We start from the raw sequence: 102500 nt of genomic DNA, 5'->3' as shown, positions 1-102500 counted from the left end.
TTTACTGGTGTTTCAGAGCTCAAAAATTCCTTCTAATGCAAAGTTTGGCATCAAAGCTTGGTTATGCCTTAGCAAAGAAACATAGACTTTCTGCGAAAAAGCTGCACCAACAGTCAGTGAACAGTAACACAACAGAATATGCACATGCGGAGTAAGAGTGGTGTGTAGAAGTGTTTTCAAAGATCAAATGTGAAAGAGCATTTATCATAAAGTCTGTCTGTTAATACTCTCAGGCCATGGGGAGGCTGAGTGTATGTTATGCGTCTCTCAGCCCCTGGAGGTTGAGTGTGTTGAAAACGCACGCGGTTACATATCGCAGAAAAATGTTCCACAGAAACAGAATGTGCTGCTCATACAAAGCGCTCTTCTCTGGGTAATACAGTACGACTTCACATTAATGACATAAGCTCACATGCTGTCCCAGGATACCTATCCAAATCTTTTTTTTTTTTTTCTTTTTGTCGTTGCTTGTTTGACACAAACAAATGTGGAGTGCAGATTGGATGTGGCATGTTGCAATGCAACGTGAGACCATCATTATTAAATCATGAGGTCTAGAAGTATCAACCATTCAAAAACATGAGCAGTTTAATGATTTTTGGGTGACCTCGCTGTAACTAAAGACTAGTTGAGGGCATTGCGAGAGCTCTTGGACTGGTGTACATGCACATGGTGTGTGTGTGTGTGTGTGTGTGTGTGTGTGTGTGTGTGTGTGTGTGTGCAGGCAAGGCATTTTTTCCAGCCTACACGTTTGCCCATGTTCAGCTCGGTTCCCTTTCATCTGTGTGAAGTCATACTCCTGTGTTGTTCGCGCGCCAGGCCATTCTGCAAATGAATGTGTGACTTCGGTCTTTCTCAGGCTGAGTAGCGTCAGGGGCCAAAAAAACAACACCAGGCTCAGCTCGGCCCAACCTGACCCATTCTTTGATCACCTGCGTGGTGAGGACATGGTTGACCCACGTTTGGGGGGGTCAGACACGTGCTGAGTTTCCAAAATGTATTCCATCTTGGACTTCAAACAGGGAGGTGGGTGGGTGATGGGGGATCTGTGCTGCGCATATGATGAATGCACTGTCCAGACACTGTCCAAGCATTCTGGGAATGAAATGGGAATGCTATCAAACTCTGTCCTTCGCCTTAGGGTGATTTAAAAACCACGAGTCAGTGCCCTGAAACAGTGCCAGGGGCCAGAGGGTTGGAGGGGAGTAGAGAGTTAGAAAGTGAAGGGGGCAAATGGAGAGGGGTGAGAACAAATGGAGAGGGGTGTGTGAGAGAGAGAGGGAGCAAATGGAGAGGGGACAGGGAGAAAGGGGAAGCAATAGAGAGGGAGGGAGAGAAAGAAAGAGAGAGGGAGAGAGAGAGAGAGAAAGAGAGAGCTGCTGTGCGCAGACAGAGAGGAGAAGTCTGGGAATGCAATTAAAACACACACACACACACACACACACACACACACATATGCACACTCATTCAGAGTTCATAGTTTGAAGCTTCCATCAGCAGGCTGTCTGTGGTATAAAGCGGTCATCTGCAGAGACAGCTCCAGTTGTTTGACTGAGGCACACACTGGTGAGCGTGCATGACGGAGCTAAGTGCTGCGCGTCTGACAGCGGCCCGCGTGAGCGTGAGCGTGCAGGACGGCACTGAGCGCTGCGCGTCTGTCAGCGGCCTGCAGACAGCTGTGAATGCTGCTGCCCCTGAGACCGGCACAGGTCTTCCTTAAGTATCACACCTTACTTCCCTCTCTTTCTTCCTCTCTCTCTCTCTCTCTCTCTGTCCTTCTCTCTCGCTCCTTGTTCCTCTGTCAGTGTCTGTGTCATGCTCCCCTTTTCCTTATTTCTCCCTCTAACAATTTCTCTGTCCGTCTGTAATAGTCTGCCTGTCCTTCTGTTAAATCAAGGTGTGTTAAACCTCTCTCTCTCTCTCTCTCTCTCTCTCTCTCTCTCAGTTCTTTTCATTTCTTGTTCTCTCCCTTGTTGCTCTTCCTTCTTTCCTTCCTTTCCTTCTCTCTGTCGCTTGCTCCCTCTGTGTCTCTCTCATCTTGCTGTGAATCCTCCACCAGGGTGGCGAGGAATGTACTCAATGCCTGCTGTACTCGGGGGTCTGTCCAAACCTGTTGATATGAGATGTTTGTGTTCCTTCACTCTCTCTCCCTCTCTCTCTCACTCACTCCCTTTCTCTCTCTCTCTCACTCCCTCTCTCTTTTTCTCACTCCCTTTCTCTCTCTGTTTCTTCTGTCTTTACCAAGAGTAAATGTTTTGATTAAAAGCTGGTTTCTATGTTCCCCATCACAATCGCTTTTGTAGTGGTGAGGTTTGTTCTTGTGCTGATAGACAGGCTCCTCCCTGCACTGAGAGAATGTTCATGCAAGTGTGTGTGTGTGTGTGTGTGTGTGTGTGTGTGTGTGTGTGTGTGTGTGTGCTTGTGTGTGCGAGAGCGTGTGAGCGTGCATGTTTGCACATGGGTGTGTATGCACAACAATCTACATGTGTATGTGTATTTTGAGGTGCTTTTTAGATAGATAGATAGATTTCATAGATTGTAGATAGATAGATATGGATTTTAGAACTAGATAATAAATAGATAATAGATTAAACAGATAGATAGATGGTGTTACGTGTGTCTACTCTAAATCACAGTTGAAGAGGATTTCAAGCAATTTGCCACATGTCTGTGACAGTATGGTGGAGTAGTAGACATCACACACAATATGCACTTACAGCAGAAATATATATACAGTACATATAAACATATAAAAAACTAAAAAAACATATATAAAAAAACTCCACTGTACAATAGAGACAGTATATATCAAGATAAACATGATACTAAAATACTAAATATACTATATAAATTAAAGCTAATGTCCACATAGTGTGCTTAAGGATGATCAAGCATGACAGGGCAGGGACTGAGCCTGTAATTCAGTGTGCAGCTGAGGATGATCGCTTCCTGGTTGACCCTGTCAAGGGTGCCATGGTCGTGGACCCCTCAACAGACACAAGCAAGATGCAATATACAGTTAAAAGGGTGGGGATAGTAATATGGACATATAAGAGAATAATGTATAATGTAGACAAGATAATATAACAAAACTATGTCAGTGCAAGAATAGGTTGAGGTAAAAGAGTTACAGCCATTGGTCAAGTATTGAGTAAAATGAATGTACTGTATGTTCACATAAGTGATCATATAAGTGTGTATCTTTAATGTGTATTTTATCTACATGCTGTATCTTAAGTCTTTGTATACAAATACTCTAGACCGGTCCATATTTGTGTGTATAGTTATGCACATGTGTGTGCACATATATGTACAGTGAAAGGTTTTCATATTTGTGCATCTGTATGAACATATGAAACGCAGTGTGAGTTTTTGTGCATATCACAAGGCCATTTCAGCTCTTACATTAGTATATGTGCACATGTGAGCCTACACCTGAGGACATGCACACACACACAGATCCATGTGTGCGTGTGCTCTGGGCTGCATGGGTGTGGTGTGGTGTGTGTGTGTGTGTGTGTGTGTGTGTGTGTGTGTGTGTGTGTGTGTGTGTGCGGTGTGTGCTCTGGGCTGCATGGGTGCGGTGTGTGAGAAAGTGGACTTGGCCTGTCAGCATCTCGCCTCTGTCACCCACCCGCACCACAGGGGACCGGCCGAGCACAGGTGTCTGGGAGAGTGTGTGTGGTTCTGCCCACCTGGAGGCCCAGTCACTACAGGTCTTACATAAGACGTACGTATACCTTCGTAAGGCCTCTATAAGCAATGCTCAAGTACATCACCAACTTCTCAATTGGTATATACTCCTATGAGTAGCATATGCATTAGTGACTGAGTAGCACTCACATTGCAGTTACAATAGGAATCTAATAAACCTACACATGCAGTGCTGCTCATAGTAGTATTCAATATGTTTATAACATATACAGTCTATAAAAAGGGTGTCACTTGCACTCAAGCCTTTTCGGTGCTCACAGTCCAGGACTAAAGGGTCAGAGAAACTGACTGGGCCACTTCAAAGAGACTAAACCCAGGGATCACCGCAGCACTCAGATAACTTTTTAACTTGTTTATTGTGGTGCACAATCGAATGACGATTCAACACACTGTGTCTTCCTCAGAGTCATAATATGTCTTAATATCATATCATATCATAATATCATAATATGCACTTTTCCACTGACATGTATATATATTATATATACATATCAGTGAAAAAATTCATCTAAAAAGTGATTGTGGTGCTGCTCACAGTGATTGCGTAACTGCGTGGAGCAGGTGAGGCAGCACAAAGCCCCTGGCTGGCCCTGGACTGAGGCTCTGGTTTGGGGGAGCGTACATTTACACCCCATTCCGTTAACAACTGGCAGGCTCACACATATGGATGAGACACAGTGTCCATGACGTCAGGGAACAAGGGGCACATGTGATGCTCTGGGAAGGGTTGTGTGGCAGGAGACCTCCGAGTCAGCCAGGAACTTCACCTTTTCACCTTTTAGTGTGCAAACACACACACACACACACACACACACACACACACACACACACACACACACTGAGTACAGACAGACAGACAGACACACACACACACACACACACACACACACACACACACACACACACACACACACACACACACACACACACACAGGTGTTGGTGACATACAATTCAATGCTTTTGTTCTTGAAAACAGAGTAGAACAAGTTTGTGAATGTTAACATTTGCCATATTAACAGTACCAGAAAATACAATCACCTTGATGTTTGACAACAGATCCAATCTAGCAGTGACATCTAGTGGTGAGTGAAAACACAGACTGATTAGTTTTTTTTTTCATTTGCTGCAATTGTGTACTAGTTACATAGATTCAGCTATACAAATCTACATATATTCACTATAGTATAGCTATTCAGATATACTATAGTGTCTGCAGCATTCAGGAAAATGGGGGAAAAGAGATTGTATCCTGAGATGTGCTGAAAAGCTTTTCACCATACATTCTCTGAATGATGCAATCAGAGTTAAATATTTTTTAAGAGACATTTCAGCCTACCTATCTTTGTAGAAGGCCTATATGATTATGTCTGCTCTTAGTCAGAGGTTCAGCTGAAAAATATAGGAAATTTGACCATTTTAATCATGTTTACTGAGAGTTCATTTTAATTATTTTGTAATCTTTTGAGCTCTTTTATTATTCATGTATTGTGCAGTGTTAGCACTGCATGTTTTTTTCATGTATTGTGCAGAGTTAGCACTGCATGGTTTTTATGAACTAACAGAATAAAGCATGTTAATCCTTTAAACAGTTAGGCACATGGTGTTACGTGTGTCTACTCTAAATCACAGTTGAAGAGGATTTCAAGCAATTTGCCACATGTCTGTAAAAAGTATCTTTCACTTGATGGGAAAAGCATGGATAAATAATTTTATCCAACTTTCACCTTATCTGCCTGTGGGTCTGAGAAATCAGCAGGGTTCTCAGGACAAACTTCTCGGGAGGAGGCCTATAAATCAGGTTTAGTATGATCAGATTTACGGCTAAATTCTGTATTAGATTTACACACTCTGGAAAGATGTATATTTAGTCGCATAAATACCTTGTTATACTTGCTGGATTAGAAATGTGGAAGACAACCTGTGTTGAGTTATGGGCCTGTAACCAAACAGGTCTTCAGGTGCCAGGGAGGTGCAAAGACTCCAAGGTGAACCCGGAGAAAAGACATGTTCACCAAAACGTGATCTTGATCATCTTGAATTTCAAACTATTTTTGCTTATCAGGTACTGAGGGGTACATGTATAGGTATTGCTGATTGTTAATGGATAGTTAACAAACAAACTAGCCAACAACACTCATTCACTAATTTAATCTGGAAATGACAAGTACTGTAAATAAAGTTTATTCAAATGAAGAGTAAAAGCATAAAAAATAAATAAATAAAATGCCATTCATAATTATTGGTACCCCTGGTAAAATTGAGTAAAGAAGGTTATTATAAAATCTATAATTAACTAAACTATAATTCTCATGCCATGCCATAATTATTGGCGCTGTTACATTACATTTGGGCTCCTCTTTAGCTCAGCCCAAAGATTGTCGTTGGATTTAGATCAGGGGACTGAGAACGATGGCTTTTGGATCACCTGCTGGATGATCCAATCATGACCCACTTTTAGTTTCTTGACGGAGACAGACAGATTTTGATTTAAAATGTCCAGATATTTCATGGAATTCATGATAACATGCACCGTAACAATGTTACCAGGGCCACTGGAGGAAACACAACCCCACATCACAGACCCTCCACCATACTTAATAATATGAGATTATTTTCAGTAGCTATACAGTAGTCATCCTTCTCAAACCCACCTTGACTGTTACAAAAAAATCTTTCATCTTTTTTTTAATCTAATTTTCATCTACCATAACATGGTTTTCCTCTAATCATAGCCTATAATATGGTGCCAAGGTGGTTTACATGTAATTAAAATACAGAAAATCTAAAGATAGATAGATATAGATAGATAGATACTTTATTGATCCCCAGGGGAAATTCAAGGTCTCATCAGCATACATACAACACAAACACATTCTTTAACAGCAGAAAGAGTAATTAAAGTATATAATATAAAAACACAACTAAGCAGTAAGGACAGTAGTAGATAAAGAATATGCTAAATATACTAAAATACAAATTATACTAACACTTAATACAATATATAAAAATATACTAAAATACAAATTACAAAAATACAAATTATACTAACACTTAATCTAAATCAATTCTAAAAACAGTATCCACATAGTGGTGATTAATAAATCAGAGGCACTTGCAATGACTGAGGCAGGGACTGAGCCTGTGATTCTCTGTGCATAGTAAGGTATGGTAAGGTGCTCTAAGGTGCTCTGTGTGAATGAGTGTCATGGTGGTAGTGCAATGGTGATAGTGGCCATGGTGATAGTGCAAATGAGTAAGTCAACAGTGCAACAATGCAGAAATAAAGTAAAGTCTATATATCTATATATTTAAATGTATAAGTGTGGCCACAGTTCGGCTGTGGCATGGAGGGGGGGGGGTTATGCATATGTGCCAATGTGCTAATATAGCACACAAACAGTGAGGCATAAAGACAGTGGTACAAGTGGCTAGTGGACAGACAGTACCAAACATGGAGGGAGTGAAGAGGCAGACAGACTATGCAGAGAAGTCTATCTCTCCTCTTCCCTTAAGTGAGGCATTGAACAGTTCAATGGCCCTGGGGACAAATTACTTTCTCAGTCTGTCAGTTGTGCAAGGCAGTGAGCGAAGTCTCCAGCTGATCAGGCTCTTCTGCTTAACAATAGTGCTGTGGAGTGGGTGACACTCATTGTCCAAGATGTTGATCAGTTTGTTCAGGGTCCTTTTGTCAGATAGTGAAGTGATGCACTCCAGTTCAGCTCCCACTACAGAGCCAGCTTTCCTTACCAGCCTGTCAATTAAGCCCCACATCCTTCTTCCTTGTGCTTCCTCCCCAGCATACTACTGCATAGAAGGGCGCTGGCAACAACAGACTGGTAGAACATCCTGAGGAGCTTACTGCACACATTGAAGGACCGCAGCCTCCTCAGGAAGTACAGCCTGCTCTGCCCTTTCTTGTAGAGTGCATCAGTGTTGGCTGACCAGTCCAGTTTATTGTCCAGGTGGAGACCCAGATACTTGTAGGTGCTAACCACCTCCACATTGACCCCATCAATGTGGACTGATAGCAGAGTGGGCTTAGACCTGCGGAAATCCACCACCATCTCCTTGGTCTTTAAAGTGTTAAGTTGAAGATGATTGAGTTTGCACCATTGCAAAAAGTCCTCCACCAGGCTCCTGTACTCCTCCTCCTGCCCGTTCCTGATACACCCCACAATTGCAGTATCATCAGAAAACTTCTGCATGTGGCATGACTCGGTGTTGTAGCAGAAGTCAGATGTGTACAGGGTGAACAGGACTGGAGAGAGCACAGTTCCCTGTGGCGCTTCGGTGCTGCAGATCACAGTGTCAGAGAGACAGTTCTTCAGTCTGACGAACTGTGGTCGCTCGGTCAGGTAATCTGTAATCCAGGTTACCAGGTGAGCGTCCACACCCATCTGCAAGAGCTTGTCTCCCAATCTGAGGGGCTGGATGGTGTTAAAAGCACTTGAGAAATCAAAGAACATGATTCTCACAGCACTTTTCCCCTTGTCCAGGTGGGAATGTGTCCTGTGTAGAAGATAAGTGATGGCATCGTCCATTCCACTTTCTCCTGGTAAGCAAACTGTAACGGGTCTAGTGCATGGCGTACCTGTGGTCTGAGCATACCTAAGACCAATCGCTCCATTGTCTTCATCACATGTGATGTAAGGCGACAGGTCTGTAGTCATTAAGCTCACTAGGGTGTGGCTTCTTAGGGACAGGGGTGAGACATGTCTTCCACAGTGTTGGAACTTGTGTTGTCCAAGGCGTAGGCTCAAATTGAAGATGTGCTTCAGTGGCTCCCCCAGTTCAGCAGCACAGGCCTTGAGTAGCCTTGGGCACAGTCTGTCAGGCCCAGCTGCTTTATTGCTGCGCAATTTCTGAAGTTGGACTGTCACTTGATCTTTGTAATGGTGAGGGGTGTAAGGGGGAGGGAGGGGGAGGTGCATCTGGGATCTGTGTGTCTGATGGCTGTTGACTGAGGTCGTTGTCACCTCATTGTTAATGATAAGCCATGTGGGGAGGGTGCAAAATCCAGTGATGGTGGGATACGATAGCCTGTGATGATGGAGGTGAGTGTTGCGCTGGTATTGAGGGGGTGTGAGGGTGGGGGCTGGGGGATGGTGGACAGACCACCACCATTGGAGCTGGAGCAGGTCAGTCAAACCTGTTGTAGAAGTGGTTCAACTGGTTCACCCTGTCCAGGTCCCCCTCCACAGAGCTGCTGTTCTTCTTCAGGCCAGTGATAACCTTCATGCAGTCCCATGTCTCCTTTAAGTTGTTTTCCTGCAGCTTCTGTTCCACCTTCTTTCTGTAATCCTCCTTAGCTTCAATCAGCTTGAATTTGAGTTCCCCTTGAACGCGCCTCAGCTCTGCCATGTCCCCCTCTTTGACAATAGGATTAAGCAATACAAGCAGAAAAACTATAAGCCTAAATCTGAAAAATGCAATTTATCTATTTTAACTTGTTTAACATTTATTTTAATGTAAGGCCTAGCCTACAGTATATGTATGGGAGGTAAAAGCTGACCTCCCATATCCTCATCAAAATGTAGGCTAGAGTCATATTGTTCAGATCTTATTAGGCTTAGGTCATTTTTATTTTATAGGCTATTTTACTGCCATTACTTCTACTGTGTCAAACGTCCAACAACTCTCTCTTATCCACCTTGACAGCACAGACTGGACCTCGCTCTGCTCAACCCATTAGTGACGCAGTGACCAATGCGTCGAGTATAATGAACACATTAGTCCTGTAGGCTCCTTTAACAGTCTCAAGTAATCAAATACCGATCTGGTTCAGTTTTTTTTTTTTTTTCCAGTCAGGCGGGTTAGTATGCGTCAGAGAAAATGATTGAGGAGCTAGGCTGAATATGGCTCTATCAAGGGGGCTAAGATGCTGTCAGAGGATATTCTCCTGGATACCTGTCGTAATCATATCGTCTGTGGTGCTATGGTCTTATTACGCATATGTTTTTGAGCTATGTTTTTGTAAGTATTAGAAATACCCGACTTATTTGTGTGCGTGTTGTTTGAATCGGTCTACTTAGTGCTAGCTGATAGAGAGAGGTGTTGCAGACGGGCAATAAGGAAGTGATTTTTATACTCTTTTATACTCTGGGTTTAAGTAAACATTTTCAAAATGAGCTTCGATTTCGATCGGATAACCAGTCCGAAAGACTACGCTGCCTAGTGGATTCATCCAATTAACCTAGGGATAGGATAGGATAGGGATAGCTTTCATCAACCTCAGTATCCTCAATCAATCTGCAACATTATCAGCCACCCTGGCTTGATCGTATTTTGATTCCTCGTTGAATATTTTATTCAGGCACTCATGTTAATGACATGACCCACTAATGCAAGCCTATAACTCTGTTTGTCATCCACAGTTACTCTTAGCAATACGCTGGAAAAGGGTGAGTAGACTGTTCTTTATTATTCAGCTTGTTACAATGCAATTTGTTAAATTGTAGTTTGTTACACGGGAGCTTGCAACAGTTTTTAATAATTATATAATTAATATCTTCTATTTGAATGATCTGTCTTGTTTCTGTAACATGCCAACCCCATTATTCGGCTAGACATGTTTGTTCAGCTGATATGCTATTAAAGGACTGACCGCCTTTGAAAGTGACACTGTGAGAATGTTGATCTTTTGTTTTTTAACTACCGGTAATTGTTTTTTATTTGCATGCAGCGGCATATATTTTAGTATTCCATGTGTGCTTTGTGATGTTCTGTTGGACGTACTGGAAAGCCATCTTCACCCCACCAGCCACTCCCTCTAAGAAGGTAAGAATCAGTAATCATCAGCTAATATTACTTTTACCTCAAGATCAGAAACCTAAGTACATGCAGACGTTTCTTAGTAAACATAATATTCTAGACTCTCTCTGTTCAGGCATATATTTCAGCCTACTTTCATAAGCATTCAGACAGAGGAAAGGCACCCTGTTTGATTATTTGTAAGGATTACGTATTGCTGCTCTATGTAATGGTGGTGTATTACAAGTCTATGACCATTATATTCATACATTTTTCATATATATATTTTTTTAGTTTCATATGTCCTACACAGACAAAGAGCGGTATGAGATGGAGGAAAGACCAGATGCTCAAAAGCAGATCCTTGCAGACATTGCAAAGAGACTCCCCATATTTACTCGAGCACAATCAGGAGGTAAGCTGTGGTGGTCACCTTACGTCCCAAAATGTTGTGATAATCTATTACACTTCATGGGTCCCACCCATTTGATTAGGCTACTGTTAGTTATTGGTTGTGGTTGTGGATTCTGTTGTTGTTGTTGGTGAAGTTGTTTTGCTAGACACTCTTGTGTCTCCGCTAAGGTGGTGGTGGTGGTGGTTGTGGTGGTATGAAGTTATCTTAAGTGATACTTGCGGTTGTCATGACAACGCAACATCTTTGCGCCTCTCTCACACTCTTTTCAACGTCACTCTGGATTGTGGTTCAAAGTTTGGGCTCCAGTGTTCTACACCACTAAGAGACTAAACATTGTGACCAGTAGAACTAGGGGTATTATTATTATTATTATTATTCAGTATTTCTGTTCAGGTCGATACCTGGTAACTATTTATCATCGCCAAACTCATCTGAGCTCAGCTCTGAGTGACTTGTGACTGCAGTTTTTGGAGCCAATTAGCAAAATGGAGTGACCATGAGATGACAGAGGGAAATGGAGAGGGGAAATCTAGCAGAGGAGTTGGGTGACTGTGTGTACAGTATGCAACCCTAACTCAGACATGTAGATGTTTTGGTTGTACTGTCCAATGGTGACTGGCAGTGTTTTTGTCTAAGTGTCTGACAATGTTGGTGGTCTCAACAGTCCGACAGTTCATGTGATACTAAGCAGGGGAGTAGCAGGTGGAGGTGGATTGTGTGATTGAGTAGGGTTGGTGGACACAGAACAGTCTACAGGACTTCCTTGATTGACTGTTGGGGGGGTTTCATATGTGTGTGTGTGTGTGTGTTTATGTTTGTCTAATGTGGTTAATGTGTGTGATCCCAGCTATCAGGTTCTGTGATAGGTGCCAGGTGCTTAAGCCCGACCGCTGTCATCACTGCTCTGTTTGCGAAACGTAAGTAATCCCCCCACCCCACCCCACCACACACACACACTCAAACACACACCAACTACCCATTCTGCCATTATGACCCCCACACTTCTTCACTCTCCACTCCATTGCCTTGTGAAGGACCGCTGAAAGAGGATAGTAGCATGCTAATTAAGGAGGTGTTGTGCAGAAGGAAGTGGATCTGGCTGAAAGGGTATCCCAGATGGGTTCAGGTTTAACTACCAGTGTGACTGATGTATGGCTCCTTCTTTTTCCAGGTGTGTCCTGAAAATGGATCATCACTGCCCGTGGTACGTGTATAAACGCCTCGTTAGCCTGTGTGTGCAATCAGGCATGCATGCGTTGCAGTCAATGTTCGGCTTTTGTGGTTCAGAAAAATTGCCACAGCTTGACTGACACTTGTCCTATTTTTTCTGCTTTTGAATTAGGGTAAACAACTGTGTTGGCTTCTCCAACTACAAGTACTTCCTGTTGTTCCTGTCCTACTCCATGTTCTATTGTGTATTCATCGCGTCAACCGTGTTCCAGTATTTCCTGAAATTTTGGATGGTAAGAGGCAATGTCATCATATGCCTTCCATGTTCCATCCCACCTCAAAATAATCTCTTTGTTGGGATAAATCTGTCTTATAAAGATTTATTTTATTGACTGACCATATTTGAGAATGAAAAATAAATCATACCATTTTTTTTTTTTTTTAAAGTATATTTTTTGGGCTTTTTATACCTTTAATTAGATAGGATAGTGGAGATTGACAGGAAGTGAGTGGGAGAGAGAGTCGGGGTGGGATGCGGAAAGGACCACGGGGCGGGAATTGAACCCGGGTCGCCGGCGTATGGTGCCCCAGCCAGTCGCGCCACTGCTGGGGCCAGGCATAAAGCATAACATTTTAACAATATGAATAGAGGTTATTATGCATCAGATCTGGTTCAGTTCTAGATAGACTCTGTATTCACTGTTTGAAAACTAGCCATCATGGGTTGTAATTTTATGACATTTAGTGAGTTAGAACTGAAAATCAAAAATGTTAATTGTCTTTCTATGTGTATTTTTATGCATAGGGTGAGCTTCCAAACGGACCTGCGAAGTTCCACGTATTGTTCCTTTTATTTGTGTCTGTCATGTTCTTCGTCAGCCTCTTGTTCCTCTTTGGCTACCACTGCTGGCTCGTGGCTAAGAACCGGTCCACTTTAGGTGAGCTGAAACACAACCAGCTCCTACAGTCTGTATTACTTACAGTGCTACCTGGGCTTCCTTAACAGATTTGATAAATGCATTGTATACTCTCTCTCTCTCTATCTCTCTCTCTCTTGGGGTGAATTGCCCTAATGTGGGATATTTTTTGCTTTTCGGACTTCTATAGTAGTCAACACATTAAATCAACATCCAATTTTAATCACAGGACCTACAGCTTTGGCTTTCCCATAGCCTCACTGACATTCATTAGTTTGGGGAAGAGCCATACCCACTGGGGCTTAGGTGTCCCACACTAGGCAGTGTCCCACATTAGGACAATTTAGCATATGTGTGTTTGGTGAGGAGCATGGAGTATTTTTTTTTGCTATTACACCATGATCTTGATGTTACGTAAGGGATAATGTATAGAACGCCTGTCATTATTGGGAAAATAAGTCCCGACAGGGCGAACCGGACCCCGACGCGCCAGCGGAGGGGTCTTGTTCCGCCCTGAAGGGACTTATTTTCCCAATAATGACCGGCATTCTATACATTATCCCGCTTATTGCCAAAACGAAAAAATAAACTCCACGATATGTAAACTTCAGTTATCCTCCTTCGAGAACATATTCACCATGTCTGCTCATATGAAGCCCTCACAGATCTATCCAACACGAGTTCAAATATGTCCCCTTTTCTTGTTTTTGGTCCGTTTCTTTCTCCAGAGGCTTTCTCTGCGCCCATGTTTCAGGGAGGCCCAGACAAACATGGCTTCAACGTGGGCACGCGTCGCAATCTCCAGCAGGTCTTTGGCGAAGACAAACGGCTCTGGTTCATTCCGGTGTTCACAAGGTCAGTGCAGGTTTCCACATCTTGCTGGGCTGCCTTTTTAGTTCAGTTTTGAAATCTGTCGGATTCGTTGCCAAATTCTGCTGATGGATGGCTTCTAATGGGGAGTTGGCTTGATGTATTGTGTGGTTTGGACTCAGGCTCTTGGCCTAGCATCTTGCGTACCATGCACCTCCTCGGGGAGGTGTGTCTGTGTCTGCATGTCTGTGTGTGTGTGTGTGTGTGTGTGTGTGTGTGTGTGTGTGTGTGTGTGTGTGTGTGTGTGTGTGTGTGTTCAGAGGAACATTATTGTTGGCCGCTAACAAAGACCCTCGGACACAAGACAAATTATTCTGGAGCCGATCGGTTTCCTCAGCCTGTCAGTGCTGGGGACTGAAGTGCTCAGATAACCTGCGGAAACACAAGCCTTTCAGGAGGGGGATGTCCTGCAGCTCCCACGCAGTCCGTCTCCTTTGGGTCTCCCAGCCAAAGGGTTAACAAGAGACCATGCTTCAGTGTCACTTTTGAGGGAAGTTTCTTACCTCAGAAGTGTTAGCCTTAATTCATGACAGATTTAAGCAGATGTTCCAGGCTTTTCAATTGATTTTGCCATAGCATGTATAGTTCATAGTGCATAATACAATATGCTAGATTAGATCCCTCCCATATTTCATGAAGTAAGCACAGATTCATATACATAGCCATAGTCAAAGTGCCATAGTTGTAGGTATATGCAGTATCCATGTATCCAGTGTACTGCAGTGTAGTGACTGATGTCCTAAAAGAACTGCAACTGTAGTTTAACAGTAGGACAAAGTTTAGATTGTGTATCTCTTTATGACAGTCCTAAATGCTGTTAAGGTTATGTAAACGTATGTTTTCTTCTGTGTTTGTCTTTCAGTCAGGGCGACGGTCACTATTTCCCCATGCGGAGCCTGAGCTACTCCGAATCCCACAATCCTTTGCTAGCCAATGAGGAGAAGTGGGACGATGAGGAGGACGACGAGGAGGACGATGAGGAGCAGCTTGAGCGACGGGGTAGAGGAGGAGGAGGAGGAGGAGGATCGGATGAAGAGGGCACAGGTGAGTTGAACACGATAGGCGTCCTGGACAGGAACCAGCTCCAAGCCTCCCCAACCTTCTCCCCCCTCCGTCCCTCTGTCCCCAATCCCTCCCCCTCCGCCCCTTCGTTAGCGGAATGAAAGGGCAGTTCGGTTACATGCGGCGCGATCTGAGAGCAATCAGCAGAGATGGCGGAATTGGCGCGGGGCCGGCGGGAGGTGCGCAGCCGCGGCACCAGACAGATAGGGATCATGTGACGACCGGGCGCTCACTGCCCCGTATTATTCTGCCGCACAATGACCTATCTGTTCGACTGGTCCACGGGGCAGGATTCCCCTGCCATGTTTTAATCACATCTAGGAATAATATGCCTACTTGGTCTGAATGGACTGAATACTCTCCTCCCAGTGGAATTAAAAGGGCCCATTTTGAGGTTGACGCCAACGCTATTAATGAAAGTCATTCTCCTTGAGATGTTTTTACAGACACACTGAAGGCATTCAAATTAATTTCAGATGGAGTATCTGTCTGACTAAATCCTATAAATGGCCTTTGCTCTGTATACCAATGGGCAGTTTGTAGCAGAGCACTTAAAAAAGTTTCAATTTATATAAACGTTGTACTCTAATTGTCTACATTAACATAAAAACAATGCTGTTTAAAACTGGACAAATTTCTCCACTTTGAAAAAAAAAAATCACAGCAAACTGAGGTGTTGTATCGATGCTGGAGCATTTCAGTCAAGCTTCATTTCATTCCAAGTGTCACCTCAGGGGGCAGATAAATTAGATGGAACGACTGTGGCCCAGATTTGGGGCTGCTGCTTGCCACATCCCGCCACCATTTTCTCATCCTTTCCACAGTGCGCTGCTGTGTACAATCCCCAGGGAGCCTTGCTCCATTCACTCGACAGCTCTGTCTCTTAACACTCTCACAAGTCAATAACATTTTCTAGCAAAATTGGCTGATTGAATCTCTCTCCTCCAAGTCTGCTGGATGATCTAATTTCAACACATTTAACACGTGCACTTATTTATTTATATATTGAGTTGTTTGTTATATTCCAGATGGTCCAGATGACCCTTCGGTTACCATAGAGATTGATTCATAGCTGCCTCTGCAATCCTACCTACCGTATTTTGTGAGTATGAAGGGAAAGGCTGCTTGTTCCTGCTAACTCTTCTTACCACTTACTATTTATTCTCTTTATTTCTGCATATGGGCTACAAATATAGAAACAGTACTGTCTACACAAATATACAAATAACATACTGACAGTGACATTAAATGTGAATCAGTGTGCTACATTGAGTTATGTTCTGTTTTGTCTAATGAGTCAATGTAAGGGAATTTTGATAGCACTGTTAATTGTTTCAGCAAACATCATGTTTAATTGAATGTCTCTTATTTTTCTTGACCACCTCAAACACAGCTGGACTCTTCGGGTTGGCCTCCTTCACCTGTGAAGAGTCGTAGGAGGTGGGGGACACAGATGGAAGCCCAAGCAATTTACGCGTGGCTCCCGGTCAAACCGCTGCACCCACCGTGGAGCCAAACATGCAAAAGGACTGTTCCAGTTGTGTTCTGTTTTCCTGACATTGTGGCACTCATTTTAATGTAACTCAAGACTCTCTTATCACCCCGATTTAACATGTTCAACATTACACTTATTTTCTGTTGAGTTGGAGGATGTACAGGCATCGTGGTGGACAATCGGATAATCATTGGTCATCTGTGAGGGGCTTATCTGTGCTTGCCTCACTCCCTTGTACCATTTCCCTCTGTCTGTGGGGTGTGTGTGTCTTTATCCTAACTAGACTTGTTTGAAGGGGAATGCCAATATTGCATAACTGTGTGTCATCTCTGATCAAAAATCCCGAGTCAGTTGAGGTCAGTTGCCTTTGTACACAGGCCTGAAGCACATATCAGCCTGCCAGCCTGCTCTGGTGGGGAGAACCTCTCTCTTTCTTTCTTTCTTTCTTTCTTTCTTTCTTTCTCTCTCTCTGGTTGTGTCATGTTCAGATTGTTTAACAGAGGTTGCCTAAGCATGGTACTGACTGCACAGTGTAAAAGACAAACAAATGTGTTTATATGGTGTGTGTAAGCCTAAGTCTTTCAGGGGGATAAAAAGGAATGCACAAATCAGACATCAGCATCCTGCATCACAATTGGATAAGTGCCGCTTGGTGTGGTAATTGCATTGCTTATTTGATTGGTAAATCATTGCTCTGTATTGCAATACCTTAATGGTCAGATTTTTGGAGTAGCCTCTATAATTTCAGCCACGCACATGCAAACTGGAGAGACTGAAAGTGGTCCCTGTATAACGCGACAGTGTGAATGACGCTTGTCCAGCCTTGGCTCTAACTCTTAAAGGTGCAGTCCGTAATTCAGTTTTGCAAAATCTTCCCTTCCGTGCTCCAGATGCATCACTGGCTGAGGCAGTCTATGGCTTGATCAGAGCCATTGTGTGTGTGTTTTCCATTTTCACAGCCAGGACTGTGCGTCTTAACACAAACACTAAGCAGACAATGGATCATGAGGAGCAATTCACTGAATTTGACCTGAATAGTTGAGACTGCAGACTGCACTTTTGACAGACTTACGGCCTCTACACACAGTTGCGTGCGTTGCAGTGCTGGAGACGCATCCCATTCACTTTACATGGGCTCACGTCATCCGCGTCGAACTGAATTGTGGGTCCGTTGCATCACTAAGCCCTCCCGCCGCCGCGTTGAGAAGTTCAGCTGTAGCTGCACCGACAGACGGCACCGGCCAATCAAGCCAATCGACGGCCGGCACCAACCAATAAAATTACGGTTATACTTCAAGTCATTTGCATAGCTACCGTCGGGAACACCCACTGGCATGCGTTGACAGAACGCAACTGTGTGTAGAAGCCGTTAAAGCCACTATACCTGTCTTTAACTTATGGCACCACCATTACATTTTTCATATGTATATTTTGCTTTTTTTTATTCAAACAACAAACTGTATTTGAATATTTTATTACTGTATCATTACTTATGTGTTTCTTTTTCCCCAGGTTGGGAAAAAAAATAATTTAATTATAATATTCTGTTTTTGACTTGTATTAAGTTAGCAAAGTGAGTGTCTTAATATTATTAATCATGTGAAGTCAGTGCATAACATGCCAAGCTCCAAGCTCCAGCTCCCCCAAACCCTGGGAATGTGTCAGCGTTGTTTTTCTTTGTAACCGAAACTGTAAACAAGTGATGTCGTTTCTCACGGACTAACACAGGTCCCAACTGTGGTTTCTGGTTTCTTACCAAATATGTCCTCTGTGCACTGTGTCCATCTCTAAAGAACCATTCCTCTTCTGTTGTACAGCCACTGCATCTTGAGGTCTACATGCACTTTTTTTTAGGGGGGTGATCGTCAGATAATGATCTGTGATTCAGAGTTTCTGTATTGATTAAGTGCCCTGGAGCGGGATCAGTGGGTAGAGCCTGGATGTTCTAATGGCCCTATCCTAGATGCCCTGAGGGAGCTCAGACCAGAAGCTCCTCCATTCTGCTGCGTTTTTTTGGTGGTACCAGAGCAGGTCCCTCTTTGTATTAAGTCTGTTTAATACATTGTGCTGAAGTATGTAATTAATAATATTTAATATAACGCGTATGTACTGTAGTATGTACTTTATTAACATATTATGTTCCCTAGGCACACCTTATGAAGACAAGTACACTGAATTTATCAGAGAACCAAAGGCCACTGACAACATGATACATTTTTTTTAAGAATGAATAACAATAGTCATTTTAGATAGTCACAAGTCCCAACAACAGTCAACAGTAACAGACTATAACAATAGTCATTTTAGAGACCCTGTTGTTAGCCTAGGCTTTTGTGCTGGAGAGAATGAGAGGAAGGATCGTAACACAGCCATCAGCTTTGAAGCAGCATAAGACAGGAAGAAGGTTCCTCTAGATTCATCCTGGTATGAACGGTACAGCCTTACGAGAGTTATTATGTCTACTGTTTACGGACTCTGACATACTGATTATACAGGGGCAGCTGTAATTGGTGAACTGCAAAATTATTTGAAAGTAAATGAACTTGGAATGAGCTGGGCTCCATTGCTAATATCTGGGATGGGTATGAAGTATGTGACATCAATAACAGGTACATTATGTTACTGGATGAAGGGCAGATTAACTCTAGATTATCCTAGATTATTTTATATGTGCGCTTTGGTATCCTTTTACAAGGTGTATGTGTGAAGGGGACCACTGGTTTTTATCATATGCCACTTTATACTGGAGAAGAGATGTTCATGACAGACATGAAGACATGTAATTGTAAATCCAAGGTAATATCTTTATCAACTTTTATTTTCATTATTTTCACATTTAAACATATCATTTGTGTATTCTGACCCCTTTATATTGACAGTACTGTTTGTATGCTTCTGTATTTCCTGTTGGTTTCAACTATTGTGCCGTACTCACATCACAGATACACAAACACGCAAAATCTGTTTCACGTTGCTGCAGCAAAGCAGGCACTAGTTGGGAAAGATCAGTCCATATCAGTCTCCTCTCTCCTCTGAGCTTCACTGGGGAACTTTTAACAACAAACTGCAATTTATAAAAAATAAACCACCATTTGCAATACTCATCCCCCACTCCCAAAAGAAAATTAAACATGGAGACAACATAAGGAGCATACATCAACATGAATTTCAGACATTTTCTGTCATTTCTTTCTGACAAAAGGAAAAGAAATAAAATCATCTCAAACTTCGACTGTCACCTACAAGCTCTTTTGGCACAGTTGGTGGTCCATCTGCAGGAACCCCATTAAAAATGACTGGTAGCTTTTTTCATGTGTCATTGCGTCTTTCTGGACTGACACTCGTTTCTACATACACAAACCTATGTAGCTATGTCAGTTATGAAACACATCCACACACACACACACACACACACACAACAAGCCACAGAATCCAACAATGCGGTCCTTCTGGATAAACAGGCCATTTAATTTGCCTACCCAAAGTAATGGAGATTTAATCTTGCATTAAAAGTGTCCTTTTGTCTAGAAAGAAAATTAGGCTGGCCACGTGCTTTGCATTATGGTGACTGTTACACACAGATATGGCCAAGTACGTTTGAAATGGACAAAAAAGAAAAGCTAACAATCCCTTCATACAGAATAATAACCAATAAATAAAACAGCAATATCTACTTGATCCACAACCCACTCCAAAACCGTATTTTTCCTACAAATCAGGCTTTGAAGAGACAGTTCCAATTTTTGCTTTTGTATATGGTCAATCAAAAATAGTGTTTTAAGCTTTGTCCTGCTGGGTATTCTTCAAAACAGGATTCAAGTTTTATAGATAACTGCCGAGAGTAAAAACCCATTATCTGGTAAACTCAGAAATCATGACTACACAGCCCAGCACCAGAGTACCCTCCGCTCGAGGCATACTAGTTTAGGATCAAGTTTGAGTTTGGGACTGGGCCAAAACCAGTGGGAAATGTACCCATGAAATGTTTTTGAGATGTATGACATGTATGGAGATGCATGCTCCTCGAAGAGAGACGACCAAAACACACACACACACCCACACACACACGCACAGGTTTCTTGCTTGAGCTTTTGAGGTGGTGGTGGTGGTGGTGGTGGTGGTGGGATTTAGTCTGTACCAAAGTATCTCTGCCCAAAATGGGTGGGTGCAACAGGGTGCACCTCTGTAGTGAGTATGGTGATGTCTGGGAACTCCTGAATGATAGACTTAGCCCCTGTGGAGAACAAAGTCCATGTACTCATTACACTGAGATTATACTTGAAGAAAAATGAAGAAGAGCACAACATATTGGGCGGTGGTAGCGTAGTGGTTAAGGAGCTGGGCTAGCATGTCTGATTAAATCTGTAAAGTTGTGGGTTCAATTCCCAGCTGCCACCGTGCCCTTGAGCAAGGCACTTAACCCCAAGTTGCTCTGGGGACAATGTAGTCCCTTGTAATATAATTGACATACAGTATGGAGGCAATTGACATCACTTAGGAGGAAAAGTGTCTGCTAAATGAATGAATAAATGTAAATATTGAATTTAATAACACTGCATGCGTGGATGAAAAGCTTATAGAACAGCTCACTCCTCTTTATGTTTGAAAAAAGCCAATCACATGTATTTGATACTAACACAGCCACATATAAATAAATGTATGTATTGCACTACCAACAAAGCTGGAAAGCTATTAATTCTACTTTATAATAGTAACATCTTAGTCTAAGGCATTAACCCTACTATTACAAATGTAGTAATTGCATTACAGTTCAAGTCAAATGTCTTCATTAATCACCATATTTATTTGACTTCTAGGGGGAAGTTAGCTAAGGAGCAGCTACTGTTGCTTAAAGCACCGTTCCTCCGACGAGGCATTCACAGCCTGTGATGTGATGTGTGTTAATTAATTTAACATTGTGTAATTAACACAGGCAGAGCTTACCATGAGGAGTGGAGAAGAGGCTGAGGAGGATGATGTGTCTGGGCAGGACACTGTGCTCAATCAAGACCCTCACGGCTTCGATCACTGTATTTCCGGTGCCTACACACCACACACACACACACACACACACACACACACACATAACCGGATTCAGGATCCTGATAACTGAACAACAATAGTACTAGTATAGGTCTGCTTGCAAACAGTACTATACAGATTTGTATACGTGATTTCAGGTAACTAGCTAGAATGAATGCATGAATTAATGAATGAATAAATGAATGGTTCAACGGTGCATCAATGGCATAGCAAAATTATGTGTCATATAGTTTACTTTCTATAACTGCTATAACAGCTGAATATGGGAAAATCACAGTCCATGTCTGACAAGTGAGTACTTAATTACACATTCACATAAATAAACACTCCATGGTACATCCCAGCTGTCTACTACCACCTGACTCATAATCACCGTTTGTCGAAGGAACAAAGTCATCAGGGTTAATCACACAAGCAGCAAGACATGGATGGTAGTGCTACAACCTCATGACCCTGCCTGAGATACTCTAATGGGTTCTCTCCACGCCTGTGTCCCTGTCTGTGTGTGTGTGTGTGTGTGTGTGTGTGTGTGTGTGTGTGTGTGTGTAGCCACGGAGTGCTGGGTTGCAGAGTTGCCAGATCAAGGGAGAGAAAAAAACAACCAGGACTATGAAAACAAGCCCAAAAGAATTGACTCTGGAAGAAAGAAGTGGCTCTTAAAGCATTCCGCTTTGATGAGAGTGGTGTTCCAGCTCTTTTAAGAAGATCTGAATGCTGTGCACATACTTCATACTTAACTTACAGAAAACTGCACACTGTAGACCTACAGTATGTTATTGTCTGCCACTTGGTTAAGCTAAATATTTGAATACACTTAACACAAATATTAAGCTAAATATTTGAATACACTTTTTTCTCCCAACTGTTTATATCTCTCTATTTTGCTCACTCTGTCTCTTAAATTGAACCAGCAGAAAAAAAATATCCGAAATTAATGGATCCTTTTGCGCACGTCTTGATTTATGACGATTAGGAGGGAGGGGGAAAGGGTTCGGTGTCCTAAAAAAAGGTCAAACTGTGCTGTTTTGGTGGTTTATTAGACAGGTGTGGTGGAGACACATAAGACACGGAGCATGCCCAAATAAGCAACGACGCTTTAGAAACAATCCCCCAAAAAAAAAAATAACGCAATTCGCAACTTTCCAATTTTTTTGTAATCAACTTTAGATAAAAATGGACTTGGCAACGCTGCCGGGTTGTTGTTTGGGCTTGATCGCCGGGGAGCAGTTACAATTTTTTTTTTGCATACTGCGGGAGTAAAGCATGGCCATTACAGCACTATTTCGGGAGGCTCTCATTATGCTATTCAGCAGTCTCTGGCTATCCAGTGGGCTCTGTGTAATTTTCCCGCCGTGGCCTATAATTATCCACCGTGCCTCAGCGCCTGGCGAAGGGGGACTAGGTGAAGAGGGGGTTGGGGGGCAAAGGTCAACAGAAGCTGAGGAGAAAAGGTAGGGACGCTCTTAAAAACCTCAGTGAGCCTCGCAGGATGTTGTGAGGTAATTATATATATACTGTATATATATATATATATATATATATATATATATATATATATATATATATATATATATATATATATATATATATATATATGTGTGTGTGTGTGTGTGTGTGTGTGTGTATTAGAAATATTAACAGTGTGTTAGTGCCATGTTCTGTGGCTGGTGAAAAGGGTTGGGGGTTATTGAGTGCCAAAGATTGCTTTTAATCATTCCTGTTCACTGAGATGTGTCTAACTGTCATTCTACATAACAGTGGGCAGCAACTAATAATGACCTTTTAACAATGAAAAGAGAAATGTGGATGACAGTAGATTTTAGTCTTTGCTTTGTTTTCATTTGAATTGTTTTACATGATGATTTATACGTAATGACCAAATAGGCTTTAGACTCTCTTGATGTTACTGTAAGTCTGTACTTGGGTTGAGCAGATAGCAGGCGGTATTTGAAATACATGGTTCAGTTGCAAACGGGAGTGAATTAACTCAGAGTAAACCAAACAGAAGAGCCACATTGCTTTCTTCTCCTAGGAGAATAAAAGGCATGTCTATTAGAAGATTGATCTCTTACTCTGCGTTCATTTACCCATGTTTGTCACCAATCCACATACTTTTGAATATCCATCCATCCCCGCCTCCCATCCCCAGCCCCCGTACTCACTCAGGATAGGGTACATGAGCAGGACTTTGCGTCTGTAGATGTCGGGTGGGAACTTGGCGTAGTATACTTTGGCCTTCTGTGTCTCCTCATCACTCTGGATCAGGATCTTCCCGATGCGGATGGAGCGGCAGCAATCCCTCAGGCCCTGCTCCATGGCCTCCCCTGTACAGGCACCAAACCACATGTTAGCATAGACAGGCAAACACACAAGTCACAAATAAAATGCATTACAAAACATAAACGAATCACATACATATGAACATCAATGTTTATTCATACACCAATGTGATTCCATTGGCTTGTCAACAGAAAATGAATGAATACATCTGACATAATATATACCATGTGCTTCTATGCCCTTTACTGATTTAGACAACCCTATATACCTGTAATCAGAGATATGACCAATGTGGGCTTTCACTACAAATTTCACCTGGAATCTGACCCCACATTTTTCTCAAGGAATATGGTCTGAGTTACTGAGCTTTAAAAATATGTCTCTAGTGGATTTCTATAAATAGAACAGAGAGAAAGATTTAAAACCATCAACATGATGAATAGAAAGCATATTATCAGAGCATTTATGGTGTCTTATCAGTGACATGAAGACATAGCATACATTCCTTATGATACAGAATTTGCTGAGGTATTCATCCCGTTGTCTCAGACAGATGGTAGTAACTTCTGACCTTACGACTTATGTCAAACACACCTTTACATAATCATTTGCTTTCTAGCAGGAGGGCTACAGTGGCTGCATCACACCACCTGGAGGTTGCTGTAAGGAGTGGTCAGCTAGGCTGAGGTTTAAAATTATGTATTTTATGTCTTGACTAAGTTGGAACATCTCATAAGAGTGAGAAAACGTTACTGGAGTCATAATCATTATATGGGTGGGGGTTATTGTACTGGGGAGCCAATGGTGTTCTGTTACCATTGATGTGCATTGTAGCATTTATAACTACCTCAATGGTTACTCTTTACTTGACAGTATCGACATAAGAGTGACATGACACTGTCATGAACGTGTCATAAACAAGTCATAAACGTTTATAACATAACGCTTCTCTCATTACTTTTCATTCAGTTTTTGTGAAGTTAGGGTTAATTATTCTGATTCATTTGATTTAGTCTATTCATATTATTTATATTTATTATATTTATGCTATGTGGCTTTACTTTAAACTGTACATTTCAATGTTAAAGAAATGTCTGTTTATGTCATAAGTGGCTTTTGACACAAAAGTGTCTGCTAAGAACCATACAATTCAACATCCTTGATTACTGATGTCATAATTATGTAACTTACCGCTCCTCATTATGCTAACTCCACAGTTGCCTCTCTCAAATTTCACTCCCTCATACTTGTGCCCTAAATGAGATAGAAACAACAGCAAATGTTGAGAAGACTCAAGCACTCAAGGCAAACATCAAATGGGTAAATATTCTGGGTCAGATATCTGAGACTAGCCATACCCGTTGGTGTGGTTACTGAGCACTCTGTGTAGGGGAGTTGATTGAGTCCTTCTTCGACCACAAGTCGAATCTACACAGCATCATCAGAAGTCGACCATTAATAACCAGGTGAGGATAAACATTAAGCGACAGATAACACCATTCATAATCGCCTGTGTGTACAGTGTGACTTATAACTTACCAAGCGGTCAGCGCAAAACACAAAGTCTCCTCTGCTGGTTGATCTGGGCGGTAAAGAAACAAAGATGAGAAAGCTAATTCATAACCTGATATCAAACATCCATGAAGTCTTCAAGCTGACGCTTTCAGAGTTAATGTCAAACATCCATGAAGTTTTCAGAGCGTGCACTGCACATACACCCAAAGATCTTGTAACAGCTCTATCTACATGCACCAGTTACCATTTTACTCTAGCTAGCATGAGCTAGCTAGCTTGCTAATGCTTAATAACTCACTTGTCTCTTATGATGGTCTGCAGTTCCCGAATTTGGTCATTCAAAGGTAGAAGTTTCAACTGCGGTCCAAGCTGTATCTGCAGGTCTTCATTAACTTCACCACCGTTAAGTTTTGTATCTACCTCGTTGTCTGTATGCGCGCCTAATGAAATGTTATTCGCATTAACGTTAACGCTACCATTGTTAGCAAACCTCACCTGCTTCATGACAGCGTGATCTGAATTACTACTACTACTAATCTGTTGGTTATGACAAGGCATATTTATTTTTGTAATCCCACTGCAAGGAATATTAGCAAACAAACGAGTAATTAGGTCAGCTACCAGACAACAACGAACAACGTGCTCAATCGGCCATTGCCATTACGTACTGTCAAACTTTTCCCCAGAATAACAAACGTCACATCCGCGCTCTCTCTCTCTCTCTCTCTCTCTCTCTCTCTCACACACACACACACACACAAACACACTTTTTTAATGCTTGCAGTGGTAACAACATCACTCAAAACTGTTCTTCATCGGGGCATGATTTGGAGTCGAGTTATGCCACGTAGAAGAACATACAGCATACATTTGAACATTTGATGGATAGCGGCCTAGTAGAAATTTGTGTCGTGTCATACAAATCATCATTGTTATTATTATCATCATTATTGTTATTATTATTATTATTAGTAGTAGTAGTGTAGGTAGTATTTGTATTCGTATTAGCATTATTGTCAATCATAAACCATAAACGAGGGTTTATCGGGGTTTACTCTCTGCCTGGAAATGACGAAAGACTTCCGTGTACAACCCTCGTTCCTTCTGAACAACATGGCGCCACTGTTGGCACCGCTAAAATGTGGGTTCCACTTTCGAAGACGCAAACTAGCCTTGTTACTTCAACAGACGAGCTCATATCATGTTTGGAGTTGCAATGAGAAGAGAAGTGCCACTCACCGTAAACCACAGAACACCCATCAGGTGAATGACTTATTCAGGGCGACGCAAGTCATAGGCTACAAGGGCAGAAGCATTGGTCAGTGAAAGTTAGCACCTAAACCTCAATGATAGCAGCTACAGTTAGCTGTCTAGCTAATGGTATGAGTCAGGTGAATAACTGTTTCCAACAATATGGGAATTAACTGATAAATCTGAGGGCAACAGACAATACTGCTGACAGACTCTTGGTTTATTGTTTCTTGTAGCTAAGACTAGCTATCTGGCTATGGCTAACGTTCAGTAAAATGGTAAGCTGTTGAATAAGTTTGTGGTCAAAAGTTCGAGTAGAAGTCTTGTCTGAGGCGCTGTTAACGTGACCTTTACTATGTGTAACGTTTTCTTGTTGTTTAAATGTATTTCCCTGCACCATGCCCAATAACCAACAGGAGGTTGGTTCACGTGAGGTTATGGCAGAAATTAAGATGCGATTAACATGCGCGCTATTTCATAACTCCGCAGTTGGTTGACGTATCCAACTTCTAATGATTGAAACTCAAAGGAGATATCATGTAACAATTTAGTTTATTTGGCTAGATGCAGTGTAGGCTTTGACATTAGCTTTAAGAAGTTGCCTTTGTTAATTGGGTACGTGTTCCATCACATGATGCTGACTACATGCTTGTCAGCTCCAACAACTTGTGCTAGTTAGATAAGGAACACGGCACCCAGTTAACCCACCCATGGGCCTTCTCATGTTTTTAACACGTGATCATGCACGTCAGGAGCTATCTGTTGGAAATGACCTAAGCATATTTGTTGTAGAGATGGCAGTATTATTGGCAAAGCTTTGTTCTTTGTGATTTAGCATAGTGAATTTTTCCAAATAATCAGAAGACATGTTGGTCGCTGAACATAACTGACAAACCAGACCAATGAATTATTATTGTTGTTAATCATTATAAACAATGAATGAGTTACTTTGCATTACTTTAGGTACTGCTCATTTCAGCCTCATTTACCTTTTTCAGTTTTCTAGTTTTTAGTGTTTATCCAAACAGGAGTTACAAGTAATTGAAGTTTTTGTATTGAGGCCAACAGTTAGAAAAGTGTTAACTTCTCCATTTCACAATGGGAAATGACCATGGTAGAGTATGGAATTTCCCTGTTTACATAGTGGTTGACAACTAAACAGGCAAACCTCCCATGCAGTTCTGTCAGTGGCACAAAATCATAATTATGCATTTGCCCCCTAGGTACATGTGTGATGCTGTTCTGTTACGTCAGATGCATGAGGCTAAGCGATCCTGTTTATGAGTTGTCTAATGGTACTCCTTATCTCTTACTATTGGACTGTAGTTACTGGGTCCACACGTGAGGACGGCCTCATGGAATGTCAACAGACACCAGAATTCGCGACAGTTACTGGAAGCGGTAAAGGTGAGTTAAGGAGAGTCATTTTTCACAGCTAAGCCTAGGCCTAGGTTAACCCTACCTATGCCGAATTTGTATTTACTGTGTTTTCTTATTTGACCAACAATAATAATTCATTCTTTTAATGAATGGTATAAATGATTCTGGGCTTTACTGTATTTAGTTACCGGTATATAGCAAAAATGTTTACCTCGATCACAAACCAAACTCATTGGTTGCTCTGTTGTTCTGATGAATCAGATGCTTATGTTATATTTACATATCAATATTAGTTGCATCTACATAGTACTTTGATAATCTGCGACTTGCTCAGATTTAGTCTAGAGTTTGGTATGACTTCTAACAAAGATCTATAAAACGTATAACACTTTTCTTCTGTTCCAACAGCATCTGCAAATCACAGACAAGCGGACATGCTGGCACGGTCATGCAGGAGGGGGTCTGAATGCAGACCCCAAGAATGTGGTAAGTACATTTTAATAAGTTGCATAGCAACATAGTTCATTTAAGCTGAAATTGAGGCTTGTGTTCGGTTACATGATGTTTTGGGCCTTTGGCAATTGAATATTTGACAAAGAAGAATTCTCACTAGCACATAGAGTTGCAGTCTGTTATTCTAATCCCATACACCTTCTCTCAAATTCCTGATTATGGTCCCCCAGCTATCTGGTGTTTGTACACAGTCGTGGCTCTGTAAACGGGAAACCTATTGTGAAACTAAATCACTGCCCTACAAAGGCAAAAGACCTTAACTCGCCAGAGTGTGAAACTGAGAAAAATGACTTTAAAGTTTTTTTGTTGTCCAGCCAATTGTATGATAGGTAGGACACTGAAAATTTGCCAAGTAATTGTCATAATGAATACATGTATCTACATGAAAAAAAAAATCAGCTCAAACTTGACCTTTGACCCTTATTTGGAAGTTACTGTATTCTGCCTTTGCATTATCTGCAAAACAATAATGGGTCATACAAAGGCATAATACCTTAACTTCTAATTTATTGACCATTTGGACTTTTATCACTCTATAGAAACATTTATATGATAACAATGATAGCCTTAAGATAACATTTAGTGAGTTTTGTCTAGTAAGGCTTAATATTAGGCCTCCATCAACAGAATATTACAAAATACAAAATAATGAGAAGGCTACACTGGAACATTTTAAAACTTTATCGTTGTACTTAATTTAAGTAAAATAACACTTTAAGAGCCAGAAAACCAAAAACAGCCACAACATGATCCAAGCCAATGCCATTGGAAACGTGATGCAATTACAGGAATTTTGCTACTCATGGACACATAATAATTTACTGTCTGTGTCGATGGGCGGCGGAGGAGTCACACATTGATTGGATTTCTTTCTTGACAAATTAAAGGGACATCGACTTAAGGACATGCTGTGTAGTTTTGTTAGGTATGGGAGTCAAATATTTTGCAACCAACACTGTCTAGCTTTAGCTAATAGCTTACTCATAGCGACACTTAAAATTGAATGACAACATCCCAACAACGTTGCACTTTGATAGATTTTAGGCTAGCTAGCCTGCACATAATTATATTCTTAGAATGGGCTTGCTGAAAACTTGTGATGGATTTAAACAATGGATTTGTCTTCTCAGTGGATGTTGTTTTCCATGGTTTTTTTAAAGGTAAGCTGTGATCTAAGTTCTATCTGCTGGGTTAGTTTGTGTGCGACATGTTCTCCTCGCCGGGGAGGGACGGGGAGGTGTATCGTGAGGCGTCCCCAACCCACTCGCTTTGTTTTCTGCCAGTGAGTGGACTTGCAGATTGGCAGGCAGCTAGCCACCCTGTATGGCACAAGAAAACGTGTACTAGGCTACTAGTTAATAGTATCCAGGCTTTGAGACTTATGGTGTCTTACAGTTGCCTGGCACAACATCTATCATGTAGGCTATTTGTGGATCAGGAACAGTTAACTAGCTAACTAGGCTACATCCTAGCTGAATTTCACAAAATCTGAAGTAGTTAATGCTAGATAGTAAAACAACCACTGCAACATTTTCTTTTCACTTTATTGAAGTGTGGCTGAAGTGCTTCAATTAGGCCTACATACAATACATAGGCATAAGACACTCTGCCTTTGTTTTACCCACCACCAGTTAATATGGTTTGCTGCGCTGAAATTACGGTGCACTGTAACTTAATTCCAGCGTTCTATAGAAACAGCGAAAAACAAAGCTAAAGAACCACAACTGATGTTACGGGCTATGCCTTGGCTTACCCTCTGCTTTTTTGAAGTTACGGCAAAAAACAGCATCTTATTTTGATAAGAAAACAACAAAATTGACTCAAGATATTTGTCCACATGATAAAATTGATGCCCATTGTTCCAAAAATGACAAAAACTCATTTTTGATAAAATTGAAGTTACGGCCTTTTGCCTTTGCACGGCAGATCACAGACTGCATCTTTAAACATTCAAGCTCCAGTTTGTTTCTGGTTGAAAATAAAACGTGTTGTCTAGATGTTTAGATGGGTGCCACCATTATGTGGGGGACCAGACGTGGGCCCACAAACATAAAAATGACCAGCAAATCTACTGTACATTTGCTGGCCTACCCTACATTGAATTCAGTGTGGATTTGTTTAGTACCTACAACCTAGTGAAGTCAATATTTGGGGCAGCCGTGGCCTACTGGTTAGCACTTTGGACTTGTAACCGGAGGGCTGAAGTGCCCTTGAGCAAGGCACCTAACCCATCACTGAGCGCCGCTGTTGTAGCAGGCAGCTCACTGCACCGGGATTAGTGTGTGCTTCACCTCACTGTGTGCTGAGTGTGTTTCACTAATTCACGGATTGGGATAAATGCAGAGACCAAATTTCCCTCACGGGATCAAAAGACTATACTTGTACTATACTATATATGTGTGAGTTGCCAAGTCACAGTTACTTAGCACTTTTTTTGTTATCTGACCTGTTTGTTTAAGATTCTACCTGACCACGCCTCAAGCAGAACAAAACCTTTACATAGATAGATAAATAGATACTTTATTGATCCTCAAGGGGAAATTCAAGGGTCTCAGTAGCATACAGACATAACACACAACATGCACTTACAGCAGAAATGGTAAACATAAGTATAAACATATAACTAAACTCCACTGTACAATAAGACAGATAAGAAAACTAACAATACTAAATACACTATATAAGTTAAATTAAGAAAGTCCAATGTGCTTGAGGGTGATCAAGCATAAGACGCTTGTAGTGACAGGGCCAGGACTGGTGAGGTGCTAAAAGGAGTGAGTGTCATGGTGAAGGTGCAAACAGTAATCCAACCATAGTCCTTAGTTATGTGTGCCTGGCAAGGTGCTCAAGAGAGTGAGTGTCATGGTGAAGGTGCAAAAAGTAGTCCAACATTAGTCCAACAGTGCAAGAGTAAGGTCTAGAGACCAGCATAAATAATATAGACAAATAGGAGAGTAAAGTGTAATATAGACAAGGTAAAATAAAAAACTATTTCAGTGCAAAAAAAACAGGTTGAGGTAATAGGGTTATAGCCATTCATTCATTCAGTATTGTATCAGAAGCCTGACCGCAGCCATTGATCATGTGTGCTAATATAGCATGAAAAAAAAAAAAAACAGTGTAGCAGTAAAACAGTAGTGAAAACATTAGGCTGTGTACAATAGTAAAACAGTAGTAAGCAGTAGTGGGCAGTCAGTACTCAAAAAACATGGACATGGAGAGGGTGGAGAGGCAGACAGACTAAGCAGAGAAGTCTATCTCTCCTCTTCCCTTTAGTGAGGCATTGAACAGTTCAATGGCCCTAGGAACAAATGACAGCCTTTCAGTTGTGCATGGCAGTGAGCGAAGTCTCCAGCTGATCAAGCTCTTTTGGTTTTGATAGTGCTGTAGAGCCGATGACATTCATTGTCAAGATGTTGATCAGTTTGTTTAGGGTCCTTTTGTCAGATATTGAAGTGATGCACTCCAGTTCAGCTCCCACTACAGAGCCAGCCTGTCAAGTCGCCCAGCATCCTTCTTCTTTGTGCTTCCTCCCCAGCATACCACTGCATAGAAGAGGGTGCTGGCTAGGGCTGAACGATTTATTGCATTTGCGATAATATCGCGATATGATGAAACACGATTTTCAAACCACAAAGGCTGCGATTTGTAATATGTGACATCACCAAAACGCATTTATACTTGCGCTTGCCGACGCGCCACCGACTCTTCTCATGACCACTGAAGAAGCAAAAAACGTAAAGCATCGTCGCGTCGTCGCGGGAATCTTGACGTCGGGGGCGGGCGATGGATGGCGGTGGCGTGTATGGAGAGCACAGGACAAGGAGAAGCCGTGTCAGTGCCACTACATGTAGACCTATTGGTTAACTAACGAAAGAAGGTCATATCTACATGAAATAGAAACGAATCAGAATCATTAAATGTTTACAAGGCTGGAAGTCATTCAACAAATATAGGTATACTAATGTGATTAAAATAGTTAAATAAAAAATATTTCATTCATCAATCTTATTCAATGACCTAATGCCATCATAACATAGGCCTGGGCTCCAAGAAAGAACAGTTTATGTTTAACTTATCTAATTTTGTGTTGGTCATACTATAGAATAATATATTGCTTGTCTATGTTGAATAAGACAGAAGATAAAGAGCTTAAAAATAATCGCATCGCAATATTGGTGAGAAAAATCGCAATTAGATTTTTTTCCAAAATCGTTCACCCCTAGCGCTGGCCACAACAGACTTACGGAAGCATATTCAGTACAAGCACACATGGAATTCATACAAGACTTGCTGAATCATTTATTGTCATAAGCGCGAACCATTGATAGTGAATGAAACAAAGCGAACATATAGGCCATACAGTAGTGTGACATGCGTAAACCAATGGTGTATACATATTAATAGATGACGCCACAGGTTTTTATTTAATAGAAATAACGTTGCCTATGTTGTATGTAGGCAATTTATATTCACAATACTTACTAAAACATCATTAATATTATTTTAATGGTGGCAAGTGGGTCGGTCGGGTTACGGCAAACAAAAATAGTTTTAAGGATGGCCTTATGTATGCTTTCAGTCTAAAAGCTTCTTAAAGCGGGTCCTTGTTTGTCCACATATACGCCACATACTTAAACCAAATACTACATTTCTTAAGAAGACGACAATAATTGCAGTGTTTGTTTCTCTCTCTACATGTGGTGAGTGGGTGTTGTGTTTGAAAAGGTTTCTTGACTCTTTAATTGCCACCCAGTTGTAGTGGCAATTTGGTTGTGAATGCAATTTTACCCAGTATAAGGAAACATGTTTAACTATCAATAGTGCAGTTAGTTGTAGGTTGCAAAAGCTTCTGTGTGCATCTTGTCAATTACATTCAGTAAAAGTGAGATCACCGGAAGGTTAATTGTGGCAAAATAATGATGATTATGATCAGTGTTTTCTAAAACAGTATTTTCCTGCAAATGAAAATATGCAATTTTGCCAGTATAGTAATAGTGTAGTTCATATTACATATTGCAGGCACGTCAGCCTCACTTGGCACACAACCTTGGCACACACCTTTGGCACATAATCTGTTGAAAGGCTTCCAGAGGGCACATAACCTGCTATGAGAGGAGGAGTGGGCTGGCTGTTCCTGGTCGTTGTGAGGGGTTGGTGTGCCTGGTCGTTGTGAGGGGTTGTTGTGAGGGGTTGGTGTGCCTGGTCGTTGTGAGGGGTTGGTGTGTCTGGTCGTTGTGAGGGGTTGGCTGTTCCTGGTCGTTGTGAGGGGTTGTTGTGAGGGGTTGGTGTGCCTGGTCGTTGTGAGGGGTTGGTGTATCTGGTCGTTGTGAGGGGTTGGCTGTTCCTGGTCGTTGTGAGGGGTTGGTGTTCCTGGTCGTTGTGAGGGGTTGGTGTGCCTGGTCTTTGTGAGGGGTTGGTGTGCCTGGTCTTTGTGAGGGGTTGGTGTGCCTGGTCTTTGTGAGGGGTTGGTGTGCCTGGTCTTTGTGAGGGGTTGGTGTGCCTGGTCGTTGTGAGGGGTTGGGTGTTCCTGGTCGTTGTGAGGGGTTGGTGTGCCTGGTCGTTGTGAGGGGTCGTTGTGAGGGGTTTGTGTGAGGGGTTTTGTAGGCAGGCGGCTGTCAGCAGATGTCAGTGGTGAGTGGCTGAGGAGCAGACGGCGCTGGTGTCAGTCTGCTGACCTCAGGGAACAGGAACACCGTGTTCTCCCCTTCTCTGGAGTGAGGTAGTCAGAGTATGCCTGGCTGGCACACAATCTCTCTCCCTCTCCCTCTCTCTCTCATGTGCAACACATATGCGTTCACTTATTCTGTCAACACTTACAGTCCAAACACACATATAAACACACAACACTGATACATTTGATGTCACTCACACACAGACACACACACACACACACCCTGTCACATGCACACGCCCAGCGTACCCCCGTTCCTGGCCACCTGAGAGACAGGTGTTGTGCATTTTTAGTTTGTAATTTACGATGAACCCTGCTGCCACCGAGCCGCCTCTCGCCGCTGCGCCACCATATTGATGGGATTAGTGCGACGGGAAGCAGGTGGCCAGCCTTGCGCGCCAGGTAAACAGCCTCGGCTGGCACCAGGCTGGGAGTAGCCCAGTCCATGACAGACCAGGAGGCTCGGGGGGGGGGTGCTCTGCTTGCCTTGCCTTGCCATGCCAGGCGGACTCTCAAGGGCCCACCTGGGGAGCGAGGGAGCTGTTGGCACATGATGGCAGCTCTCCTGGCATTTGGGCCGCCATGTGTGCTGATGGACTCTGGGCGCAGTCAGACACCCCTCCCTGATGAGGCTTTCTGACGAAATCACATGAGAGAGAGAGAGAGAGAGGGTTTTTTTTTTTTTTCCCTAAAAAAAGTGAGTTTTAGTTGTTTGTCAAAGTAAGTAAGTTTATCAAATAAATGGCAGAAAGATATTTTAGGACCTCCCCTAAACCAGCTATATCTAGGCCACAATTTAAAAATACAGAGAGCAGTGTTACCAGACCATGCACAGTTTTAGATCTCTTAAGAGATGCATTAATTAACTATAGGGCATATCTATGATGGTGCGTACAAAAACGAAAACGCAGACAGAGCTCAAGTAGTGGCCCCATGAGGGTGTGTGTGAACTCTCGAAGAGTTACAGGGAAGCTACAGCAGGCGTGTATCTGAAGCGCTACGTTCGCGACGTGTAAAATCCATTTCAGAAGAATGGTCTATTTTTTTCGAATATACGTGCTGCCATCACGTCTGGTGTAGCTACTTCCATTGAATATAGTGGAAGCTAATTGTTGCAGCAGACACACGAACGGAACGCTTCAGTTACGTGCCTGTAGATTAGACCTGAAAGGTAAAAAACTTATCACAGACATGAATAAACTAGAGGCAGGTTCAGAAAGTCCTGCATTTGATCCAACCATTTAGTAAATCAGCTCATCCTAATTAGCAGCCAGGTAGATCAGATAATTAGTGATATCACCTGTGTTGAGTGCAAAGGTAGAAAGTATATATGGCAGGACTTTTACTTTCTCAGGACTTTCACTTTCTGAAACCGGAATGTCCAGCTCTGGACTAAACAGAATAGTGTTACAGTATGTCACACTGTTATTTTGCACTGTTCTGACTACAACAAAAAAAAAAAACTGGCATGACCAATAGTCATAAACAGATTTCTCATGTGGTCTCCTGTGGTGACATGGAGGCTCATTGTTTGCTTTCTGTTGTTCTTGTTGCTGATGACAGCTGAAAGAGGTGAACTCCACAAAGATCCTCTCTGCAATGATGTCGTATGTATGGCCAAAGGATCGACCAGACCTTCGAGCCAGAGTGGCTATCTCTCTAGGACTGCTCGCCGTGTCCAAGGTAGGCCTGCTTATCTAACCAGAACTGAACTGAAATAAGGTAATGTTTGCATAATGTGAGATATATTAACTTAATAACACAATACAGTTGTACTGCTGCATTGTACTGCTACATGTGACGTGAGAATACGTTATGTCAAGATAACACAGAGGTCTAATTACTAGAGCACCCAGTTTGTAGAAAAGGCTTGTAATTTCTTTAACAGTTGCAGCTATATTTTTCTTTAGTAGATATATAACATTTATATGCAGTGACCTACCCTAAAGGTAGATTTTTTGTATTTAATTTGACAATATATATACAGTAGTGTTAATTTCGTCAGACGAGACAAGAGGAAATATGTTCGTCAACGACCTTTTTTTTCATGACTAAGACGAGACGATGACGAGACGGCAGTAATGTCCTGAAACACTGACTAAGACTATCTTAAGATGAATTAAAAAAAAAGACGAGACTAAAATGTTTTGCATGAAATAAGAACTAAGATAAAATCTCTCTTCATTTTCGTCTACAAAATGAGAAGACAGAATATCTAGCTGTTACGTTTTCAAAATATTCCGAATGAGTTCATACGCAACAGCTTTCCTGTAGGCTAGTCTACGTGCTGTTGCTGCAACCCTGTGGCTGCAACACGAAACTACATGGAACAAGAACACTGGAGATTTCTGCCAGAGTTACCAACTAACTACCTAAGCTTTATGCCACAATGCTACATACCCAGAAGTTGAAGCTTCTCTCATACAAATTAACATCCACCAGAATGTCCATACGAAAATGTTCATCATGTAATGTCAACTATTTAACTAGTTAGACTGATGATGCAAAGTTTGCTAGCAAGTAAGCTAATATGGAAAGTTAAGCTAGCAAGTTAGCTATGGCTAAGATGGAGAGTCTGTTTGGGGAATGTGTTGTGTTTGGGCGCATATCGCCATCTAGCGAGGCGGAGTAAAACATTAATACTTTGGTCTACGACAGTGTTTCTCAAACTTTTTCAGTTTCAGTTTCCACTTAACTAACCCTAGCTAAAAAAAAAAAAAAAAATTAGACCTACTTCAACAGTAGCCTATAATTAGTCTACACAATAGGCCTACTCACTGAACCACCTTGCTTATTGTCTTTGCACTTTGCTTATTGTGTGGATTCATACTGTATGATTTAAACTGGCATATCTTACATAGACAGTGTTGCAGAACTGTTTTTACATACAAGTTGGTTCAATATTGTAAACAACTCATCTATATTATATTTTACCACGCCTGCTCACGGACCACTTGAGATAGCTTATGGACCACCAGTGATTCCCGGACCACACTTTGAGAAACACTGGTCTCTACTTAATATGACAGTGATCCAGTCAAATCTTTTACTGTCTATGGTCAAATCCCAGCCGAGCTATAACTGTAGCTCGACTTACCTGTGCATGTAAACATACTGACTGACAAAATATCAGAATGAGTAATTATAACAGACGAGTAGCCCTGTGGACACACAAATATTGTTGGAAAATTGAGATGTGTGAAACACTATTTGACTCAAATGGTAATCAGAAATAATTTGTTATAAAAAAAGACTAAAATGTGTTGACTAAAACTGACTAAGACTAAGATACCTTTAGTTTTCTTATGGCTAAAACTAGACTAAAATGACGAGACTTTTAGTTGACTAAAACTTGACTAACAAAAATGATATTTGAATGACTAAATATGACAAAGACTAAAAAGGACATTTCGTCACAAGACTAAGACTAGGACTAAATTAAAAATAGGTGACAAAATTAACACTAATATACAGTATGTGTGTCTAGGAAACCAGATACTCTCTCTGTAGCAGTAAGAACAGCAGAGGGTTTGATACTTTATTAAGTAGACATTTTCACACAGTGATATCTGTTAATGAAATCAGTGCATTCTAAATATTTGCAAGGGCGTTAGGCGTGTTAGATTTATATTTGGTTTATTTATTGTATTTATTTATTTAATTTGGGCTATGGAATGTTTCAGAGCTGGTATCTTACCAATTCTGTGTTCCCATGTTCATTCTTTCATCACTCCTAGACCTGGCCTTACCGCAGATACTCATACTCTCACTCACTCACTCACTCACACACACACACTCTTGCACACATATCATTTGTCCTTAAAAATATTTTTTTCCATGTGCCCTATCGTAGCTAATACATCCCATGTCTCACCCTTTTGCCCATGCCCATTTGCACCTGCATTTAAAATCTGAAATGTAAGAAAAGTGTCTGTCTGTCATCTGTCTGCTGAGGCCCCTTTGAAAATGTACCATGATTCCCCTGCAAGGCTTAGAACCTTTAGGTGGAAGCTCTGGGTCTCATGTTAAAAGGCTTCATAAGAAAAAAGTGTGGAGGACGAATGCACACCCAAATACAGGTGCTGGGCAGGAGTTAAAAATTTAAAAAAAGTTTAAAAACGCTCTGATCTCTTGATAAATGTATTAACGTCGGTCATTAAGAGATCAGAGTGTGGGGCTACTCTGTTTTTAAAAAGCTTTATAAGGGAAGCCTTTGTGCTGTTATGTAGACGAGGCTGCGTTGCACCAATATCCACTTACAGTTTCCAGTCTTGTGGGATGCTTGTGGCATATTTTCTATTTGTAGAAACAGCCACCTTTCTGTGATATTGTGGACGAGTTGGGCATTTGTGAAAAAGCACTGCGGTGTGTCGTCCTCCATTGTTGTTGAGTGGTCGGTTTTGAGGCCGACGGGGACCTCGCTGCTCTTATCTCTGTCTGTGGTCCGGCCGAGGTGGGATCTGCCCGAGGAGATAAAGATTGACAACCCCCCACACACACACCCCCCCCCCCCCACCACCACCACAACCCCCAACCCCCAATAGCTAGCACCGCCAGCGATAACCTTTTGTTTTTTCACCAACTAATCCGCATCAACGTCCGCCATCTCATGCCGTCCACCTGGGGAATGGGAGGTGGGTTAGGAGATTATGAAAGTATGGAAGGATAATGAGACGATTTAAGGTTGCACCCCTTTTCCCCAAACAATAAAACTATTTAACATTGCACCCCTTTTCCCCAAACATTTAACGTTGCACCCCTTTTCCCCAAACAAAAAACTATTTAACATTGCACCTCTTTTCCCCAAACAATAAAACTATTTAACATTGCACCCCTTTTCCCCAAACATTTAACGTTGCACCCCTTTTCCCCAAACAAAAAACTATTTAACATTGCACCCTTTTTCCCCAAACAAAAAAAAAACAAATCCTAAATTAATTTCAGCAAGATTAAGAACAGCTAGGCCGTCTCGAGAAATACTGCCCAAGTGTATTTTTTTTGTCTTTATAGATTCAAATGGTTTCAACAAATTCATAGGCCTGAAGACCAAGTTTTGGTAAACACCACCTTTGGGAAGAAACCAGCCCTAATGTAGTTCTATCAAGGGCATATGAGATGTAATATTGTTCAAAAATTAGCCGACAGTCTTGTTGGACTATATATTTTTCACTCTCCGACTTCCGTCTGAAGGAATTACCTCTGTTTTTTTTTTTTTTTTTGCACTAGTCTAGAAGGCTCTCTTAATTGTTGCGTTAGACCTTCACAGAGCATACCAGTGCCACTTGGAAGCTCAATTGAAAATATGGCGTTGGCAGCTCATTTTCCCCTTGTCAGATTTGCCCTTATTGCAGTAATTGGCTGGTCATGAATCGCACAGAGTCTCTTCGCTTGTTCAGACTGCAGTGGCTTCCGAGGCTGCATCAAAGTTAACTAGAAGTAGGCGAGGGGCTGTAGTCTAGGTAGTCTGTGCATATCTAATGGGAGATGGAAGTCAAGACGTATCATGAAACAAATACATTTCACATGTCAGAGCACTTTCATCATAAGCCTCTCCCCAAAAAAATGTGTTTTGTTTTGTGGTAGAGGAAAGGGTTAAGCCCTGAAATAGAAGGGCATCAAATTGATGGGAACGCTCTGGTCCCCGTGATGTGCTGCGGTCCTTACTGCCTGCGCCGAGCAGCTGTCCCCAAGCTTTTAATTAGCTTTAATAACCATTTCAATTCCATTAGCGGATGCATCAGCCACCTCATTTCCACTGCGGCCCGGTCAGCGCACAAAAACAGCCTGCCCTTTAATGCACCAGCACAGCACTGTCAGTCAGGCAGGCAATTGCACTATCCCCTCCTTCCACACAATAGCCAATACGTGTACACACACACTCACACAAAAACGCACATCATCATTATCTAAATAGACGTCGTCTGTGTGTGATGCTGGCACATAGAGTGCCCTCATTCCTGTCGACCCTTTGACCCCAATGCCAGCACCTACACAAACATGTTTTAAAAAACCTTAAAATGTTAAAGGTCTCATCTCATCGTTTTTTCATTAATTTTGCAGTGGTCTGTAGTATTGATGAATGCCCTGTGAGCCGGTTCTGGTGAAAAAAATGCTGTCCTGCGTCTGTTTCATGCTGTTCTAGTTTCGTGGGGAAGGTGGGCGGGGAGGAACGACTGGATTTCGCCTCTAGTCATGAATATTAATGAATATGACATGCTAACGAATTCACCTCTGATTGGCTAACAGTACTGTGACGTGACTGTGACTAAAACTCGAGTCAAAACTGTTGCACAAAATGTCTTCGGAGATACAACTTCATGTGTTTGATCCTAGAATCCGAGTAGGAAGAAGAACCGCTTCCTGATCGTTTGTCGGTGAACGTTGGTTTAATAGAATGGTAACAATTGCCTGTCAGCTTAAAATTTCTCCTAAAAGAGGTAAACGTTTGTGACAATCGTCATCTTGCTTTCAAGTAATAAACAGTTGGAAACGTTTTAAAATAAAGACCTATTTCTTTACACAGTCAAAAGTCTTTGCAATCTTCCTAGTAGATATTTTACTTCACAACACAGGTAAGCACCCTAAATGCAGTTCAGCCACTGACCTAGCCTGCTAATGCTATTGGAATAGTTATGGTTTGAATGCCATGATACTATCTATCATTGAAAGACCACTTGGTCATAGCCCAATATATAGATAGATAGATAGATAGATAGATAGATAGATAGATAGATAGATAGATAGATAGATAGATAGATAGATAGATAGATAGATAGATATAAATGCAAACGAGAACTATGGCTTTGATAGCCTGACATTGGCAGAGGTTAGCCTACTCAAGTTGTTTTCCGCCACGTATGACAGAAAAAGTAGCCTACTATAGGAATCTTATAGTATTTTGGGACTAAATATTACAGTAATCTTATAGGAATACTATAGTATTTGGACATACTATAGGTACTATAAGACTACTATAAAAAACTATAGCGGTTACAGGATATTATAGAGTTATTAGTAGTACTTCTACAGTATGTCCCAATTATTCCTATAATAATTATTCCTATAGTATTTGGGACAAAATATTATAGTAATCTTATAAGATTCCTATACTACTTTTTCGTAAGGGGATTGCTCATGTGGTTAGAAAAATGGGCAACACCAGTACCCCTGTTGTCTGTATGACCCTGTACCCAGGATTAGAACCAGTCTGCCTTAGCATAATGTACTCCCTTCAAAATGCACTAAACATTCGACTATGACGACTATGGCCCTCTGTGAGACAGAAGATATGAAAGGTAAGATAAACCTTTAGCTTAAAAGGGACACAAACTGATGAAACTCCTAAAACAAATATACAAAACAGGTCAATTTTCAATAAATAACTTTTATATTAACATACAGCAGTGGTACTCAAAGTGTGGTCCGCAAGCTATCTCAAGTGTTCCACAAGTAGATGTGGTAAAATATAATAGATGAGTTGTTTGCAATATTGAACCAACTTGTATGTAAATCCAAACAGTTCTGCAACACTGATGTAACCTATGCCAGTTTTAATCATATGAATCCTCTGACACCATAAGCAAGGTGCAAAGACGACAAGCAAGGTTGGAAGAACAGCTAGGCCGTCAAAAAGTAGAGGTAGCAGGCCCCCATGCCCATGGTGTATCCGAAGTGCTTGTATCAATACTCATACTTTTCATGAAGTATTCTGTTTGGGTACCTAAAGTAAATAAATGTGTATTACTGTCAAGTTACAAAGATACTAATAGTACACAGGACATTCACTATCTCAGACAAAACTGTACTGGCACAATGGAAACAAAAATATTTTAGTGACTGTGGTAAGGTGTATGATGTACTAAGTAGCACACCCACAAGAAGACATTCGGTAATATCAATTCTATCTGTTATGCAATTCATGGGTTTCATCAGGTCCATTTACACAGGTGTATTAATCAAGCACCATGCAGTCTACATTCATAATCGAGGTGCTTGATTTTATACACCTGTGGAAAGTGACCTGAAGAAATCCATGAATTGACTTTCCCAAACATTGACGAGCACATAAGAACCTGTATTAGCCTACTAGAAAAAGACTTCTAGAAACTAACTAGCACAATAATAAAAGTTAGATCACAAACCATTGCTTCTAACGTGATGACCTAATGTAGGCTAGAAAGCTGTGTAGCCTGACATGAGGATGTGCTCTGGAAGACATACAAAACACTAAGTAAACAGCAAGTAATCAAACAAAACATCATTGTAGGCCTACAAAGGTCAATGTAATAATGGCAAGAAGACTTTGGCAAGAAGATTAGACTGAAGTGTAAATACCTGAGCTAGTGATAGCAACTTAGCCTAATAGTGCACGGGTATTGTGTTTTTGATTTTCCCTGTTTATACTCAATACCCGTACTTCGTTGAGCATAAGATATTGTTGCTAATATTATTATTTGTGGTTTAACACAGGTTAGAAGATTATAGGTTCAACAAGCTAAATCTCTGGGTAGTGTGGTCCAGTTTCTTATGAGTGTAGCTACACCAGGCACGTAACTGAAGCATTCCGTTCGCGTTATGTACTGCAACAATTAGCTTCCAATAGGCCTAATCAATGGAAGTAGCTACACCTGGCGTGTTAGTGGCCTGTAGGCTACGTTCGGGAAAATAGACCATTCCTCTAATGGATTTTACCAGAGCCCTTCATATTAGACATTCTCTGATTTTACACGTCGCGAACAGAACACTTCAGTTACGTGCCTTGCCTAGCTTCCTGTAATATAGGCTAGCCCAGAGAATGTCTAATAGGAAGCCTAAGCCTAGCTTGTACCCTTTATATGCTAGCCTAAGCCTAGCTTGTACCTTTTTCATGCATGCTAACGTGAATATGAACATGCTATTTTGTAACAGACGTTAGGTGGAAAAGTTTGTTTGTACTTACAGCCTGTGAGCTGGTGGTCGATCATCATGACGGTACAGAACCAGGTTTTCAGAACATAGATGCAAAACCACTTTCTAACTGTAGGCAGTGAGTGTAGTCGAAATGATTGTAACACAGAACTAATGTTGCACTACTTCGGTGGTGGTGTTCCAACGATAAATCCAAACCATTTCTTCCTCAACTCATGTTTCTAAGGCAAGACATGCAACATTGATGTGTTATTGCCACAAATAACACAGGCACGATTTTTCCCGCCATGTTAGCAACTTGCTGTTAGCTCCTACTAGCTGCAGAGAGACAATCCCCTAGCCGCAAAATCTTCCAGTCTTCCTGTAGGCGGTCACAACAGTGTTGCCAACTATTTCAAATGGAAAGTAGCTAAAACCAGCTCTAAATGTCGCTAGATGATGTCACACACTAATTTGCATATAAATTACGTCACCAGGTTGTGACCTAAAAAAAAAAAAAAAAAAAACGGTGATGGCCCTTTAATACCCCTTTACAGCTGTTTGCTTTTCTCCTATGCCTACTGAAATAGGCAACTTTTAGAGTCTAATTTAAATATATTTAATTTAATATTAGGTATGCACGATATATTATTAGCCGATAAGTGAAAAAATTAAAATATTATTATCAGTCCGATAACAGAATTCTGGCCGATAATTTGCGCCGATATTTTCCTAATTAAGTCCTAATTTAGGCCTACGTAAGGTCCGTCTGGCTACACTGAACTACTTGAGCTTGGTTGGCTATACTTTTTCCTCAATATAATGTCAGCGGTGTGAACAAAATCTGTGGATATGCGTTCATTTGGGAATTTGTGCATCTCAAAATCCTCTTGTGAATGATCCGCTATTTAACCTTAACAGAGCGGAGCTCAGCCCTATCTAAAGCCGTCTTGTGCTGGTGTGTTTGCACTTTACAGCGCTGGTTGGGAAACAAATAAACAAACTTCGTTAGTGGGGCGAAAGTACATAAGTAGGCCTAGTTCTAAGTTGTGTTTTAGTATTATATTTGCATTACTTTAGCTTGGGTTTTGTATTATTACCTAGAAATATGCTAACCATTCGTGCTTCAGTTCCAGACAGGTCATCATAATAAGTTATTAAAACCTTCGGGGCTAACTCCTTTAATTTCTGCTGCAGCAGGTTGTGCGCAACAGAGTAGACGGACATAAGATACAGTCTGAGGAGTTGCAGCTTTATTCAGTTACCCGCAGTTGAAACTAAACCTAAGTTTCTCTCACAAACTCTGATTTGGTTGCTATACTGTAGCTTATTCCAGGCTGAGCCGTTTATGAGCGTTTAGTCCTAAATGAAAACGATTCAAACTCTCTAGCCACTCACTCACAATTCACTGATGTCAGGTTCACTTAAAGGAGCCACACATACTGTAGGGCTAGGCTACTGTTATGTTGTTGACTGCCATACTATTGAGGACTATTATGACTTCTGTCCATCATTTGGTGGTAGGTAAAATTACTGCAATAAAATTATGCTTATTAAATGCTTTCCCCAAATCACTTTTCAATTTTTTTTCAAGAGTAATATTATCGGTTATCGTATTGGTATCAGCCACAACAAACCAATAAATATCGGGTATCGGCCCTAAAATTCCATATCGGTGCATCTCTATTTAATATACTTGAATAGGGTAATTGATACACTTTACACTTCTGTACATCTTGTCATAGTATACACCAGAATGAACATTAAGTGGCTGAAAATCAGTAATTTCCAACCTATTCCCAACTACTGCATTTGCTTTGCACAGCTTGAAGTATAATTATAACTTCACCATATGGCTACACACAATTTAACCTTATAACAATGGCTATATTTTGGATTTATTTAGTTAATGTCACCCGGACAGGCAGACAGATTTTTTTTCCCCTCAGCCAGTCTGTCCTGCATTGACAATGCTTTAGGTTTTTCTAACTTGAATGCTCGATTTTGAACTGATCTGCTTGTAAATGTTGTAGCCTACTTTCCTCTGTTGAACGGTGCTGGAAAGCGTGTCCCTGTTTCCCTGTCATCATGTCATTGCTCTCGTCTCGTTGACTCTGGTTGTAATCTCACCCCAAGTTGCTGCACCTTCCAATAACGTTGTCTGAGCTGTTAGATCTATAGAACATCTACTTCTGTGGATAACATGGGCTGATACTACATAGGCCAGTCATTACTTTTATAATCATGGGACAACGCTTTGGGCGAACTCGATGTAGGCTAATTCACAAACGAAACAGGCATGAGACTCTTATACAGCACAGCCGAACTCACTGCTCACTCAGAAGAATAAAAAGGGACGTTACATGCCATCACATCAGAGTCTCAAAAAGTCTCCAAGAATGCCAGAAAAAGTAGTTAGATTTGTCGCTAATCGCTTTTTACAAAAAAAAAGTCGCTTGGGGTGTCTGAAATCTCGCTAAATATGGCGACAAAGTTGCTAAGTTGGCAACACTGGGTCACAAGCCAAGGTGGGCGAGGCCATGAATAATCAGTTTCCCTTCGGCCTCATTGGGAAGGGCTCTTTCTGATTTGCTTGTTTTTCCGTGTATTTTCTTTCATTGGCTAATGCGGGCAATGGGGGTAGAAGATCATTTTCACGTGCAGCATGCATATGCAACTTGGAGTGAGCTATAGTATTTCGAAAGTAACAAGTATTAAACGGTTTCTCAGTGAATGAGACCTTTAACAACGCTGAACCAGGCTGTTCGTCCTCTTCTGCCACCCTTGTGCCACTGCAGACCTCAGGGACACTGTTCTCTTTTCATTTTGGTTTCATTTACAGATTCAAAGCCAAATCATTGTTTTCTCTGCAGTCTGAAGGCTTTGTGTGAACAGGACTTAAGAGAGGCTTCACATGTTATTTTATTCCAAGCAGAGTGTCACTTGTAGTAGCTAGCATCATATCATTTATATGAGGCTCTACTGGGAGCTTCCCGGCTTTCCATTGTTCTCTTCGTACGAGCGTGTTTCACGTGGATTGACCTTTGAATATCCTCCATAATAGCCTGCACTTCAATGGCATGACAAAGGAGAGGCTTTCACCTCCACACTATTTCTGCCTTACCCCCGTTACCCCCCCACCCTCCGACACGGCAGTGCTCTCTAATGCCCTGTTTCTAATACCCCTGTTCTAATGCCCCTGGCCAAACCCCCTGTTGGCATTCTGACCGTACACCACCTAGGTCCTGCAGACGCTCCTAACTCTCCAGCGTCTCTTATCTTGGTAATCTCGCTGCTGTGTCTGGCCGCGGTCAAAAGCAGCCTCCTCATCTCCGCAGAAAAGGCCAGCCTGTAATCTCACTCTCACTCTCCCCTCCCCTCACGCCAAATCCCTGCAGACAGGAGAGCCCCTCAGCATTAACGGTTTGTGTTTTTCCCCCCTTTTCCGCTCTTCACCTCTACCTGATGATCTCTCTTCTTTCTCTGTTTTTTCTCTCTCCCTCTCTTTCTCTCTCTCGCTCTCGCTCTCTCTTTCCTCCTCTCTTTCTGTCTCACTTCTCTCTCTCTCTCTCCTCACTCCTCCTCACCTCCTCCTCACTCACTCACTCCTCCTCCTCTCTCTCTCTCTCTCTCTCTCTCTCTCTCTCTCTCTCTCTCTCTCTCTCTCTCTCTCTCTCTCTCTCTCTCCCTCTTCCTGTTACTATACACTATGCAGATGACAAATGTCACAGTGCCCTTCATGTTTAAGTATGCTGTGGACGAACTCAACCAGATGTCGGGACACATGTTGAACCTGAACGACGCGCCAAACACAGTGGCTACCATAGCAACAGCTGTCTTGATTGGCTGTAAGTCCCTACACACACACACACTCAAACTCACACACCCTTACCCTCCCTCCGGCAGGTGTTGACTTCATCTTGGAGAAGAATGGCTCATATCATGTAGCGGCTGACCTTTTTTTCTTTTTTAAGCTCGAGTGTGTATTCATGTTGTTCTTCGCTCGCTCCCTCCCATGATGTGATTATTCAGGGCTTACTCTGGGCATCTGCGCTAGGTGTGTGTGCGCTTATTAGCTCAGGGTCACCTGTTCATCTGTTGAATGGTCAATAGCTTTTGGCTGGACAAGCTTTAGGCCGCTCTGGCCGAACCCAGCTTTGTCTCCAGATCTCAGCAGAGTAGGTAGCTGTGCGCCGTTCTCCGGTCCTCTTTTGTGCAGTGCCGGTCATGCATATGTAGGGGGTCCCATGCGAGCAGGTGTTTCCTCTCAACTCTCGGCTGTGTTGGGGCAGGCTGAGAAGCTCTTGGCTCTTACTGAGAGCGCTGGGCCTTATTAGTCCAACTTGTTCAGCTCTCTTTGACATTTACATCTGTGTTTTCTTTCCCAATTCTCACCTGCGTTGGAATAAGATGGGGGGTAAAGCTTTGAAGTAAAAACATGACATGACGTATGGAGAGGAAAAAGACATCAGAGACGACAACACATTCCAGGTGTTGTTTTTGATAACTGACTAAGAAATTCCCCTTGAAGAGAGAACAGGCGTAAATTCCTAAGCAGTGGAGCTGAATTCTGTTTTTCATTTCGTCAAATCAAGCCGAGCCCTCCTCTTCTCTTTCGTGTTCTGCCTGAGTACTTTTACATCTGTGTGTGTGTGTGTGTGTGTGTCTGTGTGTTTTCTTTATGTGGACATAAATAAATGGTTAAAATGTGCGTCTGTGTGTGTGTATGTTTCTATCTGTGTGTGTCTGTGTCTGTGTATGTGTGTGTGTCTGTGTCTATCTGTGTGTCTGTGTCTGTGTATGTGTGTGTGTCTGTGTCTGTCTCTGTGTGTGTGTGTGTGTGTCTGTGTGTCTGTCTGTGTCTGTGTGTGTATATTTGTGTGTGTCTGTCTGTCTGTCTGTGTCTGTGTGTGTATTTGTGAGTGTGTGTGTTTGTGTGCATCTCTTTGTGTGTGAACATGTGCAGGCACACGTTTGTTCATGCCAACTGCAGTCCTCCTCCTTTTTGAGTGTCTGCATCGATACAAGAAACAAAAAACAAAACACACCCGACTTCTAAATAACAAGCTGCGGCCATTTTGTGGATCGCTCTTGCACGGAGTCAAAAACGCTCGCTAGCAGTTACTTAGCCGTTACTGCCCTCAGAGCCTCTACTGTTTTAATGAGCCGCATTAAGGTTCAGGCACTCAGGCAGAGGGTGGGGGTGTGAGGGTGTGTTCGTGTGTGTGTGTGTGTTTTTGGGGGATGTAGGATACAGTTGAAGTAATTAGAGCTTTGCTACGCTCCGGGATTTAAGCTCTGACACAAATGCATATTAAGCCGCAGAGACTGCAGGACGTCCATAACAAAGTGACTCACTTCGGCGTTCGCTGATGTGCCATTTCATATGCAGACTTAAGGGCAGGCTGTGGTTTTCCTGGAAAGATGCAGAGCTGACTGCAGTATGCTCTATCCCCTGACATCCACACCCCCCTCAAGTGTACCGTAACTGACTAATTCATTACAGTGTTTGAATACAGAATATGGTCTTTGGAGACACGAGAAACATTGTTTACAAAACACATAGCCAAATAATCGGTATAAAGAAATAAGGGTGCCTGCTATCAGACGTCAAACCACGGATTAGCACTATTTGTCTACCGTAGTGAGCATCATTTTTTAAATAATGTTGTTGTGAAACAGTGTAATCATGCCAATTTCAGTGTAATGCTAGCAGTTATTATTAAGTAATTTTCCGCAACCACACTTAATGTGTGTTTTTCGGTTTGTTGGTGACCTGAAATGCAATGTCAGTTGCCATCAATGGGACCAATGTTACCTGTGGATCATCATCAGTAATCATTGTGGCCTGTCTCTTCCACTTAGAAGGAGGCAGAGAAGGAAGCTGGGAAAATGCTATCGGAAAGTTGCCTATTTCCACCCTTTTATGTGTATGTGTCACTTGATATTCATTTCTATACAAACCAAAACGGTGGATTCCTAAAGAAACGCAAGCACCCATCCCATAAAGGTATCTAAATTATCTCTACCAAAAATGACATTGTACAGTGACTCGAAGAGCAGTAAACAGTATTGTATGGCTGTGTGTACAAAACCGCTTGGAGCTCCAGTGGAATTTTGATTTCGCAATGAGAATTATTGGTCTAACCGTTGACGTGCTGAGTGAGTGGGCGGAAATAAGGCACCCACAAGCCCAGCACCAAACTCTGAGCATGGTAAACAAAATCTGATATTTTAGCCAGTAAATGCTCCCGTTAAGAACCAAACCAGATTTCGAAATCTACACACTTATAGCTACTGAAAAATGTAAGGTTTATTAATCAGATATTATTTTGAAGTATTAATAAACATCTTTGTTTTCGAATTTTTGAACGAAAAGGGCAGAAATTGGTACTTTGTACGTCTGTTGGTTTATGAGCTTGCTGGTTATAGACAAACATTATTTAATGCCTCTTAAAAGAACATTAAAGAAATCAAGAGCAGGTAAGGTTCTGCAGGCCCTCACCTTTGTCACACAAAATATGAACCAACGTGAAACTGAATACCAGCATTTGCATTCTGAGCAGGGTCCGGTTGGGCATGTTGAAGAACTGAGATATGGTGACCTTGTAAACATTTTTTAGTGTTCGGGTTATGTGCGTGGACATACGGACGGACACACACACACAGATGGACTGATCTGATTTCAATAACCCCCGACCCCTAACCAGTGACGGTAAAAATGCCCTTATTTCTCTGGCTGCCCAGCAGTGTCTCTAAACCGTTTGGGAAGAAATCAGACCCCTGCGTGTTAATGTTTGGAGTCCTACTCTTCCTGTGGGAACAGACTGGCTCTCCTCGTCCGTACTCCATAGCCTCATATTGAATACAGCAGCCTCATATTGAATACAGCAGCCTCATATTGAATACAGCAGGCTCATATTGAATACAGCAGGCTGATTACAAGTCCAGCACTCTGTAGCAGCTCTCAAGTTTACCCAGTCTTCCAAGTGTTGCCCCGTTTGTACCCTTTGTAAGGCTGTGTGTGAGCAATGGAGAGTCGTACTTTAGATGTGAGTGTGTTAAGCATTTACCATGACCGCAGTTGCGGTTGTGTGCGTGTGGCTGAATAAGAAGCTGGCGGCATGTTATGGATTAATAGACTCAGTGAGGGCAGTATGCCAGAAATGGCCACAGTTCAGTGAAGGGCCGGACTGTAGGCTTGTTGTTTTCCCTCCATAACTCCATAAATCTGTTTTGAGTTATTTTAGAATCTCTAGTTATTGAGTTCAGAAGGGTTGAGGCGCTTTTCTCGCCAGGTTTTACCATCAATTAATGTTTTTTGCTTAAACTAGCTCAGGGTTAAGCTGATCTCCTGTAACTATAGTGACTGTTGTTCGGCATCGCTCTTTCCTTGTCTTTGTAGTTGTTCTCAGTAATTGAGAAATTGAGATTTCGAGGTCTTAAAGGTATCTGTGTGTTTTTGTGTGTGTGTGTGTCTGCCCCTTTTTTCATACATGCCCCAACAGTCTGAATATTTTCTGTGTGTTTAAGTGATGCAAGTATTGTAATCGTAAACTGTGTGTGTGTGTGTGATCTCAGATGGTGTTTCCCGTGCTGGCGCGGCGCTCTTCAACGAGCTTCGGAACGCCGTGTTCGGCAAGGTGGCGCAGAGCTCGATCCGCCGCATCGCCAAGAACGTCTTCTTGCACTTGCACAACCTGGACCTGGGCTTCCACCTGAGCCGCCAGACGGGCGCACTGTCCAAGGCCATCGACCGGGGCACGCGGGGCATCAGCTTCGTGCTCAGCGCCCTCGTCTTCAACCTCGGACCCACCACCTTCGAGATGGCCCTGGTCAGCGCAATCCTGGTAAGATGGTTATCAATCGCGCTTTTTTTTTTTTTTTTTTTTTTTTATTTTAATCAGTCTTTTATTTAATTTCTTATGTATGTTGCCTGCTATGTAACTGCTGTTCATGCAACATGGTGCTCATGTAAAGCTGTTATTTCTTCACACTCTGTTGATGTTTTTACACCCTGGTCAGACTAGCAACTGGAGACTGAGGCAAAGCTGCCATTCATTTGCAATAAGAATAAATAGCTGCCATTCCCTTGCAATAAGAGTTAGCGATTTACAGGGACAAGAAATGAGTGGTTGCTACGGCGCCAGCTCGGCGTGACATGTCGACTGGTAATCCAAATGAACACGGCATGACTTGGGTTGCTTGAAACTCAAATTCAAAGAAATAATCCAAGATGGCTGAGTTCTCATAGATAGGTGTATTTCTGTATAAAAGTAATAAGTAGGGTTAGTTCATTTTTGAAAATGATGGCAAATTGCCCTTTGATTAAAGTGACCCAGATAATATTTTGTTGCCCATTGTCAGTGGGAAAGGGCCATAACATTGCTAAGCAACATTGTGTGCCAACTGTAATGTTTTATTTTTGAAAGATATTTATATGACTGTTAAAAGAAGGCATGATTCTGTTTAATTTGTTTACATCAAGTCTTAATACAGAAATCGAATGTCACGTTTGGATGAAGACACCAGCAGCAGTATGTAGTTCATATCTCTGTTTGGTTCACACCAAATGGACATAAAACAAATTGTCCGCAGAATCTCATGACTCCAGTTCTCTGAAGACCAGAAAGACCAGTCCTGAGGACTTCAGTTTTCTGTGTGTGTTGAGCAGTCCCAAAGCTCAGCTATGCACACACATGACTGTGCTTAAACCGCTCACATAAAAACTGCCCTGTTCTACTGCTCTGTCTTACTGCCCTGTCTTACTTTCCCATCGTTCTGCCAACCCTTGATCAAAATGGTCGTTATTTTAATCACGCTGGTGTTGACCAGGGCAGACAGGCGGACAGAGTGGTCTGATGCAGAGCCAGTGCCCTGCCGTGCCCTGCCGTGCCGTGCTTACAGTAACTCACACAGGACCTCAGCGCTCATGTATTGGTCGTCCCTGGAAGCGCATCGTATCACAAGGCACAGGATAGCTTATTGGTCGTCCCTGTGAAACATCAGATCAGCTCTGATCCAAGCCACAGCTGGAGGAGACGTTGGTATTGCAGTACAGATATACTGCTATACACCAGTAACTTTGAAAAACGTAATGAGGGAATGCACAACCAACTAGGTGCTGGTTTACATTGAGATGATGAAGGCTGCAGCCTGTCAAAGTGTTGAGCGATTAAAAGTAAAAGAGAAAGGAGTGGGCATCTATTCTTTATATTTTATATGCCAGTATAGTAATGGCAGTTGCTTTGTACACTTTGTGTACGCTGCCTGTGGCAGTTGTGTTAGAAGAAGACCTGAATTGTATAATGTGCAACCAAATTCATTTGAAAGCTCCTCTGTTAATGATATCCGTAATAAATGCTGGGCGCAGGTGGTCTTCAGGTGAACTGAGTGGATGAACTGTTTGAGACAATGCACCTCTTTGGCAAGGTGTGTGTGTGTTCGTTCGTTACTTGTTCCTTGCGTGTCTGTCTGCCTCTCTCCCCTCCACCAGTGCTGTGTGTAATTAACACGCTCTAGGTCATTATGTCAGCGGCCCTAACGAGGCTCGACTACGGACCGCGCTCCAGCAGCGAAAACATTAGCTGGAATTACTCTCATACTTCCCCCCCATTTGCAACACTTAAGTCCGAAATGGCCGAGAAGAGGGGAAAAGATGCATAACGTAGTGGTAGTCGAGCGCTTGGGCAATTTATCATTAGCTCTGGCTCTAAAAAGGCATTAAAGAAACCTCCAAAATGGCCACAAGGTTGTTGATATTTGAGCTACACAGCTAATTGAACCCCCCCCCCCTCCATTTTTCTGTAGCAGCATGTTGATTGGCTGTAATTGATTATAATTTGGTCCGAGACCATGGCTCAACATTAGCTTTTCAAAGTGGTTGCCAGCTGGCCAACCAGGCATGAGGTTTTGGTTGCGAAAGGGAAAAGAATGGTTGCCCCATTATTAACGGCCTGTTATTCTCAGTTGTCTCTGTTTGTGCACTAAAATAAAGACGACACTAGTTAGCGCCAGCCTCCACACGTTCCTCGACCAATCGATTTGCAGCTTTCTCATGCTGCTTTCATTGCCAATTTGATTGCTAATGTTACTGTCGAGCCCTGTCTGACACATCATGTTGGGTTTCGGTGCCACCGCTGCGTACGAACAGCAGAGTATTTCCTCAGTGCACACGCTCAGCTGACATCCAGAGGGCGCTCAGGAGCAGAATTGGACAAAAACAACTTATTGAAACAGAATAGCACACTGCACCTTTAAGAGTTTGTAGTTCTGTCTTGTGTACTTGTGTGGGCTCCCTGTTGTGATAAAGAGAGTGTTTGCCCTTCTTTCCGTTGCAGTATTATCCTTAAAAATATTTTGTTTGCAAGTTAAAAAATGGGTCTCTTAGGTCAATATTTTTTTTTTTTTTTCAAAGCCGATGGTGAGTTTGCTCGTTGGTGACCCTTGGCACGCTTTCTGCATACACAGCGTTCACTGTTGCTGTTACACAGTGGAGGTAAAGGCCGTCAAACTTCCAGTGGTGTTGAGATTCTCTTACCTCTAAGCAACTACATGAAACAGCTGCATAAAAGATTAGAATTGTCCTCACAAAGTTATGAATGTGGGTCAAAGCATTAATGTCCCTTGTAAAGTGCTAGCTATGTGTATTTTTACTTAAATTCCATGTTGGGTCAGTGTAGCACTGACTATTTTTCCACATGTTTGATGATGAAAGCCAAAAGTTATGAATGTGGGTCAAAAGATTATTGGCAGTTTAGTTGGGTCAGTGTAGCACTGACTAACAGTTTGAGTGATGTCAATGTTTTTAGTTTCAACAGGTAGTGATGTCAATGTTTTTTCTTCAGGACGCGCTTCAGGATCGAGATGAACAAGGCTGACAACGAGGCTGGCAACGCCGCCATCGACTCACTGCTCAACTATGAGACAGTCAAGGTGAGCCCTCTCTCTCTCCCTTTCACATATCTCATTTTACTGTCATACCTTCTTGTTACACACACACACTCTCTCACACACATCTACTCCGCACTAATGTCACTTTTAATTGCCTTTCAAAGAAAGTGAAGGTAGGACGTGGGTTGCTCTATCTCTCTTCCAGTCCCTTCCTCTGCATTTTCCTTTGTCTCGTCTCCCTCCCTCCATCTCTCTCTCTCTCTTTCTCCCTCCCTCTCTCTCTCCCTCCTTCCCTCTCTCCCCCTCAGTCTCCTCTCTGACTCTTCACTGCAATAGGCCCGTAATTGAGAATGAATTGAGGCGGAATCAGTGGGTCGCATTTACACTGCTTTATCAAAGATGGAGCCATTTTCTCGGTGTCCTCCGCACGGACCGAGGGGCTGAGCCGCCTCCCTTTGTGTGGCCTGTTGTTCTTGGCCCCTTAAGCAGCGGTAATTTGGATGGATGTCCATGCCTCACAATCACCCGCTTGCTCCTCTCTAGCGTCTTAGCACTCAACCTATTTTATCCTTCCGTTGCTTCCCATTTTTTTTTCTCTTTTTTTTTTCTATCCTCCCCCTCGTTTATTTGTTTCTTCAGCCCAGATATATTCTTTATGTGTGTGTGTGTGTGTCATCGGTGTCAGTGCAGCTGAATTTAGTATCACTGTAAGATAGGGTGCATGCATAATTAGGTCTCCACCCACTCAAAATCCGTTCCACTTTCACACAAGCTCCCATACAACCTGATTGTTCTGTCTGCCTCTCTCTCTCTCTCTCTCTCTCTCTCTCTCTCTCTCTCTCTCTCTCTCTCTCTCTCTCCCCCCTCCCACCCTCCCCTCACTCACTCCTTTTCTCTTTCCCTTTCTCTTGTCATTGCATCCCTCTTGTAGTCAGTCCCCATCCCTGTCTCTCCTTAGTTTTCTCTCCTGTGTTCCCTTGTCTTTTATCCTAGATGTTAATCGGTAAATGTGTAATTCCTGGCACTCCTCAGTGCTCGTTTATGACACACCGCTCTCTCCCTCCCTCTCTCTCTCTCTCTCCCCTCCCTGTCCCCTCTCTCTCTCCCTCTCTCCCCCTCTCCCTCTCTCCCTCTCTCCTCTCTCTCTCTCTCTCTCTCTCTCTCTCTCTCTCTCTCTCTCTCTCTCTCTCTCTCTCTCTCTCTCGTTCTCGTTCACGTTCATTGTTGTGGCAGCCGCCACCTTCACACACATTTCATCTTGTGCGCCCATCATGCCTAATTGGCCCACGTTGCCTGATAAGTTTGGTTGTCTGTGTGGGTCCCATGAATAAAATATGCAGTTGCTGGTGAAGTTACAGTTGGGGGTTAGGATGGCGTGTTAGAGTGAGTGTGTGTGTGTGTGTGTGTGTGTATAAGTGTGTGTTTGTGGGTATTTGATCCCTGCCACAACAAATGGGGATTCCTAAGTCAGGGCCGCTAATGAGGTGGGATATATGTAAAGGGAAAACAGGGCTTTAAACAGAATGCTGGCTGGCATTATCATAGCACACCGATAAGCTGCTGCACTTTTCTTTCACTCTTCCTTCCTTTCTTTCTATCTCTGTCGTTCTTTTGAGGCGGTGGCATTCTCATTTGGCCAGGAGCTGGAGCGGGAAGTCTCTCTGCAGTGGCCTTCATAAGATGGAGACTTTTGCTGAAGCCTGATGTAGCGCCACTTCAGTGGATGTTTTTCCATGTCTGGAGAAAATAAGTTAATTAAGCTGTGATTCAACTGCTCTTCTTCTTCTTCTTCTAATTGTGCGTACATTAGGGAAGGGGCATATAGATGTATAGGCAAACTACTGTGGTAACATAAAACGGACAATATGAAAGTAGTTTCGCTTACTACTGTCCTTCATTAAGGGGGCAGCCGTGGCCTACTGGTTAGGGCTTCGGGCTTGTAACTGGAGGGTTGCCGGTTCGATCCCTGACCAGTAGGAAAAATGTGGGCGGGGGAAGTGGTTGAGCACTGCGCTCCCATGCCCACATCCACGGCTGAAGTGCCCTTGAGCAAGGCACCTAACCCCTCACTGCTCCCTGGGAGCCGCTGTAGCACCCAGCTCACTGCTCCGGGTTAGTGTGTGCTTCACCTCACTGTGTGTTCACTGTGTGCTGTGTGTGTTTCACTAATTCATAAATGCAGAGACCAAATTTCCCTTTACGGGATCAAAAAAGTATATATACTTATACTATATATATCATTGTAACGGAGTGTGCCCGAGCAGGTGGATTGGTCAGGACTGAATGACGGATAAATGCAGCAGATTGGATCCAAAAGAGGGTTTTTTCCTTTATTTTTTTTTTTTAGGCTACCGGCAGGTTATGTTAAGACACTAATGACAAACAAACAAAACAAAACACTGATACAAAAGAAAAACAAACACCGGGACAATTCCCTAGTTCCTACGCCTACCTCAGAGGTCTTTCAGCAGGACCTCTCACAACCGAGGAGGAATCTTAACGGGAAAGCGGGAAGCCACCTGTGTTGTCTGCGTTGTCTACAAAGCAACTGCCAACAATGTTTTTGTGATTGCTAAATTACAAACTATGAAGATCTAACAATCTTGTATTAATACCCTTGTTGTACAAGGTGTAAAAGTACACCCTAATTACAAAAGTCAAGTATGTGTCTGTGCATGTGATGTGAAGTTTATATTGTCTGAATACGCATGATGTATTCAAAGGAACCACTGATGCCGGACAGTTCATACTCACATAGTTATTTAGCCCCAACATTTTTGCTTTCCATCTTTCTTCTGTTTTCAATATCTCCCACTTTCTCTCACTGACTCCATCTCAGGCATTGCTTCCTGTTCCTGGCCCTGACTTTGTCTGCTCCGTCCCAGACATGAGATTGCGAGAGGGAGCTTAGTTGGTTCTCGCGCTTGCTGCTGAGCTCGCCATTATTGATGTTTTATCCACCTTTTGTCCCTTTGGCTTGCCTCTGTTGTGGCTCAGCCTCGATGTGAGCTTTTCTTGAATCCACCCCAGAAAGGTCACTCTAACACTTTCCAAAAATGAGTGGCATTCACTTCTCAACATACTTACGCACACGCACACACACACACACTCACACACACACACGTGCGTGCACCAAGCCTCAAAGCTTTTAACCCAGCAGCTCCCTCTACCCAAGATGTCTTCCTTCCTTTCTATCCCTATTTTAGAACCGACTTTTCAAAACCTCTTTCTTTTTTTCCCCCCTAACAGTACTTCAACAACGAGAAGTACGAGGCCGAGAGGTACGACAACTTCCTGAAGGTGTACGAGTCCTCCTCACTCAAGACCACGTCCACCCTGGCCATGCTCAACTTCGGCCAAAGCGCCATCTTCACCGTGGGCCTCACCGCCATCATGGTGCTTGCTAGCAAGGGCATCATGGCAGGTAGGAGGCCACAGCCCGTCTTTGTCATTTCTCATTAAAGAGTTGTGGTTTACATATGTATGTTTGTTTGTTTGTTTGTTTATGTTTTAATTAATTACACTTTAATTGATCACTCTGATTGCATTGCAGATTGCTATAGTAGCGGTTTACTGATTCTTAGAATGCCACCTGACAAAACGAGTACATTTTATGTTTTTGTTCAGTCAAAGGATTCCTTAAAACAACACCAAAGAACTTTTCCTCTGTTGCACGCATGCTATTTGTTTATCCAGCACCGGCTTTGCAAATAACAATGTCCACAGACAAGGTAGAATATGCTTCGTAATTTTATGAAAGTACAAATGTAATACACATCAGATGCAAGTCAAATTTGTAGTTTCTATGTCCCATTCCATCGAACTACAGATCCGCTTACCCGGGATCTGGCAAACTTGCATAGCGGTTATCCACCTTTACAGTATTAAAGTTTATCCACCTCTGAAATTTCAGAAATAGAGTTTATCCACCTTTACAGTATTAAAGTTTATCCACCTCTGAAATTTCAGAAATAGAGTTTATCCACCTTTACAGTATTAAAGTTTATCCACCTCTGAAATTTCAGAAATAGAGTTTATCCACCTTTACAGTATTAAAGTTTATCCACCTCTGAAATTTCAGAAATAGAGTTTATCCACCTTTACAGTATTAAAGTTTATCCACCTCTGAAATTTCAGAAATAGAGTTTATCCACCTTTACAGTATTAAAGTTTATCCACCTCTGAAATTTCAGAAATAGAGTTTATCCACCTTTACAGTATTAAAGTTTATCCACCTCTGAAATTTCAGAAATAGAGTTTATCCACCTTTACAGTATTAAAGTTTATCCACCTCTGAAATTTCAGAAATAGAGTTTATCCACCTTTACAGTATTAAAGTTTATCCACCTCTGAAATTTCAGAAATAGAGTTTATCCACCTTTACAGTATTAAAGTTTATCCACCTCTGAAATTTCAGAAATAGAGTTTATCCACCTTTACAGTATTAAAGTTTATCCACCTCTGAAATTTCAGAAATAGAGTTTATCCACCTTTACAGTATTAAAGTTTATCCACCTCTGAAATTTCAGAAATAGAGTTTATCCACCTTTACAGTATTAAAGTTTATCCACCTCTGAAATTTCAGAAATAGAGTTTATCCACCTTTACAGTATTAAAGTTTATCCACCTCTGAAATTTCAGAAATAGAGTTTATCCACCTTTACAGTATTAAAGTTTATCCACCTCTGAAATTTCAGAAATAGAGTTTATCCACCTTTACAGTATTAAAGTTTATCCACCTCTGAAATTTCAGAAATAGAGTTTATCCACCTTTACAGTATTAAAGTTTATCCACCTCTGAAATTTCAGAAATAGAGTTTATCCACCTTTACAGTATTAAAGTTTATCCACCTCTGAAATTTCAGAAATAGAGTTTATCCACCTTTACAGTATTAAAGTTTATCCACCTCTGAAATTTCAGAAATAGAGTTTATCCACCTTTACAGTATTAAAGTTTATCCACCTCTGAAATTTCAGAAATAGAGTTTATCCACCTTTACAGTATTAAAGTTTATCCACCTCTGAAATTTCAGAAATAGAGTTTATCCACCTTTACAGTATTAAAGTTTATCCACTTCAAATTTCAGAAATAGAGTTTATCCACCTTTACAGTATTAAAGTTTATCCACCTCTGAAATTTCAGAAATAGAGTTTATCCACCTTTACAGTATTAAAGTTTATCCACCTCTGAAATTTCAGAAATAGAGTTTATCCACCTTTACAGTATTAAAGTTTATCCACCTCTGAAATTCCTCTCTAGGAAATAGAGTTTATCCACCTTTACAGTATTAAAGTTTATCCACCTCTGAAATTTCAGAAATAGAGTTTATCCACCTTTACAGTATTAAAGTTTATCCACCTCTGAAATTTCAGAAATAGAGTTTATCCACCTTTACAGTATTAAAGTTTATCCACCTCTGAAATTTCAGAAATAGAGTTTATCCACCTTTACAAGTTTATCCACCTCTGAAATTTCAGAAATAGAGTTTATCCACCTTTTACAGTATTAAAGTTTATCCACCTCTCAAAAGAGTTTATTCACCAGTTGCTACTTTCAAATATCACACTGTATTATCCACATTCACAATATGTACACTCATCGACTCTCTAGGAACCATTTAATACGACTGGTATTGTTATAAACATTGGACAATAACTTCCACCATCGAACATGTTCTGAATGCCTTTTTTAAAAATCTGATACCGCATGGCGCACCGAGATCACAGAATTCATAGTTTACCCATCTCTTATTTTACTACTACACCCCTGGATTTAATGGGTACCATAACATCAATTAATTTCATGATACTGCATGATATTGTAGATCTCAAGGGGAAAATATGCGTCTCTTCAGAAAATAAACAAACTATCGCTTTTATTCGCTTTTTGGAACTTTCATCCCTCAGTCATTCACTCTATTAAAGTGAAAGTGTGTACAAGCGCATGAATTAGCGTAGCAATGTAGCAGCATGTTTTATTCTAATGTTGTGGACGTTATCAATATTAGACCGCTAATCTTATGTTGCCGTTTTTGCATATGAAAAAATAGATGTGGGCTACTGTGTTGAGCTGTATAGGCTACAATGAGTTTCTGTGATGAAGAACACATGAATGAAAAATTTAGGTGGAGCAAATTCAACAGGGAACTTTATCAGTATATTAAAGGCTAATGTGAATAAAAGATGAATTGCTCCTAAGCTGGCATGTGTCATTCCAAGACGAAAGCAATAATGATTATTATGTCATGTTCTGTTCATCCTACAGGGAACAGTTTAACATGTAATATGAACACTGTTCTCACAACATGGTTAGTTAAACAAACTAACTGGGTCATTTCAAATCAACTTTATCAAATATAATAGGATAGACTAGGCTTGCATTTGTAATGTTAGCCTGAAAAAGTGAAGTTGGTATTAAATTTAATTTGAAGTAGTATTGAAGTCTTGAATTTAAGTTGGAGGGTCCTGGGACTCTGACACTATGGGAATCTGTGCTTTTGCACTTACATAAGGAAAGCACACAATGTTGTGTGCATTAGCACAACTTCTGAAGGAACACTGAGAACTGAGTGTTTACGATGAGGAAGCTCCTGAGACCAGCATGTTTGTAATGCTTAGAGGTTCTCAGGCTCTGAGGGGGGATACACGGGTCCATTGGGTTTGTGCAGTGTGTGTGTCTGCTGGATATGTTTCTGCCCTGAGGAGCTGTCTGTAGATGCTTGGTTTTGTGCTGTAACGTTAGTTTAGAGGTGTTTTTTTTTTTTTTAGAGTTCTTTAGAGATGGCAAAAATTTGCTAGTGATTCTTATTTTATTTCATGCATTCTTTAGAGATGGCATACATTTCTAGTGAAGGTGTTTAAGGAGCATTTGACATTGTGTACAAAAGATTATTTGATAATTGAATTGATAATTGATGCTATGCAACCCCTCTCACTCTTGTAAGATAATTGATGTGTGTGTGTGTGTCACAGGGACCATGACTGTGGGAGATCTGGTGATGGTGAACGGCCTGCTCTTCCAGCTGTCCCTGCCTCTGAACTTCCTGGGTACGGTGTACAGGGAGACACGACAGGCGCTCATCGACATGAACACCCTCTTCACTCTGCTTAGTGTTGATACCAAGATTAAGGTAAGGACACACACACACACACACACACACACACACAGGCATTGGCTTAGATCTGGATGGGAGTTTTTGTGAAAAGCTGAAAAAAGCCATGAATTGATTACAGCAGACACAGTTAGGGCCAGCTTTCATTTGTATACAGTATGTAAACATATTGGTTAAACTGATGACCTTGCCAGGCATTCACAACGCCGGTAACACTGGCTTTGGAATTGCTTTAATGAGGTCCATATGTAGGGTTCTCAAGATGCCACTTGACAGAATGAGAAAATACATTTATATTTTATGTGTTTGTTCCATTGGTGGTTTAAACACAAATAGGTTACCATTATTAGGAGGGGACCCAACACTTTTTGACATGTTTTAAGGATGAAATGTAACTAGGCACAAAAACGCTCCTTACAAAGGTAGGGAATGTGTCTGTGCATATGATGTGAATTTTATATCGACTGAATACGTATGATGTATTCAAAGGAACCACTGATGCCAGACAATTCAAACTCACTTAGATGATATTTAGCCTGAACAGTTTTTTTTTTTTTTTTTATCTTCTTTCTGCGTTAATGATGCGTTAAGGAAACGGTGTTTCAAGCAGGTGTTTTCATTCACACACAAAGCCTTATCTTAAGATCTGTATATCAGCACTGTTGACGGCATGGGTGAAAAAAAAGTGAATTGTGAAAGTGACAACAGTCCACTATTCTGGCTCTCAGGTTCAGTGTGCAGGTCTTTAAGATGCCTTGTGCAGATGACTGTGTTCAACAAAAACAAATTGCATTAAGCGCACGTCCAAGTTGACCCTGTTGAAGTATTCACAGGTTCTTTTCAGCACTGCCCAGCGGTCACCTGCCGGTGGGCCATACTGGTACAATAAAAACCCCCCTTGTCCTCCTGACCACCACCACGCTCAGGTCTACGACTCATCCTCGAATGTTATTTTTCAATTTTGAAGCGAAAGTGATCGTGGTCTGAATCCGGGGTTAGAACTGGATAGACACAGTTTTTGTGTGTGTGTGTGTGTGTTGGGACAGGGGATTGGAGTGTGTGTGTGTGTGTGTGGTGGGGAGAGCAGGTTTGGCGGGACTGATGCTCATTCTTAATTTGTCTAATTTAGTATGCGGTCAGTAATTATACCGAATTACTGGATGTGTCTGATTGTTCGCGGTCCTTGGTAATGGCTCCCGTTGTCCCGCCCGGCGAGGAGCAGTGGCGCATCACGCCATTTACTGGGCAACTCGTTTCAGCTTTTCTTCTGCTTTTTGTGCCCCATTTGTCCGTTTGATGATGTAGATGTCAAAATTAGAGGAAACTGCTGTAATGACAGCTGCAGAAATGTCTCTGCTTTGTGTGTGTGTGTGTGTGTGTGTGTGTGTGTGTGAAAGAGAGAATGAGTTCTTTCTGGATTTTTACAAATCACACGCAGTGCCCCAAGAGAGAGCCATTTTTAGGTTTTAAACAATTTCAGTACCAATTTTTCAAACCACTCAGGGTACTAGAATTGATTGTGGTGTTTTTGCTGTTTGTTTATTTAGAGTCTTATTTATGTATTTAATTATTTGTTTGTTTGTTTTTATATGTTACGTGACATATGTGGCCAAAGTGGGAACTGTAGATGCTCAGTCAAAGGCATATTAAAAGCCATATTATGGGGAATTTAGCTAGTTTAAATTGAAATTGCAGTGTTTCTGTAGTAAAAGGTCTGTGTATGTATGTGTGTGTGTGTGTGTGTTTACTCTCACTGTTACTGGAAAAGCCCCTACGGGGCGGAGTGTCTACACAAGAATAAGGCCGCAGCTCAAAGTGTGTGTGTGTGTGTGTGTGTCACAGGAGAGAGAATTGGCGCCCCCACTGCTGGTCGCCCCCCAGGACGCCTCCATCAGGTTTGAGGATGTCTACTTTGAGTACTTGGACGGACAAAAGGTCCTCGACGGGGTGTCCTTCGAGGTGCCTGCTGGGAAGAAGGTGGCCATTGTTGGAGGCAGCGGGTCAGGGTGAGTGTCCATGTTTGTTTGGGGTCAGGCTGCTGCTGAGGTCTTTGTTGTTACTTTGCATTTATCTTTTCTGAGAACTCATCTGAACGGTACTGTGATTCCCAGCACTGTATCTCTGGATAAAGTGACACCCCCAATTATCACCACTTTTGTTCAGAAATTCTAAAACAACGATGTTTTTTAACACCTCAAAATAAAATTTGCTAAATGAACCTTACATTTTTTCAGTAGCCATAGGTGTGTAGATTTGAACAAAATCTGGTTTGGTTCTTAACGGGAGCATTTACTGCCTGAAATGTCCGATTTTGTTTACCACGCTCGGAGTTATAGTGCTGGCCTGATGGGTCGCCTATTTACGCCGTTTCAACGGCACATGAAATTCTCATCATGAAATTAAAATTCCACTGGAGCTCCAAGCGGTTGTGTACATGCAGCCTTACAACACTGTTTACAGCTCTTCGAGTCAGGGTAAAATGTAATTTTTGGTGCATAGCTAATTTAGATACACCTATGGTGTGGGTGCTTGCGTTTCTTTAGAAATCCGCCGTCTTGGTTTGTATAGAAATGGATATTAAGTGACACATACACGCAAGACGGTGGAAATACGGGACCGAAAATAATAGGGGGAGTTCCGATATAGTGGTATGAATGTTGTTTACCTCTCTGTGTGTCCGCATCTGTTTTGTTTATCTGCATGCTAATCTGTGTATACACCTACATTTTTGTGAGTGAGATATTGGTGTCCAATGGTTTCGTGTGTGTGCACGTTAATAGGAGGGGAATCAACACTTTGTGACATGTTTTAAGGATGAAATGTAACTAGGCACAAAAACGCTCCTTACAAAGGTAGGGAATGTGTCTGTGCATGTGATGTGAATTTTATATCGACTGAATACGCATGATGTATTCAAAGGAACCACTGATGCCGGACAATTCAAACTCACTTAGTTGATATTTAGCATGTACAGTTTTTTTTTTTTTTTTTTTCCCTCTGTGCGTGTTTGTGCGTTTGTGTGTGTGTGTGTGTGTGCATGCGCGCGCATCCTATAAATATATTTGTTTGTATGTGTATGAATTGTAATTTTCATGTTGACCCTGATGTGTGTGTTGTGTCCTGAGACAGGAAGAGCACCATCGTGAGGTTGCTGTTCCGCTTTTACGAGCCGCAGAAGGGCAATATCTACATCGCCGGGCAGAACATCCGAGATGTGAGCCTCGACAGCCTGAGGAAGGCAGTGGGTGTGGTCCCTCAGGTCAGAAATGCTCGCTCTCTCTCTCTATCACACACACACACACACAGTCTCACTCTCTCAGGTGCTCTGTTATGCTCTCTCCTTCTCTCTCTTTCTCTTTCTCTCTCTCGTGCTCTTTGTTTTTCTCTTTCACACACACACATTCTCATGTTTTATGTCTTTTCTTCATCCTGCCATCTTTGGCACACACACACACACACACACACACACACACACACACACACACATTCACTCTGTCGTAGTGGAAACACCCAGAAAACCCCAACCTCAAGTCAAGTGAGGATGGATCTGTTTTTTTTTTTTTTTTTGTTAGTCCAAGCAGCAGGCTCTTCATTGTGCTGTGTTTAGTTATGGTGATATCTGCAAGTAAGTCATTGCTGAATATTCATGGGCAATAAATTAGCAGTAAACAGTGCTGGATTAGTCACTTCTAAAAAATGATTTTTAGTGCATCTGCTTTGAGAAATAAGACATGGGGGATGCCATATAACCAACCACGAGTGTAAACAAACCTGATAAACTGTTTGTTTATGCCTTTGCTCATGTGTTTGTTTTGCCCGCAGGACGCAGTTCTGTTCCACAACACGATATACTACAACTTGCAGTATGGCAACATCCACGCCACCACCGAGGACGTGTATAGTGTAGCCAAGCTGGCGGGCATCCACGATGCCATCCTCAAGATGCCCCATGGGTACGAAACGCAGGTCGGAGAGAGGGGCCTCAAACTCTCAGGTACACCATTTCTTCAGTCAATATCAGTTAAGAGTCAAAATAACAGTGTCTGAAATGTGTTGTTTTTTTGCAGTTGGCCCTTTTTTAACCTGATCTGTTAAAATGGGTTTAATGTTGGTGATGGGTCCCTCTCCGCTGCAATGACTGTGGAGGAGTGTGATTGTTAGGTCTCTTATGTGGCTGAGGTTAATCTGTCTGTTGATTGGTTGTGTTTTTCAGGAGGAGAGAAGCAGAGAGTGGCCATTGCTCGGGCAGTTCTGAAGAACCCGCCCATTCTGCTGTACGATGAAGCCACATCCTCTCTGGACTCAATCACAGAGGAGGTGTGTGTGTGTTTACATGTTCATTACTTTTCGCAAGATCTACCATCCAAGCTTTTAATTCAGTTGTTTGAGATTATTACAAAAAAACTAGTGAGTAAAATGGTCAGTCTTTTTTTGGTAGGGTTAATGCATTTGGCCTTGACCATTTCCCCATGACTGTGTCTGAGTACTACTCCTCTGCCCGCTGAGGCTCAGCCATGTGTACTCATGCAGCATGCAACTCTGCATCGATTGTGCTTCTGTTGAATCCTTTTTATTCAGATGTATTTGCACACCTTGCCTGAAGCTCAATTTCTTTTTATGAAGGGAAGGTGGCTGTCTGTGTTATTGCAGAAGGTGACTGTTTGCTCAGTCACCTCTTTTTGCATCTTAAAGGTGGACTTCATAAAAATCCTGTCAGTCACTCGGATGTTTGTTATTGCCCCAGACGTGACACATCAAGAGGCACAGGAAAACTCTGTTTACACAGCATTGCTCGAACTCTGACCACCCACGGAGTTGCTTAAGACCAAGACAAACTTTCATTTCAGAAACGAGTTTCCACCCCGCTGTCTGAAAATGGAAAAAAATAAAATAAAAATCTGGAACTGACAGCTTGTTGTTCTGAGTTCTGTCCTCTTTGTTTCTCCAGAACATTCTGAATTCCATGAAGGATCTGGTGAAGGACAGGACATCTGTCTTCATTGCACACAGACTGTCCACTATTGTGGACGCCGACGAGATTATCGTGCTCAATGAGGTAAAATCAGTTACCCTCCACACACACACACACACACACACACACACACACACAGCACAGAGCAGGGACAGAGAGCTATGTATGTGTGTGTGTTCTGTCAAACAGGTCACAGGAGTGTGTGTGTATGTGTTATTTGAAAAGAGAGTGTCTGTCTCTTTAGGAGAGAGGAATGTTTGTAAGTATGTGTGTATTAAATGGAAAGAGCGAGCGTGTGTGTGTGTGTGTGTGTGTGTGAAAGAGAGGTGCTGGAAGAGGTACAGAGAATAGAGGGAGGGCAGGAGAGAACTGGTCTGGTGTCCTCAGGTTTTAAAATGAAGCCTCCTGAACCTCCCTTTGACAAAATACCTACTAAGAAGCCCATTCATGTGTGTTTGTGTCGGTTTATATGACTGTAAGGCTTCTATCACACCCATTTGTGTGTGTGTGTGTGTGTGTCAGTCAGTTAATACGACTGTAAGGCTTCTATCACAGATTTGTGTGTGTGTAAAAGAAACAGACAGAGAGAGACACACACACACACACACACACAGAGAACACACACCCATTTGTGTGTGGAGATTGAGCTCGTTAGAATAATGAGTAGAACTGTTCCTTGCCTGCATCCTGTGGTGGCAGCACCTCACTTCTGTTTCTGCGTGTGTGTGCACGTGTGTGTGTGCGCGTGTGTGTAGCGTGTGCGTGTATGTGTGCGCGTGTGCGTGTTTGTGTGTTGCAGTGTGTGTGTGTGTTCGTGTGTGTGTGCGTGTTCATGTGTGTGTGCGCGTGTGTGTGTTCGCGTGTGTGTGTGTGTGTGTGTGTGTGTGTGTGCGTGTGTGCACGTGTGTGTGTGTGTGTGTGTGCTCTTGCATGCGTGTGTGCTTGACAGTGTCCCTTGTTGGGTGCGTAGGCGGGAAAGGGAACCAACACTGTTTACACATCCCACCTCCTCACCATCCCTCCATCTCTCCCTCTCTCTCCCTCTCTTCCCTCTCTCTCTCTCCCTCCCTCCCTCATGAGGAGAGCACCCAAAGCAACTTCACTTTAGACATAAATAATGGCGTTTATTCCAAAAAGAAAGAGGAGGAGAGGAAAAACAATCAAGATGCCATATTTCCATGTGTGAATATCCTTATTCATGGTGAACGCAACGTGCCTTCCACCTTTTCTAATGCAATGTGGGCTAATCCGTTCTATAAATACCAGTGGCAATTCCAATCAGGTCCGTCAGTGCCGTTACTCGAGTGAGCGTGTGTGAGCTAGCGTGGAGGCGATGCAAGGCGTGCACCCACCTCGCCACACACACACACACACACACCACCCGCGCACCCAGGCAGGCAGTAGCAGCACCTCAAAGCAGGCTGAGCCTCACCATCAGCTGTCAGTGTGTGAGCGCCACTCAGACTGTTTTGTTGCCGGGAGTCTTTAAAGACTGCTGCCACACCCACACACAGCCTGTGTGGCTTTTTCTGGGCTGCACTTGCGCTCTCTCTCTCTCTCTCTCTCTCTCTCTCTCTCTCTCTCTCATGCAGTTTCACTTGCTCTCTCACTCTCTCTCTCTCATGCAGTTTCACTTGCTCTCTCTCTCTCTCTCTCTCATGCAGTTTCACTTGCTCTCTCTCTCACTCTCTCTCATGCAGTTTCACTTGCTCTCTCTCTCTTTCTCTCATGCAGTCTCACTTGCTCTCTCTCTCTTTCTCTCATGCAGTCTCACTTGCTCTCTCTCTCTCTCTCTCTCTCTCTCTCTCTCATGCAGTCTCACTTGCGCTCTCTCTTTCTCTCATGCAGTTTCACTTGCTCTTTCTCTCATGCAGTCTCACTTGCTCTCTCTCTCTCTCATGCAGTCTCACTTGCTCTCTCTCTCTTTCTCTCATGCAGTCTCACTTGCTCTCTCTCTTTCATGCAGTCTCACTTGCTCTCTCTCTTTCTCTCATGCAGTCTCACTTTCTCTCTCTCTCTCTCTCTCATGCAGTCTCTCACTCATGCAGTCTCCTTGCTCTCTCTCTTTCTCTCTACATCTCCTTGCTCTCTCTTTCTCTCATGCAGTCTCACTTGCTCTCTTTCTCTCATGCAGTCTCACTTGCTCTCTCTCTCTTTCTCTCATGCAGTCTCACTTGCTCTCTCTCTCTCTCTCTCTCTCTCTCTCATGCATCGAGCTCTTCTCTCTCTCTTTCTCTCATGCAGTCTCCTTGCTCTCTCTATCTCATAGAAGGTCTCACTTTCGGCTCTCTTTTCTCTCATGCAGTCTCACTTGCTCTCTTTCTCTCATGCAGTCTCACTTGCTCTCTTTCTCTCATGCAGTCTCACTTGCTCTCTCTCTCTTTCTCTCATGCAGTCTCGCTTTCTCTCTCTCTCTCCATCCATCAGTCAGTCTCCGTGTCCCTCTTTCTCTCTGTCATTCCTCTCTCTCTCTCTGTTTTCTCTCTCTCTGTTTTTCTCTCTGTTTTCTTCTCCTTTAGGCTCCTCTTCACTTTTATCTTCCCTTATTTTCTTTCTTTCGTTTCTTTCTCTCACCATCTCCATCTTTTTTTATCACACCCAAATGCATTCTCTCTCTCTTTCTTTCTCCCTGTCTCTCCTCATTAGACTTCCCTTCTCCCTGGCTCCCTATCCTTCACACTTTCTTTCTCTCTCTGGTCGTCTGTCTGTTTCTTCGGCTGTTAGTTCTTTGGTTACCGTAGCACTTTTGCTTTCATCGTGGACGCATCATCGCTGTTGTATCACAGACACTTTTACACACACACACACACACGACACACACACACACACACGAAGGTCAAGCACACCCATACACCCCATTTATCTCTCATTATCATGCTTGAAACACACACACATGAGTTGAGCACACACATGTAGACACACAGACTTGTTAACCCCCTCCTCTGCACTGCAATGTGCACCAACCCAGTGGATCCTGTGTGGCATCCTAATTTACATCTTAACGTTACACATACTCTCTCACTGCGTACAAACATCTGCATCTCTGGTTCTCTTGCTGAGCTCTCTCTATGTCATGTCACATATACTATATGTGACATGTCCCCCAGTGAAGTCTCCAATATTAGGAGCATGTTTTAGCCTTGATTAGCCTCAATTATTTCTCACCCAATGCCGGCCTCTCTCTCTCTCTCTCTCCTCTCTCTCTCTCTCTCTCTCTCTCTCTCTCTCTCTCTCTCTCTCTCTCTCTCTCTCTCTCTCTCTCTCTCTCTCTCTCTCTCTCTGTCCCTTCCTCAACTGTGTTTTGTCTCTCCCCAGGGTAAGGTTGGGGAGCGGGGCAGTCACTCGGCCCTGCTGGCCACGCCAGGCAGCCTGTACGCCGACCTCTGGAACACGCAGAACAGCCGCGCGCTGAACGACTCCGCCGAGGACGCGTCCGGCGGCAAGGCCAAGCCCGAGGCGGAGCGGCTCTCCAAGAAGGAGGAGGAGCGCAAGACGCTCCAGGACGAGATCCTCAACAGCGTCAAGGGCTGCGGGAACTGCTCCTGCTGAGGCAGCGTGTGTGCGTTCATCCCCACACCCCTCCATCACTGGGCTCAGCAGAGATGAGGAGGAGGGCTTGGAGGTTGGTTGGTTGGACGGTTGACCAGTAAAGGGGGGTGAGGAGAGGGGAAACACAAGCCCCCCCCCCCCCCAATCATCCCCACCCCCCTCCAACCCCCCAGGACTGCACTGGGGGCTCGTTGCTGCCCGTGTACACGCACAGATCCCACATGTCAGGTCCCATGAGAGTGAGATGAGCTCTTACCTTGGGACAAGGACAGGGTGAGGGGGGTGGGGGGGGCAGTCTTTCAGCGGATTGTGTGTGTGTGTGTGTGTGTGTGTGTGTGTGAGGGAGACTGTATGTGTTTGTCTCCCTAGGACACTGAACTCTGTGTGTGTGTGTGTGTGTGAGGGAGACTGTATGTGTTTGTCTCCCTAGGACACTGAACTCTGTGTGTGTTTGCGTCGTCTTTCTTCTGTCTCCCTCTGTAAACAAGAAAATATGGTGCACACTCATCAATGGGCATCCATAAAATAGTGAAACAGAAACATGCCTTTGTGTTAATAACATATTACCTAGGTGATTTTTAAATTATTTTTCCATGTAATTGGGAACTCCAGTAAACTTTTATTTTTATCAAGGATGTGTATATATTAATATAACATAGTAGTTGTAGATGGCCATTGAAGCACATTGTCAGGGTGTGGTATGCTTTTTTTTTTATGGAATGTATTCAGTATTCACTTTTTTTCAGGATAGATTTGACAGATTGTTCTGGAGCCTCTGGCATCTCATCAGAGAACTTGACAAAAAAAACAAAAAAAACAATGTGACTGACCGGATTAGTCTTTTGTATTGAAACCAAAATGTCAGTCTGGAGCTTGCTCAGTAGGAACACCATAGGTAAAAAGGTTTTGAAATATTAAGATTAAATATTTACCCCTTGGATAATCGTGAGTTCAAGCATATTTGGCCAGCAATTAATTTAAAAGTAAATTAAATCTAAACTTTAAAAATGTGTAGAATTTTGAATTTTTTTTTTTTTGCTACTCTGATATTGCCAAAAAATTGTGCCTGTTTTGTCTGTGTTTAGCTCCAACTTAAACCGGCTTGACAGGATCATTCAGGAGTGACACAAGATGTAAATAAATGTTGTGCTTAGGCATAAGTTTATATCTAGCCATAGACTCAACTACATTCTTACGAAAACATTATTTTCAGGACACTGTGCAGTCTAGAAGGGAGCCATGTTGATGTGGTGGTTAGAATGTAAGAATACACAAGCAAGAAGCACGAATACACATGTACAGATGACCTTGGCTCTTGTTTGTTCAGGTTTGAGATAAGGACTTTGGCTCATTGTTGTGGTCATGACTGAGTCATGTTCAACATTTTAGTTCAATGAGATAATCAGGAATTGTATCCCAGGGTCATATATGCATACATGTGAATGGCCTGGAAAAAAAAAGTTATTGGCACGCACCTCTGGATTCAAATAAAGAAAAGATCAAATATGCTTGTTTCTCTTTTGACTGACTGGATGAGTGAATGAAATGTCCATCACTTGCATGTGATGTGTTTGTTATCTGGGGGCGGGGGTGGAGTGGGATTTGATTGATTGACAACAGAACAGCAAGTCGGCGTGCAGCATTATTGTGAGTGTCATACCATGACCTCTGACCTCAAACAGATGCTGCTGGTCTTGTGCAATTAGACCCATCACGGAAGGCACCGGCGTCTCCAGGCTACCCATCCCCAGCTTACATAGCCTCCAGCATTTTCATTTCTCTGTGTCTATGGGTAGATTAAAAATGCACCTCATCAATAGACAAAGCGGAGACTCTGACATTTTAAAACAGGAAGAGATCTATAATGGGATGATTGGAATTATAACGCTGATCTAAGCTGGTTTATTTATAACTACTTGTTTTTTTTTTTTTTTTAAAAAAAAAAGAAACACATCCGAGTAACAAAGTCATTAAAATGATATATGTATACATTTGTAATATATATGTATATATTTGTTTCTATAAGGTTATGCATGTCCTGAACCTTTTTTCCTCTTTCTTTCACACTCCACCCATCTTGCAGCTTGAGCTGCAGTATTGAGTGATGCCCCCCACCCCACCACACACACACACACACACACACACACACACACACACACACACCCTTGCAAATGGGATCTCTCAGGTCCTTGTGATGGGGTCGCTTGGAGAGCTAAAGCCGGGGCGGACCCCCTGCCTCCCGCCATTGTGGAGCCACCAAATAACTAAGCCTGCTTTGGCGCAACTCAAGCTGCTCCTGTCCAATACCTGCTATGCCCTGTGAAAGCGCCCAGGCTAAAGGCATCATTCCACTTCCATTCTGACCTCATTCTGAGGCATGGAGAAAAAGGAAAGAAATATTTTGGAGGGGAGGGAAAAGTAAAAATACATATAAATTTAGAGCGATTATACTCTTTTGCCTGTTTTTGTAACGTGATTAGGTAGTACAGGACTAATGAGAACTTGCTGAGGACCTGGAGCTTTTGTAATGTTTTGAAAGGAAACAAGTAGCCTACTTCAGAGGCACAATTGGCAGGGTTGGACAGGCAGCACCCACATTCGCATTCCCTTTTCTTCCATTTCCACATAACAAGAACAGGGCAAAATCTTTATTGACAATCCCCACACGTTATTTTGGGTTTCTGCTCTTAGTGTTAGTAGTTGTGGTCTGTGTATTCCATCAGGGGTGTATTGCATTGGTGAGGGCTGTTTTTCTACTCCTAAACGGACTCTTTCACTAACGTGGGGAATTGGGGTCTGTAACTTCTTCACTGGCAACATTTGCCATTGCTCTGCATTGTTTGTGATTGGGGGGGGGGGGGGGGGGGGGGTGCACCAGCCACAGATGTTTGGCCTTGTGTGTGTGGCTTCCAGAGACTATACAGTAATGAGCACACAATCTCAGTGTTTGTCGTTATAAATACATGGACACACATAAGACTATGAGATCGGGATGAGGAATGACCAGGAAAGCAAACCTTACACAGATCACACAGCACGGAAAACATGGTCTTCCTTGTACAAGAGATAAACTACACAAGGCAAGCATAGCCTATTCATGAGAGATTCGTACAAACCAAATATGCATGCTCAATCTTTTTAACGGAATTGTACTTTGAGTAGAGTAGGCTATTCTAACAGGAAGGACAAAAACATCCTCAGAGGTATTCCATCACAACTGGTTCTTTGGAGAAGCTTTTGGCAGGGTTTGGTTCTTTCACTATATGGTGTGGAAATAGAACCAGTGTAGCAGAATATGTGTACATTTGCAGGTTCAGATATCTGAAGCATGAGTTTCACATTGTATTGAACGTGTGAAATACCTGCTAGTTCACAAGTAGACAAAAAGTAGACTTACACGTAGTAAGAATACATAGATGTTTCCCCGGGGATAATAACAGGGAGAATATGCTGAGACGGACTCATGATAGCCCTGGAATGTGAAGCAAAAAGCTTATGCTCATCTTCATACAACAAAGAAACGCGCCAGCCGGTGGGTTCGTGATCTTGGTGAATATGCATGCTAGCCTGTAAAGCAAATGCATTCATCTGCACTGTGTGGGAGTGCAGGCCTACATTTATGTGTGTAAATTGTATGTTTATTCAACGCTTCCAGAGTCAGAGAATGGATATCATGAATTGTATGTAGATTCCACTGTCCAATGCCATTCGGACAGCACGGGCTTTATGACTGGGGCCTTGCCAAACAAAATTGTTAAGGTCGAGGAACCAGGGGCGGTGGTAGTGTAGTGGTTAAGGAGCTGGGCTAGCGTGCAGTAGCCTGAAAATTGTCGGTTCAATTCCCGGCTTCCACCGTTGTGCCCTTGAACAAGTCACTTAACCCAAAGTTGCTCCGGCGACAATGTGATCCCTTGTAATATAGCTTACATATGTCACTTTGGTCAAAAAGTGTCTGCTAAATGTAATGTACTGTAATGAACCAGCTTGGGGATGAGACAACTACAACGATGAGAACAAGCTTCTGCCAGGATAACAGCTGCATTTAGTAAGTGATGCAAGCAGGGCTATCAAGTTTTGAGCTCAACCTGGAGTGTGCCTGTTTGGTGGTGATAATGGCAGTAATATGCATGCCAACTTGAGCATTTGGTGGTAGACCTAGTTGGCATGCTAAATTACACATTTGACATACGGTAGATTGCAAGTCTGCTATTCACATGATAACGTGCATAGGGGAAAACGGAGTAAGATTAGCCATTTTTTACATTATTTCTTCATCATTCTAATGTGTCAAAGAGGTTTTGCTTTGTAACATTCACACCAAACAAAAAATTTCAAAGTGTTCAACGACTTCTGTAACCAACAACTCTTTGATAACGGGTATAAGGGTAAAGAGATAAGCTCTGCAAAAAAGTTGACACAACTTACCCCATATGTTTCCGGTTTCCTACAAAAAAGGGGTGGCCCATCTTACTCCTATATGCCCAATTTAGCCCCAAGGAAAGCTTGTTGTGTATGTGTGTGTGTGTGTGTGTGTGTGTTTAAAAAAGACGGTATAAATGTAGACTAACAAAGAATAACGTCACATGAAGGATATAACCAATTGGCAAATAATCAATACATTCTCAGGGTCGCTTGGAGAATATTGGGATCATTTCGCTTGGGAAAGCCCTGCATTCTCTCTCCTCCTCTTTGCCTGCTCTCTTTTGAGGGCTCTTTGCTCTGTCCTCTACATCTCTTAGCAGCATAAACTACCTGTTTCTTTCTCTCTCTGGTTTTGCCTGATTAATTTTTAAATGATACGTCTAGGTAATTAGTCCATTTGTTGCCTACTGGAGGCCTAATTGGCTATTTTAGATGAAAAGGTCATTCATCCATCATTGCGTCCATATGCAAAGTGAAATGGTCAAAATTTGAGCCTGAGTTAATCCAGACGAACATGTTAGCAAATCTGGTGTTGGTCAAATCTGGTGTCGGTCAAAATATTAATTTAAAGTCCGTTTTTAAAATAGTTATTATCTCAATCGCAGTTGTAGGTTGCAATAGGCTACTGTTTGGGTCATTTTATTTCAGTCTGTGTCCGATTGTCTCTATAGAGAAGTAGGCTAACGTGGTGGTGTTCATACAACTTCAGTTTTTCGTTGATAAATAAAACATCTCTGTGATTTCAAACTCACGCTGGGATGCAGTGCATTTGTTAAGCTGTTAGCTGTGCACATCTAGGTTGCGTGCGAGTGTAGGCAATCTCTTGTCAGCCCAACTCTTATGTATAGGTCTTATCAAATACATTAGAAGAAGACAGTCGAAAAGTTAGCGTGAGAAAAACGCATATGTGGACCCATGGATTCATTTTCCAAAATGAATTACCGTGTGTAACAATGTAATAACGTACCAATTCTTAGTGCAGTCACGATGTGAAAGATCTAATAGCTGACGGCCTACCCCTCTGCGTCACAGCGGTGCGTGCACTCAGAACACCTACGCCACATTTGTCAGTGCAGCCCTGCAACTAACCTCAGTCATTTTATTTAGATGAAAGTGTATTTTTGTTACCTACTCCGTCACCATTTGCGTTACTATAGCAATCATTAAACCTCCGTGCTCTCAAATGAGTGTCAAATAAACATGGCCCAACAACAACACAACGTGTTCTTTCTTTCTGCAATGTTCAGATATAATAACGGATGAATCAGCAAAACAGCGTTGATGCCTGATACCTCCAAATCAGCGGGGTTCACACGTTCAGTGATGAATTAGTCTGCTCCTATGTTCAGTTAATGAAACAATGGGCCAATGTCTAAACCAATAACAGAAATATATGGTCTAAATTCTGATTAGTAGGCCTAGCCTAGGCCTATACGGTTCACACCTCTCATTAAAGCAGTTATGTAGGCTTAGTTCCACGAATGTTAAAACAATAGATAGCTTGAACTATTCTTAATGAGGGTTCATAGCGTTTCGACTTCTGTAAAGTCGGAGAAAAATATGCATGGGTTAGGCCTAACGTAGGCTATTACAATTTTAACACTCACTGTAATAGCCTATTGCCTACCCAGCTAAACCACTGATACTATTTTACCTCCTCCATTTACCATCAAAACGTCTTGTCACTGTCAAAAGGTGGAGAACTGTAAGCCTTTGTCAAAGCTGCGCTACATGCAAAGTAGCAGAATCACTCAATTTGTCCTACATTCAATGTATCCTATTTTTTGTTTTAGTGGCAGAAGTAGCATGAAAGAAAAAAACTTAACGTACACCGCTTCACCTGAACTATTTTACCCTTTCCTTAATCCTCGGCAGGTCAACATTTCAAACGACCTGATTCCCATAAAGCCATGCATTGCCATGGTTTCTTATAAATGAAGGGCAACTCGACGGGCAACATCAGTAGCCTATTAGTGACAACAACTTAGAAGGACTGCACATTCTGTGAATAAAAAATATCTATTTTATGATCATGTCCGGCCCCGTGTCGGAAGGTTTCGTGTACTTTCATAGGTTGGCGAGAGCAAGACGGCGGAGGGGAGCAGCAAGTTAACGAGTGCGCCTGCGAGACTGCGCTACGAAGCGGGGGGAGCGAGCGAGAGGTCCAGCTGCAAAAAAAAGACATGCTGTAACAATGGCAGCATCAAGAACCTCGTAGATGGCAGCGAACACCGGGTGGAGAGACGTGAAAATAGCAGTGGAATAGCAGACGCCATGAGTTTGCTGTGACGCGTGGACAGCCATTGCTCCCGGGTGTTTTATTGGAATAGGAATTTGTGTTGTAATAAAAAATGGAGCGTCGGGGTGAAGAGAAGCGAGCTGCTGTCTCCATCACTGAGAGAAGAGGCGCGTCCACCTGCTAACACCGGAGGCCCGGGCTCGGAGTGAACCATGGGGAAGTGCCTGCACTGAGGAGGAGAAATAGACACGTTTATACCATTATAACAGGCTAAGGACGGGGTTTTCTTGCTGGACAGGGGCACAAGAAATCGCTGTTTGGCTGCATTTACGTGCGGTAAGTGAGAATATCGCGCTCCCATGTCGCGTTTTAATAAGCGAATCGATTACATTTTTTTTTGGTAGCCTACAGCTCCATTGATGTTGCGGGCAATTTGTTTCCATAGCCTACACGTTATGTTATAACGCAAAGAAGCTTTTGAGACCGTGAAATAGGCTATGTTTTAGTGGGACAGCTGTCGTGTTCAGCTCATGCAGCGTTAGGACACTTTTCCATCCTGTATGGATTAGCATAATTCAAATGCCATTAAGTGCTGGGTAGCTGATTCAGCTTTGTGCGTCTGATATAAAGCAAAACATTTAAGCAAACATCACATGCATATTCGTACGTCGTTTACCGCAATGTTTACTCATAACAGCACCGTTTTCATGTGAATTACTCTTGACAGCGACTCAATTGTGTCAGTAGCGCGTAAACCGTGTCATATCTGGACGTTTTTTGGGTAAGCCATGGGGTTTGGTCGCTGACATGGCTGAAGGCAACCGTTTAGGATTTCGTGGAAGTAGAAATGAATATTGATAAGATTCTTGTAAAGATGCAAGGCACGGTCGGGCTCGCTTAGTGGTGGTAGTGTCACATGGTAGTTCTTGCATGCCATTGATCCCAGTACCACTACTACCTGTAACTTCAAATCGTCTCCCCTTTAAATAGCAAAAAAGGGTCATGGGGGAAGTCTCACTGTCATGCTCACAGTGCCATCTGCGCCTCTTCCTTGCTCTAACAGTGGCTGTGGCTGTCCTACGGTTGTATATAATTTCACAAGAATGGTTGGATGCTATCAGTCTCACTAACACTCTCGGCAGGATTCCACTTTTGTTGCTTGTTAGCGCACTGATTTGTAGGTCGTTAGTGTTATTGGGCGCTGGTAACACCCAGCTAGACCTGCAGGAACAACTGATCCCCTTCCATTTCTGATTAGACTTGGATTGCAGAATGAGGAAGCTCCCTCCTACACCACCAATGCTACCCCAGCCCCCACCCCCACCAATCCCCCTTTGGCACACACAACTGTCATCTGTCTCTCCACCCAATGCGAACACAGAATCCGCATGGTGGAGCTTTGAGTTGATGGAGTCTAACAAAGACCATGAAAGGGCCAAATTGAGTTGACATGCTGACGCGAGATTCATTATTCTCAGTGACGGCACAGTGTGGGAGAGTGTAGGTTCCGTGTTTGTGTGTGCATGCGTGTGTCCACCCCTCTGGGTGTCTGTGTGTATGATGCGCACTAGAGGAAGGCGTCTGCTGTCCGGCTGGGTTCACTTGCCTGCTGATATATACACACACACACACACACACACACACATACACACACACACACACACACACACAGACACACACACATACACACACACACACACACAGCCCCAGCCGTCCAATCCTTACTCCTCTTACTCACAAAGCACCCAGTGGGAATGTTCTCTGAATGAACTGCAAGGCTAGACACACACACACACACACACACACACACACACACAGCTGACTTGGTCTCTAATAGTGGCGACCGTCGCTGTAGCCTGATACCAGAGAATAGCCAATTACCACACGGAAGACCAGACCAGGCACCATGTTGGTGTCAGCCTTGTTGTTTTTCATCGCTGAAGCCATCAGTACACAAGGCAGCCCATCATCCGGGATAAGGAGGATGCTGAAGGGTGTCAGTCACACCTCGCAAGAATCTTTGCTGCCATTGTCTGCTTGGTGAATCTACTAGTAACGATCTATCCCTGTAAAGCATGTTGGAGACATGTTGGATCGCTCCCTGTAAAGCATGTTGGAGACAGCTCCTAGTTGGGGTGAAGGCAACGTAGGGCCTTTCTTACCTGTATGGTGGAGTTATTATTAGGTGTTAGATTAAGCTTCATCCCCTGCTGCGGTGGTTTGTGTTTGTGTCTATCGCGCCCTTCCACAAATCAATCCACGCTCTTAATTTGAATTGATCTATTTGCAAGGCCAGCGGCACACTGTGCAGCCAATGGAGTCTTTTGTCCTGCAGCTCACCCGTGACAACTTTGAGAGGAGACGATGCAGTCGGACACACAGAGAGAGGGCCGTCCTCTTGAGAAGCACGACTGGCAAGGCCGACATTCTTTGTCCAGCTATTTTTACAGCTAACACCAATGCTGCTTGTGGCACAAATGCTTTGTCGGGCGTTTGACCTGTGAGAGAATGGGAGACCATTTCCACAGGGAGGCCACGGCGTGGCACTGGAAGTAATATTGGCAGCATTGTCACAGAAAATATGTAAAAGTATGCACCAGGAATGCACTTATGAAAGTCTCATAGCCCCCATGACCAATGCCCCCAACCCACACACATTCCATTTTGATCTCTTTCTTACTATGTCTCCTTTCTTTCTTATGTGCTCATTCTGTTGTCAACTCTCGCCCTCCCTGTTTCACTCCTGTCTCGATGTCTCCCTTTCTCATTCTCTGTCTCTTTCTGTCTCTCCACCACTCTCTCTATCTCTCTCTTCCTTTTTCTCTCTCTCTCTCTCTCTCTCTCTCTGCAGTAGAAGGGGAGGCTCAGTAGCCCAGGCTGCGGAGGCTTCTGGTGAGTGAGGGTGTGTAATTAAACAGTGAGGTAAGGTCCAGGGGAGATTGCTCAGCTCCTTGATTGCTTTTCATGGCCTGAGGGAGGGAGCTGCAGCAGCTCCTGGGGGACAGAAGAGAGAGAGAGAGAGAGAGAGAGAGAGAGAGAACATGAGAGAGATGAGGTCGCTCTGCATATGCTCTGCCTTGCAGACATACTCCTTCTGCATGGCCTATAACCCCTGAGCTGGAGTTAGAGAAAGCCCACACAAAAACATGTACACACATACTGCACACGCACACACACACACACACACACACACACACACACACACACACATATACACAAACATACAGTACACACACACACACACACACACACATGCATGCACACATACACGCGCACACACACACACACACACACACACTATGTGTATGTGTGTTCAACTGTACTCTCGTGCAGAGATTCATGCCCGTTCAGAAATCCCGGCTGACAGCATGTGTCCTGAATCTAGAAATGAAAGCTACTCTCATAATAATTGCATTTCACCGCCATTATAATTTTGTCAGTCTGTCAAAAAAAAAAAGAGAAAAATCTTTACCGCAAGGCTGGAGGGCACTGAGACACCAGCGAGCATCTGTGTTAAGCCCCTCTGACAGAAAGCAGTAGGAGGGGTGGAGGGCTTCCTGTGAAGCCTCCTCATTGGCTGGTGGTCTCTGCCCCTGACTGCCGATTGGTGCCTTTGGCCGTGCCTCTGCGGAGGAGGTGGTTCCGGGACCAGTCTCTGTAGCTCTGTCTGAGCTGCTCATAGAGAGAAGGAGATGAGGGGAGTGAGGTTTTTGTGTGTGAAAAGAGAGAAGGCCGCGGCCATTGGGAAACCCGTGCCTTGTAAGGAAAACCCACAATGTCAAATTCAATACACAAAGAGAAAGAAAACCCACAATGTCAGATACAATACACACATTTAGTTTGCCTGGGAGATTATTTGCACCCTTTGCCAACATGCGGTGTGCTGCTAGCTAAAGGTTGTCTGGCTGTAACCAGAGCTTGATTACTAGAACTATTGCTGCAAGAGAGTAGCAAAATGGCTCTGCTACCTAACAACATGCAATGAAACCAGTTTGTGTTTGGCAGCTGGAAATACAAAGTATGTACCAATGTGTGTGATCAAATGTGCACACTCTTGGCTGTAAGGACCCTTCGCTAGTTTCCAATGGTAAACATCTCCTGAAGAACAGCTCAGTAGGTTCCTACTTAAAGTTTATTGTTGGGCTACTATACTAGTAGCTTACCAAGTCGTGCCTCAGCAGTAGAATTTCTTGATCACTTGCACTAGCAACTTGATCACTTGCACTAGCAAGTGTTACACCATATCCAAATAGCTAAATAGAGGGGGCAGCCGTGGCCTACTGGTTAGCGCTTCGGACTTGTAACCGGAGGGTTGCCGGTTTGAACCCCGACCAGTAGGCACGGCTGAAGTGCCCTTGAGCAAGGCACCTAACCCCTCACTGCTCCCCGAGCGCCGCTGTTGTTGCAGGCAGCTCACTGCGCCGGGATTAGTGTGTGCTTCACCTCATTGTGTGTTCACTGTGTGCTGAGTGTTTTTCACTAATTCACGGATTGGCATAATTGCAGAGACCAAATTTCCCTCACGGGATCAAAAAAGTATATATACTTATACTTACTTATGTGATTTCACTGACTGTGAAATAGCACTGGGGTTACTTGTTCTCGTCCGTTCCATAGTACCCATCCATAGTATAAAGCAAATCTCTGTCAGTGGCAGAACCCCATCTCTCATTTCTAAGTGTGTAAACTGAAACACAAGTCCTTGCGTGCACTTTATTAATTTCCCCCCTCGCTAGTGTTTTACCGCCATCATCTTCGACCTTTCGCAAGCCCTTGAAGTGCCTATGGTTTTAGAGGCGGTCTCTGGCAGCCGGATTTTCTCTGCCCTTTCTGAACAAGTCGCTGAAGTGGGGGTGAATGAGCCACGTCACCGTGCTGAAGTGGTCCTCCAGGACTTTAGGTGGATGAGGTGCCTGGCCCTCTTTTCTCTCCTGTGTGTGTGTGTGTGTGTGTGTCTCTGTGTGTGTGTGTGTACTGTATGTTTGGGGGGTGTAAATGCAAAAATGCTTGAGGCTGAGTACAAGCCTGGGAAAGCTCCTTGATTTTACCCCCACACCCCCGTCGTTTTTGTACTCAGTCACATGACGTGTTCGTTAGCCAATCAAGGCCGCTTAGAGAAAGAGAGAGAGAGAGAGAGATTGTGAGAGAGCCTTTTTGGATGAACAGCCTTCAGCCAGTCTATATGTGTGTGTGTGTGTGTGTGTGTGTGTGTTAGTGCATGATGCATAATTTATGGGTGCTTCCCTCTGGTGTTTGTGATGCACCAGTAGAGTGGCACGGTTACATAATGTTACAACTATGAAAAATGATACAATTGGTGTGTTTGAGATCTAGTGGTGGGAAGCAAAGTCAGATGTGAGCACAAAAGGAGACTCTGATTGCATTTCTGAGCTCGTGCAGTGCTGTATACACATGCCCAGAGCAAACCTCAGGTTAGATCGCTTATTATGTTGAACAGAATGCCTCTTTTTCCATAATGAGACCTTGAATTGAATGCTCTCTTAACTACATTCTGCAGCTCTCCACCATTATGTCTGAATCCATTCCATTCCTTTACTCTCCTGGGTTGTAAAGGACCTAGCTGCTGTCTTTGTTCAGAGCCGGGTCAGAATCGGTTTCAGGGTCGGGATGCTGCTTTCTATCTGCAGGTTCTGCCTATGCTAGTCAATAGATGTCTGCATGTTCGGCCTATGCTACTCAATGTCTGCACACAGTTGTGTATTTACACTAGTGCGTACGAGAATAGAATTTATGGATCCATAGAATTTTATGAGTCCATACTAGAATAGCGTTTACAAGCTCCATAGAATGTATCAGTCCATACAAGAATAGCATTGTCCTCCAACCATAAGAGTTCTCTCAATTACGGATCCCCATTTTATTTTGTGATTGACGTGTGCTGTGGCAAATTCGTTATTTGTTTTTTTCTCCCCCTTATTTTCTCCCCTCTGGGTGGGTCCCAGTCGTCATCTAAACGTCAAGCGCTTTTGTGATTACACAAACAGGCATCCTTGGCCCCCAAAGTGCCTGCTGTTTCACACCAGTTGCGTAACTTCCAAATGAGCTCATTTAAAACATGACACAGAAGCGAGAGCGAGGGCTCATGTTCGTCTGTCGGGTGGGAGTGCAGTCGGTGTGCTGAGGGACACAGAGAGAGAGAGAGAGAGAGAGAGAGAGAGAGAGAGAGAGAGAGAGAGAGAGAGAAGGGATGGAAGGAGGGAGGCAGAAAAATGGAGAAATAACAACATGCCGTTCGTTAGCAGGCTTTGAAGGGGAGGCATTGAGATCTCAGGAGGCAGAGCCTATCCAACTAGCCGGTGTTTGTGGTCGTGTCTGTGTGTGTGTGTGTGTGTGTGTGTGTGTGGGGGGGGGGATGCTCTGTGTACATTTGTAGAATTCAGAGCTGGTTTTGGATTGGGATGGGGGTAGATGGGGTTACATATTGTATGTAGGACCCAGGTGGTGTGGGGTGGGGGTCAAGAAGGGGCTAAGAGAAGGCACAGGCCTAGTAGACCACCAATGGGTAGCCAACCCTCCCACACTCCACCACCCCACCACCTCCCCACCCCTCCACCGCTCCGTGGGGGAAAAGAGAAAGCCAGTGTGGTGAAAGCAGTGTGTAGGAATGACAGGAGGCTCTTTGTGTACGAGGTTGGCCCCTTCACAGAGCTGGGTCCTGTTTCACCTAGTGCCTCAGCCAGGGAGAGGAGACCCTGCACTAGAGTTTGAGTCTGCCTTTTAATGGGGGGAGAGGAGAAAAACAGAGACACAGAGGAGGAGAGAGGAGAGATAGAGAGGAGAGGGAAACTGAAAGAGAGAGAGAGAGAGAGAGACTGAAAAGGAGAGAGAGTGTCATGTGAAAGATGCAGTGAGAAAGGGTTAGAGAGAGAGAGAGAGAGAGAGAGCTAGTTGGGGATGTTTCGTGCACTTCTTTGTCTATAAAGCTGTGTGTGTGTGTGTGTGTGTGTGTGTGTGTGTGTGTGTGTGTGTGTGTGTGTGTGTGTGTGTGTCTGTGTCTGTGTGTGTGTCTATTGAATGTGTGGCGTTTAACGAGATGATGCTGACTGCCTCGGCCAGACACATTTAATTTGGCTGCACTTTTGACATGGCAGACAGAGCTCCACACTCGCCTCCTCACTGGCACCAGACACAGACCGAGAGAGAGAGAGAGAGAGGAGAGAGAGAGAGAGAGAGAGAGAGACAGACAGAGAGAGAGAGGGAGAAAAAGAGATAAAGAGACAGGGAGAGAGAGGGAGAGAGGGAAATGGCTCTTATGGCCGAGCAACAAATCACAGCAGTTTGGTGCACATCCTGTTGACTTAGGTTAAATCACACTCCCATATCTCTGCTGTCTGGGCCTATTGTCTCAGTCACAGTCACATTTTGCCGAGAGATGAATGAATGTAGTCTGTATGTGTGTGTGTGTGTGTGTGTGTGTGTGTGGATGCACCCGTCAATAATATGAATTTGTGTTTAGCGCTGTACTGCTGGTAACTTGTTATCCTTATCCCTGGTATGTATCATACATCTAACCCTCACTGGTCTCTCAGTATGGTACATGGCATTAATCAACAATATGTTCGTTTTATCTCGTGAAGCCTACTCACACGGCATGAAGACCTTGAATTGAAATGTAGATGACGTCAAATCAGATGAAGTCTACGCTGTCTAGTCGTGGCCTACTGGTTAGTGCTTCGGGCTTGTAACCGCAGGGTTGCCGGTTCGATCCCCGACCAGTAGGAACGGCTGAAGTGCCCTTGAGCAAGGCATCTAACCCCTCAGTGCTACCGAGCGCCATTGTAGCAAGGCAGCTCACTGCTCCGGGTTAGTTTGTGCTTCACCTCACTGTGTGCTCTGTGTGTTCACTAATTCATGGATGGGATAAATGCAGAGACCTAATTCCTTTGTTTACGCAAGTATACTTGGCTGAGAAACCTGATTTTTTTACTATTGATTATATACATGTACACAAAGAAAGACATACACACACATATACACATGCACAAACATAATGCATACACACACATACATATATACATACTCATATACACACACACACACACACACACACACACACACACACACACACACACACACAAACAAACACAAACACACACACACACACACACACACACCCTCTAGTCTAGATACACATATGGGGTTTAGTTGCATTTTCTGGAAGAGATGAGTAATTATGATCCTCCATGTTTTTTGTGTCCCAGTTTGCTTTGTGATGAAGAATACATTTGCTGCAATTAGATCCAGTGATGACTACGCACTGAACTAATTTGGACCTTAATTAGTCAGGTAAATAAATCAAAATACAATCAAGGCCCATTAGTGCACCCGGATAAGTCTCAGAAATAATGCTGGTGTCTTCAGCATGAGAGGGGGATATGCTGGTGGAAATATGGTGGGACTTGGTTATGTTGTGACTACCATACCTCTCTAAATTTAGAAACTAATTTAGAAACTAATTTATACAAACAGAATGGTCACAGTAATGTTGCAATTCCCTTGTTCCAATGAAACTACTGCATTAAATAGAGTTTTGAACAGTGTATTGGACTTCGTAGTGATGAGTAACAACAGCATATTGATACTTAGCATTTATAGACATTAGAGTATGGTTTAGGATTAGGGTTAGGATGATGGTTTATGGAAGTACTGTAATACTGAATCCCATGCTATTATAATATAATGATATAACTGTAATAAAGCAGGGATGGTCTCTAACATATTATGTATTGAATTTTTTCATTGTATAGTGCTCTGTAGCCACTGTGTGTACGTGTGTCTGTGTGTGTGTGTGAGCGTGCGCACGCACATGCATCTGTGTCTCTGTGTGTATGTGTGTGTGAATGTGTGTGTCTGTGTGTGCGCACGCGCATACATCTGTGTCTGTGTGTGTGTGCGCATGTGTGCATGCGTGTGTGTGTGTGTGGCCACATCCCAGCCCGGCTGCTTGGCTGACTCCCTTTGACTTCATCTTCTTTCTTTCCTGGACCAGCGTAGCTGACACACATCTCGTGTGCACACTCAGGCAACATCAATAAGAAACCGCTGAACCCAGACATGTTTCCCCCCTGAACGCATGACAGAAGATATTACCGGAGGCTTTTTGGCTCCAGTGAATTTCCAATGAAATCATGACACACTGACAGTCTTTGCACAATGTTCCTATCCACGCACTAATTCAAGCCACCGAAGCCAGTAATTGCATTGTGTTTTTAATAACATTGCATTTAATTATCACCTTTGAAACAACAGATCCACATTTAGTCTGGTAGAACATTTTATCAGGGTGTAAAAAAGGGAATAACAGCACAGTTTGCTAGTAAATTAAAGTCTCGAGACTCTCTGCCTCCCCAGAGGTACACTTAAACAGTGAGAGAAACATATGGGGTTTGATATATGTTTACACTGCATTACCAGAGCTGAACTCTGCACAACAAAGTCTTCTCTAAGGAACGTAGCCTTCCCCCTACGCAGCATTTCCAATCCCCTCATATGTAGACTGTCTAATTGAACTCTGCATAGCCTAGTGTTGCATAGTATAAGATAAAAAGGGACATTCTTACTTTCCCATGATCCTTTGTTCCCAGGAACTGTATTCCCATGGTCTTGTGTTTCCCAGATTTATGTGACACGTAATGGGCAAACAGTTAACTAACAGTTCACATGGACAAGCTAATTTTATTAGCTCATTAGCTTGTCCATGCTAATGTTATTAGCTCATTAGCTTGTCCATGCCTTTCTTTTGATGTTGTTCTACATCAATTTAGCCTGTTATGATAAGACCAAGTGTGCAAGAGAGAAATATAATTAGCATATAAGGCATGCATATTTTAAATGTGCACACCTAATCCTTCAAATAGATGGCTGCATTCAAACATCCATGAGAGATTTCTGTTGTGCGTCTTTTCTGTAATTACATTTTTTCTTTTCTATAATTGCATTTTTCAATTTAATATGCAATTCTGAAGTCATATAATTATTTCCCCTCAGTCATTCTTTATGATAGATAAATAGACAAAGATTAATAATATATGTACAAATTACTATACATTAAATAGAATATGTATCTCTAAGCATCTTTATCTTTTCTGTTGAAATGGATCCTAAAACATTATTTCCACCGAAACTCTGTTCCTATTAGGTCAGTACATAGAACAGGCTTCATCAGATTCCACAGGCACTTTGCTTATTTTCTCAGTACAAAGGCAGTCAAAGCCACATTTGTCAAACGGACAACATTTCAAGCTAAACGCTAAAAATTTACGCTGCGAGCCGCACAGAGGGTTTAGGAAGAGGAGGAAGAAGAAAAATAAAGCCCTGCAATAGCAAGCGCACCCAAATGTATTCAGCACTGTCTGTGATGAAGTCTTGTTTTCGGGCCGGGCGTTTTGGGCTGTGGAGCCGGTGTGTGTGCGGAGCGGCGAGAGGTGTTAAACTGATTCATGCCTGTGACAGGGAAGAGGGAGATGAGTCAGGCTTCTTTGATGGGAATGGGAGATGAGTCAGTGTGTGTGTGTATGTGTGTGTGTGTTTGCGTGTGTTTGTGTGTGTGTACGTGTGTGTGTGTGTGTGTGTGTGTGTGTGTGTGTGTGTGTGTGTGTGTGTGTGTGTGCATGCATGCATGTGTGTGTGTGTGTGTGTGTGTGTGTGTGTGTGTGTGTGTGTGTGTGAAAGAGAGTCTTGAGCAGGGGCCTCCTGAATGAAAACTTAAGACAGAAAAAAAGAAAGAAAGAAAGAAAGAAAAGAAAAGAAAGAATAAAGAAAGAAAGAAAGAAAGAAAGAAAGAAAGAAAGATGGAAAGAAAGAAAGAAAGAAAGAAAGAAAGAAAGATGGAAAAGAAAGAAAGAAAGAGAAGAAGGAAAGAGAAGAAAAAGGATGAAGGAAGCAGAACAGCCCTCAATTGCAGCAGCAGTCTGGGTCCCAGAGGTGTCGCCTGTGTGGTGTGTGTGTATGCATGTGTGGTGTGTGTGTATGCATGTGTGGTGTGTGTGTGTGTTTGTGAAGTACAGATGAAATCAGTATGCATCACCAGAACTGTGCACCTGTCAAGGCCTCTCGGCTACCAAGTCTGCTTGTGTGTGTGTGTGTGTGTGTGTGTGTAGTTGTAGTAATAGTAGTAGAAGGGGGTGGGGTGTATACCTAACATACCTGCTGTGCGCATCTTCCGTGGCTTCCTCCCTGAGGTGGCTGATGATACATGAAGCTCTTCCTCCAGACTGTCGACCAGAGGGCCAAGATTACTCGCCTGAGGGAGAGCAGCGCTTTTGGGGGAGCGAATCAGAAAAGCGCCCCTAACAGCGGCCAGCTCATTAATACTCTCTCTCTCTGTCTGTATCTCTCTCTTTTTCTCCTCTCTCTCTCTCTCTCTCTCTCTCTCTCTCATTTTCCATCACAGCGCCCCTGGTTGTGGGGATCAGTGTTCTTTTAGCCATCTTGTGTGTGGTCTACCCAGATGAGATACTACAATGCTGTTTCAAGTTTGAATACATGATGTGTGATGCCACTTCCAACCCTTAATGTTGGTCTTCTCCGTGGAAACGAGTAACATTTCTAACTGTGCTGTCAGATTTGCTCTGCTCTTGAAATATTAATCAGAGAAATATTCATCAGAGGCTCTGTTAAGTTGGTGATGTTTTTGACACCAAAATGTTTCTTGCCCTTAGTGTTTGCCTTGATTCATTATTAGATGTCTCTATTTTTCCTCTCCTCCATGTTGTCTCTGTCTCTTTCTGTCTCTTTTTCACTCTTTCTTTGCCTCCCCTCTTTTCTGTGAGAAGGTTGAAATGAACACAATTATGAGGCCTGAATGCTCAGAGATGCTCTCTGCTGTGTGTCACTGCATTCACCCATATTTACGTGTGTGAATTTCTGTGTGTGTGTGTGTATGTGTGTGTGTGTGTGTGTGTGTGTGTGTGTGTGTGTGTGTGTGTGTGTGTGTGTGTTTGAGTGTTTTTCCGTGTTTATTTGTTTGTGCCTTTTGTGTGTGTGTGTGTGTATGTGTGTGTGTTTGTGTTTCTGTATGTGTGTTTGAGTGATTTTGTGGGCTTGTTTGTCTGTTTGCGCGTTGTGTGTGTGTGTGCGTGTGTATAGGTGTGTGTGTTTGTGTATGGCTGTGCTGAATGCATAAGGAAAACTGAGGAAGAATGGTAGGCTTAGGGGCTTTGTGTGTGAAGGCGAGGAGTAGCCGTCCCCTCTGCTGTAATCTTTGGCTTATGAGGACGTGGGAGGACACATGAATGCTGAGGGGGGGTCTGGGGGATGGGGCAGGAGGTGCAGAAGAGAGAGAGAGTGTGTGTGTGTGTGTGTGTGTGTGTGTGTGTGTGTGTGTGTGTGAGTGTGTGTGTGTGTGTGTGTGTATAGGATGGGGAGGTGTATGAATGTGTTTGTGTGTGTGTGTCTGTGTATGGGGTGGGAGGTGTACGAATGTGTGTGTGTGTGTGTGTGTGTGTGTTTGATGTGGTGGGGGGTAGCTGTCAGAGGTTTTCGGGGGGTGTAAGAGGGGTTCACCCTGTTCAGTTAATGAATATGTCAGTTCATTTAGCCTGCTTCTGGGCCGGATGTGCTGTTTTATATAGAGGAGTTATCAGGCCCCCGCCACAATTAGCCCACAACAAACAGCGGAATGTCTCCAGTGTCGGGGGGTTCAAGAGATGGAGAGAGAAAGAGTTTGAAAGCAAGAGTGAGAGTGGATGAAAGATAGATAGAGAGAGAGAGGAAGAGAGGAAGAAAGATGAGAAGAAAACTGGGAGCAAAGGACAGGGAGATAGAGTCTAAATTGAGAACACACAGAGAGAGAGAGAGAGAGAGAGAGAGTGATTTCCCTGGCACATTAGTCATTTTTTTCCAATCAGAGAAGTCGTTACCCGGTCCCAACTGTGGTATCGTATATAATGAATTAGTCAGCAATAGCAGGCTACTGTGCTCCAGCACCAGCACCTCCAGCAGCAGTAGCAGCAGGGGTAACGCTAGCAGCGGTACTAGCATCAGTGGGTAATTAATGTGGCCTCCTCCTGATGAGAAAAACCTCTGTTTGCCTCCACAGTCAGGCTCCATCATCAGCACCAGCCTGGGTTTATGCATCCGACTCGGAAACACAGCGACTGTGTTTGAGGTCCAGCGATCTGTCCTTCCTTATCCCCTTTTCACCTTTTTTTTCTTTCTCTCTATCTCTCTTTCTTTCTGTCTTTTTCTCTCTTTCTCCTTTCTCTCCCTCGCTGTCATCTCTATCTCCCCATCTCTCCCCGTATTTCGGGGTCAGAAATCGGAGGATAATTTAACATCTCTGTAAAATGGGATGCTGGTTTTTCTTCTTCTCCTCACTGCCTGAGGCTGTGACGTGCCCTTTGGGGTCTGGTCCCTGTGCTAATCTCTGTTTCGAGAGGTTATTTAACATTGAGGGGATATTAACTGGGCTCTCTCCCTCTCTCCCTCTCTCCCTCCATCTCTCTGTCTGTGAGGAGATGAGTGGCAGAGTCCCCCCTGAGATCCAGGCCAACCCCCACCATCACATTTAAAATCAATTACTTCTCCTTTTTCCATCAAGTACCCCCCCCACTCTCTCTCTCTATCTCTTTCTCTCTCTCTCCATCACCTCTTCTTCCTCACTCTTTCCCCTCACTCTTTTTGTCATTGTCAATATCCTTTTCCATATTTTCTGTCTCTTGCCTAGCCTAAGCCAATGGCTGATGCAAATCTTTTGTTCTGCGTCATGTTTTTGTGTTGTGGGCTGTGCAGAGGGAGTGTATTTGTCTGACACACATAAGCACACACACACACACACACACAAACACACACACACACACACACACACACACACACACACACACACACACACACACACACACACAAACAAATCAGATTGCACTGCAGCAAGCTAAAGCCACAGTCCTCTGCTCCGGTATGGCGTTTGTCACACGAATGCGACTTAATCACTTCTGCCTCCCTTCATTACCCTCACTTGGGTTGATAAAAATAGCCCTGTGTGTCTATACGACTGGAGCAATGAACGGAGATGATAGGTGGTGGTGGTGGTGGTGGTGTTTGGCTAGGGTGATGTGGTATTGCGAGAAGAGGGGGGGGGGTTGTCTCCTTGGGTACCTGGAGTTTGTGGACAACAACAGTACAACCTCAGACCTTGTCGAGTGCATCCGCACCATTCTCACCTCGGTGAGTTAGCATAGCTGTTCCTGATGGCACGCTTCTTATTTTAGTGCGCAGTAGGTAGGCGGATGGCTCGAACTGCGGAGGATCTCTGTACAGCGAAGTCTGCGTCTAATTAGTTTGTCTAATTATGTCTTTGTGCTGGAAATTTCTCAAATTAGTGGTATCGTGCAGAAATGTGAGGATGCTCATTAAGGTTGTCATGTGGATTGTAAGGCGGGTTTGGATGGGCAGCACAGAGAGAGAGAGAGAGAGGGAGAGAGAGAGAGAGAGGGAGAGAGAGAGAGAGAGGGAGAGAGTGTGTGTGCATGTCTGTGTGTGTGTGTATGTGTGTGCATGTCCGTGTGTGCGTGTGTGAGTGTGTGTGTGTATGTGTGTGCATGTCGTGTGTGCATGTGTGTGCATGTGAGTGTGTGTGTGTGCTTGTGTGTGTGAGTGTGAGCGTGAGTGTGTGTGTGAGAGTGGAGAGTGGTCAGAGTGTGTTTAACCCCTATCAAGCCCTCTCCACACCTGGCCTCGTCCAGGCTGCAACCCCCCAAGAGAGACCCCTGATCTTCTCTCTGTTCCGGTGATGCTCTCATCCTAAGTGCCCCCCCCACACACACACACATCATCAGCACCACCCCCAGTTCCTAATCTATTCCTGTTGAACCACCTCTCTCCCTTCCCCCTCTGTGCTGCTGCTTTCTTCTGATACTGCTTCAAGGCAGATGTGTAGAAGGGGGGAAATGTCAAAATGAGCGTCTGAATATGAAAATAAGGCTCCTTTTTTTGATAAATATAATTGTTTTTTTTAGAAATTTTTTTTCCATCATTGCCATTCTCTCTCTCTCCCTCCCTCTTTCTCTCTCTCCCTCCCTGTTTCTCTATCTCTCTCTCTATCTCTCTCTGTCTCTGTGTCTCTTCTGTGTGTCTCTCCTTCCCTCCCTCCCTCGTGGACTATCAGTGGTAGTGGTATTTGGCTCTGAGCGTGACGGGTGCACAAGTCCACATCCTGGCACTCAGCTGGCTGCTAGCATCCTTCCCCCCTCCACACACACACACACACTCTCTCTCTTTCTCCTCCCCCTCCCCTGTCCGAAAGTGCACAGTAATTGGTATTCAGAATGGCAGCTGGGATCCACACAGGCATTGCAGACAGTGTTTGTGTGTGTGTGTGTGTGTGTGTGTGCATGTGTGTGTTTGTGTGTGTGTGTGTGTGTGTGTGTGTGTGTGTGTGTGTGTGTGTGTGTGTGTGTGTGTGTGTATGGGTGTGTGTGTGTCTGAGGCGGAGAGAGAGGGAGAGAGAAAATTCAGTGAGTCAATACATTGCTTCATTAGGGCCCAGTGACTCACTGAGAGCTGTCTCATTTGTTTGTGTTTGTCCAATACTTGCTCTTAAGAAACACAGCCTGGCCATTCAGATGACAAACCTGACATAAAAAAAGAAAACCCACTGGTCCAACATTACACCTCTCCCTCCCTCTCTCCCTCTTTCTCCATCTCTCCCTCTCTCCCTCTCTCCCTCTCTCTCACTCTCCCTCTCTGTTTCTATCTCACTCTTGCTCTCTGTTTCATTTTCTGTCTTTCTTTTTGTATCTTTTTCTTTCTCACCCTCCCCCCCCCCCCCACTCATTCTGGCACTTTCTCTCCACCCGTTTGTTCATTCTCTCTCTCTCACACACACACACACACACACACACACACACACAGACACACACAGAGAAGTGGACTCCCTTGTGTGTTGACATGCAAAAATGCGCCGGGTTGTGGAATAGCTCTGTTGTCAAGGGCTTCACAGTTAAGTGTTCGTACCCTGGTTTACAACTGCTGTGTCATCCTCTGACTCGTAAAGTAGCCCCATGCCGACAATCGCATTTGTTTACTTTGTGTCACAAATTGGATACTGCGGGTGTGTCTGTGTGTGTGCGTGTGTGTGTGTGTGTGTGTATGTGTGTGTTTGTGTGTGCGTATAGCATGAACTTTGGGAAGAGTGCAATTTAAAAGCACACAAAACAGCAAAGCAGAACCAATCAAATTGATTTAAAACACTACTGTATGGGAGAAGTACCTTAGCGAACAGACCAGAGCTTTTAAAATGGCACTAAGTGTTCTCTTGTTCCGGGGATGTGTGGATGTGTACAGCTTTGGAGGAAGTGATGTGTGTTTGTGTGTGTGTATGTGTGTTTGTGGGTGTGTGTGTGTCGGGAACTGTATGTTCTCCTCTCGGGAGCCCTGTTTGTTCCGCCGGATCTCGCACGGAACACAGGGAACGTGCGCACCAGCACGACCCTCATTATAGCTCCCCAGTGAGATCATCTAAAACCTGCCCTCTTCACCCCCACCCTCTTCACCCCCACCCATTCCACCCCCCCCGCCCCTACCCCCCACCCTCTTCACCCCCCCCCCAACTCCAGGTAGAGTGCATCGCCATAAAGTTTTTTTTTTTAAATGCTCGACTAGGTCAACCATACAAATAAGTCATTAACCTTCTCTCCCCTAATGAAACGGCTGCACCTCTCCCCTCACCGGCCCACTCCCCCTGAGCCTGAGTGGTTTAATTGGCCAACGTGGGGCCAGGAATGGCACCTCGCTCTGTTTATGCTGGTTGGCTGATGTGGCCAGGTCTGGCCAATCAGAACGCATCTGCATTTTTCTTCCATCCCTCAGTGAGCAGCGTAGCTGGAGTGTGTGTGTGTGTGTGGGGGTGGGGGACGATGTTCATATGTGTGTTTGAATGTGTCTGTGCATGAATATGTAATCATGTGGGTGTGTGCCTTTGTGGCAATGTGTGTGTGTGTGTTGTTTGTTTGTGTTTTTTGTATGGCATGTGTGTGTGTGTCTGTGTGTGTGTGTGTGTGTGTGTGTGTGTGTGTGTGTGTGTGCTGTTAGTTGGTGACAGCAGCAGTGCTGCAGAGGAGGTGGCCCTCGGCAGCAGCGATCGGTGTCTCGGTGGACGGCCATTGATTGGCGGAGCTCAGTAGGAAGACGCTTTTAATCACAGTGCTCGCAGGCATTGTCCCGGAGGCCCCAGGAACCCCCACACTCCCCCTTAATGCCCCGCAGTACATGCACCGAGCCAGCATGAAGCCTGCTCGCTCTGCCTGATCAATACACTTGATTACAGCAGGGCCAGGAGCTCAGGCTTTGCTCTCATTGTTTTGCCTGGAGGAACAGCCGGCGGCTACCGTGTCATGTATAGCCCCCCATGAGTCCCAATCGGACCCCAACAAACACACAACTCACCCCCCCCCCTTAACCTCCCACACACACACACACACACACACACACTTATACTGCTGCCTGTGTGTCTTGTCTATAGGAAGACGTGTTCAGACTAAGACCAAGCATCTGGCTAGTGCTTCTGTGCCACTTCTCAGGCAGAGGTGTTTAGTGTAGCGCTAAGTAAGCCTAATGCCGAGTCCGCCCGGTGATGATGAGCACAGACAAAGCACAGTCCCTTTTGAATGAGACTGCTCTCAAGCAGTCAGGATGCACATTGTATATACAAAAGACTATACTGGCTAGGAGGCGGACGTGGGCCAGTTCTAGTCCGGGCAGAAGTCTGCCACCCTCGTTCTCCAACCCCCCCCCCCAGCACACACAGCAGGTGTGTGCCTGTCTGCGTGTGGGGAGATGCAGACATGACTGTAAAAATATAGTCACTCCTCAAATGGTGCGTGTAAATTCAAGGACATAACACAAAATACATACACACACACACACACACACATAAAGACACACATACACACACACACACACAGAGGCATTCATGTAGAAGTAAAAACATGCTGATATGTGTTGTTGTTGGAGTGGGTATGTAAATGAACCTTTGGCCTGGAGCCTGGCCTCCTGTTCTATCTCCAGTGGAGGCGGTTCATATGATGGGCTGCCAGCACCAAAGGGCTGGATTCAAAGGACCAGCCGCACTAGCAGAGGAGTGCAAATCCACCAATGACGATATGGTGGCTTTTTTTCAGTGCTGGAATGCATTTGTGGAGGCCAATCCATGTTTTTTTTTAATCTTCTTCAAGGAGTGTAAAATAGTTATGTTCGTCATGGTTGTGAATGACAGATAAATTAAAACATGTTTTTTCGTGTATGGAAGCAAACCTGAGCTGCGTTTTTGTTTGTTCTCTTTTTGTAAAAGCGTAGGTGAGCTAAGATAGTCGTAACTAGGAAAGAGAGAAAGAGAGAGAGAGGGGGACAGAAAGAGAGAGAGAGAGTGACAGATTGCATGTTTAAAGTCACTGTCTGTCATTAACTAATTGTCGTAGCTGAATCTGTTGGGGAAGAGCAGGCTTTTTAGCATCCAAACGTAATACGTCATGCATGGGCAGCAATCACAGACGGAACAGTCCAATTTGCCCCACTTGCATCAAACCGTGGGGGCTGCTTGTGAAGTTTTTTTCTTTCCACAGGCAACTAAGAAACCTCTGCATTTGTTTGGTTATTTCCAAAAAAAGCGACAATGTTAGTGAAAAAAGGAACACACCTATCAAAGACCTGACTGCAGTCTCTCTGCATTACTAGGGAGATCTCAGATGTGCTCAGAAGGTTATGGCAAACCACAGATTTGCATGTTTATTTCTCTCTCTCCCTGTCTGCTTTCTCTCTTTCTTTCTTTCTTTCTCTCTTTCTTTCTGTCTGTCTCTTCTCTCTGTTGTCCTTGTTTTGAAGCTGAAAGAGTTGTCTTTTGTGCCAGTGACTAAGGATTTGTTGAACCCAGAACAAAGGGAAGTGTGTAGTGTAAAATTAATTGAATGGTTTTTGTGATGTGACGGGACATGAAGGCCGCACTTTTAATCTGCATGGCACAGACTGAAAAACACAACGCTGCGCTATCAATACGCCACCGCATACACACACAAACACACACACACACACACACACACACACACACACACACACACACACACGCAAACACACACACACAGACACACTGGACACACACACACACACACACACACACACACACACACACACAAACACACACAGACACACTTTCACTTTTACACACACACACACACAAACACACACAGACACACACACACACACACACACACACCACACACACACACACACACACACACACACACACACACACACACACACACACACACACACACACACACACATATACACACACAAGAACAGAGAAAAAGAAATACTGAACTGAAGTAAAAAATGAACAAAGTCAGACACTAAGATATACCTGATATGCATCATCTTCCATTTTCCGCTCCACCGCACAAACTCTAATGATTCAGCGTAGTATCGGCGGCTCACACACATGGATGCAGTCTTTTCTCCTTCTCTCCTTCTCTCCTCTCTTTGAAGAGCTGTAGGTTCTGAAACCAAAACACTCGGCATAATATCACGCAGAGAAGTCATGTGCAGAGTGGTGAGCCAATTAGAGGGCAAAGCCGTGTGTGTGTGTGTGTGTGTGTGTGTGTGTGTGTGTGTGTGTGTGTGTGTGTGGCAATCTGCAGTTTGAGCTCCACTGGCTGTTTATTTAGCTAACGATTATTAAAACGCTGCCATGTATGCATTTACCCTGTATCAATTATTATTAGGCTACTGCCATCAATATCAGGACTAGTAGGCTAGCTGTGCTGCTGTTATTGCTGCTAAAGCTTGTACAATGCTAGAGATAGGCCTGCTACTATCGGCAGTTTGAGCTCCACTGGCTGCTTATTTAGCTAACGATTATTAAAACGCGGCCATGCATGCTTTTACCCTGTATCAATTTTTATTACTGTGGTTAATATCAGGACTAGTACCAGTGCTGCTGCTGCTGCTATCGCTGCTAAAGCTTATGTAATGCTACAAGATGCTAGAGATAATACTAATTGTAATTATTTGTATTAGCAGGGCTACTAAAGACTATGCAACTACTGATACTACTTGTACTGTACACCACGATGCTCCTACCAATTCTCCTAATGTGAGGAGGAAGAGAGAAGCTGTGAGGGAACACTTGTCACGCAAACAGCTTGCAATTCCATCTGGTCTTCAGAGGTGCAGAAGTCTGGCTTCAATAAGTAAATCTACTCATACCTATGTCTTTCCACGTATCATCAAATTATCATTCTAATTAGCACAACTCCTCAGGTATATCCGCTAATATCACCTGTGATCCACAGGTACAACCACATACAACCGGACATTGATGCTGGTCTCTGTGAATTGATGCTGCTTTGAGAAGCCATAAGACGTGTGTGTGTTTGTGTGTGTGTGTGTGTGTGTGTGTGTGTGTGTGTGTGTGTGTGTTTGTGTGTGTGTGTCTTTTGTGTGTGTGTGCCTGTGTGTGTGTCTGTGTGTGTGTGTGTGTGTGTGTGTGTGTGTTTGTGTGTGTGTGTGTGTTTGTGTGTGTGTGTGTGTGTGTGTGTGTGTGTGTGTGTGTGTGTGTGTGTGTGTGTGTGTGTCTTTGTGTGTGTGTGTGTGTGTGTGTGTGTGTGTGTGTGTGTGATATTGTTTGACGCAGAATTTCTGTGTGAGAGATGCTGTATGATCTGGCTGTCTGTGCAGAGCCTCCGGTTGGGTTGTACTCTCTTGACATGTAGCCCAGTAGTTGGATTGTGGATTGTGTGTGCGTGTGTGTGTGTGTGTGTGTGTGTGTGTGTGTGTGTGTGTGTGTGTGTGTGTGTGAGTGTGAGTGTGTGTGTGTGTGTGTGTGTGTGTGTGTGTGTGTGTGTGTGTGTGTGGGTGTGGGGGTCTGTGTACTTGAATATGGAATAGAGTGGGGGCTGGGTGGTCCACTCTCCTGTTGTTCCACATGCTCTCGCTGCTCTGCTGAAGGAAATTATAGCTAGAGGATCGTCCAGCAGAAGCCCAGTCCAGTCCAGCCTCCCCGCGGGCCCACGTTCTGTTTTAATGAGGCTTTAGGAATCTGGAATTCTGACTCACAGCACGGAACAGCACAGGTGGAGTGTGCATTACAGGAACCATCCCATAGTTTGATCGCCGTGGACACCATGACATGGTGCTTTTTCTTTTTTCAGCATGCAGTATGCCTGGCAGTCTGTTGATGAATCATATTTGCTCCAGTGGGGTTGAGTCATTGATGCTTTGAATGCTTTTCTCAAAGAACCCTCGGATTCCTACTGCGATAGGAATTCTAGTCGTTGGTCAAACCGACCGGTAAATATAAATATAATCAAATATACCGGTAAATATAAATATAATCAAATCAAAATAAGACAGAGCAAATAATGTTGTGATTATAGATTTAACTATAAGATTTCTTCTACATTTAGATTTATATATAGATTTATTCCTTTGTTTAAAATGAGAACTTGTTGTCGTTATATAATGCTTAAAGCGTATCCATGCAGTATGGCGATGGCTCAGGTCCTGAGGGGCTTGTCAGACTGCACTGTTTGGGGTCGGAAGACCTTGGATTAGCTGATCCACACGTGCAAGACACAACAGAGAAGGTTTTCCCCCTTTCTTTTAATGTGTGATTTGAAATGGTACGCCTCCCCCCAAGCATGCAGATGGACAGTCACACGGGCCGAAATGGAGGAATCAGCCATTACCTGCTCAAAGAGGGGGGATTTTCAGCTCTGTGGTGAGCCAGTCAGAGGGAGAAATTGCCGCCTTTTTAGCCCGACCTGTAGAGCCAAGCACTACACCAAGGTCGTGCCTTCAGAACACAGAAGCACACAAGAGCACACACACAGACACACACACACACACACACACACACACACACATACACACACACACACACACACAAACAAGGGCAAGTGAAATGTTTTCCTTTCCCAGCTGTGGATCACTGTGGATAAAAGCATCTCCGTAATGTGGGAAAGCTAATGCAGAATACGAGCTATCACACGCTCCCTGTCCTACAGATGACGTGGCTACCTTGCTTAGAAACAGCCAGTCCTGTATGGGAGAGATTTGACATGAGTAGTTATAGATTGTAGAATTGTCCCTTCTTTCGTGTGCCAATAGTCATTACATTCATAAACACCCCTCCCCCATTGGCTATGCTATATCATATCCATATGAATAGGTGTACTCTGGGGATGGATGTGTTTGTTGTTCGTTTTTACCATGAAAAAACACATTCATATACAAAATGAAAGGTATGTGGTTTTTGAGTTATTCTCCGAGCCTTCGGGCCATACCATATATGAATGCATAAGGAATAATATTCATGGATTCATTGGTTGGTGCTACTGTGTGCGTGTGTATCTGTATGTGTAAGATTACATTCCGAGCTTGAGATATGATATGTATATTGTGCGTATATGTGTCTGTGTGCTGTTTGTATGTGTGGCACGAGTACTGTTTGTAATGTTGGTCAGATACTGTTAATGGACTGTTTGCTTACATCCCCCATCAAATGTCACTCAACCTGCATGAATCTGCCTGGACCAGTGACTTGATGAGGTCCCATCAAGTCACATTTTGAGTCATTCGAGTGATCTGAATGCAAGGAGTGTGTGTGTGTGTGTGTGTGTGTGTGTGTGTGGGTGTGTGTGTGTCTGGTTGTGCACACAATCATGTGTGTGCGCCCATAGACGTGTGTGAGCTCAAGTGTGTTTGTGTTCTTGTGTGTCTGTGTGTGTGTGTGTGTGTGTGTGTGTGTGTGTGTGTGTGTGTGTGTGTGTGTGTGCGTGTGCGTGTGTGTATGTGCGTGTGCATGCGTGGCTTTGTGTGGAGGAGGGAGAGCAAACAGAATTGATCTCTCTCAGCAGCAGGCTTTCAGCTCAGAAAAGACATTTCTCAGTCTCTGACGGGAGCAAACAGAACCCCAGTCCCCCCTGTCAATTTTTCCCTCTCCTCTCTCTCTCTCTCCTTCTCTCTCTCTCTCTCTCCTTCTCTCTCCCCCTCTTTCTCTCATACTCTAGCTACCACACATGAAAGACAAGCAGGATCCTCCTACGATGCTGTGTATAGAAAGAATAACATATGCCTTTGATAATCATCACAGTAGTATATGAATCATATATGAATCATAAGCATAGATCACATGTCACAGGTTTCATGAAAATTCTATGGCAACAGTTTGGGCTTGGGCTTGTGTTCTTTTAATGTATATTATATGCATAGAAGATACATATATCATAATATTACCTTACTGAGATCAGAGAGTACTGGTTCAACCAGAACGTATGTAAAGAACTCTCAACAGTCTCTATTAGATCAGAGCCTTGATTTATTCACATTTAAAAAAGGTTATTTTTCCCCCTTCTGTTCTGACTCGGTGAGAAGCCGTGCTTTGGGAACTGGGAACTGTTTTAATCCATTCGGCAATCTGGTGCCCAATGTGAGGCATGGCTGTGAACTATGGATACTAATGGTAATCCATTGTATCCAAGAGGCAAAGATATTAAGATATTGTGGGAAGCTGTAGGCATCTAGCCTGGCGAGCCAGACCCACATTAAAATGTAGGGTCTGGGCACTCACCGTTCGCAGTGCTCAGTCCGAGGGGCGGGATAATCAGTTGTCTTTCAAATTCCCTCTGCACGCAATAGGACGCAATAGGATATTTGTTTTCAAGTAGCAGGGAATTCAAGCCAAACCGTTGCAACTTTGCCATCAATCATTATGTTAAGCCCACCAAACGACTCTATACACGATTTCAATGTCCTGATTAAGTTTCGATTTCTGGAGCTCACAAGCCAACGGAGTTGCTAGACTAGTAAATTACATTTGCTGCCGCTAGGGGTTTGTCTAGATTTCTAGGCTAGTAGGCATCTCATTAGTGTTGACAAGAGTTCTTTTTTTAATGGCAGGTAGAGGAACCTTTTTAAAGGGTGTGTGAAGTTGGTGTGTGGTATAATGAGTTGAGGGTGGGTTGATGAAGAGTTTGGTTTGTATCGCTCCCCGCTGTTTTGTGTCCTCTCTCTTGGTACATGTGTGTCTGTGCATACTTGCTTATGTGTATCTATGTATGTATGTATGTAAGGCATTTGTGTGTTGTATAGGGCCGTTTCCATTACTGGAACGGGAACTTAGTTCTATGGACCTGGGGACGTTTCCGTTTGCGTTTTCTTTAGACGAACAGCCCCGTAATGTGACGTTCCGGGAACTTCTACGGGGCTGAATGTAGACCCTGGTGTATTCATTTAGCTTTAAGCTGAAGACAGGCAGTCTGCCCGTCATCTGACTCATCCAAACCACACACTGCATGCGAAAGAAACACTACAACATGGGACTTGGACATCACAATAAATGAGGCTTAGACAAGTGCTATTCCAAGAAAAAGTCCTTGTATATGGGTCTAGAGGCATTTCTTAGTAAAAGTTGGGAACAGGACTTTTTATCATAATTAACATGGGCTGAATCCAACTAGCCCTGTTCCCAAGCAGAATTATGAGTTTTTAACCATCTAATTAGCATAAACAAAATGGCTGCCAAAATGGCGATTTTGGGCACTTTCTTCGGACGGGCATCATTATACCATGTAAATAAATTAATATTGTTCGCATCTGTGCATCTCAGAAATCTCCCATAAAAATGCAAAAAAAAAACTATTATTATGCTAATTAACCTTATTATCACCTTATTAATACTCTTGACTATGTTTACGGTCCTCTTTGGCAAAGAGTGTGGCCTGACTTCATTGGTAAACATCTTCTTCGTGGTGGGGAGACAGATGTTTGGAGTTTAAAATCATTGGAGTTCCTTTGAACTAATCACGAACAACCGTTAACTAACAAGCTAGCATCATATCCTTGATTCCAAATGGGAAAGATGGCCAGCAGTCACATGTTTCATTTGATTAGATTATCCTAGATTCTTCATTGTCATTGTGCAGAGTACTGAAAATATATAAGTGTATGTGCAGTATGAACAGTATAAATATCAGTAGAATATCGCTATGTTTAAGTGTAATAAAGTGTGTACATTTATAAATATAAATAGAATACTATTTACTGGGTGGGATAGGGGCAAAATGTTCGCCTCCTTGTTGTCCCTGTGAAGGTTGCCATCGACATGGACACCTCAACAGGCACAGGCAAGGAGGGGTCTGTGTGACACAGTTGGTGAGAATGCTCTCAATGGTGCAGCGGTAGAGGTTTAGAAGTTCACCAGGATCTGAGGAGAGAGGTTGTGTTCTTTAGTCTCTTCAGGAAGAAGAGATGCTGGTGAGCCTTCTTGATCAAGGTAGAGGTGTTGAGGGTCCAAGAGAGGTCCACAGAGATGTGGACACCCAGAAACATGAACTGGTGACATGCTCCACCTTAGTCCTGTTGATGAGGATGGGGCTTTGTGTGCTAGCTTTTGACTTCCTAAAGTCAACAATGAGGTCTTTGGTCCTCTTGGTGTTGAGAGCCAGGTTGTTGTCGGTGCTCCGCGATGTTAGGTGCTGGACCTCCTCCCTGCAGGCTGTCTCATTGTTGCTGATTCAGGGTGAGGGTTGAGTGGGTGAGGTTATCTAATCTAACAGACTGCGGTCTGTTGGTTAGGAAGTCCAGAATCTAGTTTCAGAGGGAGGTATTGATGTCCAGTTCACTGAGTTTGGTGATCAGTTTGGAGGGGATAATGGTGTTGAATGCTGAACTGTCAATTGAACAGCATTCTCACATAGGTGTTGCTATTGTCAAGGAGGGACAGGGCAGAGTGAATTGCCATAAAGATGGCATCCTCTGTGCTCCTGTTCTGGCAAATTCTCTTGAAGCACTCTATACTGCAAACAAAATCTACCTCTGGGTACAAATAAAGTAACTTGCACTAGTTATAAAGTTTATTTTTGGCAGAAAAATAAAGTCATGATCATGGTTAATACATCATAATTCATAATGATGTGCCCATCGTACCTAATACTTTAGTAAGGTGTTCATGTATGAGGTCACAAATGACAAACTATGGACTCAGTAAATTCCTGATGATTAATTAGATATTAATGAATGAAGTAATACATAAATCATGAATTACTTTATGTACCCTTACCGTAAAGTGTTACCGAAATGGGTAAAGGCCTGTGTAACTTAATCCGAGACTACATACATTACCAACCTAATTTGCTTCAATTATGTAAAATGTAATGTAAATCAGGTTTTATGGCCAAGTATACTTGGGTATACAAGGAATTTGTCTCTGCATGCATCCCATCCGTGAATTAGTGAACACACAGGTCACACATTGAAGCACACATTAACCTGGAGCAGTGAGCTGCCTTGCTACAGTGATGCCCGGAGAGCAGTGAGGGGTTAGGTGCCTTGCCCACTTGGATGTGGGCATGGGAGACTAGTGCTC

The 102500-nt window shown here is 43.2% G+C and overlaps 3 protein-coding genes and 3 non-coding genes across 6 annotated transcripts; 5 read left to right on the top strand and 1 right to left on the bottom strand.

Moving 5' to 3' along the window:
• Positions 1–9551: 9551 nt before the first annotated feature.
• Positions 9552–17566, top strand: zdhhc15b (zinc finger DHHC-type palmitoyltransferase 15b). The gene is made up of 12 exons (XM_048230632.1): positions 9552–9688; positions 10090–10116; positions 10398–10492; positions 10760–10880; positions 11728–11797; positions 12052–12084; positions 12223–12343; positions 12856–12988; positions 13696–13822; positions 14700–14881; positions 15928–16001; positions 16293–17566. The coding sequence occupies exons 1-11, from the start codon at positions 9571–9573 to the stop codon at positions 15969–15971; spliced, it is 1071 nt and encodes a 356-aa protein (XP_048086589.1). The 5' UTR covers positions 9552–9570; the 3' UTR covers positions 15972–16001; positions 16293–17566.
• Positions 17567–19191: 1625 nt separating this feature from the next.
• Positions 19192–25917, bottom strand: LOC125286001 (uracil phosphoribosyltransferase homolog). Its single transcript, XM_048230630.1, has 7 exons — positions 25531–25917; positions 25257–25299; positions 25076–25145; positions 24909–24971; positions 23600–23761; positions 21339–21437; positions 19192–20628 (listed from the first exon to the last, which is right to left on the bottom strand). Exons 1-7 carry the CDS (start codon positions 25788–25790, stop codon positions 20522–20524), a joined length of 804 nt encoding a protein of 267 aa, XP_048086587.1. The 5' UTR covers positions 25791–25917; the 3' UTR covers positions 19192–20521.
• Positions 25918–26288: 371 nt separating this feature from the next.
• Positions 26289–69599, top strand: abcb7 (ATP-binding cassette, sub-family B (MDR/TAP), member 7). The gene is made up of 17 exons (XM_048230631.1): positions 26289–26495; positions 27810–27890; positions 28272–28349; positions 35614–35733; positions 46652–46784; positions 50518–50786; positions 53095–53104; positions 53365–53434; positions 53784–53871; positions 57079–57253; positions 60802–60959; positions 62784–62947; positions 64071–64200; positions 64764–64935; positions 65155–65258; positions 65890–65997; positions 69229–69599. The coding sequence occupies exons 1-17, from the start codon at positions 26301–26303 to the stop codon at positions 69460–69462; spliced, it is 2289 nt and encodes a 762-aa protein (XP_048086588.1). The 5' UTR covers positions 26289–26300; the 3' UTR covers positions 69463–69599.
• Positions 56501–56567, top strand: LOC125286996. Its single transcript, XR_007192275.1, has one exon. It is a non-coding gene; the product is annotated as a small nucleolar RNA SNORD42 (small nucleolar RNA).
• Positions 61379–61445, top strand: LOC125286995. The gene has a single exon (XR_007192274.1). It is a non-coding gene; the product is annotated as a small nucleolar RNA SNORD42 (small nucleolar RNA).
• Positions 63809–63875, top strand: LOC125286997. Its single transcript, XR_007192276.1, has one exon. It is a non-coding gene; the product is annotated as a small nucleolar RNA SNORD42 (small nucleolar RNA).
• Positions 69600–102500: the final 32901 nt, after the last annotated feature.

The sequence above is a fragment of the Alosa alosa genome, chromosome 21 (assembly GCF_017589495.1).
Source record: "Alosa alosa isolate M-15738 ecotype Scorff River chromosome 21, AALO_Geno_1.1, whole genome shotgun sequence".
NCBI lineage: Eukaryota > Metazoa > Chordata > Actinopteri > Clupeiformes > Clupeidae > Alosa > Alosa alosa.
The sequence above is the reverse complement of the archived record's forward strand: the minus strand, read 5'-3'. Positions and strand labels throughout refer to the sequence as shown.

What these genes read in the sequence shown, in the direction of transcription:
- LOC125286001 (XM_048230630.1), bottom strand. Translation starts at nt 25,790, where the DNA reads ATGCCTTGTCATAACCAACAGATTAGTAGTAGTAGTAATTCAGATCAC. An exon ending in CAGACCATCATAAGAGACAA is followed by an intron (nt 25,300 to 25,530) that starts GTGAGTTATTAA and finishes TTTACCGCCCAG; the next exon opens with ATCAACCAGCAGAGGAGACT. An exon ending in AGTTAGCATAATGAGGAGCG is followed by an intron (nt 23,762 to 24,908) that starts GTAAGTTACATA and finishes GTGCCTGTACAG; the next exon opens with GGGAGGCCATGGAGCAGGGC.
- abcb7 (XM_048230631.1), top strand. Translation starts at nt 26,301, where the DNA reads ATGACGAAAGACTTCCGTGTACAACCCTCGTTCCTTCTGAACAACATG. An exon ending in GACTGCTCGCCGTGTCCAAG is followed by an intron (nt 35,734 to 46,651) that starts GTAGGCCTGCTT and finishes TACACTATGCAG; the next exon opens with ATGACAAATGTCACAGTGCC. An exon ending in GTTGCTGTTACACAGTGGAG is followed by an intron (nt 53,435 to 53,783) that starts GTAAAGGCCGTC and finishes TTTTTTCTTCAG; the next exon opens with GACGCGCTTCAGGATCGAGA.
- zdhhc15b (XM_048230632.1), top strand. Translation starts at nt 9,571, where the DNA reads ATGGCTCTATCAAGGGGGCTAAGATGCTGTCAGAGGATATTCTCCTGG. An exon ending in TAGCAATACGCTGGAAAAGG is followed by an intron (nt 10,117 to 10,397) that starts GTGAGTAGACTG and finishes ATTTGCATGCAG; the next exon opens with CGGCATATATTTTAGTATTC. An exon ending in TTCATTCCGGTGTTCACAAG is followed by an intron (nt 13,823 to 14,699) that starts GTCAGTGCAGGT and finishes TTTGTCTTTCAG; the next exon opens with TCAGGGCGACGGTCACTATT.